General features: G+C 41.5%; 3 protein-coding genes and 1 long non-coding RNA gene across 10 annotated transcripts in view; 1 reads left to right on the forward strand and 3 right to left on the reverse strand.

Moving 5' to 3' along the window:
- Positions 1-19,442: 19,442 nt before the first annotated feature.
- On the reverse strand, positions 19,443-72,649 carry EFHC2 (EF-hand domain containing 2). The gene is made up of 15 exons (XM_077790904.1): positions 72,608-72,649; positions 67,009-67,194; positions 62,481-62,631; positions 56,612-56,835; positions 53,381-53,635; positions 51,728-51,838; positions 51,261-51,399; positions 42,742-42,907; positions 41,582-41,724; positions 37,331-37,527; positions 33,650-33,783; positions 29,276-29,473; positions 28,590-28,682; positions 21,389-21,494; positions 19,443-19,763 (listed from the first exon to the last, which is right to left on the reverse strand). The coding sequence occupies exons 1-15, from the start codon at positions 72,647-72,649 to the stop codon at positions 19,668-19,670; spliced, it is 2,241 nt and encodes a 746-aa protein (XP_077647030.1). The 3' UTR covers positions 19,443-19,667.
- Positions 72,650-95,381: 22,732 nt separating this feature from the next.
- Positions 95,382-107,428, reverse strand: FUNDC1 (FUN14 domain containing 1). Of its 2 annotated transcripts, none has more exons than XM_031507429.2 (5): positions 106,094-106,288; positions 105,584-105,740; positions 103,678-103,753; positions 97,567-97,695; positions 95,382-96,054 (listed from the first exon to the last, which is right to left on the reverse strand). In XM_031507429.2, the coding sequence occupies exons 1-5, from the start codon at positions 106,155-106,157 to the stop codon at positions 95,977-95,979; spliced, it is 504 nt and encodes a 167-aa protein (XP_031363289.1). In that variant the 5' UTR covers positions 106,158-106,288; the 3' UTR covers positions 95,382-95,976. The 2 variants fall into 2 exon arrangements, with proteins under 2 accessions (XP_031363289.1, XP_021394322.1); XM_021538647.3 differs by lacking the exon at positions 106,094-106,288 and adding an exon at positions 107,347-107,428 and having other exon boundaries at positions 95,428-96,054.
- A 32,309-nt stretch (positions 107,429-139,737) lies between these two features.
- LOC116184609 (uncharacterized) lies at positions 139,738-140,696 on the reverse strand. Its single transcript, XR_004149365.2, has 2 exons — positions 140,646-140,696; positions 139,738-139,929 (listed from the first exon to the last, which is right to left on the reverse strand). It is a non-coding gene; the product is annotated as an uncharacterized LOC116184609 (long non-coding RNA).
- Positions 140,697-141,867: 1,171 nt separating this feature from the next.
- The window catches only part of KDM6A (lysine demethylase 6A), a 150,668-nt gene continuing 148,356 nt past the window's right edge, over positions 141,868-144,179 (forward strand). Inside the window, exons 1-2 of one of the 6 annotated variants that reach the window (XM_077781680.1) lie at positions 141,868-142,118; positions 142,323-142,386. In XM_077781680.1, the coding sequence (XP_077637806.1) occupies positions 141,961-142,118; positions 142,323-142,386 (222 nt within the window). In that variant the 5' untranslated portion in view covers positions 141,868-141,960. Of the gene's footprint in view, positions 142,119-142,322; positions 142,387-142,473; positions 142,501-144,179 lie in introns of those variants that run through there. The other 5 variants (XM_021538648.3, XM_021538650.3, XM_021538649.3 and 2 more) reach the window with 5 other exon arrangements.

Here is a 144,179-nt window from a genome sequence, read left to right on the forward strand (position 1 = left end):
TGGACAGAACAGGGTCTGTCTTGGAAATCTTGCAGTGCTGCTCCTCCTTTGTCCTCCTGCAAAGCAGGGCCACTGAGCTGGGTGCCAGCTCCCTGCTGGCACAGCCCCATGGCCTGTGGGACCTCCTGCCCAATTCCTCACCCAGCACATGCCACGTTGTGGAGCTGCTTCCATTCCAGCCAGCTCCCTCCCCAGGCAGGTGCTTACAGGGGGGAGAGAGCCCCACTCTCCAGCGTGGGAGTTGGGCTTCTGGCAGAGGGGCTCTTCCTCTCACAAAGCACTTTTTAAAATGCAGAGCTGCTTTTTAAAATGCTTCATGCCCAAAGGCACTTTCACTACCTGCTTGCAATTGACACTTTACCCTGCACTGGGCCAAAGCCCTTTAGAAAGAGTCTCTTGGGCAAAACAGGAGAAAAGCTCTCTCCCTGCCAGCTGATGGGATGGAAGGCAACCAGAAATGCTGCTCCAGCCTCTGTGTATGCCCACAGCACTCTGAGTGAGTTCCTCACCAGGCACTGCTTGGAGTGGCACTTCTGTGTACAGTGTAAGTGTACAACTCATGGGGAGAGCAGAGGAGCTGGGTGATGTCACTGTCCCATCTCCCTCATTTTGTTGTGGAACTGCTGTCTCCTTCAGCTGTTTTCAAAAATCCTGTGTCCTGTCATGTCCTACAGGATTTACAAAGGCACCTTGATTTTCTGCTGCCTTTCTATTTCCCAGCCCAGCCACCAATGACCCTCTAATTATCTTTGCTTGGTTGCCTCCTCTTTCCTCCTTTTCACTCAGTGTGGGTATTTTCTGCTCCTTTTGTTCTCTCTTCCCAATGATTTGGGGTCAGCAATGCATCGTTCACACTGTGGAGCAGGAGTTTCCAGCCTTTCTCATCATATTCAGGTGTTTGTGGCCTCTCCCTCTCCATGCATGCTCTGAGACAGGGTTCTCTTGTGCACTGTATTTTTCATCAGGTGAATGAAGAAACAGAGCCACTGCTCTGCCTCTCATTCCCCAGGTTGTGCCGAGCCATCCTTACGTGGGTTGATGCCTTTCCCACCAGATGTAGGAGAGGCAGGAAGACAGGAATTTTTCCCTTGTGTGATTTGTGTGCAGCTCAGGCATTGCTCCCAAGCAGGGTTAGGCTGAGTTTTGGGGTTAAAGCTGTGCCATCTTCACTTCTCAGGGATGCAGGGTCCTGAGAGCCACCTCACCACACAGCAGCTCTGCCAACAGAGAGGGCTCTCCCACCAGGCAACACCATCACCATCCCACCAACTTCTGTCCTATAGCCCAGGCAGCTGAACCCATGTGTTTATTTTACTGGTGGAATACACCTGCAACTTAAATATTGTATGATAAGCAGATGTTCACTTCTATAAATTGAACAGCACACAAAGATTTATGGACCCCAGAGGTTCAGATTTAGTGAGTGGGAGCCAAGGTCACAACTGGACCTTCAGATTCAATAAATCTTGACATTACTGGAGCACTGGGGGAGGGGAGAAAAGCATCATTATAGACTTATAACAATTTTAAAGTATGCCAGTGATGATCTGCAAAGCAGATGTAAGCCAGGCTGATTTCAGTATGTTAAACTGACCCTGCCAGGTAAGAGATGAAATACCTCAGGGTTTGATTTGGAGTCACATATGGAATACAGGAGTGGGAACGATGATAATAAACCCCTGTTCACTTGGGAAGCAGAGGGGAAAAAATGCTCCATTAAAAAGAACAAATGTTTTGGTTTCGTTCTCTAAGAAGGGCATTATTGGTGACATCAGTGGTGAATTTATTCTAATTAATACATTAAAGGACATATCTGTGCTGTGTTTTTCTTTCATGCAGCGCACTAATGCAAAACACCGGTTTAACTCTGATAAAAATGAAATCCTGAATGAGCAGAGTAGGTACCTCCTGGTGGACCCCCTGATGGTGTCTCCCAGCCCAGGAGGCAGAGTCAGTGCATTCAGAGGGCTGGCAAAGGGAACAGACTGCCAGAAGTTGTTCAGACTTTGGGAATTGTGAAAGTCAGGGAGAGTGAGAGGCAACGAGGAAGGTTTCAAATGGGCACCAAAATGTCCTGACATTGGTGTGTTAAGACACCTTTCTAGGGGCAGCTCAGAAGCCACTCCCTTGTGATAGCTGCAGAAAAATAGTGCTAAGGGTGTAAATAGACATGGATAAAGACTGAAACACTGGAGGCAGCCTGAACTGACCCCTGCCAGCCCAGAAGCCCTCCACAGGAGTTGTACAGGTTTGTCTACTCGAGCCTACACAGCAGACCCAGTGACTCTTAGGTTAGGACACTCAAAGCTAAATTCCATCAGCCAACAAGAATGTGTCACATGTGACACGTGTGGCCAACTGCAGATGCAAACAAGAGAAAACAAGCACCAAAATGTTTTACTCTTTTTTATTTTCTCACTGTGCTAGCTGTGCATGTGAAAAAATCCCCCAAATTCAAGTATGTGAAAGCAGAGCTGTCTGAAGCAGAAACAGCCAGAAATATGTAGCATTTGACGGCTTCTGGGACAACTAAAATGAAAATTTTCAAGCCAAAGTGATGTTATCACGGATGGCCAGGTGAGTGTGGGATATAACTTGTCTGCCAACTATAATACAGATAACTCAGGAAGTATGACAGGCTGAGGCAGCTTAAGATTTTCTGTGTTTGCACAAGGATGCTCCAGATGCCCATGAACAGGTTCTGTTCATGCCCTCCTGAAGGGAAATCCAGTGGGAAAAACTGGAGTCAGGCAGGGGAGGTCAGGGTCCAGTGCACTGCCCTTTTTAGCTCTCATTCTGGATCAATCCTCTCACTTCTGGGCACAAGGCTCATTTCAGCTCTCACACCCCTGCATGCCAGATATGGGTGTATTTTGCTTCAGAGGGCGTAGTGAAGTTCATGAAAGGCTTGGAAAAGGCTGCTCTCACAACCTGATGTACAAGAAACCTTCTGCCAACTGGCCTTGCATGATCAGTGATGATTTTTCTGCACCCAGCTCCCATGTGGTGGGATGGAGGCACAGGGAGTGATTTGCTGCCCCAGTGCCACCCAGCAGTCCCCTGCAGTCACCACCTCCCCACGCCTGGGGAATTTTTCCCCATGACCACAATATCCAGGGTCATTAAGGAAAGGCATTCCTCAGTGTTTTTTCCACTTCTCCCTGTGAAAGTGTCACACAAGCAGGGCAATCAGGTAGTGTTTACATTATCTGGCCTCTGTTCTTGTGTCTTTAAACACTGACTCCAAAATAATTCTGTTTTCTGTACCAAACAAGCACATTGTGGCCTCTTTGCTGGTGAGACACAGACTGTGGATTCCTCTGCCTTAGAAGAGGCAAAAGACAGCCCTGGTAACAGCAACATCTTTTAAATGAACTCCTTAATGAAAAATTCACTTAGGTAGGTCAATACTCAGCTTCATTGCTGCCCTGTATCAGACCAAGCTGCAGGTATGGGTTTAGTGGTTACTGTTTATCCCCAGAGGATTCCTAACCCCATTTCCCACTGCTGAAAAAGGCGTTAAAAATAAAAATAATGTCTCACTGAAAGGAAGACTTTCCCAACAGCTGTATCCTTCAAAGGCTTTGGCCTTTTCTTTCCCCTTACCCTCTCCCTAGGTAGCCCTCTGGGACCCACGGTTATGTGGGATGCCAACTGCTCACTATTCATCACAGCCCTGTTCTCCAAGGGCCCATTGACTCTCAATAATTTATCACTCGATGCTTTGTGTGCTCCTGCAGAAATAAATCAAGACAGGGAGCACCAGATGCTCCCTGGTCCCATCACACTGCGTTAATTTATTAAAGAGGGGTTTTCTCAGCCCAGCCGAGGGGTGCAGGGATCTCCTCCACGAGGAGCAGCGAGGACGGGGGTTAAGGTCTGCCGAGCCAAGTGCAAAGAGTGTTGAGAGAGAGAGAGACTTGAGCATGGAAGCTGAACTTGGAAACCCTGGCAGGGTGAGCAGGAGCTCGGCTTTCCAAGCAGAGCTGGCTGGGACTGCGCTCCAAGAAAAATACATTTAGTCCTTAAGTGTGGATTTTTCGTTCTGGGCTCACGGTCGCTTTTTGTTTCTTGGCCTAGGTCTCGCACCCGGATACGGCAAGTAAATATCAAGCCATAAATCACAAATTCGATGCTTGCTTTTCTTTCTTCAAGGTTGTATAATATAATGGAAAAGATCAAGCAAATGCAAAGCTATTTAGTGCTGCACATGCAGAGTGCAAAAGGCCCTGGGTCTCTTCCAATGACCCCGCAAGAATGATAGGCCTCCTGCTAACACAAAGATCTGCTTTTCTGAGGCATCACACAAATCCTCTCATGGATTGAAGAGTTTCTCCTGCTCTTGTTTTCTTTAATGTTCTTGCAATACATTTAATTTAACATATAATGACCCTTCATTCAAACCTTCTGCACATACATAATATGGTTGTTTCATCAAATGTGTCTCCGGCAGAGCAGGAAACGCAAATTTCCTACATTCTCTCCCAGAGTCCTGAATGCATGTCAACAGCTTTTTGGTACTTATCACCTTTGGTCATTTCTCATCTCCCCTCCAGAGGGGGAGGACCATCATGCCTGCTAACACACAATCTTGCCTCTGACACTGGAGAAACAGGCTGACCCCACCTGGAAGATGGAAGAGTGCTGAGACTTCTTGAACTTCTGGGAGCTTGTCCTTGAAATCCTTGGAATCCAGCCTTGCCAAGGTTGCACATTCTGTTCCAGCACTCCCTCATGCAGCAGGGCCTGAAATCACACCACTCTTGCTCTTACAAAGTCACCTTCCAGTCACCTGGGAGAGCCAAACCAAGAACTGAGGTTCATCATACCCCCCAAAATACTATTTAGGATAATTCCTCTTCTCTAGCACAGTGCCCACCACCCAGGAATGGTATAATGGAATAGGAGCATTGCCAGTTCTGCTGATGCATTGGAAGCCTCTCTACTCATCTCTGAGCATGTAAAAATGGGATTTTAGAGGATCACATTTCTGAATGACAGCTAGTTTTTTGTGGTGACAGCAAGAAAACTCTTCCCAGGTTTCAAGTCACTGCCACACCTCAACAGGGACTTCATAACTTTTACAGGAACAAGTTGGCAGATGTGTTGTAAACCCTCATTTCTGCTTCCTTTTTCTCCTGCTCCTCAGAAGTTTCCATTTGCACTGCCATTTCCCCAAACTTCCAAACTAGGGAAAGTTATCCAGTGTACATAATACTAGCCTGAAAAGCTAAAGCTTGCCAATGTTATGAGAAAGCATAAGCAAGAGATTATAATGGGAAATGTTGGGCAATCCTGTCTTTACTGAAGGCAAAATCCCCCGCTGGGCCTGCCACCAAGATTAGTTCCAGATTTCCTTAGGTTCTTGTGACATGCACAGGGCCTGTCCCAGCCCTGCTTAAGTGCTATCAGGTCTAATGTTTTCTTTCAAATCTCTCCTCCCTAGCATCAAGAGCATTATTCTGAGATTTTTCCTGAAATCTTCACGAGACAACATTGGGAAATGCTTGTTAGTCAGTAAGACCATTGTTTATCCCCCTGGTAAAACACAGCTTCCTCTAAACCAGAGCTCTCCTCTCCTTAAAGATAAGCAAATGTTAGAGAAATGACTGTAAATCATGAGATTTCTGGTTAAGGCTGCAGCAAAACTCCATTTGCATCTTAACTCTGTTCTCTCTCATTTACGGTCTTCTTCAAATGTCTTCCTTGGCACTGAAAACATTTGTCTCAACCTAAAAGTGAACTTTGGAGAGGGGGAGTCTGAATAAAACCCCTACAGCTGTTTTTGAGTTATCCAGGAAGACAAAAATGCACATTTCCCAGTATAAACATTGTCTTGGTTTTATTCTGGGGCTTTTTGTTGTTTTGCTTTTTAAGTTCAAGGAGAACATTCCGTTTATTTAGAGTTAGACTGTTTTATTTTATCTTGTTTTGTTTTGTTTTATATTTTATTTTATTTTATTTTATTTTATTTTATTTTATTTTATTTTATTTTATTTTATTCAGAAATCAGCACAGCACATCTGTACTTCTTGGTGAGACAGAGGGACACAAGAGCTGCTCTGCAAGGTCAGAACAAGGGTTGGTCCAACCCTGGGTCCTGTTTCTGACCATGGTTGGTGGCAGATGCTCAAAGCACATCGAAGAGGAAACAGGACCAGTACCATGGGGCCTTTCCTGGTGTCCCTGTTGTGCTCCCACCACTCCATGATCACCAGGATTCCTGAGCTGGAGCTGCAATGCTGTGTTTGACAGTCACAACAGGCTGGTCCCCTCTGAGCCGCCCTAATTTGGAGCCCTCTGCCCTCTTGGCCTCTGCAGAATCTTGTGGTGAGGGCACTGGCACCAGGCAGCTCCGCTGTGAAATCAGCAAATCCTCACCCTCTTTTTAAACCTGCTCATGTCCTTGGGAGACTCTTTGTTCTTACATTACAAAAAACACTGAATAGGCTTTTTGCCCCTGAACAGACCTTTTTCATAAGCTGTTCCATCACCTCTCTCATGCAAACTTGGTCACAGACTCCTCCTTCTTGTTTTAATTCTCTACCTCTGGCTCCCCCATATCTATTTTAGGGTGGCTGAAGCATGGCATGGCTTGGGCTTATGATTCATATGACAACTTCCTCCCCTGGTAGTATCCAGCATTTATTTCACTATATTTTCCTTCCACTCCTGAGTATCAGAATTCTGCTTTCAGATAATTTTCCATCAATATTCCAAATTCTTTTCTAAAAGGCAGCAGGGTGCTGACTGCCAGCTGCTGGCTGAGCAGTGGTCATTTTGTCACTTCTCTGGTTCATCACTTTGCTCTTCCCAGTGCTGGCTTTTTTTGATCTCCCAGTCACTCAGCTGGGAGCAAGTGAGATCCTCCTGCAATTCTTGGCTGTTGGCAGTTCTGAAGAGTCCTGCACCTTCCACAGATGTGATTAATTCACTGCTTATCCCATCTTACAGGCACTTAATTAACCCATTGGACTATACCACACACATCTACACTGTTTTCTAAACTGGAGCAGCCCCATGAGAGAGCTTCAACCCTTTTTCATCCACAATTTGGCTCCTCAGTGTGCCTGGGGCAAAGTGCCATTTTTGGAAGGCTGGATGTGCTTTATCAGTGATGCCTTGCTGAGACACGTCCTCACTGACCTCTGAAAAGCCTGCCAACAGATTTGAAAAGCCTGGATCTCCCCAATAAAAGCAACATTTCTTTCTTGCCACCATCTCTCTCATGCACACAGGATCCATCTGTGTCTGCCAGTTCTAATTTATGATAGAATTTTCAGTTCCCTGACTGGTATAGAAGGTTAGCTCATTAGTTTGTAGTTCTTAGGTTCGTTCTTGAATTATTTCTAGTTATAGTTCTTATATATGGAATAAAATGTTCAAATGTGAGGTTTTATTAATAATTAAAAGGACAACAAATATTCCCTATAGACAAGTTCAGTTATCTGTGCTAATTTTCCTGTTCAAATTGCAGTTTCTTCCGCAAATTGGGCCAATGTCCACAATGAAAATACTTAGAAAGTTTTCCTTCTTCCTTGAATAAAGCATTGATTTCCACAAAATGCATGGAAAACTTTCCCCTGTAAACTCCAATTTTATATTGACAATTTTCACTCCCATAATCTCTCATGGGTCAAACACAACATAAGACACCAACTGAACATACAGACATTGTCACATTGTTTGGCATCTGCAATTAATGCTGTAATCTGAATTCACAATTAGCGTCCTCCTACACTGGGAAATGCACTAGTGTTGTCTTGCCTCTAAAATTTCAGATGTATTGGTGCAGTGGTTGATGTCCCAAGCATGTCAGTCTCCAAGGAACATTTGTTCAATGTCCTTAAACAACATGATTTAACTTTTGGTCAGCCCTGAGGTGGTCAGGCAATTGGACTACAGTAACTTTCTAGGCCCCTTCTGACAGAAATTATTCCAGTCTAGTCTAGTCTAGTCTGAATCAGATCTTTCCCTGTGCACAGTCAATTCCTGGAATAATTGTGCATATCTATTGATATTGCAGCATATTTTTCTTCAGCCTGATTATTCCCAGTTTTGCAAACCAGAAATTTGTGTATTTTAAAATGTATATGTATTGTATGTGTAGTCAGATGTATAACATTGGGTAAAAAATATAAAAACCTATATTTGATGTGTCAGTGTGTCCTGTACCCCCAGCACGTGTGAGTATGAAAAATACTCCATGAGCATTCATGCAGACATTGGAGAGGATAAATGTACAAACAAATGCATATGTACATGAGTTGTTATTTGGGTTTGTTTTTTTTTTTGAAAACTACAAAATAAAACCCAAATATGTAGAAGTTACCTATAGCAGCAAAGGCATCGAGTATTTAATCATGAACACAGCTACAAATATGACAGCACTGCCTGTGCAATTAATGCAACCTATCAGCTGCCTTAAAATTAGGTTCCCACTTATATATTTTGCCCACCCAGGGCTTCAGTGAGTATCACCATGGTACCACCCAGGCAAATAAAAGCAGATTAATGGAAGAAGTGTATGTGCTTTCCCCTCTCTCCCTCAAAATTGGCAGCACCACTGCACTGTGCAATCCCACAAGATAACACATCAGGGCTGTGCAGCTTTGCCTCTAGCCCTGAGTCAGTTCAGGGCTCTGTTTGTCTCTGGGTAATGTTAAATTTAGGGCCTGAGTTTGAGGACTACTCATCTTCAGTGCTGAGCTCTCCCAGCTGCAATGTATCACTGGCAGGCCAATACCACAGCCCATGGGGGGGTGTCCCATGTGACACACACTAATTTATAAATGAGAATGATATCTGAATGCATCACATTTCAGTGAAGGAAAACAAACTTTATGGACTCTTTTAAGGCTGTGATAAATTAGAATGTGCACAATACAAATATTTATCTTGCACCCTTATTACAAGTATTTCCTTTTTGCTGGTTAATTTAATTAAGAGGTGTCCCTTAGGATTAAAACTTTGTCAGATGGATATATTTTTCTCCAAGTCATAGTTCATTTTGATTGAAGAGAGGAAAACTCATAGCTCCTGAACTTATTAATAATGATCTGAATTAAAATACATTCCTGGCTTCCTTGAACTCTTACGTATGTTACAGGATAGCAGGGAGGAGAAACAAGAGGGATTATTTTTGTTTTCCTGAGAAGGACCTGATCCCAGAAACACTGTTGAACACGTATGATGAGGAGTTAGTCACAATGATTTCTTTGGCAAGGGAGAAAGAAGCAGAAACAAAAACAACACTGACCCAACTTTCCATCAAAGCGGGGGTGGGGGATGAGAGAGCTGGTATGGCATCATTCTTCTTCTCTCCCGAAGCCCAGGATCCCACCTCACTCCAAAAATGCCCCCTTGGGCTTGGCAGCCTTCATCTGTTCAGGATACCGAGGACAGGAGCAGGAGAAATGGTCAAGCCTGGCAGGAGCAGCTCGTGGCCCAGTTTGTCACCCTCCTGCAGGGCCCTGGGAGATGTGGGGGCTCCTTGTGTCCCCTCTCTGCACATCATCACCCAGAGCAGGACACTGGGGACCAGGGAAGACAAAACCCACAGAAGAATCCATCTGGGAAGTCCTGGGGCCTCTGAAGACATTACCTGAACTGGAGACCCAAAAGGAAAGAGTTCAATATGAAGACACTGGAGAAGGAGCTACCTGGGGTTTCAGAGGGTCAGGAGCTTGCCTTGTGTTGCTGTGCTGATCTCAGATGTGCCACTTCAGCTCCCAGCTCAGGGCCCTTCCTGACTTTTGTTGGATGTTCTCCCAGGGCAGTACCTGTGGATCACCCCCAGACTCCTGCTGTGCCTGTGCAGAGACAACGAGGCTCTGAGCAGCTTTGCTGACAAACAGGCATTGCAGAGGGGTCCTACCAAAAGTGCAGCTGCTTTTCCAAAACCTCTGCTTTGCCTCTGCTCACAAAGCAATTCCTATCCATCAGAAAATTAGTCCCCAGCTCAGTCCCCACAGAGGGATGAGTGATTTTGTGCTTGATTATCTCTCTGTTCAAGGTAGAGTTTAGACATACAAATGTTTGGGAGATGCACCTATTTTGAGAGGGTTCTTTTTCCACAAATGTTTGTGTTTAGGACATCCATCACCACCTCTGTGGCATCTGATGAGGGGTGGTTTTTAATAACACTCAAAGTAGAATACTTGATAAAGGTTTGTCATTTCCTTTCCTCTTGAGAGGAGAATTTTCTGATCAGTTTTGGGTATTGTGTCAATAAATCCTGTCACATTTCCTTTCATTACAGAGCCCACCAATACACTTTTAGCAGACTCATTAACAAGACAACAGGCATCACTGTCAGAAGAAAAGGCTACTGAAATGTAAATACAAAGTCTAGCCAGACATCTTACTCATATAAGCTTGAACTTGACTCATTCCTGCAGGCATAATTGGAGGGGTTTCTCCACACATTATTCAAATTCATGTTGAAGCTGTTTTGCTTCCCACACCCCTCCAGCACCTGCAGAAACCTCTCTGCTGACCCTGAGACCCTTGGTGAGATTCAAGCCAGAGTGTTTGGTCAATGCCAGCTCTTACATCAGTGACTGGCACCCCTTCCTGGCTCCCACGTCCCACTTTTAAAAGAATAATTACAGCAGTGCTGTGAGTTGAATGACAAAACTCAAAGAAAAATGAACTTGAAGATGTTTCCCTAGCAACTGTGTGCAGCAGTGTTTCCACCAGGCCAACATTACAGCATCACAATCACAAACTGAAAAAAAACAGACTGCAATTTTTACCACTTGAATGGCAAGTGCAGCCTGGCAGAGACCAAGCCCTCCTTGGTCACACCAGCCAGTGCCCAACTCATAATGTGGCTTTCATCTTATGTTGAAAACTACTCTGGATAAGGAGCAGCAACAGCTGTGAACAGAGGTTCAGAGAGTATAGAAATCTCATGAAAATTAAAAAAAAAAAAAAAACCCAGACTTGATTTCAGTATTGTTAAAATAACTGTTGATTGTCCCTTTCATTTTCCATTCCTGATCCTTCTCACCACTACATCAGTGCAATTCCAGCACATGCTGTCTAATGAGTCACCTTTGGCCATCTGATTTTCTTGAAACAGTGGCTGTGGGTTCCCAGAGGGTAATCCAAGGCTTACTCACCCAGCTGTAATCATCTTTGTGCAGCCAGTCCTTCCCAGTCCTTCTTGCTCATCATTCCTAAAACCAACTCTTGGAAAAAACACATCCTGCTGCAAACCACTCTAGGTTTCCTGCTGGACTCAGGGGTCTCCATTTTCCCTGCATCACTCATAGATACAGCGAGTGATGCAAGCAGGAGGAGGGAAGAGGCAACAATCCCACATCAATCCCAATAAACCCACCCCTCTTCTGTTTACCACCATCATTTTTACTGATGTAGTCCAGAACAAGGCAAACCTCTTATGCTGACTCCTGCATTATTACCCTTCAGAAAGACAGTGACCATTTCACTCAAGGATGGTTTGAATATTTAGACACACAAATTACATTATTTATTAGTTATACTCTTGAGATAAATGTAACTTTATAGTGTATCATCCTGAAAATTATTTTTGCTCACCTGTGCTGAAAACCTCCTGTTCCACAAACATGGGATCCAGCTTTTAGACCCTAAACATTGTGAAAATGCTCCCCAGAGGTGGAAAACTGATTGCTTTCTTTAGTTGATGCATGGTCAGCATCACTAACGTGTATTAAATTAGCAATTTTAAATCCAAATAAATGTATTTTGTACTGAGATTTATAGCTTACCTCCTGCAAGAGGAGAGGCCTTTGGCACACTGAGCCAGAGATGCCTCAAATGCCACCACTGGCACAATTTTATAAAAAGATCACGAGGGGAGGGAAGTGTTCATCAGCATCCACACATCAGTGGTGCAGCTCTTCCCCCTGCTTGCCCGTGTTAATGCTCATGCCACTCGTGCTTTCCATAGCTCCCCATGTGCCAGGAAAAGCTCAGCCTGGGGCTTTGCAGGGCTGGGCTCAACAGGCCCAGAGTGTCTGAAAGCTTCAGCTGATGGGGCAGGAGGAAGATTGTCCACTCACCCTTACCCCCAGGGAGAGGGGGAGGTTTGTGCCACTGAGAGGAGCAGCCCAGGAGTGAAAAGAATCATCCAAAAGCCGAGGCTTCTCCTTGGTGAGGAGGCAATCCTACAATTGCTGGGCTTGCTTTGGGAAAATAATCCCCCACTGGCTCCTGAGCTGCTCAGAGGGACCCGAGAGCCAACAAGAACCACAGTCACCTGCAGACTTCAAAGGACAAGCTTCTAACCCTGCTCCTCCGTGGGTTTTCAGAGGACAGGCTGGAACTGGAGACTCCTCCACTCCTCTTGGCCCAGTTATGGCTTAGGCCCTTCCCTCCTTCGGTTAAGGGGACCAGTGAATCTGTCACAAACCCCCACACCTAAATATCCACAATACTGAATTTTGAGGTGTGATCTGCCAGGACCTGACCCAGCCCTGGGACCTGGCTGTTGCAGCTGAAGCATGTGGGCTATCCCGAGTGCAGGGGTAGGAATGCAGAAAAGCAATCAGAAAGTAAAGTCAAACCATGTTCCCACAGGAAATCCTGTTCCTCTGTTTCACAGAAATCAATGGTGAAACTGTTGGGGCCTCTGGAGTGACAGCTCAGGTCCTTCATGATTGTTCGCCTTCAAAAAGGAATTTTGCTTCATTAGGAATGCCGAGCCTTTCTAATTCACATACTTGATTTGCTTCGGGTCTTGTGTTGTCTTCATTCCGTGCCTGACAAGAGGGAGTCCAAAGGGGCCAACAGAGAATCAAAAGGGGCCAACAGGGAGTCAAAGGGGCATCTCTGAACCTGCTGTGTTGCTGTGAAACTTCACTGGGGGTGTTCAAATGGATTCTCGAGAATTGGCTGGGGGGAGAAAGTTCATGGGATACTACAAGTGTTATGTGTGGGGTGAGAGGAAGCAGCAGGCATATTCCCAATGGAGTGCCCCTCTCTGTTTGATACCATTGTTAGGGAAACTTGAAACTTCAGGACAGCCAGTGAAATGGAAATGCCAGGAAGCCTAAGAGAGACCATTTGCTCACTCCTTACCAGGCCTTGCAGAACAAAATGTCTGAGTTTCTGCCTTTTTGAGCTTTCCCAGGGTCCCGAAAGCTCCTGAAAGCCAAACTGCTTGCAGGCATAAAGGTCAGGATCCAGCAGCAGTGAGGTGATAGACACGAATCCCAGCAGTCACTTGAGATGCTTACTCTGGAAACAAACTCTTACTCTGAAACCAACTCTCACAACAAAAGTGGCTGGAACAGGACACCTGATGCAATGGCAAAACAGATGAAAACCGTGTGTTCCATCCCAGGGTGAGTTACCTACTGGGAGAGAGAGTGCAGGAGCAGTGGCTCTCTGTGCTCCTCCAGCTTTTCACAACCACTTCAACCCAGATGGTGAGTGAGAAAAATAAAAACTTCCTGCATTTTGATGATCTTGAGCAATATGATTTTAACAACACAGGAAGAAATGTCCTTTTGCAGCAAAGCAGGACACCAGATGAAGGTGGTGGTTCCTTGCACAAGGATTTGCTAAGCAGAACAGAGCCTTACATGCTGCAAAATGAAGTTCTTTTGGACAAAGAAGTGGTCATTTTTTATTGAAAATAGTTAAATTACTCACTACCCCCAGCCCCAAAAGGAAAGAGGCTTATGCTACAAAAGCTCTGCTTGTATTAACATCAAAGCAAGCAGATACACTTTACTAAAATTCATTTAGCTGTCAAAAAAAAAAAAAAAAAGTCAGCAGCAGAGAGGTTCAAAACCTGTGGACTCTAGGCACTTCAGTGAGGATTCTCCTTTAAAACAGTAATAAATGTAATAACAATAATAATAGAAAAGTACACTGAAACCCAACTCCAGAGAAGATTTTGTTCCTATTTCTCCCGAGGGAGAGGCAGGGTGAGGATACCACCAGGCTTTCAAATGCAATCCCTTCATGTAAATGGTTTCCAATGGGAGCTCCTGCCCTTGCCTGCAGAAAAAAGCAGAATGCACGACTGTTGCCAGACCACCTGGGACATGGGGAGGAGAAGAAATTTCCAGATGGGTTTTAAGACAATTCATTTATATTTATATAGCCAAAATAAATGTTGGTTTTTTTTTTTTTTCTGTGCTAGCATTTCCCTTTCCTCTATTCAGACCACCAAGAGAAGAGGGAGGCACAGAATTTCTATTGCATTAATAGTTCTGGTGTTTACAGTTTTGGCTTTTATGAACTTGTGGGAGCTGCTTATTGAGTCATAAACTCTACTAATGGGAATATTATCTCTATATTATAAAAGTACTATAGTATTTGGGTTAGTTAAAAGAATGGTTTAAAACAGTTACACATTTATAGTTTATCTCAATTACCAACATGATCCCATAATGGGAATTTAATTGCTAATTGCTGGCTTATATTGTAGAAGAACTGCAGTAACAACACACAATATATAGCCTATAAACATGTCCAGACAGTTCTATATCACTTCCTTTCACTGCTACCTTCTTATATGGTTCGGAGCGGGATGGGGTTATTACAATGATTTAATTCCTAAATGCCTCAAATTAGGGATTTCTCTTTGTTAGAGCAATTCCAGCAGTGCTTTGTGTGACAGATTTTAGCTGCCTGCACACACTCAGGTGGCTTTGAACAAACAGGACAGCTTTATGCACACGCTTAAATACTTGGCTAAATTAGATTCTCAGAGAGCTCTAACAAAAGAAATTGTAGTTCCATTTAAGCCAACCCAGATATTCCTGTTTACCCAGCTGGGGTGAAGTTTGAGCAAGACCCACCAGGCAGAGTCAAGCCCAAGCACAGTCACAGTGATAAACACGGTGCTGAATCTGCTCAAACTGAGCTCCAGTGTCCCAGGAGAGGCATCCTGTGCACATCAAGTGTGGACTCCTGGTCTCATGGACTTGTGATCCCCTGGTCTCACAGTCTCACACTCTGCCCATTCGACCCTGCTCAGGCCAGACCATCCATCAGCCACAAGCTGCCCACGGGCAGGGAGCAGCCAAGGTCACCCTGCTTGGCCTCAGAGCTCCTCTCACAATGCCAGGGGACCCCAAGGGTGGCACTCATCTCCCCCAGCAGCAATGCAGACATCCACATTTAGCTGGTTGTTTCCAATCCCTTCAGCTGGTGCAGAGAGATGGGCAGGGATATCAGCATCCTCTGAATATTCCTGTGGGCTGGTCACTGCCTAGAGGTGCTGATTTCCCTTCCATCAGCAGTGAGAGATGCACAGAGCAAGGGCAGGTGCAGACACCTGCACTGCCGACATCTGAGAGCAGAGGAGAGTGTCACCCAGAGACATTCTAATTTGGAGGTGGCCTTGTCCCTCCTGCACCATGGCAGCTCTGCAAAGGGTCTTCCTCTTGTCCTCCAAGGGAATGCCATCCTGACAGATTTGCTTGGAAGTGGGAGTTTCTCAAGTGTTGTCAGGTGATACAGTGAATTTTGTGCTGTTACAGATCATCCCACCATGCTGCTTACCAGGGATCAGATTTCGGGCAGGTTTGTGAATCAGCTCCTTTACTTCTCTTTGTTCATAGTTCTAAATATGAAACAATCCTGATGAAAGGGGAGAGCAGAGAGGACAGATGGCTGGGGTGAAGGGCAGATGAGGATAGCTCGTTCATTTGTGTGTAATACATACCAGAATAAACTTCCAGATGATTCAGAAATGACCAGAGAAATGTGCAGACAAAGAGTTCATTTATTCAATCCATTAATATATTATAGCTATATTAACTTGCTAATCTTGGTTATGCTTCCTAGTTTTAAACTTTACATTGGAAACTGGCAGGGTCCTCCCCCCACACCTCTCTCTGGCTTCTTTGACCATTGCCCAAATCAGGAGTACTGCTTTTGACTGGGTCTGAGTCACTCCCCCAAACAAACTACAAGAAGAAATTGATTTAGAGGAAAGAGTAACTTTTAAAAAGTTTTTTTTTTTTTCCAGATAGTTTTCTCTTAAATGTTATCTATACTGCCGTCTAAAACCTAAAAATAATTTTAAAAATCTGACTGAGCTCAAATTGTGATACTTTTTTCTTCCTGATATTGTAAATTCTTCATAAACAAGCTACTATTCTGTTTTTCTCATTGTACTGCAGCTTAATGGTTAAATGGCCCTGAAGAGGAAGAAATTCTGCAAGTAATCATACAATAGTTCAGTTAGTGAGGGTACAGGACATTATTGCTTAAAGAACTGATGTTTCCCTCCATGACACTGAACTACAAAATGTTAAAAACTGGAAAATTCTTTTATCAGTTCCATGTCTCAAACCACAGAAACACAGAAGGGCCCAGCAAGCACACACCTGATGAATTACTGCCAATGATACGTGGACTGCGTTCTCTGAATGCAGTCAAGTCTCTGAAAACATCCAGTATTTTGGTTATTGTGGAATTAGGATCCCTGCAGCTTTCCCACAGCAAGTTTTCCTTTGGGAGGCAGTGGTGTCTCCTGGGCTAAAAGGACAAAACAGTGAGAGAGCAGACACAGGAGACAACTGAGCCCAGTCTTTTTCCATGAAGTCGGATGAACTCCCACCAGCATGGGGAACAAATGCAGGGCGATTTTCATCCTTTCATTTATGTAGATGAACATCTGCTGATGTTGGTGCAAGCGGCTCTGCCTTGAAAAATACAGTAGCTGGCTGTACGATGAAGAAAATATTTGCTTGGTGAGGAACACCCATGGTTTGCCCACAGCAGATGCCCGTGGCTGCCATGTCCGAGGGGACCCAACTGCAGGTGACAGCCCAGGCACTGTGAGCCAACCTGTTTGCAGCCATTCCCTTGGCAGCAGCAGCTATCAGAGAACTCGGAGCCTGTCCTTCCCAAATGCCAGGCTGAGGAAGCAAACATTAACACTGAGCACACAGAGGAGCAGGGCTGTAACGTGAATCCCTGCGCTCCTGCCGGGCCAGCGCAGATACTTGTGGAAAGGAGATACCCTTGGCTGCCCTGCAGAGATCCAGAGCTGAGATTAATGGCAACTGTGGGGGCTGCCTTCCCCTCGGTGCCAGGCGTGCTTTAAAGACGTGGCCTCCTGCCATCTGGAAACATAACCCTGTGGTATTGTCTTCATTCAGGCCCCTCATCAGCAATGTGAAAAGGGAGAAGAAGCTGGTGGCAGGATTAGAGGAGAGGTTGAAATATTCTGGGCAGCATATGCTGTAAGTCATATTATACAAAGAGGATTATTGGGCTGCTCCTTGGCCAGGGCTTTCCATTCTGGAAGCACTGCTGCTTGTAAGAGAGAAAACCTGGTGAAAAGTGTTTATAGCATGTCAGACACAGCGTGTGACACACTGAGCACAGTGACAAGCAATGAAAATATTTTTCAGGACCCGTCTGCCCTCTCCTAGGAGATTGTTTTGTGTTTGTCAGGGTTATGCAAGATGCATGGGAAAAAGGGAAAACAAGAAGTGAGACTAATAATTCAGAATGGTATCATAAACCTCCTGAAATTACCATCATCAGATGAACCCATCTCAACCTTAAAACTAAGTACATCAGTCTTGGAAGGCAGTCTGAGACCCTCGTTGTTTTAGAAGTGAGAAGCCACCTTCTGTTGTCCAGGTTTAATTTATTCATGGCAAATTATACCCAGTTTTTCCTTAAGACTACCAATGTTCTTACCTGAACCAGATAATTTTCTTCACCTGGCAACAATGTATTTACAGAGAGAAAGTATGTTCATTCAATCTGAGCCTTCATTTTTTGACTCTAAATAAATTATGCTCCTTCAGTCACCTTTCTTATCTCCATTCTCTTGGTCACCTCTCCAGCTCTTCTCTGCACTGATTCCAGTCTACAGTCTCCTTTCTTGACCATGACCAGACAAGACCAAACCATGACTGAACAGACCTATGAACATGGTTCCACATTAAATTACAAAATATTGTATTTCTTTAAGTATTTTTTTTAAATGTTCCTTTTGTCTCATACACATAAAGAGAAACAAACTAAAATGAATTTACCTTCTCTAGAAGCAACTTGAGAGGTTCTCAATGTTCAGAGTCCCCTTTTCTTGGAAACCCTCAGCTATACAATACTTCCACAACTGAAACAAATGCTTCTGAAGTCTTGGGAACATTCAAACTTTACAAAGAAAGCTGCATTCATTTAGTATCAATCTCAGTCTTGGTGGCATGTCATAGAAATATCCAGCTTTCATCAAATTGGCTTCAAGCACAAATTATTGTTTTGGATCCTGACACTGCCCCTGTGGTCAGATACTTATTGTCATATAAGGAACAATTTTCCTCTTTTGGATCAAAAAGCAATTCATAGTCTGTTCTGTAGCTTGTAGCATTTTTGCCTTTTTCAGTTTGAGCCTCTGGATACAGATGCTCATTGCCCATTTTATTGCTACCCCTCCTCAGCAGCAGCAACATAATTATGCTTTGTCTCAAGACCTTTTTCACTGCAAAAAAGGCAAAGAGCTTTCAAAAGCTTTATATTTTACCATATGGTACAAAAAGAATATGATTTTCATTTACATTATCATGCAAAGGTGTAGGAAGGTATTTCTATCTAGAATCATAATTGTAAAGGGGATCTCCAAGTTTCCAAAAAATTGCCATTTGTCTCTCCCTCAGTTTGGGGATTTAGATACATTGAATTCTCATCTTTCTAAATCAAACAATTCCTCCCCAAAACTGTAATTTCGGATTAAAGAAAAAAAAGGGTTCTAAGTCTTCCCAGGTACCAGAAGAGCTCCTCTTCCCCTTTCCCAGTGGAATCTCATGGATGAATCAGCTCCACCTTCACCTCAGTTATTCCATTCTTCAGAGTGGGGTAGTTACTCCTCTCACAAGAGCACAAAGTAAATCCAGATCTAATCATGGATTTGAGCTGGTATAAGCTTAAAAAGATACAAATATGCTAACAGGAACTCCATTAAGCCATGGAGAAAGAGAAGGGCATCCGTGAATTTTCAAAGGGCAAGTACATTTCTGCTGCAAGAATGCTGCACACTGAAATTCCACTGAAATCCCTTCTCTTCAGACATGTCCCACCCAAGTAAAGCTGGGTGGGACTAACCTGAGTCACATCTAAAACAAAAAGCAAGAGCTGACAGCTTCTATGCCATGCCTACAAAACATTTGTTTCCACTTTTAAAGGCTATAATTATCTCTGATACCAGAACAGCTTTATAGTGTGCAAAAACCTTGCTGGCATTTCCTCCACAAAATAACCAACTTTGACATGAACAGCGCTTGAGCATCACCACGGGGATAGAGCAAAACCACAGATAAGACCTGCAGAGCAAGGGAGGAAACTTGAATGGAATGGTATCATTGTGCTAATGCAGTCAAGAGGTCATCCAACAAGGTTTGTTCTCAGAACAAAGCAGGGTCAGTCAGATTTTGTCAATACTCACAAATTCTCCATGCAACCAGGCAGATATTAGAGGATCTAGTTTTATTTATGCTTGTAGAAGTGTGAGAGAGTGCTGTTGATTTAGAAAGATTTCCAAAAACAGACAAGTATACATCTCTGTTGGAACAAGAAAAATTAAATGCAATAAAACCTGCATCTTCTTTTTTCTTATTATACAATAAATGTTTTTGGTATCTCTCTAAGTAATCTTCAGAGCTGAAGCACCAATCTTAAATCAGTGCCTTGGAAAGGTGAGATTATTCTTCCTTGCCAAACAGATCATCCAGAAGAGGAGGGTATCTGATCCCAGTCACGGGAGGGGATCGTGGTAGTTTGTTCCAGATATCTTCCCTCTGAAATTAGTAACCCAGAGAATATCTTAGTATAAAATCATGAAAACAGGAATCATTTCAAGCTGGTCAACATAAGATTGAATGAGATGCTTCAATTCCACAGAAAAATCTGTGAAAAATTTGGGGTTTATATAGAACATCTTAAAAGATTAAAACATGCACATTCTTATGAATGTTGCAAAATATTTTATTAAAAATATTTTCTATCACTAGCCCTTTTGCAGACATTTTTAATTAAATAATGCTACATTTTCTTCATTAAAATGCTTATACTTCAAATTCTTGAAAGTCATCTATGTCTCAACACCAAAAATCATACAAAATAATGAGATAAAGACAAGGAATAAAAAAGAAAGCCAGCCAAACAAGCACAACTCTGCTGCTGAAATCTGTCTGTCAAATACAGGTACTGTAGCTTCAAAATACTGCTATTCATTCATGGTAAGTCATGCACAGAATGACAATTGAATTCTAAAGCTGAACAAGATTTAAAACTTTTCCTGTCTCTGATTTTTTTTCCATTTTGTAGCTCCTCTCTTAAAATATTAAATATTTAATTATTGCTTAAGCACAGAATTCATCTGTAAAAACAAAGAATACCCCCTCAACAAAGCCTATTCAACACCATGATCCCCAGGACTGCTGTATAAAACATGTGGAAGTATTTTGATTTTATCTTATGAAAAATTGTTCACAAAGACAAAGCAGAAATAATCAACCATGGAAAGCAGAGAAAACCAACAGCCCTGGGCCCTCATTAGACATCATCAACAATTTGAGATGCTACAGAAGAAAGTCTTGCTAAGGCAGGCAGGAATTAGGAGTCAGGAGCACAGTGCCTGAGGAATACTGGTTTAAACTATGCCATGAGTGAACTTGAACTTAAAGGAATGCTTTGTTTCTTAATGGTCTGGACACAATCAAACACATTCTGTACAACACATTGGCCAGGACAGAATAGCAAAATGATGTGTTGGCAGAAGTCTTTGGATTTATTTGTTACAAAGTATTTAAAATTCAGCATAATTGCCTTATGGACCTTCTATTTTAAAATGTTCTACTCAGCACAAGATGGCAAGATCAGATTAGTCTCTGCAGTTTGTTGATACTGCATTTTTTTTTACCCTAAGTAGCAGGCTGAAGATACACAAAGCTGATCCATCAGCTCTTCTCTCTGTGCATGCCTACCAGGGATGTGGTGTGCTGTGCACAGGTTTCTGAGGAGTTACACAAAATGCAGAGCTATTTTCTGCATATGTCAGTGGAGATTAAAGTATTTTCTGTCTACCTCAGCAAATGAACAGATCATTTGACATGTCACAATGATATTTGTGGGGGAAGCAGTACTCATGCCCATTGCCCATGGATAAATACATCTGCTTCTCCTTCTCTTTTTTTCTTCTGTAAAATGATGTGATACTTACTAGGCACCTCCTCATCCCTGTTTGACTTCTCTGTTGCAACCTAAACCTCCCTATTAAATTTATTAAAAAATAAATTTATTAAAAAATAAGTACTTAAAGAAAACAGGTACAAATACACAAATAGGAAAAAATATTGTAATGTGTGTTGGCTAAGACAGTCTTGTTAAAGTTGGAGAAATGATATTGAGACACTGGTTTTACCTTGGGTGGCTCCTTTTCCTCCACAAAAGCACGGACTTGATTCTCTCTCCAGTTCAGTGCATGAACAAACTTTTTATAGTCTACCTGCTTTTGGTTATCTTCAAACCTGAGCAGAATATCCATAAGATGACTCAAGGTTAAAAGGAATTTTTAACAAAGTTATGTCATGTTATCTGCAGCATACTAATCATTGCTTTGGGGATAAAAATTTTTATACTACTTTATTCCCAAACACTGGCAGGAGTGAAAGAAAAAGTACAAAATGTCAGGATTATATTATACATTCTTTTCCATATTCTTACACCTTATTATTTTCTCTTGTAGAATTCAACTTTTTCAAGTTTTACTTCATTTCAACTATTTTCATTTTAGTTTTGAAGCACTGCCCAACCTTTTCCAACACTGATCTCACAGCTTTTGACAAACACAGAGTTGGGATGATCAGTGTATGATTCCTTTGAGTAGAAAAGAAACAGAATTACACAGCACATCTGTGCTGCAACACAACTGACCTGCTCTATCTGATTTCTACAATCACCTCTTGAAAATAAGTAATCCTTCAATAATGCTGTTTGCACACACCTTGGGATCAAGCTGCAATTGATAAACAGACAGCTCAAACACAATCACAAACACAAACACAAACATATCAAATGTTTTAAAATGCCAGATTTTAAAATCATTTGGTAACAGGTTTATAGCATTGCTCTTTATTCCTATGGATAAATAGCTATATTTCTATCAGTTGTGGCTGTCCCCTAAATGCATATAGATGCTGCCAGCAGATATATATGCCAGAAGATATATTTGCTGATAGCTAGGGTCTACAGGTATACAGGCACGTGTGAAAAACACCATTTCCCTCTCTTAGATTTCTAAAATCCTTACTCTGCACTAATAAGCCACATGGGAACAGATTTGTAAGTCACTTCATCCTTCTGCCATTGATTTGGATGAAGCAGCTTTAGAAATAAAAGTCCTCAGTTCAGCAGAACACTGAGGTGATTCAGGCCCTTGGGAACCACTGTTCTTTCAGTGTCACCAGCCAAATGTTGAAAGATACCTTTGGGCTGAAGCTTGAAAAGAACAGCTGGGACAGCTATGTGAAAAAACACAGCACTGGCAGCTTCTGAAGGACACCTGTCTCACCCAACACCACCCACCTGCAAAAGGAACCCAGTTTGGGCACAGAAACATAGCCTGGAAGTGTCTGTGCTTCACTGAGGTCCATGGAGAAACACAGACACCCAGCAAGACTCAGTATCTCTTACCTGGTGGGAGACACCAGGTTAAACAATTCTGCCCTGCCATCTGGTGAGACAAAAACTACTGCACAGGAAACAAGTATTTCAGAAAATCATTTTGCCTTGTCCTTAATGAAATAGCAATGCACAAAACACAGGCCTCAAAACCCTTCAATCATTGCAGAGGGTTCTAACAAAAATTAAGCATGAAGGCATTTTAAGGGAGAATTTACAGCACAAACATGGAAAACAATACCAGAGGAGAAATAGATCTAGTAACAAAAATAAACTGCAATAAACTGCAACTCATCCTTTCCTTCTTCCCCCCCTCAACACCTTTCATTTAATAGTCAGCAGGAAAGATAATAATAAAATATACTGAAAGCCATAAACAGAGATGGTCGTGATAAACTGGAATGTTAAGTACAGTGAATTTTGCTGAAGATGAAAGCAAAGTCAGAAAAGAATGCTACTGCTACCAGAATTAAATGGAGCCTGAAACACTGCCATGAGAAGCCCTCCTCTCACAGCTTGCTTCTTTACCATAGTTCACATGCAAGTTAACATTTCCATAAAGCCTTACTTTTGGGAAATATATCCAATACACAAGAAAATTATCATTCTCACTTCCAGTGGGTTCTTAGTTTCAGGTTTCTTTTTGGGTTTTTTTTTGTTGTTGTTGTTGTTGTTTTTTGTTGTTGTTGTTGTTTTTTTTCAGGTGGCAATAGGGAAGACAAACAAGTTTTGCATGAGATGTAATAAGACAATCAAAAAGCTTATACCTCTTGGAAAAATAATAGCAGACAGATTGGAATTTCTGGACAAATTATTTTTCCTTCTACTATTATGTAGTTACCTTTTACTCATTGTGAAAAGTCAGAAGATTAATTCTACCACCGAGATGCTGAGCTATACAAGCAGGATTTTTAAACAAAGAACAAGTGATGGTGTGTAACTACTCAAACTTTCTGTTGAGGACCAAAGTTGAGGAAAGCATTGCTTCTGCTTTTGACAAACATTTACAAGGAGAAAAGTAACTTAATGTGACAGCACTAGTGAGCTGAGATGACAATATGAATTTGAAATTATCTATAACCAAGAATTTTAACATGGGCAGAGGAAATGGGATTCCTAAATCCCATAAATAAATAGCTAAAGAAAGCATCTTAAAATACTACTCTAGAATAACCCAGAAAGAAAAAAAATCTACTCTTTAGATCTTTTTACTGCTGTGACTTATTGTATCAATCTACTAAAAGCACACACTAGAGATTTGGCACAGAGCATTCAGATGGACTAAGGAGATGTTATCAGTTTGGATATTATTAGGACAGAGATGTCATACATTTCAGTGGTTGGAATTAATAATGCTGAGACAGTGCTCTTCAGAAAAGGAAATTAGATTTGTCTTATCAAGAGGATGCACCAAAGATAGCTTTAAACCACCCTTCTCTTCAGTTTTTCCCTGTTACTTCACCAATGCATGGGATTTTAGACTATGAAAGCCACTCTGCCATCACTATCACAGTTTGCAGAGCTTTTTATTTTCTTTATCATTACAGAAATAATCACACATTTCTGCTTAGAAAAGTACTTTCATAATTAAATACTCCAGATAGGTGAAAAATTTGGTCAAATCACATGATGATAATTCCTGAGGATGCTTTGGTGAGTAAAGGTTACTTTAGTTTTTCTTTCCCACCAAGAAATCTATACCCCAAAGATTTATGTGAAATTTTAATGTACATGCAGAGTTTTTTAATTCCTTAATTTCAAATAACATTTATTAAAAAGTTAATCTGATAATAACCAAGCAGAAGCATCTGCTGCTTTAACCTTAGAGAAAATGTTGGGATTTTTCAGCCTGTTTGATACTCTCTGTGCAACATAGTTCTACATGGACTAAATTGCCACAGGTGTACAACTAAATTGTCATAAACTGCTCATATTAAAGGACTTAAACCAGCAAGCACAACAAGTCACTCTTAAATAATAATGGCTACCATCCCCTTTTTTAAATTTATATTTATACTACATTTACTCATGTCTTGATCAACCATGAATTGAACCATCAGCTCCTCAGCAAACTGAGGAACAGGAATAATTTGTCCTAAGAGATTGAAATATGACTTTTAGAGATCCTTTTAATCACAAATGGCACAGGGAGTCACAGGCACCAAAAGTAACAAGAAATCAGCAGGAGAAAGATCTCGTGATCATTTCCACTGCTGCTCCTGCTACTGGACACTTGCTGTAGCAGAAGAAGAGGGTTTCTTCCTGAAAGAAAAAGGTCAGACCTAAAAAAAAACCATTACAGGTAGGAAACCAGGTAAAAAACTATTACCCAGCCACAATCCTGGGGAAAACTGAGCAGGCAGGAGTGGCCTGGCCTGGCCTGTAAGTGACTTGGTAACTGGGTTCACCATGTAGGAGGCCCTGTGTCATCAGGCACTGCTACCTGAGTGGAGATTCACCTTTTCAAAACAAGAACCTTTCAAAAAGACCAATCCCAACAGTGTAGGAAGGTGAAAAACTACTCAGCTACTTTTAACAGAAATTTAAAAACATAATATAAAAAACTAGGGACGGACCTACAATTAACAGCTGAATTAATGCAGAATAATCAACATGTAATGTTTGTAAACTTGTCATCCATTCTTCCTCCTCTCAATTTGTCTCTTCCTTAGCTACCAGCAGTTTATAAATCCTCCAGGGAAAGACCGCTTCTTTTTAAGTCCTTGTTAGCATCAATTTAGCATTGCAGAAAATAAAAATAACAGAAAAAAACCCTGAAATCATTACTTAAGCACTTTGCAAAATTTATTTACTAAACAAACTGTAGTTTTTCATCATGCCTGCATAAATTTAAAGACATGTTTATAATGACTACTGTCGTTTTCTGGCAGAAACAACTGTGTACTGTCTGCACTGCTTACAGCAATGTAATTAAATTCTGTATTGTTCTGTGATTAAAAAAGTAAGTGAGAAGATGCTGATGGAGAAAGCAAATACTTTTTAATATGCCAGTTCAGGTAAATTGGAAAATTGTTCACATTGTTGGGTACCTAAATCCTACTATTTCAACATCCCACGATTATAAATATAAATTTACACTAGATGGACAATATGAAAAGGTCTTATGAAAACCCCAATTTTTTTGCTAAGTCTCCCTTCACTCCATGGCAACTGAGTGCTCTTTGGGTACAGTAAACAAAGTCTTGGGTCATTTGGAGGTGACCACAAAATTAGACAGTAATTTCTAGTCTCATCCCATGCTTGTAATAAGTGACAGATCATTGCCGTATAATTTACAAATGTAAATAATAAATACTTTAAGAGTATTACCTTTCAAAATAGAAAAATAGTCATTAAGTCCTGGAGAAAGTCTTTGCCACCTAATCTCAGATAGCAAAGCTGAATAAACACAGAGCTTTAGCCTTCAACTATTATCTGATCACATTGTCCAGCATCATTTTATAGCTGAATGGGGTCCAGCTAGTGCATTAGCTATATATACTGATTTTGTGGGAATCAGTCCAGCAAATTTTATTGTACCACTTTTTTCCTTCATAAATAAAGATTCCCAGAGTAGGACCACCACCACCACTTGTTTTAGAAGTATCAGTGGACACAAAACTACATGGTTCTTCATTAAAAAAAAAAAAAAAAAAAAAAAAAAAAAAAAAAAAAAAGGAAGAAAGAATACTGGAATACTGTTGACAAACTCAGCCCACACTGAATTGCAAACTCCCTAGTAATGAGACTGTTCTTCATTAACAATAAACCTGCCTGTTTCATGATTCTTCAGTGCTGAAAAAACTACAGAAAGCAGAAATAAAGGAAAAGATGAGTTTAAATCTCATTAAGATGACTCAACTCTTCAATTTACACACTACTGGAAATTAAATCCTATTAAATAGAGTTCAAAAAAAAAGTTTCCCTGGCTCTGCACCCTCACAAAACAACAAACTTCCCAAGCAGTGCCAAGTGCACACATGATGAAGAATGTGCCAATTCCTCATTACCTGCAGTGCTGTGACTCCACTAAATTGCCACCTTTGAAGCAGCAGATGCTGTAACTTAGAAGTGCCTTACACAAGGCTCTCTGTCAAGTGAAGCACTTCCCACACTGATTTCTGAGGCCCAGCGTCACACCATTCTCATTTACCTTTCTGATACAGAAATCTGTAACACAGGCTGGCCTCAGCACCTTTAGAAACTAAGGAAAATTGATGGGAATTTAGAAATGCAGCTCTGATGCAGACTGAGGAGATAACTCTCTCCTCTACCACCTACAGAAAGAGCCTACAGCAGCTGAAACCTCATCCAGCTGTCATGGATACCTTGCTGAAGTTGGGTGAAGTCCAGCCCTTGATCTCCTCCCTGTGTTCTAAGCTTATCTCTCATTTTTATTATAGTGTACTGGGCTTTTTCTTTTTAACTGCCTACACTCACTCCTTAGAAAAGTAGAGGTTCAGGGCACAGAAGCTTTCCCTGGTATAAATTCACAAACAATAAACATGTCTCTAACCCAGGATGTGTCAGGCTTGTCTGCTTCTTATCAGAACTGAGTTAGTACATAAAGGAAAATATCCAGTGCCTTGTTGTGCATCTATTCAAGTTCTGCCCTTAAGAAATGGAATCTGTAAGAACCCCTTGTCTAACATGGGATGTCCATTGTCCAACAATTGTGTTTGGCAGCTTGGTGGGAGTTCTAAAATGTCAGTTGTAGATTACTGTTAAAATTCAGACATTTCTGAAGACTAATGCTTATAACTCAGTGTCAGAAATGATGAACAGCAGCACAAAGAAGCTTTATCAAAATGGATTCCACATTTCTGCCTGACCAGGGTCTTCTCATTATTTACTAAACCCAGATATTATATTTATATTTATATTTATATTTATATTTATATTTATATTTATATTTATATTTATATTTATATTTATATTTATATTTATATTTATATTTATATTTATATTTATATTTATATTTACTTATAGTTATAGTTATCATTATTGTTATCATTACAATTTATTTATATTTATATTTATATTATGTTTAATTTGCAACTCCTCCTGAAATCAAGAAGAATATTTACCTAAAAGCATCTAAACATGACAGAAGACAAGACCTGTTCCTGTTTTTAACAGACTAGGAAAGCACAGACAAAACATGTGATTTAAGGATTTCCCTCAAGGGAAAGAAGAAAACAGCAAGTTTGCATTTAAATCAATTACCAGAAAATCTGGCCAGGAAAACCAAACTCAACAGAACATGAGTGTTCAAAGCACCACAGCTTACTCTGAACAGTAATCTCTAATACAAGTGCACTAAATAGTACTTCTTTTCACTCCTATTCCCATTAATACAGCTAGCAAAGCCAGTTGTCTCAAAAAAGTTAAATGTGCCATGTAGAAGTACCAAAGCCATGACAACACTCCTTTTCCTTTTTAAAAATTACAATATGTCTCAGGTTGGATTAATAAGAGTAGCAAACATATTTTGTTTACTACTGATGCTGTCAACTTGATAAAAGCAGTTCATTGTATTCATGTTAGTGCTTTCCTTGGAACTCACACAATGTTCTTTCATAAGGGTATTGTTTTTACCTCACATCTATACACAGGAACAACTACAGCAAAAAAAGTGAATCTTACTGAAAATTATAAGTATCAGTAACTGATTCTGGAAATATGAATTCCATAGAATTCTGCCAAATCCCAGATGATTTACTATGCCAGGCAAAATGAAGAGAAGTTGCTAAGATGGACACATCTCACTTGATTATAAATATTCTATAAATAGGAAAGTCTGAGTATGTAGGGACAAAATCTGCATCATGAAATGATTCATGTTAAATAAATGGCAAATTCTGAAGATTTGTGTCTGCAGTAGATATTTAGCATTGATTTGCACCTGTGCATGCAGGTCACCCTACCTGCCCTTAAGTTACCTGGCCAGTAAAGTTTCTAGAAGATCATCAGGAAGTGGCAACTTAAAGGATTTGAAAATAGTCCTGCAGGTCTCATAGGGCAATAATCCACACCTGCACATAAGAAAGAGAAGGGTATAAATATACATTAGGTATTTTCCAGTCTTACTTCAAGTAAATGTTTCTGTGCATAGGAAAATGTGTGAAGAATATCAGGATAGAGAAAAAGACAACAAAGTTTTATGAAATTTTTCTATTATACAGCTGAGAAACTTGAAGGCCACATTGTAGCCTTTCTCATACTGAAATCCTCAGTGATTCTCTGTGATTCTTTATCTACGACATCAGAGAACAAAAAGGGCAAATGAGTCACATAAAGAATACAAATTATTTCCTTTATTTCCCCCCTTAAATCACAATTTTTCCTTTTTGATTTAAAATCCTGTGTTTTGCCCATGAGCTGGTATCTGATGTCACAGAATATTCAGTACAGCATTTACAATAAAAAGCCCACCTACAAAATGTAAAATAGACAAAAAGGCTGAAGGCTGTCCTCTTCTTGTCTATTGTCAAGTGCTGAGAGAGGCTTAACACTACACATAATATTCTTTGGCCACAATATACCATTTGCTCAGCAACAAACAGAAAGTAGGTGGGTTTACAAGAAGAACTTCTCAAACAGTTTGGGATAAAGAGAGGAAACTTACTTTTCTCGGTCATTGTACAAAAACACTGTAATAAGTTGTTCAAAATATTCAAAGCTATTTTTCTTTAGTTTGTCTTGAGCCACTGAAAGGAGGAAGAGCAGATCTGTTTGATTGTCATCTCTGATGCCATAATGACGTCCAAGAGTCATAATTTCGTGTTCTGAAAATCCTCCACCAGCGACACTGACTAACCAATTTCTGTGCACAAAAACAACAGCCTACATTAGTTTTGAATAAATAAGTTAAAAAAAATTAATAATCACTGATTTTGGGGCTGTCTATACATACAAAAATACATCCTAACCACGACTGAAATGTTTTACCAGGGATGCCATAAAGAGAATTACAGCAAATCACAAGTTCCCCTGGCAAGAATGTAAGACAGGAGGCAGGAGCAAGAGCAGTTTACACTTGGATGATGTAAGTGGAAAATCAGACCCCATGCAAGGATGAGCCTGGGATGTGCTCTCCCAAGCTTGTGTGTGCTGCTCAGACAAATCAGCCCAGCCCATGGAAGAAGAAATTTTCCTGAGACCCATCTGATGGGACAGTGTCAGCTCCCTCAGCTGTTACAAGGCCTCTTTGTCAAATCTGGATTAGTGTATTGGCTCTATGATCCCAAATATCTCTGCCTCTGGTGCACTCACACTCAACCAGGCTTTTTAACAAGCAAGCATCAGCATAGGCCTATGTGTTTAGTCAAAATTAGATTAATTATATGTAATACTTATGGATAAACTGCACTAAGAATAAACTTCACTGTAATTGCTGGTGCAATTAGTGCTGTACTTTGTGATACCCATGAGGACACTGAATCACTGTGATTAAACTCCAATCCTTGAAAACAAATGGAAGAAATTAGAAGTGATGCACAAAGTTCTGACACAAGAGCTAAATGGTTGCCTGGAGAACACTTGAATTGTTGAATTAATCTGATGAGGGATCTCTTGAACATCCACATGTGAACTGAAAGCACATAAATTTAGGACCCTTCCAAATTTTCAGACTTTTAACAAGAATCACAATTCTTCACTTGCTTCCTCCCAGAGGCTTGTGTGGTCCTGTTCAAAGGAAAGGATCACTTCATGTAATAAATATGATTGCATTTACACAACTATTAAAGAAAGGTTAAATACTGTAGAGTGTCTATTTTGATTCAACTGCTTCTTTTTTCATATTAAATAAATCAGAATGATCTTTTATTTGCAGTGGCAGGAAATAAATACAAGAAAGTGACAAGCTGTTGACAGTAGCAAAATTATTTGAGATTACACAAACTTAATGACCAAGACCTGATCCATCTACTAATATTATCATTATCTTGTCAGTATTATTTTTCCACTTACTGGATATTATAATTTATATTGCAGCAGCATTCAGAAATCCAGTCAAAGCTGGAGCCTGCTTCCAGCAGCTTGCAATAAACACCACTGCACACACAAAGAGGACAATGCTGCCTGATAAGCCTGGCACCACAGTGCTTGGGCTGGAAGAGCTGGGGGCTGCAGATAACATCAGCCATTTCCACAGGCTGGATATCCATACATGGCACAGATTTTTTCACTGTCAGGATTTCAAAAGTTTTTTATTTTCTCAATCCAGTTAGTGAAAATCAAATCACCAAAACCCAAAGATAAAATAATTTCATTTGGGAATTAAAAAAATATTTTAATGATTGTGAGGGACTAATGAGTAAGATGCAAGACTCACAAACAGAATGACATCTAAATTCTCCCTGACCAAAAAAAACAAGCTTCAATAATTGTTCCCACAGCTTAGCTATCTCTTGTTTTACTTCTTTTTTTGTTGTAGAAGAATAAGACAGATCGCAATCTGAATTCATTACAGAAAGAAGTCATCATAATTAACTGCTCAAGAGAGATGCTTCTCAGCAGCTCAAATCTGCTGAATTGAAGATAGGCATCTTTGTTAGACCCACATGTTTCTTTGTCTCTAACAGCAAACATTCTTGCTAGTAACTTATGAGAAAAGATATCCTGGATAAGGCTGTGTGATGAACAGGCATCTATGTTTTAAATATTTTTTAATTCTCTTTTTAACAAAGATTTCAATAGTTCTAATGATAGCTTAGGGGATAGCTGAAGTGTACATTACACATTTATTTCCTGGATGAAGTGCTGAAGATTTGAAGATTTCTGAAAGCAGTTTAAGTAAATTGTATAATCACAATTCTCTTCACTACATCATACTTATAGATGTAGTTTTAATGCAGATTACATAAAATTACATAGGTAGAAGGGAAGAAATCTGAACAGCCAAATTCAGAGCTGAGTTAAAACCTCAGCTTTATTTAAGATAAGGAAAGAGGATTATCATTGAAGCTGTCATACAGATAATTGCCTGCACTAAAAATAATCATTTGTTGTTAGTTATAGTAATCAAATGTCATGGCAGATTAAAAATAAACAGAGATGTACACAATAAGAAAATGAAAGAAAAAATACTCTATTCACATAGAAGTATCTTGGAAATTTTATAGATGTAAAGAAGTGCTCTTGTTTTTGTCATTAAAAATGCTTCTTTCATTCTAAAATAAGCTTCACAGATAATAATAATGAGAACCTTTAGATTATTGGATGTAATACAAACTAAAAGAAACAAAACCTACTATCACTATAGAGCACAAATGTTCAAGGTTCCTTAGAGGCAAATCCTTCCTCTGGCAGTGTGAACATCCCCTGTTAGACCCTAGGCCTTCCCCCATAGGAGGGATGGGGACCATTAAAGGGTGTTGAGACTGGCCCAGATGAGCACTGAGGCCCAGAAAACCCTGATTATTTGGGTTCCCCAGATTTTCTGTTCATGGAGAGGGCTCCTGCATTTTTTGTGGCTGAAACCAAGTCCCTCCATTCCATGTGATCAGACATATCTCTCTCCATGTCATAGAATAGCACCACCCTAAATTAAACAGTCGAGCTGTTCACAGCTGCACAGATTATGTCCATGATTAAATTTACACCCAACTGAGCCTCTTCTGGATAAAATAAAAACTTTTCCCTGCCATTTAAAAGCAAAATCATCCCTTCTAAAGGTTTGCTTCCCTAATTCTATCATACAAATATTCCAAACCTTTGAGCTGCTCTTAGTGCATGCACAGAGTTTTGCAGGTGATTATTTCATAATTTGAAATAAAACTTTTTTAAAAATAGTTACTTTGTACATAAATTAAAAACCTTTTCCAGGTGCCAGGAACTTTCTCCCATTAAACATGAACTTTCAATTTTCTCTTATTCAAGTAATAACATCTTCCCTCTTAATGCAATCAGCAATTCAAAATATCGCTTCTGCTGAGTAAAATATCTGACTTCAGAAATATTTGGAACAAAAGCTGCCAAAAACTGTGGCCTTTTTTAGTTTAAATCCTACCTTTAAAACACTTATTTTTTATTTCTGAATACCAGCTTGTTTTAGTTTCTCACTACTTTCATTTTGAATTACTGAAAGAACCTTCTGCTGATCTATTTCTCTTCTGAGATATTTCAGAAGCAATTCCTGCCTTGGTTAGCATTCCTATGGAGATGGCATTCCATGCAATATTCATCTACTTACATGCCTTAGTTATTATGACAGTTCCTAAATATATAGTATATTACTTCTGTGAAAATCAAATGCTTCTAAGCAAAGTTTTCTCCTCTGCTTCACATAATTAACTGTACCAGTACTGTGCCCAACACAGTTCATACACTCAAGTATTCTGGCTGTGGGATAAACCAAAATTAGCGTGTATTTGAAAATGATTTCCTCCTTCAAGTATCTCTACATCTGCCCACTGCCATATCTGGATCATTGCCAGAATCCAGATTTCTTCTCCCTTTATCTATGCTTAAATTACTATCCAAGTATTAATTATGGTTCTCACTACTGCTTTCCAATCTTTTTAAAATATGCTTAGCACTGCCTTCTCTAATTTCAATACAACTTAATTTTGTAAAGACTGTCTTTTTTACCAATGGTTCAAAACCTAAACACCATTTTCAGGAGGAAACTTGAACATTCATACTTGAATTTCCAAACTACTGTTTGACTCACAGGATGGACTTTTCTTTATCTTTCAGCATATATATTACTGCTGACTTGTGCCCTTCTCCACAACACTCTGTGTCAGCTCCATAAAAAGTAGATAGATTTCTCTTGTGCTTTTCAGCTTACTTGAAACTATCACTTTTTTTTTTTTTTTTTTTCTGAAACATGGATTTTACATTCTTTTTTACATACAATCTCCAAGTAAATGCAAAACAAATCTATGCCACTTGTCAGCTACTGGGCAGAAGGCATCAAAACCCAGTCATGCTTTATACATTTTGGGGGAATGTGCCTTTATTAACTATTAAAACCCCAAACCCACTGTCTTACCTGAAAGTGTCATACCCAATCACACTGGTATGCTCAGGGTCAGTAGTAGCAAATGTCTTTCTGATTTCTTTGGCACAAGGTTCTGTCATGCTCTTCAGTTTGTTGAGGATGACACAAATGTCAGCCATGGGGAACTTAAAAGAGGAAAGTAAGACAGAGATTATAAAGACCTAAAGGATAGGATGCCATCCAGAGGGACCTGTCCAGGTTGGAGAAATGGGCCCATGGCAATCTCAGTAAGACTATTAAGAATATAAACAATTAAACAAAAATCATCAGATCATACATTCTCAAAAAACTTCATCCAGCTACATAAAAGAACATCCATTTTTGTTTGAAACATTGAATTTATAAAGCAGAAGTAGGAACATTTAAAGTACAGTTCTAATAACTTGGTCCGCATTTTACGTTGGTGCACCTCACTGAATTCTCGAGTCATAAATTTCACAATGTTAAAGCTAATTTTTCACCACTGGCTCCAGAAAGGTTCCAACAGTCTCATTCATTTTGGACTGCATTGTCTTACATCCAATAGCACATTGAAAAATTTTTAGAAACCACTTTTACCTGTTGAGTATAAAAATGCTTAAATGTTTATTTTTTCCTAAATAGACCATTAAAATAAATATAAGCTCGGATTTAACAGAACTGAAGCATTATGGCTTTCAATCTATATTCAAATTGTTGTGTTAGTGCACTACCAAAGATTTATTTGTTATACTCATTTTTAATATAAAACATAGAAGTATTTAGTCATTAAATTGGGGGTGACTTCAAGTATGATTATCTGCTATATCCTTATATCTGTCATGCTCTATCTAGCTTAAAAAGCACAATGAACTGCCTGAAAATACTTTTCTCCCTTTTCTTCCAATAGCAATTATTTGAAATTTGGTATGACTAGTATTAAGGACCAGGACATAAAAATCAGGCCTCAGCCCCAACTGTGCTGAAGTGTGTCTACAGCTTTGTATCAGTTCAAAGTGATCTATAAAAGGGTATTCAAAGTCCCTATGGCACTGGCAGAGCAGTACAAATTGATCCAAGTTTAATCAATACATCAGCTCTTGCAGGGTTTTCTCAGAATTGGAGAAGACAATTTCTGTGTCTGCCAAAACCCCAGGTGCAGCCCTGGCAGGAATGCTCTGCAAGGCAGTGGTTTGGAGCAGCAATCAAAGAGTTTTAGAGGCAGCAGCTTTTCCAGGCCCCTCTCCAAGGTGTTACTGTTTGGGGCATAGGCATACAGCCTTCTGCTGCTCAAGCAAGGAACAGGGAGAAAAGACTGAGCAGAAGGGTTCAGAGAGCAGAGTATTTCAGGATGGACAAAGTGTTCTGAATATTTAGAAGCCTGTCTTCTCTACATTATCAAAACAGGTATTTTTACATCTTTTTTCCTAAATTACATATTCCAAACATCTACATAGCCATTGAGTGTCTGAGCAGCAAGGCAATAATTTCACCAGCTTTCCCCCTTCTCATGAAACTCCTAACATGTTTCTAGCCACAGTTTAGTTTGGTTTGATTGCCTTGCTTAACTCAGAGATTATTATGCTAAATTCAATGGAAGTAAAATCCTTTTCCATGTTTGTGCTGCAGCACACAGCAAAGTTAGAACAATTGACACAGTTCAGAGATGCTGAATTCCCTTCCAGTGATGCCATGTTTGAAACAGTCCTCCCCAAACCTGGCTAATACCAGTAGGACTGTGCACAAGACACCTGCTCTGTTTTGCAAGGAAATTTACACTTCCTAAATAAATATTTTTCTCCCTCAAATTGAAAAAGAAACCCAAAGTGATGAAAAGTTTTAACCAGGTCCTTGAGGTTACTTTCAGTAAAGGTGGCAATCAAAATGACAAGACTCTAATATTTCTCTTCCTTTAGCAGAAAAACAATACAATTAAGTATAATTTTGAAACAGAAAATTAAAGCTTTCCAACTATCTTAGATGGTGTCAAAAAAATTTCAATATTCACCTGCACTGTGATTACCAATCAAAATTTCATCTAAATCACCATATGCCTATAGAACTGTGGTAAAGATGGAAATTTCCATTAAAAAAATATTCCATACAGATTTCTTTTACCAGTTTTAGAGAACATACTGATGTGTTCTGCTGGAAGGAAATTTCTTGTCTATTCAGAAGGAAAATAATTTGTTTTCTAATTTTAGAAACTACTAACAAATAGCCATATTTACATTCTTTCCCCTCTTTCTAAGCAATCTTCCAGCTCTGATCTTCTCTAGTAATTGCTGAAGTTGTTGTGATTTGAGAATGTGATCCCCTGATGAACTGAGGCAAACTTCTGGAGCTCTAGGGCAAAGGATGTGAGTGAAGCACCTACCTCTGGGAGAATCAACCTTTTTTTCCTACCATCTCCATTAAAACCTTAATTGTGCAAAGAACCTTTCAAAGGTTCACTATCTTTCAAAATTCACATCAATTACATATTTTTAATGTTGCCTCTTCCCATTTTGCAGATTTTATTTTGATGCTATACAATCATTCAGTCTGGAGAACTAAAGTCTCATCCATTTGATCCAGGAAAATCAATGCAAACAACATTCCAAAGAACATTTACAATCTAAAGATGAGCTCTGAATTTTGGAGAAAAGGTTTGGTTTTGATTCTGCCAGGAGGAGAAACCATGCAGCAGGAAGGAAACGCACTGCATTGCATTTTTGAGGTTTCAGCTTTGTATGTTACTGCTTTAAGCATTTAGCAGCCTTAGCATTTTACATCCACAAGCATTTTGCAGATCTTTCTCATTGTTCCAGGGAAGGCAGATGGTGCTAGTCCACATTAATTTACAAAAAATTGCACCATTCTGCTAAAGTATAAAGCAGCAGAGGCACTCCACCTCTCAATTTATTGCTCTGCTCTCTGAAAAGACAGTAAAACTCAATAAACACTGTAAATTTATTCTTGACTGGGATATGAATTTCTAATATTACAAGGGAAATGTTTTGGTAGAAAAATGTGTATGAACCCAAAAAATCAAATTAGGACATAAAATAACTTCATCAGTAAGACTAAATTGGATGTGTCCACGTCTTGAGTACTGAACACTGTTCCAGTCTCCACATCTCAGTTACTTTGCAAGGACAGACTAAAAAGGGTGAGACTCTTACCTGCACAGGATTAGGCTGAGGGGGAAGAATGTCTTAGATTCACAAAATTATAAAGGTGGTGGATAAGGTGAATAGGATCTTCCCCAAACCTCAGAACAGTATAACTGGTCTTGAAACTAGTGGGAGGCTGGTTTAAAACAGATAAAGAATCTTCTTTTATCAGTTATTTGTTTTTCATAGCAGGCAGTGAACTTTTCAACCTACTACCACAGAAAGTTGTGGAAGCTGACAGTATCTGTAGGTTCAGCAAAGGCTAGATCAACTCAGGGACAAGAGTTTCCTGAACAGCCTCAAGAAGGAATAGGCAGGGATATCCCTCATCACAACCCCTGATGCAGACTGAGTGGATTCTGAGAAAGGAAAAGGGAATGGACAGTAAAGAGTGGCCAGACTTGCCTGCACTCCCAGCTGGCAACCCCTAAATGCATTGTTAGACAGAAAGCACTGAGCTGTGAGCCTTGGGTGAGGAAACAGGATAAATAATTCTGAAAAATATATGAAGAAACCACAGTCCTGAGAGATAATAGAAATTAACAAGAGCCTGCTTCACCTCATTTGCATTCTTCTCCATGTAGTTGAATGTGTATTCATCAGCATCCACCAAAAGAAAGTTGTGACCATGGAAACAAACTCTGGCTCCAACAAACAGATCCTGAGCATTGTAGTATTCAGATGGCTCACTCTTAAAGAGTTCCTGCCCAGGCTTCTTAATGCGACTTCTTTCCAGGAACTTCCCACCAGCTATCCCTATTGGAATAGAATTAAAAATAATTAATTATGGCTTTACTTGGAAAAAACCCACACACACACAAAAAAACTCCAAGCCATCAGCAAAAAGACATCCCAAACCAGATTATTTGTATTTCTATACCACATTTTGTGCTCCAACTTCCTGTCTCAGAACACTCTCTTCACCTCCCTCTCACTGCTAAAAGGACTGTCTCTGCCAGTGTCCACAGCAACAGTGACACTGTGCACATTCTGTGACATGTCTCATTTGAATGCCTGCCAAACACCTTCCCTGCTTTGCTTTTCTTTACAACAGGACAGAAATGTGCCTCTTCAAATCGTTCCCATAACCCTGTCACCAGCCTTGGAACTGGCCCTAAGATCCAAACACTAAGATGCAGGCAATTATCCTTCAACTGTTAAAAGCAGAAAAAGAAAAATAAAAATCACATAGAGAGCGCTGTACTACAAAGATTGTGAATTCTGATGTATTTTAATTCTAACTTCCTTTAAAGTGCTTTTGAATTTTTTTTAAATGTAGGAGAGATATGATATTGTCTTCCACACATTGTTCTGCCTATGCAATTTAACTGTGATCTGCTCTTTGCTTTGTGAGGTGGGTATGTCACATGGTTCCTTTTCACAGTATAATGATTTTATTTGTGTCACTAGAAACTGCACAAGTACTCAAGGGTGGGTAAGATGCTAAAAGGAACATTTCTGTTTCATGTTTTAACTTCTGGTGTACTACAGGACTGCACTGCATGTACTAAGCTTTCTGGAAAACCTTCTGTCATGTGTAGAGTTTCACTGGGATATGTGCCCTGCAACAGCTCTGGGTTTGCTTCCTGTTGATAGTTCAGCTTCCAAGCCAAAAGCCAAAATCTTCCTTTAGTAACATTTAATGACGCCTTAATATCAGGTACTGATGCAAGTCCAGTAAAAAAAGGCTGATGAACAGTGTAATCAAATGCCTTTTATAGTCAAAATTATAAATGAATGTGAAACCCAAACTACTTATTAAACCAGAGTTTGGAGCAGATGTCTGTCTTAATTGCTTTATTAGCACCATAAAAGACAAAAATAACCCTCCACTATGGTAATCATCAGATCTTGCTTGAATCAAAAAACAATTCAAATCATTAACGTGACTCTAATGTTAACACATTCCTTTTCACCCAGCTATAAAAACAAATAAGAAATTTTTAGGTTATATAATCCTAGCAACTGTTTTTAATATTTAATATTAAAAACAGTTGCTAGGATTGGAAATTCACTCCTGCCCCTCTTCTGTAAGACTGGAAATTCACTCTCGCCCCTCTATTTCCCTGCAATTGTGCACTTAGATTGGAAACCTACTTCTGTCCCATAATGGTTTTTTAAATGTTACAGGTTAATACATCACAAGTGGTATAAAGAAAAATGACTGAAAATATCTCATTAGGTTAGAGATTTTACACTGAAACCTGATAAGGAGTTTTGATGGAAATCTACAAAAGCCAGGCTCAAAGCACAAAATAAACACCACCACGAAAAACCTCTTCCATTAAGATCAGATCAGAGTTTGCAGGTGTTTGTACAGCTGTTGGCTGGGTCTTACACTGAGTAAAAAAGGGGTTGTGATCTTCTTCATGGGGAGCCAAAGTTCTCAGGCTTTGATCCCCATCTCAAGAAGTGCTTCAAGATGTCCAGCCCTGTGAATTTCATAGAATTTCAGTGTTACTAATATTAGAGTGAAGTACTTCTCTGAAACCTTCAGGTTGCTGAAACGAGAAAACGAAGAGCAACTTACTACTTCCCTTTTAGGATTGGGATTTGAAGCATTGGGATTTGAAGCATTACTTACCAATTTGTACCAGTTCATGTAAATAAAAAGGTAACATTTCAACCCTCTGAACCTGTGCATAAAAGGGATGGCCAATTTGTTATTTTGGATGTCTTACTACTTTTCCTTAGCCACTACTACCTGACCTCTACAAAGCTTTCTCATTCTTAACACTGAAGAAACTAATAAACTTTTCCTTCAGATATGATTAAAATGAGGGAGGGATAGTGAGAGAAAAGAAGTAGAAAGAAAAGGAAGGTGGGAACTTGTGCTGACCCAGGCCTTTTCCCAACTGCTGCTCTACCTCCTGCACCACATTCCTTGCCTCTTCAGTGCTGTTCTCACTAAACTCTCCAGTGGCCAGTTCTCAGCCACATCCTTTCATTTCACCTTTCTACCACCTCTGAAAGTCACCTAATCCATCTGTTTTAACAACCAGGGAAGTTAAAAGTCCACTTACAGACACATGCCTTTCATATGTGCCTTGAAGCATTTTTTACTAATAGTGGGCAAATTTGCCCATTTATTTTTTCACATTTTATTTGACCAGCAGTGTTCAATGAACTTCCAGGTGAAATCCCAGCACATATTCTCATTCCAAAATAAATGGAAGGCAGGCAGCAATCTCTGGCCTGGCACTCATGCTGCTGATGGCTTGACCAGCTGACCACATCTGCTCTGCAGTGCATGGTTTAACTCTTCTCTGGGTGCTGCAGGATAAATCTGGAGTCTCAGGTCACAGCTATTATTACTGTGTGTTCAAGGCTCTCTGGGGCCTTGTCTAGTTGAAATGGTGCAATGGAGAACTAGAAGTGACTGAACAGGCAGTACACATGCTTGAGGTCCAAGATTCAGACTGTTCCCTGGACTTCTTCAATTTAACAGTGCAGCTGTACCTTTAGCACCCTTGATATCTCTGGACTTAAAAAATGCCAATCAAACATTTCATTCAGTGGTGGAGAACTGAGCTGCTCTTGAGCCTCACAGCCACATTACATATTAAATAGATACGTAAGTGTGTGTGTGTGTGTTTAGCTGCAACAAAAGAAGTTGCATAAATTTCAGGCCACTGGATCCCAGGAAATGAGTAAAGTATTGATAAGAAGACACTGTTGCCATAACAGTGATAAATCTTGATGCTGTAGTGGAGCAGGATTAACTGGGAACACTCATCAAAGTCCTAAGCAGGTACTCTACACCTTAACAAAACACTTCTTAGAGAATTACTTGTATTTTAGTTGGGGTTGAGGTCCCTATTTATGCACTCATAATGGATGTTAACTGCTCTGAAACTGTTGCTGAAGATGTTTAGTGGGCTTCACAGAAAGACACTAATCACTCCACCAGGGTCATGCTTAGTCAAAGTTCCCCCATCTCTCTGAATTACAGAATGACTTCCCAACATCCTTCCCACTGCTGTGTCCTTCCATCCAGCCACAAGACACTTCAGGAAAACAAAAAGATGCTTGAAAATCACAAACTTTTTGTATCCTCAGCTGGAGGCAGCCCAAAACAGCAACAGAGGCCAAAAGAATTTAAATATGACAACATTTGGTGACCATGCTCCAGCAATAAGATAAATGTGGTCAAAGAACTGATACATAACAAAGCATTTATTTGTCACTTCAATACTGTCAGTTTGACTCTTGGAATGCAGTCCAGCATTGTACACAAACACACATCCAGACTCTAGCACAGGGCAATTTTCCCTCTTCAAATGCTCGGAACTCCATGATTAATGGTAAACTATGTTAGAAAGTGTCACAGCTGTTTGGCTTTCATGAGGTGCTTCTATATAATGGATGCTGTATATGTTTCATAACACAGTTTTGCAAAACAAAGGATTTAGTCTTTCATTCTTGATGTCTTGCATTTCCTATCCCTATTTATCACCAGTTACAATACTATTCCCTGTATGTTATCCACAACAACAGCAAATGTTTAAAGGTCAGATTTTCAAATTAAAATGTAATAAAAGTTCTAAGGTATTACACTTGCAGTTCCCAAAGGATATTGTGAAGTACTGCCATACAATGAACAATGTAATCCTGAGTAAGGAAGATCATGAATTACTATGACATCCAGCTATGCAAGATAATGCAGCAGGCTGCTGATGTAATTCCCATTGCATTTGAAAATCCATATCCCTGCTCCTGCTACTGCTGAGTCTGGCCACAATGTTTACTGCAAAGTCTAACCAAATGAGCAGGGGAACTGGGGCTGATTAGAGACATTGCTACATCTGACCTGAGTTTCTCTCTGCATATTCAAAAATGGAAATGGTGTCATCACTGAGGAAGAAGGAAATAATGAATTTACGATCCTTGTCCACGGTGCTGTCCGTGATGAGTTTTGCCCCGTAGCGCAGTATGTTGCTGTCCATGCCATATCTAAAAAAGCAAAGGAACAGGTAAGAAATCAAAAACAGTGTGAAGAAAGTTTTCACCCCTAAGAGATGCCTTCTCCTGAGTTTTGTGACATACATTAATTGTGTTATTACTGCACCAGGAAGGAAAATGGCATAAGATTCACTACTTTGTCAAAAACCATTTTCAGCTTAAATTAACAGAACCAGATAGAGTCGGTCAGACAGAAAGGAATAATTTTCAGGGGAAAATTACTTCTCTCCCACAGGTCTGGAATTAATTTTTATTCAAGTTGAGTTGCAAATCAAGCCCAAAGTTTCTTTCCAGAAAATTTGTAAAGGAAGAACAAATATAGGTATGTATATTTTTAAACCAAATTCTGAATAGAAATTCATACAAGGATTATCTCCCACAAATTCAGGTCCACCAGATGACCTTACTAGCTAGATATTTATTGAGTGATTGTGTTTTAAATAATTTCCAGTGTCTGTATACACCCTGTCAATACATTTCCTTTTCTAACTGCTTTCCTCTTTTACAAAGATTCTCCAGGTGAATCTTTAACAGGAGACTGCTTTTTTAATTTGGCTTCAACAACTGTTGCTTAATTAACCATTTCATAATGGAAAGTAAAGTGTTAAAGCTTTAGTAGTGCTACAGTAAACTGCATAAAATTCAGCAGATTAAAAAAAAAAAGTAAGTATCAGAAAGTAAAACAAATCTGTGTTGGTCTGCTGGATCATCCAAAATTCCTACTAATGCCTGCACTAAGATTTCTCTCAAACTCCCACTGAAGACAGCACAGGGAAGGAGGTAGAGGATTGAAGGGTGATAATATTTGCCTTCTCCAAAGAGAAACTTTGCAGAGTTTGCAGAAAATTGGAGTACCATGTCACTGACCCAGGCCTCATGCACCTGTCTCTTAAAAGTCTGATGAGCTGTACATTTTGCTGAAAAAATAATTACGTCCCCACATAACATGTATCTCCTTCCCAAAAATACATAATTTTAAAAACTGAAATTGTTTTTCACACAAAATACCTGTCTTTCACCAGGAATTGCCTGTAATCCTTGTGGGCAGGCTTGATAACCACACCCTTACAGGAGCTCAAAGAATCTTCTTCAGAACCAAATCCATTGTAAGGAGGAAGAATTTTTTCTGGTTTTGCAGGTGGTGGCTTCTTATACTGAATTGGGGTGAAATCCACTGCAGCAAAGAGAGCAAGACTTATTTGTTACTGCTGTGATGAAAGCATTTTACCAAGGATTTAAACTTCCAATATGAACAGTTAATAGCCAACTTCTGTAACAGACCACAGATCAAAGTCAAACCAGGATCCCTCCTATTGTTACAGGGTAGAAAAAGACTCCATAGAGCCAACAGCAAAATTATTTATTTGAGGGTTTCAGGATTTCATCTATAATCTTAAAATGTTTGAAAAATGTCATTAAGATACACAGGCAAAAAGAAAGACAAATACAAAAGTTTCAAAATGAGATAAAATAGTAAATTAAAAATTCTAAATTAATTTTTAGCTTCATCCTTTGAGACAACATGATTAAGTAAACAACTGTCTTATTAGTTTCCTGCCCTGTGCTTTTCATCAGAGGAAAAATATACATAAATAAAATTTTATTCATTTTTTAAAACATACATATATTAAAAGTCCTTGGTACACTAAAGCAAATAACTTCAGCCCACAACTCACTATATCCAGAGTTTTGGGAAGCTTTGTTTTTTCCTGATTTTCTCCAGACTGAAATGTTGTCTTGCAGTGATCAGTGGTCCTGACTATCCCAGGTACACAACAGGAGCTGTCCTGACTGAGCAGAGGCATATCTGGTCAGGGACCTGCACTCAATTCCCACAGAGGTACCTCCCAAAAGTGCTGCTTCCATGATTCTCATTACTCCTCTCTTGGCGAAACTCTTGTCCCACTTGGCCCCTTGTTGCACCCCTGCACCCCTTCTGCTGCAGGACAGCTTCCAGTGTGTTCACATAAAACCTGGCAGAGGAGCTCAGTCTGCTGCTTAAATGAGGCTCATGGAAAATGGAAAGGGTGAAAGGAAAATAAGGAACTTGTATATGGGAGAAAACAAATGGGCAGATCTGTGGAAAAAGAAGACAAGAGCCACAGGAGCACAGGATAACTCAGGTTGGACAGGACCTCGGGAGATCTGCTCAGCACAGGGTCTGCCTCAGGTCAGAGGAATATAAGAGATAGGATAACAGTGTATAAAAGTGGATCTCATGAAATAAAGGGGTTTTTCCCTTTAAAACTTAACTTTTCTACCCAGAACTGAAGAGAGATGGATAACCTAAACTTGCAGCATGGGTTTCAATGCAAAGAGAGGGTGACAAAACTGCTGTCACTTTGAACACTGAACTGGTTTGTGATTAAAATGTTTTAAACATGGCTATATCAGAAGATCAAAGCACAACACTCCTGAAATCTGACTTGCCTAACAGCAGTGTGAGTTGAAAAATAAAGCAAGCACTCAGATGTCAGAGTCTTTCTTTAGCCTGAAAACAATGAGTTATCCAGAAGAATATGGTCTGACTAAAAAAGCTGATAGTTTCACCTGAATCAGTCAAAAAGGGTTTTGCAAAACCACACCGACATTCTTCTCCATAGAAACTACAGTCCCTTTCTGGGACTCAGAAGCAAAAAGGCCAAGCCCAAAGAAAACCATTCAGAAATCTTCAAAGTAATTTTCACCAGGAAAGAGTATGTATGTGTAAACATGCACCAAAATCACATACTCATAGAATCATAGAATCATAGAATGGTTTGGTCTGGAAGGGACCTTAAAGATCACCTCATTCCAACCCCCCTGTCATGGACAGGGACACCTTCCACTAGACCAGGCTGCTCAGAGCTCCATCCAGCCTGGCCTTGAACAACTCCAGGAATCACAGAATCAATTAGATCATCTGAGATCAAGTCCAACCTATAACCAAACACCTTGTCAATCAGACCATAGCACTGAATGCCATGTCCTGCCTTTCCTTAAAAACCTGGTGGTGACTCCACTGCCTCCCTGGGCAGACTATTCCCATATGTAATCACCGTTTCTGTGAAGAATGTCTTCCTAAAGTCCAACCTAAACCTCCCTTAGAGTAGCTTCAGACTGTGTCCTCTCAACCTGTCACTGGTTCCTGAGAGAAGAGCCCAAGCCCCACCTGGCTCCAACCTCCTTTCAGGGAGTTGTAGGGAGTGATAAGATCACCCCAGAGCCTCCAGGCTGAACAGCCCCATCTCCCTCAGTCACTCCTCACAGGACTTGTGCTCCAGACCCTTCCCTAGCTCTGTTGCACTTCTCTGGACCTGCTCTGGATGGGGCATCTGAGATTTCTCAGGACAATCTGTTCCATTGCCTCTCCAACCTCACAGCACAGAACTTCCTCTTAATATCTAATCTCAGCACACCCTCTTTCAGTGTGAAGCCTTGTCCTGACACTACAGGCCCTTGTATAGTCTCTCCATTTTTCTTGTCTGTTCCCTTCAGGTACTGGAAGGCCACATTTAGGTCACCCCAAAGCCTTCTGAACTGCCCAATTCTCCAAGCCATTGCCCATAGGAGAGGTGCTAATTAGCTTGGTGCCTCCTCTAGACTCTCTCCAACAGGTCCATGGCCTGGGATCCCCAGGGCTGCATGCAGGACTGCAGGTGGGGTTCTCCGAAGAGTGGAGCAGAGGCAGAATCCTGCCTTCACCTGCTGCCCACGGTGCTTTGGATAGAGCCCAGCACACCCCTGACCTCTTGGCTGAGAGGGCACACAGCCAGGGCATATCCAGCCCCTCATCCACCAGCACCCCCAAGTCCTTCTCTGCCTGGATGCTCTGGATCTGCCCATCCCACAGCCTGAATTGATACTGGGGATTGCCCTAGCCCAGGTGCAGTGCCTTGAACTTGTTCTTATTAAACCACATGAGATTCCCGTTAAACTGTATGAGATCTCCTGTTTTCTAAGCACTCTTTGTGACCAAAACACAGCGTGTGCTTGATACAGGCAATTCCTGATACCATAAACAGGGAGCCTGTAAATCGGCATAGACGGAGTGGGGAAGTAAACCCCGATGCCTACAGGTGCTGAGCACCGCAGGCAGCACACAGGATTCCCCGGCGAGATTCCCGCTGGATTCCTGGCTGGATTCCCACTGAATTCGCGGCGAGATTCCCGGCTGGATTCCCGCTGAATTCCCGGCTGGATTCCCGAGTCCCGCGCCGGGAGCGGCACTGGGAACGGCGGCTCCGCGCTCCCACAGCGCCACCCGGTGGCGGCGCGGCGGAGGCGGCGGGGGGCCGGTGCTGCTCATCCGCCCGAGCGCTCGTTTTCCATTGGGATCGTGGAAGAGCGGATTAGGATCATGGAAAAGCGGATTTTGGCAAACAAGAGCCCCGCCTCTCTGCTCAGGTGTCACAAGTCCTGCCAGAAGCGCTCGGGGTACCAGGGCAACTGCGTGGGACCCTGGACACAGAGGACAAGAAGCTCCTGTGTTTACATGCTGGTCACAGTCTGCACATTCACATCCATGCACAAGGCATTAATTAAGAGAAGCTAAAGCATTTCCCCTTTTGTAAACTTTAGCACATGTGGATGAAAAATAGATTTATAAACTAAAAGGAAATTTTAAATTAAGAGGAATAATGTTTTATCCCTGGAGGATATGTTGAGTACCTCTCAAGTGAAGCTTGGAATAAGTGAAATCCAAAGGGAAGTTCAGCCCTTTGATTCCCATTCCTGGAGTAAAACAAACTTGTGTCATTCATAGAATATTGGAATCACTAATTTTAGAAAAGACCTCTGAGATCACCAGTTTCAACCATTAACCCAGCACTGTCAGGTCTACTACTAAACCATGTCCCCAAGTGACACATCTACACATTTTTTGAACATTTCCAGAGATGATGATTCCACTCCACTACTTCCCTGCACAGTCTGCTCTACCTTGACAACCTTTTCAGTCATTAAATGGTTCCTAATATCCAATATAAATCTCCTCTGAGGCTGTTTTATCTTGTCATGTCACTTCTTACCTGAGACAAGAGACTGATCGTCACCTGTTTAGATTCACTAAAAAGAAAAATGCAAACATCCAGTCTTGTGTCACCTATATTTTCCAGGATTTTAAAGGATTATATATTCATATTCTCTCCTGTGAATGAGGAAATTCAGAAAGAAATTGCCATAGAGAAATACAGGTTACAAAACTAGTCAAAAACTCATTTTGGGAACTTGTGAAGAGCCAGCTACCTGAGCTCAAAACTCATTTCATCTTTGCAATGCCACACAGCATTAGAGCAGAATCAGACAGACAGATGACACTTTCATATGTTTAAGTAAATTACCTCTGTCCAGTCTAGAAAAGGAAGCAATTTTTCCAGGCTGTAACATTTTCAGTGTAAATTTACAGTGGGTAAAGAGTAAAGGGAAAGTCTGGGATTACAAATTTCTACTTCCAGAAAGAATAGCACAGGTATTTTTGCCATGTATATTTTCATCACGTGTTACTGCAGTAACTTGGGGGGTTATTTCACCTGGTTTATCAAACATGGACCACATGCTTGTAGTTTTCTCAGGACTTCAAAACCTGAGTGAGATTGGAACAAGCACTGGGAACAGCAAGAGACAAAACAGCTCCAGCCACACCTTTAGCATATAAACAATTTGAAGACAGCAAAACGTTTTTAGTAAGAAAAACTAAATGCCTCATGAAGAATTTGCTGGAGAGGCAGCATTAAACCAGCTTGAATTAGCTTGTCAGTTTTCAATTTCAATATACATTCTGAGATTTTGATAAAAAGTGTGAGATTACCTTCTGCCCTCATTGAAGAACTGCAGAAAAACTCTCATGTGTTAGATAAGACCATATTTCAAGGAAGAGCCAAGCGCTACATACTTTGGATTAGAATGATAACTCTACTGAATATCAGGGCTTAGAAGCAGGAAAGAAATTCTACCTTCAGAGGAAGAGGACAGGCACCTCTGACCATTAAAGCCAGGAACAGGAAAGAGAAATCCCACTCGACTTGGACAATATAAAGAGGTGGTGATAACCTGGGAAGATGGCAGTTAGCATAGTGTTCTTTATACAGAGAAGATGTATGACAAGCAGCTGAGACCTTCTAGTGATAGTCTGCTTCGCAACTGAGATAAGAAGCAAAATAAGAAGGCAAAAAAAAAATCCATGTCCATGACTTTTACATGCAGGAATAAAGAAAACCTAGTGCTCACAGAACTGTCCATGCAGCTGAAACATGACAGTGTTTACCCTGATTCAAAGAAAATCTCCACTTACAGACTTACTTTCTAATGACTATTACAGTTACCTGGGCATAAAAAGGAAAAAATGTATGCAAAGTATATTTAGAAGTTGCTGCTCAGTCTCCACCACGTGTAGTGGAGAGGTTAAACACCAGAGACACTGACCTCTGAGGAGCCTAGTGAAAACTGGCAGCAGGCTTTAGTGCCCCGCTGAGGGGAAAGCAAGGAGTCAGCTGTTCTCCCGTTCTCCAGGAGCAGCTGCCTGGCCAGCAGCACACAGCCCTGCCCCGGCAGCGGGTCAGGGCTGGAGCCTGAGAACTGAGGGGGTGGGAGGGGTGGAGAGCCGGCACAGCACAGGGATTTTGCAGGGTGCTCTGAAAAGCCTCAGCAGCCAGGCTTGGGAGGTGCTGGGACAGGGAAGAAAAAGCTGTAGGAAACCAGATTTTTCTGGTTTTATTCCATCTTGAGTAATCTGTTATTTAAGAAAGAATACTTTATACTCTGTGCTAAGATTCTGTATTAAGTGAGAAGGACAAGTATCAGCTTCCCTCCATTGCACATCAGCCTGTTTCGCATTTCAGCAGGGTGACCACAACACCTACATGGCCACAAAGTCCTTTTCTCCTCCTCTGAGGCTGCACTAGCAAGTCTGACAGGTAACTTCACACATTAATGCATTTTCTCTTGCATTCATAGTACTTCTAGGTGACAGTAATGCCAAGAGCTTCCTACTGAAGAGCATTAGCTACATTCATCAGTGGAGAAACTCTGCTTTTCACAAAGATATTAAAATAGGCAAACCCCACATTACAAATATATCATGTTCTTCAAGAGAAATCTAAACTACTCTTCATTCTCCTAAGAGGAAAATTCTGTGGGCAAGCGACTTGTGCTGAAACTGCAGACTCAAAAATAAATGTCAGCTTCTTTAATGGCTTTGGCAGAAGAGTATAAATTGAAGAGGAGTAATATAAAAGCACAATAACAAAACAGCTGGATTGGTTCCATGAGGTGCTGAGTACTGTGCCTTGATGTAAGAACTAATTTATCCACTTGCTTACTCTTGCTCAAGTAAATGGTCTCCCTGGACTGGAACTGCAATTAAGTCCATTCCAGTTTTAATTGTATGGGAGTGGAATTCTGAGCACTTTGTGGGACTGAGCCCACTGAGAGTACCTTGTACATCCACAGACACACACAAAATGTGTAAATCACTAAGAGTAAAAGGTGAAGATTCACAAGTTCTCTCTAAAAGCCTGCTTTTAAGCCAAAACCTACCCTGGTCTACTGATTCTACTTCTGGTCCCTTCCAGTTAAAAAGTCATACCTACATTTTTTTAATCCTTGTGGGGAAAGCAGGAAAGAATTTTACAGCCAAGTGTGTGAATCCCTTAGCTCTAAGAAAGTATTCTCTGTGAACAAGACAGGTTGCATCAAGATGGATGGTTTTCCATGTCAGCCAGAGTTTTTGCTATCATATATCCTTAAAGGTATGTGTAAAACACTTCCCAGTTTCCCAAAGGTATCAGCTAGAGCACATCTTTGTGTGTTTGGTGTCAATGAAGCAGAGAAACTGGAGAGAGCACTGAGAAAAATTATCACAGATATAAAAGAATGGACTATGGAGAAAGACTGAAATGTTTTCCCTTAGCAGCAAATGGCCTGGGATGAGGGCAGGGGAGTAAGGTTTTGTATTGGAATAGTGTTCAGATATATATGATGTTATTGAAAGAGAATACTGAGCAGTTGTTCCCCAAGTCCAACTGAGATAAGAGAAAAAATTTACTCTCAGTTTACACAAACCAGCTTCAGACTAGTTTTTAAGCAGCATTTTTAACTATGAGGTTAGGACAAGATACCTCAGGAAGCAAAGAAATCTCCTTTACTGCAGAAGAGGAAGAGACTAGACCACCTACAGTTTTCTAGAATTCTGCACATCAGCAACTTCTGAATTCCCCTAACTTGCAAACCATCTAACTTTTAACATCCAGAGACATAAGCAGCAATTACTGAGCCAGAATTAGAGGAGGGGAAGGGCATTTGTGTGTCACTTGGTTGTTTGATCCAGGATGGTCAGTTGCATTTCATTTATTGCCTGCCCTGAGTAAGAAATCCACATTCTCTGTTCAGGATAATTTGCTCAGACAGAGGATATTGCTGCCAAAAAATAGCAGTGGTCTTGCCTGAAGAAATTCTCAGAGCAGAACCCCCTATTTTACATCTCTAAAGTTAAATTTGCTATTATTGCAGGTAATACCATGGTTATTGAATATGGTTTCCTCACACACTGGCAAGATCAGGTTTACTTTGGTACAGACATGCCAAAGTATTATTGAAAAGGTCCTAATGAGAAATATTTTGCCAAATAATAAATCTAGTGTTTGAATGGCAATGCTACACCATTAAATTCCCCCAGTGCAGCAGACGAGCTCTGATACACACACATCTATCTGATCACAAGATAACAGAAATAGTCTGCTCAGGTGTTTTATTTAACAGTGGCAGGGAAAGGCCATAGTAGGATTCTTCCAACCATCTCTGAATAGCTAGATTCTCAGCTATATTTATTGAATGAATAAACTGACAGAAAATAACTAAGTAATTTTTGCAGGAAGATGTCCATGATGGAACCATTAGCAAGTCTGACTGGGGATATTCAAAGACAGATAAATTAAGGCTCCTGTTGTTATTCATTTCCAAAATGCTTTTCCATAATGGACATAGTTGCTAAATGTTTCCAGAATTTAGTACTGAAACTTCACAAGATACACACAAGATACAAGATAATGGTCCAGAATACACAAAACTGCATTGTAAAAACCAATGATGTGATAGACTAAAACTGTCATGTCAGAAAATCCTATTATGTGAGGATTCTGACATCCATATAAGATGAAATATAAGGGGAAATAATTGAGCTTATTCTACTTACCCACTTACTACATGCTCTTTATTATTTTCTGATTGCAAACACAGCTATTGGAAGGGGAGGGGAAAGAAGAAGATATGCCAGTCTATCCATTTGACTATTTTGTCACTGTAGTTTTCAAATAGAGGCATTAGGAGCAGAACATACACATTATATGCTAGTTTTCAAGGGAGCAATGTATAAGAAAGCCCTTCTGGATTACCTGCAAAATTACTGCTTTGCTGCTAACAGCCTACAACAGATTGTTATTGCTAAAGGTTTTTAATGAACATGTTTTGTCAGTAATAAAATTTGAAGACAGCTCTGCTAAATTCAGAAGTATAAAAATTCTCATAAGGAAAGGATAATGATCACTACTTACCAATTCCATACTTTTTCCTGTAATGTTCTTTCGTGAATTCATCACAATCACAGAGTAATATTTGCCTTCCCCAAACATTAATTACTGCCCCTATTTTCAAGTCGCTGTCTTTGTAAAATTCTGGATGCACTGCTCCTGTCTAATAGAAGAAGGAACATTTATACAGCAGTTCCATAAATCTCAGAATCACACAACCTTTGTTAAAACCCAGGTCACTTAGTGTGTGTGATTTAACACATAACCTTCAAAGTCCATTGGCAAGTATATTTCACCCCATCACTTTTACTTCACTTTTACAAATGTGGGATTTACATTCAGCAAATCTCAGTAGTTCTCATTTGAGCTACTCTCCAGTGGCAACACAATTTCATAAATAACTCTCTTTGTTGCAGGGGATAACAACCATAGAAATTACAAAAACTACAATAAAGATATTCAACAGCTGGAGGCACTCAGTAATTTCTGACCTGCAGAACGTCCCGAATGTAATAGCCTTTGTTTCTTTCTGACTTTCCCAGCACATTGAGCAAAGTGTAATTGGTGATGGTGCCTGGATAATATAGAGCAGCAGGAGCATTCTGCAAGGAAAGAGACCAACTCTTCAGAAATAGGGGTGTCAGTGAAGAAAGAGAATTCTGCTACCTTAGAACCAGCAGGTTTGTTATAACTGGCTGTTAATGCAGTCTTTTTCTGAGTGAATTTTTAATAAATTCTAAGATTCTAGTACTACATCTAAAAGCCAAAAGTTATATTCCTAAAGCCAGAATGTACATATGCCAGAAGCAGCATTCAGAACCTTACTCTCTCTTGGAAGCAAACAGAAAGGAAAGGTCAGCATACCCAAAGTACCACATCATTGTCAACATCTGCTCTAAAGGATATTATTTTGATTGGTAATAATTATAAAAACATGCAAAGAACCATCCAGGATTGGTCCTATCCACTACACAAACACAGGAGATTCAAGTCAGCATGATTCTGTTGGCAAAGATGTGTTTTTGTTTTCAAGATTGTTAGTTTTAAAATTACAGAAGTAATTTATCATAGTAATATCAAACTTAATATATATTTATGTCACATTTTAAAATTATTAATAAACTGCTGATGCAGGGTAATCAAAATTAGTTACTTTGTCCTACCACTTCTCCTGAACCCTCAACTTTTGATTCCTCTGATGCCATTATCAAAATTTCCAGGAAAAGGCCAATCCTTAAAATTGCAACATGAACCTCAGTGGTCCAAGGGGTCTGATATCACAGAGCCACTGCTACATCAGCATCTCAGAACACAAGACTTACAAGGTGAGAACAGTGTAATATTTTGCTGGTAGGTTTTTATTACAAAATCTCATGTACATCTGTGGTATCACAAATAGATAATCAGTGTTAGAAGCAAAGGAGGGAAAGACTCCCAGTATTTTATTCCATCTGTTGGCTGATGCTATTCTATCATCAGGATCTGTCAGGAGTGCTATAGAAGTGTATCCAGATGAGTAATTTTATAATAATAATAGGTTACAGAGAATATAAACCCTTTGAAGATTTCTCTGAGGCAAGCCTTTCTCATGATTAATGTCCAAGAAAGCTTATTGATGGATTCCTATTGATTTTAATTGGCTTTGCTTAATGTCCCAAACCCAGAAACTCAATTTTAAGAAATCACACCAGATTTGTTATGAAGAGGTAATGTTATAGAATACTAAAACTGACTTTTCCAAAGGCTGCAAATGTAAGTCCTAGATCAAATCTGAATTTACCTCAGTTATTCATCAGCTTATCAATATCAATTTTCTTGTCTTCCATTATTCAGTTTTGTTAAAACAGTTACTTTAATACATTAATATAGAAGAAAGAAAATCATAAGACATTATAAGACAAATCATAAGACATTAGTCTGTGACTAAATGCTCCTTTTAGTTTAAGTATGACAAGCCTAAAGATATTTTTCCATCACTTATTAATTTACTACACAAGTATTTGTGCAAAACCTAAATCATGCAATTATGATTAATACTCTGAAAACACTTTCTAAATATCATTACAATCCTAAGAGAGGATTTTCAAATCAAGGCATTCAATATTTCTTAATTAGTGGAAGAGTTTGAAATTTTCATTTCTCACCTTTGGAAGCTTATCTCTTTTGAGGAAAAATGGAACTATGTCCCGGCCTGAGTTTAATGGTAAAATTTCTCTTATATCAATAGTATCATCAGACAAATAATAACGAAGAACAAGTTCCCGTGGGTCAGAAAGCTGCGATTCTGGGTCATTCCACACACCAGAAAACCCCAAAACTTGTCCATCAAACTCCAGAAATTGTTTCAAAGTGTCGAAGCGTTCATAAGGATGGAAAGGATTCGTGCTCGCCAGATGTCTCTGGTAAAGGAGAAATTAAGAGAAATGGGTTTTTAATTATTTACTCCTAAAAACAAGATCACAACTGCATGGTGCTGTCTAACTTTAGAACATGGGTTTAGGACTTTGAAATGACACCACACCATTACAATACATGAAATATGATTTATGCCATTATCAGAGGAGTATTTACAGGGTTGCTGTGCCCTCAGAAAAAAACATAAAAACTATTTTGGATTGGTTTTAATCCTTGTTTTTCTTGCAACAAGATCCTCTAGATCAGGAATTGTTAAATTATTTACAGTACAGCTCATATTTTCAAGAAACTGCCTGTGGTAATCAGATAACTAGAACACCAAATAGCATCACTCTTCCTGATTTACTTCCTTAAAAATGATTTCTTACAGATAATGTGGGGTAAAGAATCAATTTATTCTTTTCCCTTTGGCATTTTCTGTCGTTCAACTTTAAAACATAGATTTTTAACTTTTGATTCATGTTACACAGTTGGCAGATACTGGGTGTGCTTGTTCTCCTCTCAAAACACCCATGGGTCTCATAAGGAACAGCAAATGTTCAACTAAAGATGCTTTCCAGCTCATGTGACAAGGTGCTTCCTGCAGTCATGGTTGCTGCAAAACCAGTAGCAGTGGGTTAAACTGGGTCCCAGGATGATGATCCAGTCCAAGGACTGCATTTCTATACTGTTTGTTCAATATATAAACAATGACTTGAACAGAGTGTTTTTCATAAGTCAAAATTCACATGACCAAAGTGCATTAAAAGGGACAAGATAATCCTTCTCATCTACAAAATTGCTTCCAAAGAAGAATGGTGACACACATTGATGGGACAATGTGAGCTGAACTGTCTTAACAGAAAACAATGTTGACTATGGACAATTTATATTGTTGTCCAAATATCTCTTTATCCACTAACACACCTTCTGGCCTTAAAAATCTGGGAGGGAAAAATCCCATTCTTTCAGGGCATCAAATCTTAAACCAAGGAGATCAGAACCAAGTTATTTACCTTCCCAGTGTTTTCCTCCTTCCTCACCCTTGAAGATGCACTAGGCAGCAAAACACAGCCACAGAACCAGGTAACACCATCATCATCCATGGAATACCACCTCCAGCAATACAGGAGGAATTTCTTCATGGAAAGGGTTCTTAAGCATTGGAAGGAGATGTCCAGGGAAGTGGTGGAGGCCCCATCCCTGGAGGTGTTCAAGGAACACATGGATGTGACACTCAGTGCTCTAGTCTGGGTGACAAGGTGGGGATTGGTCACCGGTTGGACTTGATGATCTCAGAGGTCTTTTCTAACCTAAATGGTTCTGTAATTCTGTGAAATATGAGTCTAAATGGTTTACTGCACTTTCCACTGGCCTCATTTTCTATCCCATCTCATTCCTTACCTTCCTTCATACCTTCATTTTCTGGCCATGTACTGGGAGTCTTGTGGAAACCAATTTAATTTTGCTCAAAGTAGCCCAGAGCAATCAAAAAAAATTACCTTCCACAAATTAGGTGGTAATTTTTTCACAGAAAATTGAAAGCTTAAGGCAGCCAGAATCTGCTAAAATACTTTTCTGGAATTTCTCAACAACTGACAACATGGAGACATATATTTTAGTAATTTTTGTCTTCTGAAACTCATGTTTCTCAAACCTTTTTCCCCTCTCCAATCTCTTTAGGGATTGTTATGCCCAATTCTTGAATGCTTTGCTTGTTGTTAAAAAAAATACTAAAACATAAGTGGGTTATGCAGTATTATTCATAATGTTGACACAGTCTGACAGTATCAAGAAAACTCAGCATGTGTTTATATGCACAGCTGTTACCTACAGGGGCTGAGTAAGGGAAAAGAAACCCATGGCCAGGCTGAGTCACCACAACACAGAACCAGATGTGTTACAAATGCTGCTTTTCACTGGGGGACTGCACAAGCCTGGCAGCATAAATGAAGAGAAACCAACTTGTTGGCCTGAGAGTGCCTCAGAGTCATGGAAATTGTCCTACACATCTCAGGCACAGGCACCTCCCATTACTGCTGCTGTGACCCGCAGCAGTTTGCTCACTGGGAGCACTGAGGATGCCACAGACACAGGGAGTACTTGCTGCTTTCAGAGGACCAGGCTGGATCTGTCACAACAGGCTGCATATTATGGGCCAAAAGTCCTAAGAGTCAGGTCAAGTGTCATTTGCACTCGTATTAATCAAGGAAAACAGAACTGAAAAAAACTTGCTATTATTCACAACAGAAAACATCACTCCCATTACTATTCCCAGAGGGGGAAAAATAAATAAAAACAACCAATCCTGCAACAGGGAATCCACATTGAATCTAGGAGTTGTGAGTGAGACTTCTGGAGGTGTGTGTTTGTGTATATGTGATCCCATACACTTACAAAAGAGGGAGGCAAATAAAACATCAGAAGTCTTAAAACTGCAGAACACTGGGTTCTGTATGGCAGAAGAATCTGCTTTACACATGTAAAGAGCTGTTAAAAACATGCTGGAGTAGAGATGGAAGATAACATATGAATAAAAGAAAAGAGTCTGCAGGAAGCCTTGGGTGGTTGGAACCACAATTCCAATTAGATCTTCCTTTAAACACTTTAAAAGTCTTCATTATCATCAGATGAGCTCAAGCAAAATCATAAGTAGAACATGTAAATTACAGTAGAACATGTAATATGTACACCTTTTTTTCTTTTCAGTTCAATACTGAGAGGCTTATATTATTTTTCCTAATTAATTTTATTCTGTTTTAAAATGTGTGTGAACACATTAAGAGAAAATTATTTATTTAGTACAATGAGCCACATTCCAAAATTTTTAAATCCAAGTTTTCTCTTGGGATTTACTCTTGAAATAGCTACTTTCTATTTGATACTAAAGAAATAATGTATGTAATGCATATAACTAATATGCATTCAAATCAAGTTTTATTTTTATTTTTATTTTTTTCACCATTGCTGCCCCTCCTGACCTTTTGCCGCTCCGTGGTGTATGGGTCATCTGGACAGCTTGCAGGAGGATTTAGTCTGATTCCTATCTTCCTCAGGAAATTTTTTGTGTACAGGTCACAATCTATAATCTTGTATTTTCGGCCATAAAAGATTACTTCTGTGTTGATATTGAAATGATACATAGTATAGAACTGATCCTCATGAGGAGGTGGAAGTGGAATCGGCTGCCGTCGAACAATAGTTCCTGTAAAACAGAGTAAATTCATTAAGTAAACAATATTTGTTCTAAGGATCCTGACAGAACTCGGTTTGGAGAAGAAAAACCTGCCTTAGCAGGGGAAAAAAAGTATGACTTATCAAGGGACATTGAACTGACACTGAACTGAGCTTCCTTAAGGAGCACATGGAAAGTAGAGACAAGAGAGGTGAGTTGGGCTGATTGTTGGTCTGAAGCAAAGAATCCATCTCAAAACTATAGTGCCACAACCTCACAACCCACAGTCTCACAGGAACATTATCCAAAAAAGAAAGGAGAGGAGAGAGGAGAAAAAAGAGAGAAATTTTAACTTTGACAAAGGAATCAAATACTTCTCTTTACTACATTATCAGAGTTGTTTGTTAAATTCTAATTTGTACAATGAAAACATATCCTTAATTTTTGAGAGGAATAAAGCAACAAAGCAGATTTACTTTATGTTCCCATTTAAATGATTATTTAAGACCCATTCATCATCCTGATGTTTCACATGTACTGAATCCAACATTCTGGTTACTGACCTTTGTAAAATAAACTTGAACCTCTCTCTGCTTAAGCATATTATATACCTATCTAGGATATATCTTCATGAAAGGTGTTAGTAAATGTTAGTTAATGGGATGTAAAACTGCATTGCATTAGCTTTAACAAAACCATATACTTTAAAATATTTTACCTGATTTTGGATAATTCTTAGGTCAATCAACAGATAATGGGGTAAGTCAGAGCATGCAAATCTTGTTGAATCATCACTCTAACTAAAATATAATGGTTGATGATTTTCCAATATGAGGTGTTTTCAGAGATTATATTCACTTCAGGTTTGGTGAATCAGCCTCAGCTTGTTTTTCATATCACTTTTAAAGGTAAAACACATATACCCATTTTCTTCTGAGGGAGAAGAATTTCTTTCCTAATGGAAAATGGCTTGTAAAGATATTATCTGTAGCAATCCTTTGCTTTTATTAGGTATCATTGTGCCTGATGTACACATGTAGAGGGTACATTTCATAATGTTGAATTTGAAATTTAATAAAACCTGATCAGCTGGGGTTAGATTTCATCATTTTAAAATTGTTTTTCCTTCTGGAAAATAATATATTTTGTCTAGAAATTTGTTGCAAGCTGTTAAAGGAGCATCTGATCGTGCAGTTTTCAGGTTGCTCAGGATGAATTGCTAATCCTGATGGTTCTTTGGTTGTCAGTTTATTGAGCAGGACATTCTACTGCACCACTGAGTGTTGATTTAAATATTTGCATCTGGTCAGACTAAGGCTCTGCTCTACTATGCTCTTGGAAAGGGAGTTGAGGTACTTGCTTTTCTCTGACAGTGGTGGTGGCACTGAGCTCCCACCATAATTTGTGGCATATCTTTCCTCTTGTGGCTTTGGATTATTTGGCAACCCCAGCATCTCCTTAAGGAGATCTCACTAGTAGTGAAGGCCTTTTGACAACAAAGCTGTGCAGAAAATAATTTGGTGTCTGCTGCTTCCCTTCTCTGCAGAAGATATTAAATGGCATCCAGAGTTTCCTCAGCACAGCTCTCTGACTCTGCACAAGCTCAAGAGTGCATTAGAGAGAGGAGAGGAATGAGTAATACCTGGAGTTTGTACATGCATTGCTTGCACAGAAAGAGGAGAAGCCACCACTATTATTCTTGCAACACCAAGAATTAATTCAAAAAAACAAGGAGGCTTCTTACATTCACTTATTCACCCTTCCAGAACATAGCAAGGTCATGATTTGGCCACCATCAAATATGGCAAAATCACAATTATTTCAAGGCCTTGGGGGAGGCTTAAACTCTTAGATAATCTATTATATTGGAGGAGCTGATGCAACTTCACTTTCCCACTTGTACTTTCCTCTTCAGCCAGCCAGCCTTGGGAACCCAGCCAGGAGGCAGCTCCACTCTCTTTTTCAGCTGGCTGACCTTGGGGAAACCAGCCAGCTGCTCCACTCTGCTCTGGCTTGCAGGGTCTGGACTGCACTGGAAGCTACAGTCAACCCCACAGGAACAGAAATGACCTTTTGATAAGACAGTATCAGCCAGCCACAGTCCTGTTAACTGGGAATTATATGTACAAAACACTTGCAACTGCCATACATAGCCTGGCTCTCTATGGTGGATTTTTTTTTTTTTTTTTTTTTTTTTTTTAATACTGAAAGAGTAATTATCATTCTGGCTGTGGAAGAAGCATTTGGAGTTTGTTATGTGCTCAAGTTTACTGTCCTTCTCTCCTTATCTTGACTTCAGCCTTGTGCACTGTGATTGTCCCGCTGTTTCTGGCTTTGATTCTGGTTTCTCAAGTTCAAGGTCTCTGCATTCCCTCCTCAGTACAGATTTTTTCTAATGTTTCTAATATTTGCCAAATAGCAAGGCAGTATCCAAAATTAAATGAAGTTTAAATTTCAGCTATTTAGTAGCAACCTTGTAAGTCCAAATTCATGTCCATGTTCAGCAGCCAATTTTATAAAGCAGTTTTTAAAGTCACTGAAACATTTCCCACAGATCATTTACTACATTACTTTGAGATTTTGATCAATGGTAAAAACATATTTTCTTGCTTTTTTTCTCTGAAACCAATTTCTTTTAGTTTTGTAAAATCATAATTCAATTTAGAAATTCTTCTAACTTCTTTGACCACTGTTCCTTCACCAGATCTTCCTGCAGTCTGTAAGCCTGTCCAAATTTCTTTCCACAAAACCACAGGCACTACAATGGGAAACTACTGCATTTCTCCCATCCCACCATTCTCAGACACCCATTCAGACCACCAAAATCTCATCTGTGGGTTATGGCACAAGCCTTGGTAATCCCATGTCCTCAAGGCATTAACCAGCCAAGATCTACCCGTGATCTACCCTGTCACAGCTCTACCTTCTCTCCAAGAAGCCTTTGGAATACAGTCATGCCAGCTGTCTGGTTTACATCTTTTTTGACAGGGCAAATATCCAAGTTAAAGTGACCTTCTGCCTCCAACAGTTCAATTCTACTTTATCCATCATTGGTTTTTGCTATTGGTTTTTGCTGTTCCTCCTTTACACAATCCCTTTCCTGCCACTGCAGCTCTCCAGTCTTTCACACAGACTGAGAGCCCATCCTGCTCCTGATGTCCTCACACATTTTTCTTCATGCACCTGTGCTCTTTTGTTCAGTGCAGTTTGCCTTTTAGCAACCTAAGCTCTCCTACAGCTGAACTCGCCTCAACAAATCTCCGGAATTTTAATTAACTGAAAAGTTGTATTTCAGCAGATGTGCAGAGAGCAGCATGATGGTCAAGATCCTGAACTTCAGTTCAGTTCCGCTCCTCACCCTGTAATGACCTTTTCTGTATGATCATGGGTAAGATTTTCATTCCTTTGTGCTTCAGTTTACCAGCTCCACAATGCAGACAGTTACACTCCTGCTGTTCTTGGGCTTAAAAATTCCCGGTCAGGATGAAAAAATTTGAGCAATGTAAGATAGACAGACAGATAGATAGACAGAATTATATTAAAATAGAAATGGGACAATTCTTTATTGAAAACTGTAAGATTAGCAGTAAATGATTTAGTATATATTTTTAAGAAATATTGTTTTTGCATGTATTCAACAACAAATATTTAGAGCCTTTAACATAGCAACATTGTCATTGGTCTTCAGTTATGGAGCATGAAGTCAAACTCCAAGTGCATGTGAGAAGAGAATCCTCTGATGGGTGTCTCCATCCTCTCTTTCACTCTACATCATATTAATTTCTAGGACAACAAGAATATTTATGTAGATGTTTATGATAAAGTATAGACCCCATATCTATGCATCAACTGTGAAGCCCAAACACATTCCAAATAGTCCTTGGGCCTTTCAATCTACAGTTTTCCTTCTTAAACACAACCAATACACTGAGCTTCCTTACCAGCCCAGGTACCAGTGACAAATAAATTAAGTGCACTTTGGAGATCCTGGAACATTTATTTTTAATCCATCAGGTAAATATGTTGCAGATATATATATTTATCCCACATAAAGTACTCAGTAAATCTCATAGAGACTTTCAAAACATCCTTGCATGGAAGACAGAAAATTCTTGTTTTTCTCTAATACTATTCAGTTAATTTTAGGTCCAGTATCAAAGGTGACTCCAACAATCATTAACACAAGATACAACCAAGGAAACAGGAGGAAATTGTAGCCTTCCTGTCACAAAAAGAACAGGACTAGACTGCCAGGAACATTAGGGCTGAAGAGGCAGCCTACACAACCCATAGTACAAAGACAATGAAAATAACTCCCTCAAAGGAATCAGCTTTGAATGTGCTTTATCCTGCTCTAAAGAATCTGGCTTCCACCTTCTCTCTCAAAGGTATCAGCTCTGACTCTCTGTACTTCCTTTGTCAGTGGACATTTCCTCTAAGCCACAAACCCCAGAAGCAGCTGCTCCCACTCTTGGGGCACACAAATCAAGGAAAACCTAAACCTGATGAAGTCTCCCACATCTTACATATGGGTGCAGGGTGGGGGTAAGGGAAAGAGCCCCAACATGCTTTTCTTCACATGAAAAAGCACTTTTCCAGGTAGGAATAGGACAAGATTTCATTGCATTCAAAATGAGTCCCTACAAAACTTCTGGCAGCAACTACTCAACACAGGAACAGTGGCACCTGAAATACTGTTTTAAGAGATTCACAGGCAATTTTATCCCAGCCCTAAAATTAATGATGCACATAACACCTTTAAATATTATCTTATTCTGTACACAGAGAAATTTATAGCATCTGCTGATCTGGGAAAAGAACAGGGTAGTTAAATGGTTAACTTATTTTTGAAAATTGCTGTGCTAAGAAGGTATAAAATGTACAAAACATCTTTGGGGACTGGGAGGTGCAGTCATCCCAAGACATCCTGCTTCTCTGGATTATATCCCTTGAAAACTTTTAATTCTGGCAGTGACCCATGAACACCAAGAAGCAGCAGCTGTGCTCCCCCTCTGCAACAGGATGTTGACCGCTAGATCACATTTTCTTAATATAAACCAAGTCCAATAATACCCCAGTAAATCAGCACAGCAAATGCTCCTCCTGAAGTCCTCAAGCTGGTCCCAGAGCAGGGATGTGACACTGAAGCAAGGCAGCTCCTCAACTTAAAAGGCATCAAAGAAGAATTACTGTGCCAAGGGCACTTTAATCATAAAAGAACCAAAAGCCAGAGGCACAGAAGACTCTTGTCTTCAATAAAGGCAGAGACACTGCAGTAGCTCATGAACAATTACAGAGCTGCTGCCACAGAACTCCCTGTCATTGCCAAGATGGGAGGAGCAGGAATGGAGATCTAGAACACAAATTGTTTTTGCAGGACTGACATAACACTGACAAAGATCTTACCATCATATGATTTCAAATTACTACATTAGAGAAAAAATTGTACGTTTGAGTAGGGAAGAGGATTCTGCCTTACAAAACCCACATTTAAGAAACTAAGACAATAAAAAACTTCACATCATGATATATAACAAGAAAAGACAATTATACCTGGGAATTGACACCCCATTTTAGCTGTAAGAACTCACATTATATATCCTTTGGAATAGACCAAGACTATATTGAAGAGAGATATAAAGGGGAGGAAAAAAGGTGCCAATAAAAACAGATACCTTGATTTATGCCACTGTTTTTCACTACAGGCTCAGTCACTTGAATTGTATCATCCTCAGGGAAGAAATATATTTTACAGTGTCTGATTCTATACAGCTCTTGATTTTTCTCAGGCACTTCTTCTTCAAAATAGGCCTCAAAATTCAACGCCTATTAAAAACAATAAACAAATATAAAGCAGAAAAATCTCCAATGCTTTTGCAAAATATGTCAAATAAACTTGTATAGATCATAAGTAACTAAATGAATGGATTTCAGGAGGTAGATTTATTTCTCAGAAACGTAAGAACAGAAATCCACATTAAAGGACATAAATTTAAAATTATTTGCTTGGCATTTTTATTATCACAGCATCTAAGCAGAGATGGAACTCTAAAGTAAAAAAATAAATCAAATACAAAACTATCAGCAGGTTGCTTGGAAAGTCTTCCAAACAAAGCATTTCTGATAACACAATGAGCTGCCTAGGTACTGAAGCAAATTTTAGACTGCTATTCTATGAATTACTAGAAAATACAGAGCAAGATGACAGCAATGGCTTTACCATCAAGGTAAGTGGAAAGAGCTCTTTTTAAGCAAATCCTGCAAGTGTTCAAATGAATGGTACTGAAGACTATCAGAGAGAAATGGCATTTTTTAGGAGGCATTAACAGCTATGTGATATTGGCATTTCAAAACTTCCCTTGTTCTGCAGTTCAGTGAGAGAGGAAACCTCAGAGAGTGTAGAAACTTCTCTTTATGGTCTCTTGTAACAGCAATAATGCAAAAAAAAAAAAAAAACACCTTCACAGGGTAGATGCTCACTGGCCCTCATACCTGGAGATCTTAGCTCAAACTCAGACACCATTACACAAATTTTGCACTTCTTGGTATCAATTTTTAACCACCAACACCAAAGTTAAGGGAACATGGGACATGTAGCTACTTCCTAGGGCGTTACCTAGCAGGATGTTTGCTTTGGTAAGTATGTGCAGGAAGGCATTAATTAAAACAGGTTTCCATCATGTCCCCCCAACACATTTGGGTCAAATGACTGTTAATTCATACTTAATCTTCCACACTGGTTATATTTAATAAATGCAATTACCTTTACTCTTAATTCATTAGACAACCTGAAGCATTGAAAAAAATACAGTTTAGCCATTGCCTATGTTTCAACAAGTAGCTAGCAGACCATGAGTTGGAAATGTTTGAAATCTAGTAAGCTGGTTGAGTTCCCTGCATGACAGAGCACACTGGTTAATAGTCTGTACTCCTTTTGCTTGTGCCTTTGGGAAGCTCAAAGTGCCTCCATGAGTACTCATGGAGTACTCATGAGTACTCTGTCATCCAGAGATTTTATAACACTTCATGGACAAGAACAACCTCCTTTTCTACATCTGGGAAGAGAGAAGTAGCAGCCTGCCCAGGAGCACACAACAACAGCCACCCTGTGTCCTGCTCAGACTTCTCTCAGGCAGGTAAGGTGCAAGATGAGAATAATTCTGTTCCCCAAAATTATTTCAAAGGCTCAGATCTCACTGATTTTCAGCAACCGCGAAAATGGTTTTTCTGTCATTGAACAGTATGACACACATATTTTTGGCATCAATTCTGCTGCACTGTAACCCTCCACTGCTACAGAAATAAAATTTAAATTATAATAAAATTACACAACCATTACCTGTTTAACCTTATGGCATTAGATCTTAGCACAAAGAAATCTAAAAAACTCAGTTACAGTTTAATTAGTACAACATGAAAGTTTCTGAACAATGTACAGACTTGAAAATAAATTTAAAAATTAATACTTGTCCACATTTTTTAACTGGGGATTTCACTGTTTCATGTATCAAACACAAAAACACTGGACAAAACATCTGACATACAACAAAAGCAACACAAACTATCAATCTGCAACATCTCTTCCTCTTTCCATTTGTTTAAACACTGGTGCAGAGTGTCATTTTTGGTGACCGAATGATCCTTCCTGGCCTCCAGCTACTGTTCTGGAATGACCAGGGGCCCTATATAAATCTCTTGAACACTCCAGGGGACATAAAAGGTGCTATGGTAGACCACTGTATCCCAGTCTGAACATCCTGGGCTTCAGCTGACAAGGATCAGAATTTCATTCCTTACCCAGCTGCTGATAACCCATGAAATCACTGGAAACATGGAACCTTCTGTACCCTCTTGTGCCTATTCTGCCAGACCCACTAGAATAGGGACATTTGATGAACATACTCTTCAAGAGCTCTGCTTCATCACTAATTGTTCTTAATTTTGTCAGTGATCTCTTCTGAGAACAGTTGTCTCATGAGACACCAGACAGGCAAAGCAGTCTGTTTGCACAGAAGTCCAACCCCAATCACATCCTTAATACACTGGGTTTATTTCTTTCTCTGAGCACACCTATGCCCTGGTTTATCCCATTTGGGGAGCTTGTGCAGGCTCTTTTGCACTCACACTTCATTCTCTTTATACCCTTATCAACATGCTAGTGTGTGACTGAAATATATGCAGCAACCAACTAAAATTTTGCAGATCAAAGCAGATGATTCAAGAAGTGTGAGGAGGGGAAGGAACAGAAATGAAGATGACTTACTTTTCATTTTGGACCAAAGTTAGTCTTAGAAATATTCAACATGTAACACCTCCTAACTCCTAACTGGAGTCTCATCTGAAGTACAGAACTACAAAGTTCCCATTCCACTCCTTAAAAAATTAAATGTTACCTATGAAAACCAAAAATAACAAATACTGAATAAACTCTGTAGCACTTTGTAAAGTGCCATGAAGTTTCCCTGGCACCTGTGGCAGTCAAATTATAAACATCATTCCAAGCTCAGGAAGCCCTGTGTGTATACTTAATTGTAGAAGAAATTAAATTTACACCTGCTTCCTATTAGGCAAGTGAAACCACAAAGACTACTTCTCAACTTACTTAATAATTAAGTTTTATGTCTGTCCTTCCAGTTGCTTTGGTACTTTTGAAAGTTAACAGCCAAAGTGGTAAGAAAGCATCTTACATTTCAAAAGATAAACACCTACTCAAACTTTTTGTCATTAAGTGCTTTCTGCTGAGTCCCAAACTGCAGCACTGGAGGACAGAGCTGCATTCCAGGCTCTTAACTGGGGAAGCTAAATTACTTGAAGAGTGAGTATCCTGTAACAAACTGCCACTAATACAAACACATGAGTCCTCCAGAGGCCAATTCTGAACCTGCAAATTCCTATCCTGGACTGCCCTGTGGATGCACACATGGATCAGGAATGGCCAAAGGCCAGCAAGTTCCTCTCACCAGCCAAAGCCAGGACCTGATGCTCATTGGAAGGTCCCTCTGCCTCCTACTGAACCCCTGAATTCCATAGACTTGGATCCAAGGCCTGAGGAGGCAATACACCCTCCTTGCTCCAAGAAGGGAGTAGGAAGAGCAAGTTCAGGTCTGGCTGAAGCCTCAACACCTGGGCCAGGCCATACCCAAGCACATTGCTCTCTGAGCAATACCAAGGATCTCAGAGGCAAAGCCAACCAAAGGCATGTGAGCTATTCAAACCTAACATTTTCTTGTTGCAGTTCTGCTCTGCCAAAAATTAATGGGTAATTGTAAGCCAATTACCTGCACGGCTTCTCTTTTAAAGCAAAAATTATGAGATTTGCCATTCTTCTCAATATTTAAATACCATAATCATTTAGTCATGCAACATTTCTGTGATCTGCTGAATGATTCCTTTTTCTGGATCATTTTCCTTCCCTGATTGTAGACCTTTTGCTTTAGAATAAAATATCTCTAAGAATGTAATGTGAATTTAAACATAGCAAGCAAAAACAATATGCTACAAAATTCCTGTCATCACAGCTTATAGTTATTTGATAACTCTCTAACTTAAAAGGTGTCACTAAATTGTTGCCAAAAAACCAAACTAAACCAAACCAAAAAAAAAAAAAAAAAAAAAAAAAAACACCAAAACCAACCAAACAAACAAAAAATCAAATTCTAATTTTAAATTTCTGTGTCTGTATCAGACATACTCAATTACAAAATAACAAATCACACAGAAGTCCAGAAGTCAACAGGACTTGAGCATACAAGAATGATGGCATAAGTGAATCCCAAGCATGTAGTACTACACTGAGTTTAATGATTCCCAAGTGCCCAGACACACTTTCTCCTGGACTGGGTTTTACCTTACATTCATTCTTACCAGCTTGCCAAATAATTCCCTTACTGTCATCATTTTCACTAGAAAAGAATATACTTCCCACTCCTTTATTTTTATTAAATCCTGTAGGAGATGTATCCCAACACAGAAACATGTTTATGTATTGATGTAGGGCATGACATGTGTTTATATTAATTGTCCAATACATTAATATAATGAAAAAAAAATACCCACTACCACTCTTTTTGCCTATCTAGGAGCTTTTATTGCATGTACAAAGTAATCTTCTGAAATATCTGACTAATGAAATTTCATTGGTATACTCTGTCATATTGTAGCTATTCTCAAAAAAAAAAAAAAAAAAAAAGGATTTCTACATACCTGCTTGTCAAATGCTATCCAAGAAGGAGGACTACTTCCTATTGCTTCAGGAAACACACTGTTGGTAATTTTCAGGGTCTGACCAGGTAACAGTTCACCTCCTATTCCACGTTTATCTTCAAACAGCCTGGGAACATTATTGCTGTAACCACAGATCTGTGATCTGTGGAACTTTTCTTCCCCAATCTGTCAAAAGTGCAGAAGAAAAAGAGAAAAAGTTTCAGTGTTTTTGTTTTTAAGTCTATTATGATAGCTGACCATCCAGGAAAGGAGGATAAATCATGCAAAAGTTTCTTTATATTTACTTTTAATACAGACTCTAAAAACCTGTAACAACGGGAATGCTGCAAGTGAAGTGACATTTTCAAGTGGCCAATTTGCCAGTCTTATTGACAAAAATGGAATAATATTCCAGTAATTTACCTAAGTTGAGAGAGTGGATAGAACCTGATGTTTAACCCCCACACTCCTTCCCTGCAATAAGGATTGAGGTAGGTGGTAAGGAAAGAATCATCTCCAAAAATGGTTGTAAAAGGTAAAGGGAAAAGGCCTTTCCTACAGCTCTCCAGAGGACAAATGGAAACAGTTCAGCAGCACTCAGAGAACAGTCTGCTCTCCTTATTCATGTCAAAGATCTTATTTACACTCACATCCCTGAGTGCAAAATAAATTCCTCTGTACTAGTGAATACACTTGAAATTTGGGAGGCTGGACCTGAATCAAAAGGCAGACATTCATTTCATCTGGGAGTATTTCAAAAGGAGGTCTCTATAGTGAATCCTCTGTATTATTACTAATATTACAGGCAATTAAAGATGGAGCACTTAAAAATACAGGAAAAACCAACAGCAAAGAAAACTATCTTGCCCACTCAAATTTCTTGGCTGGGGCTGGGCTAGTCTTCAAGTTACACAGAAAAGCTTATGGGCTCACATAAATATCACTCCTGTCTCTGGGAATGTCCCTCCTAATAACCTGCCTGCTTTGCTGGCCAGAGGCAGCTGGGTGAGCTGGCAGCAATCCCATAATGACCCCACACATCAGTCTCGTAGAAGAGGACAGGGAAATAGGAAATGCCAATGGAAAACTCAACTTCCTTCCATGAGCAGCAATCCTGATCTGTTAGCTCCTCTCCCTCTGCTATTCTTCCCTTTCTTGCCCTCTCAAATCTTCCAAATACTTTATCTGAGAAAGCAGAGAGAGGCCACTGCACCCTGGCATGCCCACTAAGAGAGAGGCCATTGGAGCTGTGCCCTCCCTTGCCCTGGGGCTGGGGGAACATGAGGGAAGATGAGGCTGAAGTGGGAACTGATGTTATGGGTGGTAAAATTAAAGGTAGAGGAAAAAGCTGGACAGCAAAATTTTTCACGGCAGCACCAGAGCAGCATGTCAGTAAAATAGCAGGGGGACAAAATTGCCTCCCCACTCCATTTGGAAGACTGGGCATCACTGATTATCACATGCATATGTGTAAACCACTACTCCCCCAAAAGATGTAGACAGTTCTATGTTAGTATCATAAATCAAAAAATGGTACAAATAATCCTTTCTCATGATGGCAACACTCAAGTGCTCCAAGATAACATAGCATACACCCAGCAGTGCAGTTCTGGGAACAAGTGCAAGCAGTGAAGCTGCAAAACCTGAAAGTATTCAAGCAGTTATTTCATTCTGCCAGTATGAAAGAGTCAGGAATCTGCAAGGCAGGGAACCAGCCTCATGGCATAGAACTATCAACACCAGTCTGTAGGAACCCCTGCACACTGGGGTCACAGTCTGAACTGTTCACCTGCCTCCAGGTGCTCCAAATCCAATGGCACAAGAGAGAGCTGCTGACATGAAAAGCCCAATCACTGCTTTAGCTTAACTTTGCTTAAAATCCTTTTGCACACCACTTTTGCAAGGACATCAGTAAGAAAAAGAATACTTATTATTTTTACAAATCATTATTTTTAATACCATGATAATCAATGGCTATACCCTGGCTTAGGTTAAAAAAAGCTGAGCTAGCCAGTACCCTTTGAAACAGTTATTGCAAAGGAATTAGGTTCACATACTGGGGTCAGAAACAATCAGAGCTAGGAAAGCACATCCTAGAGAAGATACTTTAAAGGTAAGCAGTGTTTTGAACAAAGGTGGATAAAAGAGCATGCAAAAAGTATCATAATTTAAAGAATAATACAAAGGAAACAGAAAATTTCTCCTCAAGATATAACTCAAGAAAAAGAGCTACTGCATAAAAGAGAAAATCAATAAAAGGAAATGCTTGTATGCAAACTAGGAGCTCATGGGTCCCCCTACCATAAAGCATTGCTCAAGCCAGGAATTTAACCAGTCACATTTGCAGGAATGATGCCCAAAATTAATTTTTTTTATATCAGCACAGCTTTTTGAGCTGTGATATAAAATGCCATGGTTCAGAGTGAGCACTGACAAAGAAAAGCTTTTCAAGTCCTCAAAACTTCTAGAAGCATTTGCTGTTCATACGTTTTGGGGGTTTAACAGCAAAAGTATGGTAAAGTGTTCATCAAAGTAATCCAGGAATAACCCTGCTGGAATATGCAGAATTTAGGGCTAAAATCACAACATCTTTAAAATTTGATATGAAAAATACATTATAAAACAGCTTCAATTCTCTTAAGAATTTTTTGAGTCATTCCTGTAACTTTTTAGGGTTTGACAAAAGACTATTTTAGTTTCCTAATCACATAAGTACTTATCCTCTTCTTCCAAAAAGCACTGAGATCCATAGACAAAACAATCTTTTCTCAAAATCTGTACAGTTATTTCTTAAAAAATAGAAACAAAAAACAGAACAACAACAAAAATAGACATTTTAAGAAACAGATTCGTTATAATTGAGGATCACAAAAGGGAAAAATCACATTTGGGAAATTTCAGCTAATGAACTCAGACCACATCCAGCCTAAAATAGTGACAGAACATCATGCTACCTCCACATGGAATGACTTCTAACAGAAAGATTTCAGAGAGCAGGGAAAGAGCTTGAATGTATCTGCTGTGTTAATGCAGCTCAACTGAACAGGCTGTGGATCTGCTGAACAAAACTGGACATTTTCTGTGCAGTAAGCCTGAAAATACTGAGGATCCACTCAATAGTGACTAATATAAAGGTCAGGGTTCTCTGACTGCAGCTCTTGGCTTTGCAAACTCAGCCCCTGCAGTCCTCAGGGAACGCTGCCTCATGCTCACTCCATCTTGCTCTGGAATACAGTCACAGCAAACTCCTCAGGGAGCTGCACATTCCAGCTGAACCAAACACAGCTGGAGATCTTCCAGCACAGCAGCTGGAGTGATGGGAGAGCCCTCAGTGAGCTCTCAGAAGCCACGTTTTTAACTCAGGCCCACAGGGAGCTATGGCAGTAGTGGCAGCACAGTTCTGTACCCAGTATCCATCTGTAATTCCCACCTTGAGAACAGCAGCTGCACCCTGGATGTCCTGCTCAAACCCTGTATCAGGATGAAGTGTGGCACTTCTGAACTATTCTAAGCTGCTGATAAAGTCTCCTGGCTGCTTCAGCTAAGTGATAGAAATAAATGCAAATGCTACACACTGTGCCAGTCAAATTCATGTGACTGATTTCCAATTTTTTTATCACCTCCTGCTTGCTGCAGAGGTCTCAGGATGTTCAGGGGTTAAGTGGTACTGGCAAAGGAGGAACACCCTAAGACATTGTTGTCAGCAACTCTGGTGCCATTCTAAAAACATCACAAAACAAGCTGCATCAACACCAGTAGTGTGGAGCAGTACAGGAAAGGTATGGATCTATTGCAGCAGGTCCAGAGGCGCTCCAGAAAAATTAGCAGGGGCTAGAGCACCTCTCCTATAAGGGCAGGCTGAGAGTTGGGGTTATGCAGCCCAGAGAAGAGAAGCATCCAGGGAGACCTTATTGTGGCCTTTCTTTAAGGGAGAGTATAAGAATAAAAGGGAGAGATTTTTAGCAGAGGCTGTTGCAAACGGACAAGGGGTTATAGCTTTAAGTGAAAAGAGACCTGATGGTATAAACTAGGTATAAGGGGGACATTTTTAACAATGAGAGTGGTGAAACACTGGGACAGGTTGCCCAGTGAGGTGGTGGATGCCCTATTCCTGGAAACATTCAAGGTCAGGTTGCCCTAAGTAACCTGATCTAGCAGAAGGTGTCCTGCTCATGGACTTGATGACTTTTAAAGGTCTCTTCCAGCCCAAACCATTCTGTGATTCTGGCCTGCTCTTAGTGCCTGGGAGAAGACAACAGATGGATAAAGGAAAGGGCCCAAAATGCAGTCACGAGGGACAGGTACAGGAAGATTCAGGTTTGGGGGTTGTGAACAGACAACATTCAGGTTGCTCAGAGCTGCACTCAAACTGACCTTGAACACTTCCAGCAATGGGGTATTGACGTGTTGTACAGGCAGCCTTGACCACAACATATTTATAGTGTGAAAATTACAGATTCCCTTTCAGGTATTTTAACATTATTAAGAATGTTAAAATACACTGTTTCATTTCCCTCCTGAAGGCACCAGCTAGAGTGCTGTGCATGAATTCTGCCTTATCCCCTGCACTGCTTCACATTAGAGCGTGTTCAGTGAATTCCAAGCTATCCTTGATGAAAAATTGTGAAGTAGGGATGTCAACCTTTTGTTTTGTTTGCTGTGATAAAATAACCATCTTGTCTATTTAGCCTACATTAATAGTATTGGCAACCTTGAAACAGCACATCAGCACTGCTGTCACTGCCCTCTCTGGCAAAGCCTTTATGCTTACTTACATAGAGGGGATCTGTCTCTCCCTGTTTTGTTCTGTAGGAGCTGCACCAAGAGCTCAAACTGCCCCAAAGCAGTTGCCAGATCACAGAATCAGTGAGGCTGGAAAAGATCTCTGAGATCATCGAGTCCAACCTGTGACCGACCACCATGGTGTCACTTTTACCATGGCCCTGAGTGCCACATTGCCACATCCAGGACCACCCCTGTGTTACCCAGAGAGTGGCACTGAGTGCCATGTCCAGGATCACCAATGTGCCACCCAGACCGTGGCACTGAGTGCCACATCCAGGATCACCCCTGTATCACTTAGAGACACATCCAGGATCACCAATGTGCCACCCAGACCATGGCCCTGAGTGACACATCCAGGATCACCCCTGTATCACTTAGAGACACATCCAGGATCACCAATGTGCCCCCCAGACCGTGGCACTGAGTGCCACATCCAGGATCACCCCTGTATCACTTAGAGACACATCCAGGATCACCAATGTGCCACCCAGACCATGGCCCTGAGTGCCACATCCAGCCTCTCCTTAAACACCTGCAGGGACGGTGACTGCACCACCTCCCTGGGCAGCCCACCCAATGTCTAATCAGCCTTTCTGTTCAGAAACTCCTCCTGTTGTCCAGCCTAAACCTGCCCGGCGCAGTTTGGCCTCAGCGCCGCCGGGGCCGGGGGGCTCAGCGCACCCAGGGGCGCCTCGCCCCCACCCGCGGGGCCGGCAGGAACGGCCCCGCCGCGCCTGGCACGGCCCCCGCAGCCCCGGGGCAGGGCGGGAGGCGGCGGGAGGCGGCGGGAGGCGGCAGGAGGGCGGGCACTCACGCTGCGGCGGCGGCAGAAGCCGGGCAGCAGCGGCAGCGCCATGGCCGCCCCCCAACCGGCGCCGCCGCTGCGCCGGCACCGCGCCACGTGACGTCATGACGCCGTGACGTCACGGGGCGGGGCCAGGCGCGGGGCTCGTCCTGAACCCTCATCCCGAACCCTCGTCCTGAGCTGATCATCCCGAACTGATCATCATCCTGAACTCTCATCCCGAACCCTCGTCCTGAGCTGATCATCCCGAACTGATCATCATCCCGAACTGATCATCATCCCGAACCCTCATCCCGAACTGATCCTCATCCCGAACTGATCATCATCCCGAACCCTCATCCTGAACCCTCGTCCTGAGCTGATCATCCCGAACTGATCATCATCCCGAACTGATCATCATCCTGAACCCTCATCCCAAACCCTCATCCCGAACAGATCATCCCGAACTGATCATCATCCCGAACCCTCATCCCAAACTGATCATCCTGAACTGATCATCGTCCCAAACCCTCATCCCGAACTGATCATCCCGAACTGATCATCATCCTGAACCCTCATCCTGAACTGATCATCCCAAACTGATCATCCCAAACTGATCATCATCCCGAACCCTCATCCTGAACCCTCATCCTGAACTGATCATCGTCCTGAACCCTCATCCTGAACTGATCATCGTCCCAAACCCTCATCCCGAACTGATCATCCCGAACTGATCATCATCCTGAACCCTCATCCTGAACTGATCGTCCCGAACTGATCATCCCAAACTGATCATCATCCCGAACCCTCATCTCGAACTGATCATCCTGAACTGATCATCGTCCTGAACCCTCATCCCAAACTGATCATCCCGAACTGATCATCATTCTGAACCCTCATCCTGAACTGATCATCCGGAACTGATCATCATCCCAAACCCTCATCCCAAACTGATCATCCCGAACTGATCATCCCAAACTGATCATCCCAAACTGATCATCGTCTTGAACCCTCATCCTGAACTGATCATCCCAAACTGATCATCCCGAACTGATCTTCATCCTAAACCCTCATCCTGAACACTCATCCCGAACTGATCATCATCCTGAACCCTCATCCCAAACCCTCATCCCAAACCCTCATCCCAAACCCTCATCCCGAATGGCTCCATCCCAAACCCTCATCCTGAATCCTCATCCCAAACTCTCATCCCGAGCCCTCATCCCAAGCCCTCATCCCGGGATATGTCTCGGTGGGATGCAGGCAGGTCCCGGCTCTCCTCCACAGGACCCCCGGCCCCACCAAGTTCAGGGTGCCTCAGGGTGGGCCCAGAGTCAGCAGCAGCAAAGTGGAATTAAATCCATTCTTATTTTTATGTATATAATTAATTAATATGTAATAGAAATAGAAATAGATCTAAATAGATGTATATATAATTTATATAATTTTATTATAATATAAAACACATCCTATATAAATGTATCATAATAGATAAAATATATATAACATATATTTATATAATATTTCTTGTGCATCATTATTTACCGAATGCTAAATGCATATTAAATCCAACACTAGCATGCACTAAATAAATTTCTTCAATTTTTCAGGATTCATGGCCATTTTCATCATGAGAAATTTAGAGAAAAGGATGACCTTATGGCTCCCTACAGCTCCCTGACAGGAGGCTGTGGCTAGATGGGGGTCAGGCTCCTCTCCCAGGAAACAAGTGACAGGAGGAGAGAACATGGTCTAAACAGTGCCAGGAAGGGTGAGGCTGGACATCAGAAGGAATTTTTTCATGGAAAGGGTGATAAGACATCGGGATGGGCTGCCCAAGGAGGTGGCAGAGGTACTGTCCCTGGAAGCGTGTAAGGAAAGGCTGGACGTGGCACTCAGTGCCATGTTCTGGGTGACATGGTGTGATCCTGGATGTGTCACTCAGAGCCACTGTCTGGGTGACACAGGGGTGATCCTGGATGTGGCACTCAGAGCCACTGTCTAGGTGACACAGGGTTGTCTGATCAGAAGTCAGACTCAACCTCAGAGATCTTTTCCAGCCTCACTGGTTCTGTGGCAATTTACCTCACCTGGTGAGGAGCAGTGACTTCTCTGGACATGGTGCCCCCCAAATACCTCTGGAACTTGGGTCACAGATGGGACAAATCCCACCACATCTGCCATTTTCTGCACCAATTAATTTTTAATGTTTTTCATTTTGTGACTTTTACACAGCACATTTTACTCTGGGGCCCTGTCAGGCTAGGAGGAGGGGGAGGTGGGAGCTTTTTACAGCTTTTTATTTGGTTTTTTTTGCATTTTAGTCCACTGGGATAGGGAAACTGGGTCAGTGGGTTTCCACCTTCTGGTTTCCCAGCGCTGTACCACACATCTGCATTTGCATTTAGTGTGGAAAGGTAAACATTTAAAATATATTTTAATTGAAAATTAGAGAAACCATCATTTTAATCACATTCATTTCATACAGTGGGCGGTATTACGCAAAAATTTAAATTTCAAACAGAAAATACAGTGAGAGTTTCTCACGGATGGCTGGTGGGGGAAGGGTTGTTTTTCTTTAATGGAAGTAACATTTTCCTTGTTAATAAGGGAAGATGCATTCCAGAACACTTCCAAAGCCAGTTCCAGAGAACAGCAACCATGCTATGTTATGTTCCTCCATTTTACATAAAGATGTTCATTAATATGTTTTGGTTTTTTTTAATTAGACTGCTTTTTACAGAAAAATTACTTTATGGATAAAATAGCTTAAACTGAAATATTCCAGTTGTGATCTGCCATCACCCTGTCTCAGAGGAGCTGTACTTCATCTGTTGAATGTCCTTATTCTCCTGGATGGAGTGGATCTCCCCTGCCATATTTCATACTCTATGATGCATCAGACCATGAAATTCCCATAATGTGTCATCCCTCCTCCCCCAAACAGAGGCTCCTGGAACAGCATGGGAGATGTGCTCAGTCTGAGCAAGCCTGGGAGACTCCCCATCCAGTCCCCAGGGAGCATTTGTGCAGAATTCACTCTCTGAATTGGAATTTCGCCCAAAATATTCTGATTTCCAAAACTGTCATTTATGGGGAAATTATTTTGGGGTTGTTTTGTTGTTTTGGTTAGGAAGAAGGGAAGGGAAGGGAAGGGAAGGGAAGGGAAGGGAAGGGAAGGGAAGGGAAGGGAAGGGAAGGGAAGGGAAGGGAAGGGAAGGGAAGGGAAGGGAAGGGAAGGGAAGGGAAGGGAAGGGAAGGGAAGGGAAGGGAAGGGAAGGGAAGGGAAGGGAAGGGAAGGGAAGGGAAGGGAAGGGAAGGGAAGGGAAGGGAAGGGAAGGGAAGAATTGGTATCTCCAATTTTCTTGCTCATTGTGTAACAGGGTGGTTGAAATGTCTTAATATTCCCTCTAATATCAACAATAAACTGTTACTCCAAGGTTTCAGGCAGTACAGGCAGAGTACTGTGTGAAAAACATGCATGTTAAAAACATGCAAAGGAAACTGCAGCCCTGCTGGGGGAAAGTCAGTGAAATGCAGAGTATTAGTAGAGTCTGCTGCATTTCCAGCAGAAAATCCTGTGAATTGTCCCTAAACCCTCAAGTCAAATCTTTCTGCACCTCTGCCTCCCCCAGTAAAGAAGCCACAGGGGATGTGGAGAAGGGGAGCATCTTCCTTGTGCACCAAACCAGCACTGCAATTTGATGTTTTCTACCAGTCTTCAATCATTTTGTTTTCTTTCAAATGAGAAAAAAAAACAAACCCAAACTATAATCTACTTTGGAATACAGCTGCTTCTTTCTACATTACCTTCTCTCACATGTTTATCTTTTTTGTTCCTTGCTGTATTCACTCAGTAGTACAGACTGAGTGAAAACAAATTAATTTTAATGCCTTTTCTAGGAAAAATTAAAGTACTCCAGGAAAACCAATTTTGATAAAAGCTTTTTATTAAATGAAGATTGTTAATGACAACAGTAAGCAGTTGGCAGTAGTAAATTAACCATGTGTTCTGACTACTCTGCAGATGATAGTGGTGGATGTACATAGGGCTGCATTAGTTGTACAGTTCAAAGAAGAGAGAAAGCAGGAGGGGAGCTAAAGCTGGGGAAAACATGGAAAATGCTGTCTTTGTGATAAAAATACAGCTATTATATTCTCTTTGTGTTGGGATTGAGTTTTACTGGCAAACTTGAAATGAGTAAGAGAGTACAAATTGTAAATTGAGCTACCCAAAACTTTCCAAAGAGCCATAATTAAAAATAAAATATATTGGCTTTCACTCTGACCAAATGCTGCAGGCTCCAGGCTTAGTCCATTTGTCTGCGTGGAAAGCCAGGTCTGACCAAGTTCTGTCAGTTTAGAATAGGAAAATTTAGAAATAAGAGGAAACCAGGAAGGTTTAACTAAAATCAGCATAATTTAGTGTCTGTGAAAACATGTCTCTGCTTCTGTCATATGTGTGACTTATCCTTTTCCTGGGACTGGTTTCACAGGCCATGTTAAGTCTGGGCTGCCCAAAATCAGATTGTTCCCAGGCTTCCCAGTTTAATTATGACCCTGCGTGGATCATCACACAGCACACTAAAACCTGAACCAAAATTGAACTGTGGCATACACTTAATTAGGCACCAGATATTAAGAATGGAAAATTACTAACTATTAATACCTTCTTCCTTAGACTTGTCTTAGAAAAATATTGAATGCTGTAAGAGGCATTGCAGGAGTCACAGAGGGGATTGGGTTAGGGGAATCAAGCACAGCTCTGCCTGTGGCCAGCTCGTGCTGGGGGAAGGAGGGCAAACCCCAATGTGGCTTTTCATTGTGGTGCACTGTGGGTCAGCTGCTACCTTCAGTGAACAGTCCTAGGAATATTGATTCTTTGTTTTCCTGTGTCTTCTATTACCTCATTCATTTTGTTTTCACCAGTCAATGAACATGTAGCCCATGAAGATAATGCTTCATGGCCAGAAAAAAATGCTGAGACCACAGTATTGGGCTGCAGCTGTGGAGTGCTCCGGACAACCCAGACAGGGAAAATCTGGCACCTTTGTGGCCATGGATCTGTGCTGGCCATGTACCACAGGGATGCTTGGTGCATCATTCCTGCAGCTGCCTCCTGCCCCAGGAAGGCAAAGTGAAAAGGGTGAATTTCCACATCTCATGGCCTGGAACCTTTTCCTCCTGGCGATGCCATGGGGGAGAGGAGAACAGAAAAACAGTTACAGCCATTTGGGTCTCACTGGAAGGTTTCCTTAGCTGGAATGACCTTTCCAAGGGCAGTTGCTCCCATTCAGCCTGCTCCACTGAGGCACATTTGCACATGAGCCACTCAGTGAGATGTGCCATGCCCTTGGGGACAGAGGTATTGGGCAGGGATGAGGGATGCAGGCACAGGTGCTGCCTGCCTGGCACAGGCTGGTTTTCCTGTCCTTGTGCCCCCACCCCATCACCCCATCCCACAAACTCCTCAGCCTCTGGAAACCTGATGAAAGAAGTGCTCTGTCTCACAGAACGAGATCAGTGGGCAAGTTCCACTTTGCTGTGCCTGTTTGAAGTGTTTTGAAGTTCCTGCTCATCTGATACCCAGCTCCTTTACATAAGGTGTGAGCTTCTCAAGGGATATTTGCAATCAGCCTGACTTCCGTGTCATGGAAGAGGCCACTTCCCTAAGTCTCCCACACTTCTGAAAGTACAGGAAAAGAGAAATATTCTGGGCCTGGTAGATACCTTTGAGTTGCCCCCGCTGCATATATTCAGTGAGATCTGCATCAGGGAGTAGCTGTTCAGCTCCTCTTCACTCTCCTTATGTGGGCTGATTTGAGATGCAGGCACACTGGTAAAATGAACCTGACAGAAAAGCCTCTAATTTAATTCAGAGCAGAATGCAGATTTTTTTTTTCTTCTCAATTAAGCTATAGGCATGCATTTAATACAGCATGCAGTATTAAATGGGAAGAGTTGGAAAAACTTGTAAGTAAGCCACCTTACAGTGATGGGAATGAAGTATGAACATGGAGCTTGGCAGCAATGTGACCGCACGTCAAAGTGCAGCTGAGGCCTCCCAGCTGTGTGTCACCTCTGCAAGAGCCAAGCAGCCTTCCTCCCTCCAGATAGCATCACTCCTAGGGTGAGGACAAATCTCTTGGGAACACAAAGCCCCCGAAGCAGGGAGGCACAGGGACTCTCACAACCCAGACAGTCCCATGGAAGTCAGGGAAGTGCTGCTGTCACTCAAGTGCAGAATGAATGGGGAGCTGCTCTCACAGGGACAATAAAGGAGGGAGGCAGCATTACCCTCCTGACTGCACTTATTTCCCTTCCTTCACTCCTGACCTGTTTGGGATGTTAATGGGATTGAATTTATGCAGGTCAAACATTTCCTGACTTTCCTCTCACGCTGCTTTTTGACAAAAATGAGGGGTTTGGCTCAGCAGAAGTTTTAATACACCTTCCCTCCTTTCCACCAGGGGTGTAACTTGCTGGTAGCCTGACTCTCCATTATCAAAGCTCTCTCATCTAGATAAGGAGGCACTTCAAACCCCCCTAAGAAACCCCAGCCCTGGCTCTGTTCAGCCAGACTTACCAGACTGCTCTCTTCTGCCTAGGAAAATTCTGTCAGCATTTCCCCAAGTCTTGCAAGTTGCCTTGAGGATATGCCATCAGCTGAGGCTGCATCACTGATCAATTCCTCCCTCTTCTCCCATCCTCCATTTTCAAGCTTCATCTTTGTAGCTGATGGATAAAACAACAAAAAAACTCACCAGCCATATTTAAAATTCCCATGGCAATAAATAGATAGATAGATAGATTACAGTCAATTACCAGAAACTGCTATTGATCAAGGCTGGTTTAGAATTATACTTGCTTTCACAATCAAGCTTAGAGTACAATTTGCTCTGCATTCATCATCTATTTCAATCAAAATGAGAGGGGAGGAAATGACACTTATTTTAAATAAAAAGCTTTTAAGCTATTCTTGCAGGCTGCTTTGAGGATCTAGGACAGATCAAAGCTGCTTTGAGAATTCATCCATTCTCCTTCAAATATGATAGCTCATTGTCCATAGGAAAAAAAATTAAGGCAGTATAAATTATCAAAGAAGCAAGTGGATTTTGGGTTTCCAAGAAGTGGTCTCAAAATTGGTGAAGCCTGCCAGGATAATAGCAGAACAGGAGTGGCAGTAATCCCCTCTGTCACAGCGCCCAAGATATTGGCAATTGCAGGCACTACCCCAGAAATCTTTCTTAATCAAGCTCTGTCTTAATGGTAGCTGGGTCATCTGTATGGATCAAAAGCCTTGGTCAATACCAGCTTCCCAAGATCAGTCAATTATGAATGGGTTAGGAACTGAGGTTTACCCCAAACCTAATTCCTTTGCTGATTAGGACTTTATTCTAACTTCCAGCCTAAGAGCACTCTTGGGAAACAGATCCTTTTGATCCTTGTTTTGGCATTGTCCTTTGAATAATGTATCTCCTTTTTTTGCCATCCAATGCCTTCTCCTTACATAATGGTAGATAGCAATCACATCTCCCTTCAGCTTTCGGCCAAGTTTAGTGAACCAGACTTTTTGGCACACTGCCTGTGTGATAGTTCATGTTTCTCCTGAACTCCCAGCTCTGCTTTTTTCTCTGCCTGTTCCAGTCCAAGTTCATCTTCCTTGAATAAAAAGCAGCAATGCACAATAACCTAAAAGAACTCTCTCTCACCAATGTGCTGCACTGTTCCAGTTACTCTCATCTCTGCTTTCCTCTGCTATGTCTTCTCAATATTTCTTTTCAATATTTCTTTCCCTTACCTTCCTGCTTTCTTAGGTTTGTGCTTCCTCCTGGCCCTTCTCATTCCCACTTGTTCTGCTTCTTTTCTTCACTGCTGCTTTTCTCATAGAAGGCCAAAATAAGTGAGAAAAGTGTCGGGTCCTCCTTTCCAAACCTGTTGATTGAACGTGCTGAAGAATAAATGATCTGCAGGGAATAGGATTTATTGGGCTGTTAGCTTGAATGGAGACGTCTGGCTCAGCCTGCTGAGTCTCTGAGCACAATTTCTCTCTGCAAGGCTCCACTGCTGCTCTTCCTCTCTCTAAATGCACTTTGAAGGGCTTTGCTTTTCTATCAGTGTGTGAGGAGTATGGGTAAGACCTAATTTCAGGGATGGGAGAAGCAGACTTCACTATATATCAGAAGTGGTTTCATGCCCTTATAATACATTTTTCAAGGCAACTGATCCTGATGCTTCCTGGCTAACTTGGTTTCCATCCACTGGAATCAGAGCTGCTGTCTTAGTGGGGTTTTGTCTCTTTGGAGGCAACCTGTGATAGCACAGAAAGAAATGTCTTCACCTGGAGTTCATTTTGAGCTTGTGATTAATATCAGTTCTTTTTATGAACAACATACCTTGCCATGGTATTTTGCTATGTTTCTACCTTACAGACGGGGCAAATTCCAGATCCTGTCAGTGAAAAGATAAAGAAGAGAGAAGAAATGCTTCTGCCATGCTAGACTAGCACATTCCACACCACAGCAAGACCATATTTATTTTTGTGTGCTAAATGCTGTAACAAGGTTAGTCCACAAATAAGTAAATGAGTAGAGGTTCAATATTTAAGGGCATTTCAACTGGAACAGAAACTACTGTGAAAGTTGAGATTGTAACAGCCTTGACAGTGTCCCTTTAAATTACATTTAATAAATACCAGGGAGCTGAAGTGTTCTGTGGTCGTGCATATATTTGTAACAAATGGTTGCACAAATATTTGGCTCCTAACGATGAACTAACTGGTATGACATTTGCCAGGGAAAATTAATTACTTTAACGTGTGTTGTATAAAATATGAGATAATCATGTAATGTATGTGTGTGCTGTAGAGTGTTGCTGAGTGACTAAGTTATTACCAAAGGAAATTTATGAGAAACAAACAAGAAACACTCAGAGATGCTGTAAATGTCATGCTATGCTCAAGGGCCTTTTGCGGCTGAATAACTTTTATGTGGATGAGGAGGACAGGATCATGCTGTGAAAAATCAAGTTAGAATGAGTTAATCTTTGTATTTGCACATAATTTTATTGGTATTTAATGTAGCTGTGATGTTTCTGTTTCAAATTGTAGGGACAGTTCATAGTGAAGATGACAAGATCGAATCAGACTGAACTGAGTGATCTCAGCATCAAATTTTGAGCAGTCTATGTTCAAGAAGAAAAGCTGCCTATTAAAGAAATGGGAAATAAAGTGGTCCCGATAGTCAAGTCATGGCTGCTGGTTTGGGCAAAATTTTACTGCCTAATTTATGTGACTTTTTGGAAGGGTGAAGTAAATCTCCCTTAGAGGTTGTGCCTGTGAAGAGGCACTCTGCTCTGTGCAGCTCTAAAGCAGGGCAGGGTCAGGGCTCTGCCCTCCCCTCCCATCAGGATGCTCTGCATGAGGCTGTGGGCAGCAGGGAGAGATGGAAAGCAGTGAACTGAACTGGAGAAATAGGAAGTGGCGAGGGAAAAGCAGATACACACATCCCTTCTCAGACAGAGAGTGTGGAGCGTGATAAACCCGATCTCTAAATGGTAGCAAGAAATAATGCAGTAAAAATCACATCCATTACATTCTGCCTCTTACCCCTAACTAAGGAATTCAGAGAGGGGAGAGTGACTCTTGAGCAGATAGCAGAGTGATTTGAAAAATAATACAACTCAACAAAGAAACAGAGCAAATTGGTTTGAGAGGGTCTTTACCCACCCTCCTAGCTCTGAGGCACATGATAAAGTAGGGCACAGCCCTTGGTGGGTGTCACCAGCATTTTGCCAGGCAGCAGTACAGAAAGCAGCTTCCCAGGTGGAGTCCTGGAGTTCCTACCAGGGGAGAGGAATAACTTGGGAATGTGAAAGTGAAGGACAATGTCAGTGAGACTCACAGGATTTGTAAGCCTCAGGGAATGTGGGGAAGATAACATCAACATCAACACAAAGGGCTTGAAGGCAGCAGACTTAATACAGAGGATAAATTCCTGTGGGAATCAAATCCATGGAAGAAAGGAGTTCCAGAATGAATTGATGGATCATTAAAAATAAATAAATAAATAAATAAATAAACAAACAAAATACTGTAGCAGCAGAATCACAAAATCTCCCAGTGTGTAAAAAGGATAGGAAATGCAGTAGGAAATATCTGTGAAATCACAAGTTTTTCTATGATCTCAAGTGCAAGAAGGGAGAGTAGAGAACATAGAAACTAGGTCAAATATCTAAAAATGAATCTTAAAAATAGCTCAGCATGAGCATACAGAGACAAAATCAGAAAGTCTAAAGCACAAAATAAAATACTTTTCCTATTCTTTACTTATACTAATAAGGCACTTTCAGGGTATTTTTTTAGTAACAAAAAAGGAAAAGAAAGGGAAAACAAGGGAAGAATTACTCCATGGGTAGGCAAATCAGCAGATGATGCTGAGAAGTTCAGAAAGCTTAGTGCCTTTTTAAAGAAGACTAGAAGGGGACAAATATAGTGCTTCTTTTAAAAGAGGCAGGGAATTGTGAAGCCAGGGAATTAGAAACAAGAAGGTCAGTGGGATGTTGTAAATTGGTGTGTCATTGTTTCTGACCCAGGATATCTTGGTGTGTGTCTGCAGTTATGGCCTGGCAGGAGCCTGGAAAGGTGAGGGGATGGGTGGCCTTTCACTCATGGCAATCTGGCTCATCACTGGCTCCAAGGTGCACATTCAGGCTTGTCCCCATGTCCCCTTTTCCTTCTGTACAGCTGGCAGCTGTGTTCTCACTCAGAACTGGCTGGGGAGATCACAGGGATGGATGCAGAGGGTGGGATATTTCCTCTCTGGAGGTAGCTGGGCCAGACATGGTGGGAAGAAACACAGAATCTCTGTAAGGAGGTACCTAGGGATTAAACTGCTTTTTGGGGAAAGAAGGGTAAATGAGAGAGTTCAGCTTCCACATTCAGTGAAGTTCTGCTCTGACATGCAGCAACCCAAGCCCTGGGGCTGCTGCAGCCCTTCCAGCACAGCTGCTGGTTGTCCCATCAGTTGGGGAGAGGATGATTTTTTCTTTAATCCTGCAAGGCTGTCAAGGCAGTGAAGCTTCATCCCCTCATTGTGTGGAACAGCCTTCCTCTCTTCTCATCCCCTACCTCTGTGTCACTGGTGGGTTTTATGAAAAAGTCAGAAGTGCCAGGTCTGCCTGCTCTTGTTTTTTCTTAGCTTGTGCAGTTCTGATTGCTCCCTGTGTAAATCAGCTTCCTCAGTTTTCATTTGGGTTTTTTTTTCCCCAACTTCTCTCACAATTTTCATGAATCATACCTTACATTTCTGTGTCTTCATAAAGAAAGGGCTGCCCCTGTTTTAAGGAAGAAAACCTGGTTGTTCTGAAGGGTGCTGGAGAACAATCACTTACCATGAGATCCTTGAAATATCTCCTAGGAGAGAGCTAGAGCCCCTTGCTCTTTGCAGAGAGATCTGAGTAAGCTCCTTAAGCTAAATCAGCTCTTCAGAGGTCTCTGCAGAGCATTAGGCTGACCAGAACAGGATCCACTATTCCAGGGGAGTCACTAAACCCTAATGGCACTGAAATGCCATAATGTTGGACCTGTTTTCTATTCCACTCCAAATATCCCCAACACCCTGTTTGTGATTTGACCGCTGGTTTACACTGAGCTTCCAGGTGAATTTCCCAATCTTTCCCTGACTTTGCTGTCTGTGATTTAGGACCAAGCCCTGTGCAGAGGGCTTCAGGTCACTCCATCTGCTGGACATGATTTTGCATAGATGAGAACCAACACAGCTTTATTGTCCCACTGCCTTCATGCTCAGTCTGGACAAAAGTCCTGGGAATTCTTTCCTCTCCATTGGCTCAGCCTAACCCAGATAACTTTGTGTCACCTTCAGTATTGCTTCCCCATCTCTTTTCTAGATCACAGCGAGACACTGCAAATGACACTCATTGTTTTATACAATTCATTGGCATACTAATACAGGATCTAAAAAAAAAAAAAATTAAAAAAATAAAAAAGACTGAAAAAAACATTCCAGTTACAAATATAGCAGATGCCAGGATTAAAGGTTCTTATGTCATTCTGATTTAGAGATTTAAATCCCTCTGTGCAACAATACAGATTTTAGTCAAGGGTATAAAAGGGCATTCCTGGGTTTTGTCTTCCAGTGCTGCATGATTCCCATCGTTAGGAAATTTTCTGTGTTCGCTGTCCTAAATCTTCTTTACTTCAAATCTGATTTGTTCTTGTTCTTGTTTTGATGGACATGACGAACAAGTGATGATAATCCTCTTTATAACATCCTTATACCTACTGGAAGACTGGGAGACAGATTTTCTGAGAACTTGATTTCAGCTTTAAAATAACTCTTCCAAATTATTTTGCTTTTGTACCACTTGGCCACAAAATAGGCAGTTTTCATAAAAGAAGGAGACAGGAATGACCATTTGAAAACCATCTCTATCCCTCTGCAGCACAGGTTTAGTCCTTTGGGAGGTGATCTGTCAGACATGAAATTGATACTCTTATTTACCAGTGTTATGTGCAATCTGTAAATTCTTTTAGTGAGATAAAGGTTTGCAATTTTGTTCCAACAAAAATGTTGGGAGACTTTAACTGACTGGTGCCTCTGATCCCCTATTGAACTTGCAGTGGCTTCAGTCTCTGCTGAGCCAAGGAAAGTTACATTAGGCAATCTGAGTAATAGCACCATAAACTTCCTACTTCTTACCATGCTGGAAATTAGGAAAAGCAGTGCAGATAAACAACAAAACCAAAATACACTGATTTTGGAAGCCACTCAGGAGCGTTTTCTCATTGGGGTGGGACTGATGCTGCCACTTCAGCTCTGTGTGTGTCTGGCCCTGGTGTGTCTTCTCCTCTCTTCGGAAAGAAACTTCTTGCAGAAAACACCTTTTGCCTTCTCTGAAGAATGGAGCCTGCTTTTCAAGGAACAGGAGCCCTCTCTGACATCCAGGATCAGTCAGCACTGCTGCTCATCCTTGAGAAGGGCTGACAGGCTTTGAAAAGCCATGCAACACCTGTGGATGCCTCACACCACCATTCCAGTTTAGATAATGGCTCTGGGGAGATCAAGTGCATCACTGCTCATTGTTGGGAAGGGGATCAAAGAAGAAGCAAGGAGAAAACAAGATTGTATGTGTCTCCTGATGCTGAGCAGGCTGGAAGACACTCAGCCCCAAAACTGAGAGTAGTACATTCACAGGAATGGTATCACTTTTAGCAATTTGAGGCAATACTTGTGCTCAAATTTTACTCAGCAAACACCAGCTTTGCATGTCATATAGCTCCTCAGGAGCAGCAGAAATGATAGGTAACAGCTGTGGGCATTGCCTTGTCACCCCCAAGTCAATAAGAATTGGGGCAGTGCCCACCTGAGGAGCAAACCATGGTTTTACAGGCTTGGTTGTCTTTCCCAAAATCCCCACAGCATAACACAGGCAGTGCAGTGCTGCTCTCCCAGTCTCTGGAGCCTCTCCAGGGAGCTCAGCTGCCTGTGCACAAGGCAAGGACACAAAGCCCAGCTCTGGCACAGCACAGCTGTGTAACCTCGAGTCAGGCTCTCAAAAAACCCCCAGAAAGTCCCTGCACAGATTAGAGAGTTACAGTTACAGTCAGAGGTGGGAAAGATAAGAAGAGTTTGGGGTAGAGCTCAAGAATTCAAGAGGGAAAACACCTGCAGGGAAATATAGTGAATCCTTTAAAATAATAACAGAAAAAAGGTGAGGCAGTTTGGGGACTGCTCAGAAATTAGGAATTATCAGGTCGTGTTTTTGGTGTTACCTCCCACTGCACAGGCACAACCAGTTTTTTGGGATGCCTGTTGTCCCTTGAGGTACATCTGCTCTGAGCTCCTGGTGTCCCTGCCAGCCTCAGGGGTTCTGTCCCACACATGGAGAGAAGCTGCTGCACAACACCCGGGGAATGGCTGTGCCTTGTCCATGTTCCATGGTGTGGAAAAGCAGGAATTAACCCTGACACCTCGAGGTGAAGCAAGGACTCAGGTGGGACACAGAGCACAAACCTCAGGGGATGGTGCCTGCTTGGACACACACATGGCCACTCGCTGGCTCCCTACCAGATTTCTGGTTCTCAGCAGGTCAATTCCAGCTGGACTCAGCTATGCCTTTAATTTTCCTGAGTGCTGAAACTCAACCAAAGATGAGCTTGGACACCCAAACTGGCACAGGAGGTGCTGGGCAGAGCAGAGGGGGTGTTGGAGGATGAGCTGAGAAGAAGCCCCTCAGGCAGGTACTGTGTCATTGCACTGGGTAGGGTGGCTGCTGTAGATGGGGTGACCTTTGTGTCCCTGAACTCTGCTCTCATTTTCCCAGTGGTGATTTTGATTTTTCTGCACAGGCTGTTGCTCCCACAGCCCCTGCCTCACTGATTTCCTCTGGCCAGCCCAGTCAGGGGGTGCTGTTGGTGCTGGGCACTGTGGAAGCACTCTGGGAAGCATCTTGTCCACCCTTTTGTTGGCATCTTCTGGCAGCTGATTCATCCTGCCAGCTGGACAGGGACTGGTTTATCCAAATGCTTTCTGCAGAGGCTGTTCCACTCAAATGGTTCTGATTTTTCCATCCCATTTCCTTATTTCTTTATTTTTCCCTTGAACAGAGGTCCCTGTGGTGCTCCCCAAGGAAGGAACTGAATGCAGCTGGAGGAGAAGGTAAATGAAACATCCTCTGCAGCAAGTGACTTTCCTCCTGCCTGGTCTCATTCCTTCAGCCCTTTTTCATCTCAGGCTGCTCCAGGCTGGGAGTAGGATGAGCCTGGGCTGTCCATGCCCTGTCACCCCCACCACAGGCAGCCCCCACAGCTCAGTCCCTGGGATGGATGAAGATAACAAGATCTTGCTCCTCTGGGCAACACAGGGTTCAACCAGCCCACAATTTCGAGCAGAGAAGTTTGCCTGTTATTTTTATTTTATTTTATTTTTATTGGCAGCAGTTAAACCATATTAGAAAGGAATTGTGTTTCTTTCTAAAATGCATCAAGCAATACAAAGGTGTGGAGACCATCAGAAGGTGTGGGTAGGTAGAGTATATGAAGGATTTGTATTCCTCTCCCTTCTTATTCAACCTGTGGATGAGAAAATGCATCCTTTACATATTTACAGAGCTTTGCAAAATGTTACCAGTTACTTCCTCTCTAATATCCCTAATGTAGGGAAAAACACCATTTGAAATTGTAGAAATGTCAGAAACCCTTTGCAAAAGTAAATCATAAGCATACCATTGCTCTTCTCCTATTGTCAAGAAAGGATTTGCACTGAGAAATCCTATTAACAGAGATTATTTGCATAAATCTTTTGTGCAGCAGACTCCAAATAATTTGTATTATATACTTCTCCTGTGGCATGTATGTTAAAATGGTGTATTTTTAATAATATATTCATGTTTCCACTTACAAATCTACACAGCCATGACTCACCAGTGTCTAGTTTCTCCTGAGGTCAAGTGCAGTCAAGCCTAGAGATCTGTAAATGCCCAAAATTCATTAAACTCTCACCAGTCCTCAGTAATTCCCATTCCAGTAAGTCATCACAACTGTCCCACCAAAGCTTTCCAGGATCTCCCATTCCCTTTACAATGCTAGGATGTGATTTATTACTTCAGTCTGGGTGCTCTGAGAACTTTTTAATAGTACTAATTGCCTTATTATCCACTCCAGTGCGAGAGTAAAACCTTTTGACATTTTCCTTCCTTCCCTGAGGAAAACAAATCCCAGTTCCTGGGATAATGCCTTCTGCTCCCTTTGTGATTACTGGGGCAAGGAATTCCTTTAGGCCCTTTGCCTTATCAGCCTCATCTGTCACCAACTTTCCATTCCCATCTCTCTTGGTGCTCCCTAATCACTTTGCATCTTCCATTATTCTGTGTTATTTTTTTTCCCTCTGCTTTTTTTTTTAACTTACAGTGTCAATCTTCATCACATATTCTATTCCTTATTTTCTATCAATGTATTTTTTTCACATCAGACTCTGTGATACTTACCTTGCCCCAGTTTACTATTTTTAAATTAGTGTAGGAGTGCCTATTGAAAAAAAAAAAAAAAGAAAGAAATGTATTTTTTTCTGGCTGTTCCATATTTAAGAATTTGCTGCAACAGCTCCAAGCAAACCACACACATACATGAATTCCTGTGTGTCAGCTACCAGAGGATCTTGACTTTCTAAAAGCAAAACTACTATCATCAAAAAATAAGCTGGCAGGTCTCTAATCTTTTTAATGCTGAGAAAATAAATAAATTTGCTTTTTTTTTGTTGTTTTGTTTAAGTGAAACCCTGGAATTAATTGTGCTGCCACACCCTCTCAGCATCTATTTTTCCTGCTCTGTGTGAACAGTAAGAAGAGAGCAGCCACATTTCTGTTGCATGTTCAGATGTGAAGGAGCACATTTCTAAACCCAGGAGAAGGACGAAGGGGCCAAGTGGGATAAAAACACCTGATATTCCCAGGAGGGGAGCACTGGAGCTCTCTGCTCACAGCAGGATGGTTGGGCAGCAGCCAGGGCTGTGTCAGGTCAGCTTTGTTCAGCCAAATCCTGTAAATTCCTGAGGAGGGAGCACCCAAATCTTCCCTGGGTTGAGCTGTCCCACTGCTGCACCACCCTCCTGCTGGAAGATCTCCTCATGTCCAGTGTGACCTTCCCAAGCCACAGCTTTTGTGGCTGCTGCCCCTTGTTGGGAAAGGTTTGGCTCCATCCCCTTTGTGACTCCCCTTCAGGTGGCTGCAGCTGCCTCAGATTCACCCTCAGCCTTCCCCAGGCTGAACAACCTCAGCTCCCCTGGTAGCACTGATGCTTTAGACCCCTCAACAGCTTAGGTGTCTTTCTCTGGATCCTTTCTTCTTTCTCAGCACCTCTCTTGAGCTGGAGGGCCCAAAAGCAGTCATGGTATTCCAGGTGAGGTCCCCCAGGGCTGAGGACAGACAGGCAGGTGACAAATTTCCATAACTGCTGACCATGCTCCTCCTGAGGCACCTCAGCCTGTGTTTTCTGCCATATGCAGAAAATACAGAGATCCTCCAGAGATCCTTCAAATTCCAGGTCCACCATAACCCCCAGGCCTTCCCCAGCAGACCTGCTACTCCTGCAGCCTCTGTCTATGGGGTTCAAAAGGCCAAGGAATAATTGGGATTGTTCAGCTTGGAAGAGAGAAGGCTTTGGGGTGACCTAATTGTGGCCTCCCAGTACCTGAAGGAGGCCATTGGAAAAGTCTGAGGCTGTTTGCAGTGGCAGGACGAGGGGGAATGGCTTCAAGCAGGTTTAGATCAGATGTCAGGAGGATTCTTCCCTGTGAGGGTGATGAGGCCCTGGCACAGGCTGCCCAGAGAAGCTGTGGATGTCTCATCCCTGGAAGTGCCCAAGGCCAGGCTGGATGGAGCTCTGAGCAGCCTGGCCTGGTGGAAGGTGTCCCTGCCCAGGGCAGGAGGTTGGAAGGAGATGATCTTTAAGATCCCCTCCACCCCAAACCATTCAGTGAGTCTGTGATTCCCAGTAAGGCAGATTTGCCACAGAACATGGACATAACAGGATTCAGGGCACCCAGCTGAACACCCACGTTCTGACAGACAAAGTCCTCCTCATGCCTTACCCTGAACTCCTCCGCCGTGAGCATTCCCTGGTTTCCTGATTCCAAGGGTCTCAAAGCCTAACCAGAGATTCCTGTAATAACACAAAAACAGGAAAGAACTGTGCATCCCTTCCCTGGTTTGCTCTGCCTTGGCTTTCACATACAAACTGGAGTGTCTCCGAAGCACGTGCTTGGCTATACTTGCACATGCAGCCTCAAAACAAATCTAAAGAAGCCAGCATGCAATTCAGCTTTGAAATTTAGTTTGAAAATTAGATCTCATATGTCATATATTTATATTCCATATAAATAGAAAAAATATTATGTTGCATAAAAGCATTTTCTTAATGTTTTTTAACAATCATACACTGTTATAAGAGCATTAAGAATACAGGCTCCCTGATTGCTGTTAATTTTCCTTCCTTCTCTTTATTGGCCCAAGTGGATATTGAAATAATATTTGGCAACTCTTGATTTTCAAACATTCTTTTCACACATCTGTAGGGCTTTCTTATGTTTACAGATTAATTCAGATGTATTTGGCTTAGATTTCTGTCTCAGAAACATAGAGGCTATCAAGACATTTGATTGCCTCACTGGAGATTTGGGATCTGTAAACAAAAATCTGAAATATGGCTGCAATATGATTTTGGTGTCTGTTAAACACACAAAAAACCAGAATAACTTCTACTTCATCATTAATACTTTAAGAAAATAAGATGTTAAATTACAAATCATACTAGATATATTTGTCCTAATTCTCCAGGTCTCATGAATGTCTATGGCAAGTGTTTGAGTGCCTCTTGTTGTGGCAAAAGATCAAATTGTCTATATTAAATGGGAATAATATAGTTCAATACTCAATTCTCTTTGTGGATTAACATTTTCTATTAAGTATTTTTTTAAAAATTTACAGTTCACATGTGCAGAAATGGGTTTTTTAACAGATTAGGGCTACGAGGACTTGATTTTGTGTGGTTTGATGATGAAATCAGAAAGATCTTATCAAGGACTGAATATATAACAATATATTCCAGTTCCTAGGTAAATATCCTACCAAATGGGCAACCAAATGTCCTGGGAGTAACCTGCTTTCCTTTCTTCCTGTTGGAGCATTCCCACTTCAAGCAGCTCATTCAACTGTTTACAAATGATTTCAGGTAAACTTTGAGGTGACCAGACCCAGGTTCCTGTCCATGCTCTATGAACACTGAGATCCATCCACACCCCAGAATGTGTCAGCAACGGAGACCAAGGTTATCTCACAAAACACCTTATGGTTTGGAAGGGAGGGCACTGGTCTAGGAAGAAGGAGAGGTTTCCCAGGAAAAGGTAAGGGAACGTGGCCTCCAGCTTCCCTGAGCTAGGACAGTGGCATTACTGCTGGGAAGTCCCACAGCTGAGCTGACTTGTGGGATTTTATCTCAGCTTCCCCTCATTTTGAAGCCCTGAATTTCCCCTTTTTCAGAGCTCAGTGTATGAAGTGGTGCTCTGTTCCTGGGAGCTGTGGAAAAAACAGAAAGCAGGCAAAACTACAGCAGGGAGGCAGGAACACAGACTGCTCTGAGGAACTGTGAAAGGGGGAGAGGGTGAGGGAGGCAGAAAACCTCTGAGTGCAGACTTCACGAACTATACAAATTTGTACCACTGCACTGGCCTACCCAAGCTATGAGCTGGAGTCAGCCTAGGTCCAGCAAAACTAGGTCCAAGCCTGGCACCAGTTGTGCTGGAGTTTGTTGTGCTGAGTCCAGCCCAGGCTGTGAGCACAAAATCCCATATTACACCTCTGTGCCACGTCCCACAGCACTCCAACATTTAGATGCCTCCAAGCTTGAATGTGGGACCAAATATAACCAAGGGTTCAGGCTGTGTTGTATGAGCATCAGATGTTTTGTGCACACTCACCCCACAATTATTTTAATTAAAATTGGCTTCTGGTCTTACAGGTCCTGATGAATGTCAGCTGACCGACTTCCCAAACTGCCCCAGGATAAGAAACACCAGCTCTCCCACATGTCCCAGTACTGGGATGTCACCACACTGCATCAGACCTGCTTCCCAACCCAACAAGGGAGGACAGCACCTCCTTCCCCTGGTAGATTTGACTCTTGTTCTCCCCCACCATCCACCCACCCCATGCACAGTCCTAGGGTGAATTAAACTTTTTTTAATTTTTTTTTTTGTGCTCAATCTCCCTTCCAAAATGTCACGTTCTAGTTTGAGTGAACATTATCTTTTTCTGCTATCACCTACTGACCCCAGGGAGGTGCATACCACAAAAATTTGATTTTTAAAGTAATTCTTTGAGATTTTCAACAATTTTCAAAAGGTTAGGGGGAGGTATTACTGATTCCTTTTTACATTACTGAATTCACTGTAATTTATGGAGTCTGCATAGGCAGAATTACTGAATTACAGTCCTGACTCCTGCATTTTACTGTTTGCCTCTCCCCCTCTTAAGCCCTCATGACAAATGCACTTGAATCTGGAAGACAGCTCTATCTTTCAACTACAACAATTTAATTTTCAGTCTGGCTGCTGAAGCAGAAACAGCCTTCAAAGTTTTAGCCATATTCTGGCCTCTTAAAATTCAGAAATAAGATCATGCTGGCATCTCACCTTAAATTAAAATGTACTGCCCAATGCTTCTTTAACTAAAAAGAAATAATTTCAGGAAATAGATTATCCCATTAAGATAGCAGAAAACAAATATTAGCAATGTCTCCCCAAATGCGTATTTAATAAGCTTTCAAAAGCCATTCACTAGGGGGATATATGCCATGCCTTCCTCAATAATTATCTTAGCATTCAACTTTGAAAACTGGCTGCTAACAACTATTTGAGGGGAAAAAATTACACAAGCCTGTATAGGTAAAAGGTAGGATCAGCTGGAACTTTTACATGAACTGCACCAAACTATTAACTATGGCCAAAGAAATCTAAAGTGGTTTTTCTCCCACCTTTAGATATACCTGAGACTCTTGCCATGTTGCCCAATCTTCCCCTGAATGAAGGGCTCTTCCTTGATCTCAGTAGCACACTCCAGAAATTAATTCCACAAACCCACTGAGCATTATGGAAAGCTGTTTCCCACTGCTACGTCCATGTTTTCCACTTTTAAGCTCTTCAGCTATACCATAAAAACCATAGAAATGCTGGTCAGCCTTTCATTAAGTATTTCTAACACCTTCCTTCTTAATCAGCTTTCTAAAACTGATTAAATCACTCACCTCCAACCCACCCTCACAAAATGGTCTTCAAAACCTTTTATTCCATGTTTTTCCTTTATATTCATGGAACCATAGGATGGTTTAGGTTGGAAGAGACCTTAAAGACCATCCAGTTCCAACTCCCCTGCCTTAAGCAGGGACACTTTCCACTCTTCCATATTGCTCCAAGCCCTGTCCAACCTGGCCTTGCACACTTTCAGGGATCCAGGGGCAGCCACAGCTTTTGTAGGCAACCTGTGCCAAGGCCTCAGCAGCTTTTCTCCTCTGAATCTTTTTAGCCTGGATTATTTTTTGTCAGAGAGGGAAACAGAAACTCTGAAATCATCCCAGAGAAGACTTTACCCCCAGATACCCAATATTCCTGTTACACTCCATTCCCAACCCCATCAGCATCCATTTGTTTGTTGTACCTTTACAGAGCATCCCCTCACACAGGTGAGACTGGTCTGAGCTGGCACATTAAAAAATCTCAGGTATTTGCAAGGAGAGCTGCACTTATCTTGGTCCTTTACCACAGCTGCCACTCCATCACCACCTCACCCTGCCAGCTGTCCCTGGAGCTGCTGGCACATCCCCTCTGCCTCACCAGCCCAAGGAACTGCATCAGCAAGTTCTGCTGTGCCAGCAGCCATTCTCCTTTTCCAGTCAGGAGTCCAGGACATGAAGCCAATCCCAGCAAAAATCACCAGTGTTCACCTTTTCAATAACACCATTTCTCCTTGCCTTTTTAGTCCCTCTGATAGTTTTACATGTATAACATTGTATCTTATTCCAAAGGCTTAAAAAATAAAATCTAACTCGAAAAATAAAAATATACAAGCCTCAAAAGTATTTCAATCAATTCTTGACTCATTGACTGAAAATCTTAAGTGATGCCAACAGAATAGCTGAACAACTTTCCTCTGCAGAAATCACTTTTGCATCCTACTGATACTTCTGGTTTTAATTCTACTTCTAACAATGAAGTAAATTCCTTGGTCACATGAGCAGCCTTTTTAACAAGCTCACTAAAGGATGCTCCTTTGAAATCCTTTCACAAAGTACACCAAAAATGCACATTTACAGGTTCATGGTACTGAGGTGGTCACTACATCCCCAAAGCCCTTCAGGATACCCAGTTCATTCCAGTCAGGGTGGATGACTCATGTCAGTTGGCTTTAGTACCCTTTGGATGTGCCAAAAAGCCTATGAGCTTCATCAGCAGAAAAAAGCTGATGGTTGGTTACCTTCCCATTATTCTTTGGGCTGAACATCATAGCAACAGCTTTCCTATTTTAACATTTTCATCTTTCTTTGTTTTACTCAAAATCCCAGATAACCCAGCAGACACATTCTTCTTGGGCTTCCCATTTCCAATAAACTGCAACTGTGTTTATATAACTTCAGATAGTCAGTTTAAAATAAGATATTTAGGATCCATGGCCACTCATGTACCTTGGGTTTGGAGGTGTGTGTGCTAAGATTTATTTTCCAAAGACTTAACCAGGCTTGATGAAACCCTTAAAGCTCAGAGCTATGCAGGACATGCTTCATACCTTACTCACCTTGGCCACAAGCACACCACGAACACGAGGTCAACATGTAATACAAACCTCTGGAGCCCAGCGATGCACAAATCTAAATATTTAGCAGGTTAATATGTCCAAAATCCCATGTCCTGTGTATCCAAGTTCACACTCATCCATCCATCTGATGCTACTGAACCACTATGGCTGCTCAGAGAAGTGAACAGCAACCCAACAAAAACCTGGTGGGAGAGATTCCAGTTCACATTCATCTGCTGCTACAGTAAAGACCAGAGAAATCAGGGCAGGGCAAACTCTTCCTTGGGTAGGAACTTCTGAAAGGTTCAAGTCTGAAATGCAGCAAAATGCACTGACTGTTTGTTTGGATTATCAGCTTCTTTAGAATAACTTGGTAACAAATCACTAAAACCATCTTAAAAACCTGTCTGGGCAAACACTGGCACCAGATCCCTGCAGGCTAAAATTGAGAGACTTCCTTATTTTATTTTTTTTTTACGCAAAGGCCAAAATGAATTTTCACCTTTAATAAGCTCATGATTCTTTGTTATTTAATACTCTGTAAAAAGGTATTACAGATTATTGCAGTGACTTCCAAAGAAGATGAACAGCCAGGAGGCTGAAAACACAATATCATATACAGTATGTAGTCATTGATACTACCTACTACAGCATGAAGAAAAATACTTTTTAAATAAACAGTATTTAACTGAAAACATAGAAATGGAGCTTTCATTCTTATAATATGGTTACATAGCTATATTCCAAGAATAACATTTTAAAAAATGCTAGATCTTGAAAGGCCATAGATAAAAAGAGACATGATGAGGATGAACCAGTTTTGCCCAGTAACGCTATAATGAGCACACTGCACAGTTTTTCAGCAAATCCTAGTTTTACCAAGCTTCAGGAGGCAAAAGCCTGAAATGTAAAAGCTCCCAAGTTGTCTAGCTAGTCCTCTTGTCTTGCTCTGGCAGGTCCAGTGACCCACACTGCTTGCAGAGTGTGTCACAACTGATCTTGGCTGACACAGATCCCATCTGGAAGAGATGTTCGGGTCCTTACGACGCCAGCCCCAGCAAAAAGCCTCCAACAAAGCCACTGGACACCACGATGTTCTGTTTGATAAATTCTGTTGACTGAGAAGAAAAGTGATATTCATAAAGTTAATTGTGTCTGACATTATTATTTTATACTTATCATAACTTCCTGGAAACAAAAACACTAAACTTGTGGAGAAGGGTGCAGTGGGAAAACCATGAGTCTAAAACCATATAAAAATAGGTGGCACCAATGTAATGCAAACTGACTCTCAGCTGTCATTAACAATATTTTTTAAATACAGTGAACCTTTAAAAAGTCAAAATACAGAGGACTTATTACAGCAATTTCATGCCAATATCACTCTTGTTTTGATTAAAATAAGACATGTTTTACAAACTACCTTGTCAAAAAAAGCATGAGCACCACCATGACTTCAATTGCAATCACATGGTAATTGTTTAAAAGAAAAAATACTGCTTTTTGGAAGATCATTGGAAAAGAAATGCACTCCATTATGAGCCAGTTTCCTAACAACTTAATCCTAGGAATAAAAAGCACTTATGTATGATGACATGGGTGTAGAGTATTTCATGAAGTAGCAGCACAGAGTGTAACAACTTTTATCAAATGTGCCATTTCATAAATCCTCTGCTTCAAACACTCTAGATTGGCAACTAACACACAGTTACAAGAAACTCATATAATCTGAGCAGAAAAAAAAAAACAAAGGAAAACCAAAAGCCCCATCCTATTCCACCCATTTCTACAGGACAATAGTAAAGGAGAGGTTAAGGTATTTGAGGTACAGAAGCAGCAAGAAAACCATCAATCTTGAAATTTCAGTTCATATTCACATTAAAATTTAAATTTTTTATCAATCTATATGCAACCCCATATAGGTTTAATCTGAGATGTCAAAAACTCATTAATTACAGTAGACCAGTGTGGCTGCTGTTTCACTGTCTGCAGCACATTCCCAGTCAGGATTCTCAGTTATTCAGAATGAAACTTAAATTGCACGTATGAAATGTTAAAAATATGTAAAAACAGGGTTTAAAAACCCCAACCAACCACAGAATTGATTAAATGGAAGTCTTCAAATGACAGGGTGAAACAGCCCCAGTGACACTGACCAGTATCACAACTACCTCTTCTCAACATAGCAGATTCTGCAGACAGATACTCTCCAAAATGTATAAAAGTGAGATAAAAATCACAACTTCTGTTACAGAGTAGCTACAGCTTTTCTGCAAAATAAGTCATTTGTGTCCAGACAAGTAATTCTATTATCAGCAGTCTAAGAAGATTTGGGTTTTGTCTTTGTAGTTACCATGTTTTACCCACACCATCCTGAACTTTTACCATGTCATGACCTTACTGGCTTTGTCACCTGCCAAGAACAAATTCATGTGTTATTTTTAACAGTGACCAAACCAGAAAGCTGAATGAATAAAAGACAGCATAATCTGATAACTGTAAATAATTTATAAAGCCAAACTATTTTTGATGCATTCCAGTTTTGCATTTGCATTTTCAACTCATTATCACCTGCAGTGGAAGGTAAGAAAACCTGACTGGTAAAAAGGAGTTTATCACCTTCGACTCACCTCTTCAATCAGAGTGTTGATTTCGGGAGCTGCCTTATTTGCACGCTTTTTTAACTGTTTTTTTGCTTTGTTTACATCTTTTTCAACTCTCTTCCAGTCAACTTGTACATATCCACTATGACTAGCAATCTAGGGAAATAAAGGGAGTTAGTACACCTGCAATTCACATTTCATGAATCAAAATACATTGTCTTGGTGACTATAAAATCATTTTTATTTTTCCTTATTACAGATACAGGAAAATACATTCTTCCAATTTCAGCAGGTTCTCTGCTTCCAACCTTTCTTCAGTGACAGCAGCTCAAAGTAGAACAAGCAATGGCAAAGTTCAGTAGATGCTTGTTAATTTTACCAGTTCTCTGTTTTTTAGTTATAAAAGCTTTGCAATGTTTTTCCTTCAGCATTTACTGTAACTTTACTTGTAAGAAAAATACATTCATAGGACAACAATGAAGAAACTCTTTTGTCTCAGCTTCTTTGAGAATTGTAGAATTCTGATTTGTGACGGGGTATCCAGGGCTAATCAAAGTCATCATTAGAAACACTGAAAACTCTTTTATTTTATCCTACCCAATTTAAACTGTCCAACAACAACAAAAAAAGTACTCATTACAAGAGAATTCTCACCCTTCTTACAAAACAAAACCATTAAGTAGAAAAATAACACAGCCTGAGAACAGCACAAGTTCTGTAAAATCAGAAAAATGAATACATTTGAGGAGACTGGTTCATACCAATTTACACACAAACTTCCAAATTTTTCAGCATGTCTAACCATCATCCCAAACCTCTGCCTTATTTCCGTTACTAATATTTAATTGGTGTATGTTCTAGAAAACAGTTAACTCATCATTTGGGGGGAAAAAAAAGAGAAAAAAAATCAAAATTAAGGATTACTGCTTATTTTAACTGTTATGACAAATAGCTATAAACCACTAAACTTACATACAAATGACTGTTATACAAAAACTCTTTGTAAACTGTGAGATTTCTCAGGTACTTCTTAAGGTCACATGTGGGTGGAAAATCCACCCAATTTACCTACCAGCCTTCTATGCAAACTGTCCAGTTGGTAAACATAAGTCACAGATAATGAACTTTTGTGAAACAGGTATTTAAAGATACAATGTATTAGGTTAAGCCTAAATACACAATTTGTTATGTTTAGTTTCACATCACTTACAGGCTCTGAAGCTTGACTTTCACATGGATCTTTCCACCAAATAACTGAAATTAGACCATCTAGCTTGTACTACAACGGCCACAGTAACTAAGCAACCTATTTCACCACAAACTGAGGCTTTCATAATCCAGAAAAAAGATAAAATTAAACAAGTGTCAGACAGATTTTGTCTGAATTCAAAACAAAACTTCTAGAACCTCACCTTTGCAAGAAAGTCAACTTCAATTTCCACTTTTACATAATTAAAAAAACCCAATTCACTGGGCAAATGCAAAATGAAATTACTACATTTTAAACTCTCTTTAACTTCGTGCCTCCGAATTTAATTAATAACAAATTAATTGACTTTGCCTGTCTACTGTAAAACCATTTATTCACATGGGCAGTAGTGCCAGGCAGCGACAGCTCATTAAGGGCTGTCTGTACCACATGAAAGCAGGAAACCTGTTTGAAAACTCTACTGGTTGCACATCCAGTCACTGGATGAAATATCAGGAAAAGAAAAACAGCTGCACATTGTGGCAATTGTTATTTTATGAATTTAACATGACCACAAGAATTTCAAAAAGGTCCCAGCATTGAATTGGTGCCTTCTCACTCATACAACTGAAAATTAAACGTGACTGATCTACTCAGTCCAACACAATGTAAGAAATGCTAATGTATCTCCTTGCTTGTAAAATGCAAATGGCTCTTGGAAGAAACATTTCATTAAGACAACTTTAATTAGCTCAGTTATCCAGAGAGCACAAAGATGAGGCAGAAGTGTTTAATTAAGATCTGTTTGTAACTACTGCAGAGCTTACACTTGTATCAAAACCAGACATCTTTTCTCCCTGAACTTTGCAGGCCTGAAATAAGAGATTCTAATTTTACTTATTGAGTGTTTATGAAATAAGCAAGAGAGGGTAATGTTTTGAATATAAATTTTTTAACTGAGAAGAAAAAAACCCTGTACTTTGGCAGTGACAGAACCTATGTCATATCTACTTTGGCTGCAACCCCACTAATTACATAATTTCATATATAAGTGCAGAAATAATACCCCTGAACTTAAATGCTGAAAAAACAGACTTCAATTTTTAGACTCCAATGTACCATAAAAATCTACTTTCTTATAACAGTAAATTTACAGAAATGCAAATTCTCAAAATTAACCCTTTTTTTTTAAACTCAGGCCCTACAACAGCCAAGTAAAATAACAAGTAATATAACCATACTTGGATATATTAAGAAGTTATATAGGTCTATACATATTAATTGCACATATTATTAAAGAGACCTATGGGGGAGTGGATTTTGGGTTTACAGGAATCTGTATCTGATAATGGAACAATAGATATATACTTATCTGTATATCTCACAGCTCATTATTTGCTCAAGACCTACCAAAAGTGTTGAAAAAATAACAGAATTTTTTCAAAAAGGCAATTGAAGAAATACATCAGTGCAGGAGCACTAAAAATGTATTATCTTTCTTGACATTAATCAAGGAAAACTGAGAATCTTCAAGAGCAAACCTCATTTTGGGGGTGATACTGGAGAGGCACATAGGTACTTTGTTATTGTGAAACATTAACATGAATAATGTGCAGAAAAATGTTTTGGAGCAAAAAGTCTGTACAGCAAGATGGGACAAAAGAGTTTTAATTTTCTCAAGGCAAAATGTCTCACATTTAAAGAGCCCAAGCAAGACCTGAAGGCAGAGGTGAGCTCAGCTGCAGGGCACAGAACCCACAGGCACTTTGAGGTCTTTATTATCTGCTGTTTAGGAAGGGAACAACCCCCAGTTTCCACAACAGATCTGACAAGTCCCAGCTCAAGGAGACAAGGAGGGAGAGGACAAGGAGACAAGCTCACTGACAAGGAGGGACTGAGAAGTGACACAACATTTTGTTTGAGTTGAACTGCAGAGGCTGTACCCTCAGCCACCATCTGCAGGCACAGCTCCACTGTCCCCACTGCCAGCACTGCAGTTACAGAGGCACAGACGTTCTGTTCCTCCATGTCAGAACCTGCCACAAACTTGGCACTTCTTTATCAGGTCAACTCTCAACCTCCATTTGCTTTGGCCGTTCCATTGAATTTTCCCTCTAAGTGTGTACACATCAACTGTGGGATATTCAACATAAAATCGAATCTTCCTCACTAAACCCCCAGCACCAGAAGCAAATTGTTCTCTCCCTGGGAATGTCACTGGGATGTCACACTGGGCTGGAATGCCATGGTCCTTAAGGTCTCTTCCAACCCAACCCATGCTATAATTCCTTGATCATCATGGTGCACTAGCAACAAAAGATAAAGCCAAGGACATCTCAGAGTTTTTGCTTCTTGTGTTGTTTTCACATATTTACCTTTCCTAAATTAGAATGTAATTTAATGAAGAATTCAATTTAATTCATCAATGGCATATTAATGGGATGAGGAAAAATGTGTTAGTGAAAGCACATAACTGAATAAGAATCTAAATTCATTATTAAGTACTAGACAACACAGAAAAGAAAAAGCTGTAATTTGTATGCTCACTGCAGAACAAAAGACAATGGAACTGCTCTTGAGGATTTTAAAAATAAAGAGCTACTAGGTGCTCATTAAGAACAATTGTTTTTAACCAATTCATTACGGTAGAACCAAGAGTATCTCAATTCATACTTCCCTACTCTTCAGGATTTTTAGCAAACTGCTGTATAAATGAGAATTCACACAGGGAAAATCCCTTACTTGTTATGAGAAATGCATTATATATTCCTTAATATAGTGCCTGGATATTGCTCTTATACTAGCATATTTGAAGAATTACATCTATTTTACAAAAAAAAAGCATTGTTAATAATCAAATAAGAATTAATCAAATTAAGGTGTGGAAATATTCACCACAAAGATGTGATAACAAATCACAATTTTGAAAAACTGTGCAAATTTTATGTATTTTTTTATTATTTTTCTCCAACTACTTTTCAGATAATCTGTATTAAGACTGAAGTTCTAGATCACTTACAAAAACATGAAAAATATTTTTTGCTTCCTGTACAAACTGACACTTAAGAATGTATTGCTTTCAGTTTCCTTAGACATTTCTTGAGATGAAGTCATCACCCACTGAAGAAAAAACTGTATTTTTTAAATTTTAAGACTGAAATATTTCACTGAATGGGCTTTAGCAAGAATCATGCCTTCTGTAGTTATTATTCTTGTTCTAGCATGTAATTATAATGTCAATATTGCAATCAGCAGTTGAAATGAAATCTGCAACTTCAGAGAAATTTACAGATAAAAAGGAACTTTCTAGTAATGTGCTGAAATACTCTTCTGCCCACTCAGGGGAAGCACTGAACACGTATTCATAGAATCAAGATGTGTGATCTTTAAATGAAAAAATTAAAGACTACAGAAATGTAATTACACCATAGAATTTATGACTCAGCCTTAAAATGCAAAGTGTTTTGAATTAAAAGAGAGACTAAGGCATTTACTTCATTTCCTTTCAGGAGAATCTGATCTTACTTAAGATATAGACAATCCAATCAAAATACTTAACTCATATTTCCTCTTGGATAACATTTCTTTTTGGATTCAGTGTAAATGAGATCAACCAAGAAATCAGACACTCAACCACATGGCAAATCTATTGCATGTACAGGAAATCTCCCCAAACTTCACAGCTCAACAAGCAAAAATGCTGCACAAGTGATGGGTTTTATTCAATTTCCATTCTCCTCTGTCTACAGGTCTCAGCTTTAACTTTTCAGCTTCCTGTAGTCAGGAGTACTGAGGAAGGCACCTGCAGCAATCTGCTGCCTCCACCCTGGGTGCCTCTGTGTGGCAGCTATTCAGTCATATTGATAAAATACTTATCATTAAAATAATTAAGATCAATGGCATACAAAACATGGGGAGAGGAAAAAACCAAAGCAGCTCCCAAACCACTGGGGGACCATGACTATCAAGAAAATATGTGTACTTCACACAACAGCAACACTGCAATGTATTACACAGCAGCAGTTACCACCCCACCCTTCCTGATCAGCGCTTGGCTGCACCAGCCACTACAATCAAAAGAAATAAAAGCAGGATATGCCTTTCAGAAACCCTCCAGGGTGATGCTGGAAAGAATAAATGTGTCTTTAACCTCCCCTCTGAAGAAATTGTGTATCATTGAGCCTAAGTAGGCACCAATCTATATCCCCTAGAAAAATCTGTGGAAAAATGAGAAGTTCACAGGTATTAAGACATGAAAAATGCCAGTAAAATCCTGGCATTTTACAGAAGGACACATGCAATTCTCCTTCACTTAAAGTTTCGTCTAATTCAAAGGTTTTTTTGCAAATATATCCTCCCCTAATCACAATGATGAAAAATGCAAATGATCATGCCAGATAACATAATTAAAAACTTCTGAACCCGAAAGCCAGCAGAGAGGAATACAATGAAGCTGTCAAAATTCAGCCAGGCTTTAAGAGATTCAATAGATAAAATATGGCAAAGGGAGAAAACAGAAAAACACAGCTCATACTGGGACCAGAACAAGCCTTCCAGGCAACTGCCAAAACAGCTATGATAAAACTATCAAACCAAAGTAAAACAAACACATTTTAAATTCTCCCTAACCATAGGTTTACAGGCAGTTCCTCTCATCTGGCAGTGTCAAATCACACACAGTACCTCAGCTTCTGCACGGAAGTTCTCTTGTCTTACAACAAACTATTTTACAGGACAGAGTAGATTCTGATTTACCACTGATTTTAGAAATGTCTCCTTTGTACATTTGTACACAATATTCCAGCTCAAATGTAAGGTTTTGACTGATAAGACTAAAAAGATGAAGTAGGTAAGATGCCTTCCTAATTAAATGTTACCCAACAGCTGTGCTTTTCCTATTGTTTAGTAAATAACATTTGCCAACTTATAAAGCATGAAATGCTACATACTTGAAGCAGAAGAAAGCCACCACCTACTGCAGTTGCTGCAAGCTTTCCGACTTTCTGGAACAAAAATCCCGCACACCTTAGGGGAACAAAACAAAACAAAAAAAAAACCCAGTCTAATGAAGTTTTCTGCTAAACAATGCCACACTACACAATTCCTGACTACAACTATTACCATTATTTCATATAAAAAGCAAATGTATCACTTCATATTTACAAATTTAAAAATCAAGGCTATTTAATTCAAGCAATATTAAATTAACAATGTTTAAAACAATACAATGTGAGTAATGGTTGCCTGTTCCTGGCTGTCTCATGGCCCCTTTAAAGTAACCTTGAGATCCCAAGATCTTACTGCTATTAAATGTAGCATGTTAATAAAGCACAGCATAATTACATAACAGTGCTACTATAACTGTTCCCAAGTGGAATGTAAATATATTATACTGTAATTTATATTAACTACACAACTCATAACTGAAATATCTCAGTAAAAAGCAGCACATTCCTATCACAAGAGTTAAACTCAGTGAGGGCACTCTGCTGGGACATGGTGTTAAGTCTATTTTTAATGGATCAAGGCAACCAGAAAATTACCTTGTTCTCAGGCTCCAAACCTCCCTCATCAAATGGAGAACAGATATGGATATCACAGAACAATGACAAGGCAGGAAGGGGCCTCTGGAGGTCACCTGGGCCAGTCACCTTCCCAAAACTGCTGCAGAGCCCAATCCAATCTCAAAGCTGGATCGGGCTGCCAAGAGCCCTGACTCAGACATGAGTTTCCAAGGCTGATGGTTCCACAACTTCCCTGGGCAATTCCAGTGTGTCTAAACACTGGCTCACATGCAGAGGGGAATTTTTTCCCGCTGCATATAAATAGTGAATTGTCATTTATATACATCAGTAGGCAGCCAGAGAGATGTGCATCTACAGATACTGAAATGTGCATTTTCCAGATCATTCAATAAGCCAGTTTTTATGGATGCCAGATGAACTATTCCCTAGAAACATCTGAGTTTACACGTACACATATAACTTTTTAAAATAACTCTAAGGCTACAGAAGCAAATAAAAAATTCTGACTGAAAGCTAAACCCACACCACAAAGCTGTACTGAGCTGGGTACAATAATTTCATTTTTAGTTTATTTCATCTTCTAATCCTTGCATAATCCCTCTTTAAAAGTCACTTTGCTACTATAATGGTGTTTTTCAATGAATTTACAGTTTTTCTGTGTACTGGAGTAGACAAATACCATTCAAATACCTCTGACAAATAACAAATACCTTGACACAGCTGCTCAGGCTGTGACCACATTTTCCAGTTTAAGTTCTCATCCTGACTGTCTAGCTTTCACCATGAATTATTCTAGTATAACTAGGCTATGTATCAGTTAACATCACAGTAAACTGTGAATTTGCTCAACATGGCTGCAGCTCAATTTAGAAGAAAAAAAGTCTCCAGGAAATGAGGCTCTTAATTAAAAGTACATTTTGCCATCCTTTTTTCCTTCCTTCATTTCTTTTACCTGTAAATATGTCTCAGCCATAATATAACTAAGTTTCTAAATCTAGATAAGGAAGTATGCTCTTCCATACAGAGTAAAAGCTACATGTAGTAATTTTCCATTTATTTCTTGTCATTTTAGAGCTCTGACATTTTCCCAAATCTTTTCCACAGTAACTAGTATGAGTTCCCTTGGATAACTCATGTTTCACCACTATTAAAAAACACTTCATAATGAGTCAGAGTAACAAGCTAAAATTGTTCACACATGAACAATCTTGATCAATGCTAAAGGAAATCCCATTAAACATGTATTTATCTGCTTTCAAATACCCTTGGAAATGGATCTCCTAACAAAGTAAAATGTCTAGGCCAGTTATGGAAAGGGAAGCTCCCTCACCAGCCAGTCACACCTCCCATCACAATCTGTGTGGCTACAGAGTATTTTTCTACAATTGGTCCTGAATTCCGGCCAAACAAGCGGTTCCACCAATGGTGACGTCGAGCATATTCTGTTAAATCCAGCACTTCGTAGGAATCGTCGTCACTGTCGTGGTCTGAAATAGAAAAAGCAATTTTTAAACATGTTATCTTCTCAGTTATAGAGTAAATTAACAAGTTATGTGAAAGTCCCAGACTCAGTTTGGGCATTAACCGGGTAATCCAATGGTTTCAACTGTAATGTACAAGTTATGGTCCAGCAGCTCCCAGAACAAAGGATTTGGGGATTCTATGCCATCACCAAGGTAAGGTGTAGAAGGCTACAGCAGTGGTATAATCAATAAAATCCACGCCTGGCACTGCAAAGGTGAACAAGAATCCCCTGCCTGTTCAAGAGACATCCGATAAAACTACCAGTCATCTCATTCACCACAAACAAAAAAACCCAACAAAAACCAAAGGGACAGACCAACATTTGGAAAGATTAAGAACTTCTGGCCCAGTGCTCTCCTCAGAGGACCAGGCATCAGCATTTGCCAGGAAGCGACTTCTGTTCCTTTTCCAGTGAAACAGATGACACAGGGACTTCAGTTAGGTTCCATGTTTTCAGGACAATTCTGTCAATGTTTTCAAAACAGGCATCCTACAATTTCAAATTAAGAGATCCTCAACACTGTGTATACTCAAGCATCAGAGGAAAGAGATGGGTCTAGATTTTTAAAGAAAAATATTTTAAAAGTGTATCACAGTCTGTGACATACACACATGAACTGAAGTCCACTTTGATTAAATATATTTAAGGTTAAATCTAAATTCAGCACTATGGGTAGGACATTCCAGAAGAAGTTAAATTTTTACCTAGAATTAAAGCAAGACTGTAAATATAAACATTTTATTAAAATTTTGACAGTTTTTTAACTTGTACTACCAGTATGGGTAAAAGCTTCAAAGACTGCAAGAAGTACATATATAGGTGGGCATTATTTCTCTTTATTACCATATGTCCTTGAGTACTAAGTAATAAATAGTGAGACCTATAATGCTAAAAAATTGATATTGAATGTTCTTTCTTTGCAGTACTGAGGACAACTTGTTTAACTTCTTTGGATGGAGAATATTAAAACACTGTCATGAACAGTCACAATAATTCCGCCCTTAAATTATTATTATTTAAACCAGAACTAGTGTACACATCCATAACACGCTCTGTGGCAAATAACTGCCAGAGCGTTTTCTACCGATGAAAAATCCTCCTGCATGCGACAAATGATGTTCCGCACACTGCCCAAGCACACGGAACGTGCCAGTGCCGAAAGGCGCCGCAGGACGAGGCCACAGCGATGCCCGGAGAGCCCCGCGCGGGGAAGGATGCGGCGGCCATGGGGGCTGGAGCCTCCGGTCCCGCATCCCCCCGGCACCTCCGGCTCCGTGAGGGCTCGGCCGGCCCTCATTCTGCCCGCGGGCCTGCCTAGAAGGGGTTTGGCTGGTTAAATCCCGGGAACGAGCTTTAGCCCGGGTGATGCCAGGAGCGCCGGGGCCGATGCGCCGGGCCGCGCGGTGGAGGGGGGGACACGCAACGGACAAGGGAGGCGCAGAGCCCGGGCCATCCCTCCCCGCCCCCGGGACGCAGCGGGAGGGGGCTGCCCGCCGCCCCCGAGAGGAGGAAGGGCGCCCGCCGCGCCGCCTCCTCCGCGCTCCCGTCAGGAAGGGGCCAGCACTGACCTGAGGCGGAGCGGGGCCGCCGCGCCGCCATGTTGGCCGGTGCTGAGGCGGCGAGCGGCCGCCCCGCTGCGCCCCCAGCGGCCGCTCGCGCCCCGCCCCGCCGCGGTGCCGCCCCCTCGCGGCCGCGCCGCGCATGCGCCTCCCGCTCCCCTCACCCCGGGGAGTCCCTGAGGGGGAGGCTGCGGGAAGGGGCGCGGGCTGCGCGGTGGGAATAGTGGCGTATCCCGAGCTGGAGAGGACCCGCGGGGATCAGCGAATCCAGCTGGCTGCCCTGCGCAAGGCACCGCAAGAATCCTGCCGTGTGCCTCAGTTATCCCGACGCTTCTTGAGCTCTGCCGGGCTGGTGCTGTGACCACTGCCCTGGGGAGCCTGTTCCACTGCCCAGCGAACCCGCTGGAGGAAGAATCTTTTCCTAATATCCAACCTAAACCTGCCCTGACACAGCTTCAGGGCATTCCCTCGGGATGTGTCACCGTCATCACAGAGTGATGATCAGTGCCTGCCCCTCCTCTCCCCTCACAAGGAATTTGTGACTGCACTGAGGTCTCCCCTCAGTCTCCTCCAGGCTGGACAGACCAAGCGCCCTCAGCTGCTCCTCACACGCTTCCCCTCAAGGCCTTCCACCATCTTCGTTGCCCTCTTTTGGGCTCTCTCCAACAGTTCACTGTGTTTCTTGTATTGTGGTCCTCAAAACAGCACACGATATTCAAGCCTGTGCCTTGAGGGGCTCATTGATGCCAGTGGTGGGGGTAAGAACCCCAAAACCTTCTCAATATCTCCCAGTGGCTGCAGGCATGGCTGGACAGCAGCTGCGTGCCACGAGCCCCATAAAAATTAATAACCAGAAAAAACCAAACACAAGGCCCCTCAAAGTACAAAGGTTAAAGCCAATGTGAGCTGTGAAACATTGGAAAAAACTAAATTTGAGCCCTGGTGTGCTTGCTCCTTCAATGCGTTGGTGGGGTTTCAATGGGCTAAAAGCCACATAATTGTATTTTAGGACTGTTTTTTTAAATGTATGCAGCCGCCACGGAGGTGGCTGACACAGTAAGTGCACCTTTAGGAGCTTTATTGCAATATGAATGAAGAAAACATCAAGGAACTTAATTTATAAATAATAAAATTGAAAACAAATTATTTAAAAGTGTTTACAGCTTCTCACTTGGACTCTTACACTGTCAATACACAAAGCAGGTAATTATAATGAATAAAATCCACTTTTCTGTATGTCATAAAGCTATTTTTATGGAGTAAGCATTTAGGATTTTAATTAAACCCCTTAATTACACCAGCCTTTACAGACATACCAGAAGAGGGAAGAATGTATCTTCCACGAGAAAGTCCTTCTGTAGTCTGCTCTGAAACTGAAATTAGCATATAAAACTTGAAATTAGTGTATAAAGTGGTTGTTTGCTTATTAAATTATTTTTATTACAAACATTTGCCATTGTGATAATTAGGTGACAGCATGCCAGACAGAACTGGTAATATATTGCTTTCTCTAAGGTTTTCAACAGATACATTCCTATAAGGAACAAACAGATTTGTCTCTTATGATTTGTTTTGACAAACACTGTGCATCTTGGGAGTTTTCTTGTTTAAGCATAAAATTGGTGGGTTTGGTATTCCCTTCCCAGTCAGTAAAAAAGTGCTTGTTGACATTTCCCAGTCAGATGCCAGTAAGGTAAGAGAGGTGACCAGAGAGTTTTGCTCACGTTGTGTGAGCCTGGCTATTTTTGTACCTTTTGTAGCTTGAATTCTTAATATTTGGCTTCCCTATTTTTAACTACTATCAGTTAAAAAATAGCAGCACTTCTGTGCAAACAATTATATTAATTTCCTTTCAGAACAGGGAGGTTTGTATAATTAGCACTTTTAAAAGATTAACATTAGTAGCTGCATCATGTACTACCTGCGAATTCTGTTTGCTTCCTTTTGCACCCCTCTTGCCAAGTCAGGGTGGTGTGAGTGGCAGGGAAGGAGTTTAGGAAAGACCCAGGGAAAGCCCTTTGGCAGGTTTCGGGTTGTGTTGTCTCTGTTCTGGGATCAGGATGCACCCCAAGGCGTTTCCCAGTGGGTTCCAGTTGGATGGACACCACAGTAGGATGCAGTGGTGCTCCCAGTATCTGCCTGGGATCTGCAGGCACTGCCTGGGGGATTGGCTCAATGCTTGCACAGAAAATGATGTCAGGATTGTTCTTGCTCCCAGCAAAATCCGTACCCTGTGCAGAGACAGCAAACCTCGTGGCTCCAGAGACCAAGAATAACTGGCAGAGCTTTTACCAGCCCCACTGTGATGTATAAAATTCCCCAAGCCCATTCAAATCTCTTGCACCCTGATGCTTCCTTCAAGCTATTAATGGCAGATTCTGACAGATTTTCCAAGGAAAGGTAGACAATTTAAACTCAGGCCACATTTTGGCTTCACCCTTAAAGGTTCTTCAGGAACAAAGTGTTTTCCTGTATCATCAGAAGGACTGCGCAGAAAAACTGCTCTCTTTGCTCTGTAAATGCTACCTACAAGTTCAGGCTGTGCAGCCACCCTCTGTACCTTATAGCTGTGACAAGCATGTTCAGGGTCACAGCTTGCAATGGAACATACATGGCACACACGTACCTTACAAATAATAAAAAACTCCACACTAAGCAACCAAAAACCCCCAAATGCCCCAAAACCCCAAAAAGCAGAAGAGAGACCCCCAATCATCAAATGCCTGTGCGACTCTAATCCTAGCAGCTTTGTGCTGCTGACCAGAATTCCAAACTGGAACATACATCCTTTAATTTTTTACCACCTTGCATGATTAATTATAGAAACTAAAGGCAACACACACTGCCAGCCCTCTCCACTAGGCCTTGCTTGTGAGTGAAACTTATGTTCTCCACAGGCTTAATCTAGTAAATGCAGTCAGAATAACCTGGCAATAAAGGTATTGGAGTGAATGGATGATTCCTTTTTAACAACCCTATGTGAACATGCTGTTATTCAAAGCTCTGTTGGCTGGAAAATGGCAGAGAAATGTCTGGGAAGGGATTTGGGTTCTAAGTCCATCAAGATCCTGGGCAAGGGCTGTTGTGGAGCAATAACCTGGACTGTTAATGCAGTAGGAAGCTCCATGGCTTCCTGACAAAGAGCAGTGCAGGGGCAGGCACTGATCTCTTCTCCATGGTGACCAGGGACAGGAATTGTGGGAATGTCATGAAGCTGCATCAGGGGAGCTTTAGTTTGGATGTCAGGAAGAGATTTTTCCCCCAGAGGGTTGTTGGGTACTGGAATAGGTTCCCCAGGGCTGTGGTCACAGCTCCAAGCCTGACAGAGCTCAAGCAGCATTTGAACAATGCTCTCAGGCACATGGTTGGATTCTTGTGGATGGGCCAGGAGCTGGATTTTGATGATCCTTGTGGGTCCCTTCCAATTCAGGATATTCCATGATTCTATGATGTTAAAATGAAGATAATATTCCCTGTAATTATGACATTAACAAATACACATCCTTGTGTCTCCTGCCATCTCCATGTGAAATTTTGGATGGCTTGCTTGTATTGCTTGCCTTCAACCTTCCTTTGTCACTTTTCTTTGTAAAATGTTTGTTGCGAGGTTCAACAAAATTTAATTATGAAAATTTTTTTCTTGTTTGTGAACATAATTAAATTCTGCTTTTCAGTTTTGTAGTACTCTAATTTGATAACAGCCTCCTTTATCTTAGAATCACAGAAAAATTTTGGTCAGAAAAGAGCTTTAACACTATTGAGTCCAACCATAAATCTTAATTCATTTATCCTAATGAAATTTAAGTTATAAATTCCCACCACAATCCATGTATAAGTGGAGGAGAAATGTCCAAAGAAAGATATGTCTATTGTCTCCATTAACTAACACGAGTTTAAATAGTCTCTTGCTGAAGAATTCAACTGATACAAAAAGAAAAACCAAGTTTAGTGTGCTGTGGAAGGTGTTTAAACAGGTAACAACCAAAGACATCACCCAGGTAAGGTGTACCACAGCACTTATTAAACAAAACTGATGGTTAGTGTCAGGTCAGGCTGCAGCAGGACACATTCCCATGACCCTCGTCTGGAAAAGTAAGGAAATAAAAATAAGAAGTTAAGGGGGGGATTGATCTTTCCTGTTCATTTTGTTTACTGTATTGATAATAAGGCAAGCTGATTATCCATTAATCTTTTGATCTCAGCTCTGATGAGTTACCAGGCTTGGGCTGCAGCACAGAGCTCTGACCGTGACCTCCTGCTATTGTGTGAATCCCATGTATGCATTGGGATGGTCGGTGCTCCTTGCCTGTGGAAAAACGCTGGGATCACGGCCAGAAGGGAGCTGAGCTTGTGGCAGAGCACTCCTGGGGCAGAGCTGAGCTCATCATTCCTTTAGGATCTTCCCTGGAGGCAGCGGGAAGGAGCAGAATGCAGGAGATGACTCAGGAAGGTTCCTCTTGCACAGTCAAAATGTTTAATAAAAACTGAAGTGTTCAGCTAAATTTGAGGCTTCGTGTTATTGCCCAGGCAAATAAAGGACAGCGAGGGGAACTGAATCTGAGAAAGTCTTGCAAGGCCCTGGAAGGTTGTCTTCAATCTGGTATAGGTGTCTCTCTGTTGTTATATTCTTGTTTAAAACTCTTCTCATATGCAAAGTGACTTTTTTTTAATGAAAGGGTTCTGCCAAGTCTGTGTTTTTAATTTGCTGTTTTCTTGTAAGTAAAATAGGAAAGATTTTTAACTATCTGGAGGTAACCTTTTGTTTACTGTATGTCCATATTATAAAATTACAGAAAAGTGTGCTGACTGTAGTACTGCATTATTTTAGAGAAGTTCTTTAAACAGCTTTTAGCTGGGATCATGAATGTAATGATATATTTTGATTTCAAGTTCTCCTTCAGAGATAAATATCCAATTCCCTTGGCAAATCCTGTAGGTATTTCGGAGTTCCCTGCTATTGTCACTCAAGTACTCGGACAAACTAACAGAGAGTGAGAACAGACTGATAGTCTGGCAGTCTGTCTTGTCAAGCAAATGTAAGGAATTACTTTTTAGAGGAGCTGTAATGATGAATCAATCATACACACCACTTCCACAGCTAACAGATGTTCCTATTTTCTGTAGCATAAGTGCACATAAACAATGAAAAGAAAAATGAAACTTCTTTGCTTGGCTTTTAAAAATTAAGGGTAACAGGGTAATAACTGGGCAGGGCAGATTTACAAAAAATCCACGCTGAAATAGTTGAAGACCCTCCAGAAATACCATCTAAGAGGTGAAGAGCCCAAAGAATTCCAGATTTTTCTGTTTGTGAAGCCCTGCACCAAAAAAAGGTTAAAAATCCTAAACTGAAGGGAAACACGGCAATAATGTTTTTCATTTTCTTGCAAGAAGGAAAAAGAATACAGAACTGTAATGAATAAACACTAGACAGTACACAAAGGATAAGTACTGTGAGTCATCACTGCTGCCAAGGAAAGAAAACCTTTGATCAGATGCTGCTGTGCCAGTCACAGGTAGCCTTCACTGAAACACCTGGCTGCTCTCAGGTCACCTCAAGCTTATGAAGAGCCCTCCTACAGCTTCTTCTTCCGTGCTGCCTGGTTTTGGCTGGAATAAAACTAAACACATTTCCCCCAGATAACTGAAAACGTGCCAAGACAGTCAAACATGAGACTCCCAGAGTACAGGGCTGCCTCCAACTGCCCCGTTCCCCATGGCTGTATCCCCTTCCTAGATTGAGATCCCAAAATAACAGCTCTCTGGCCAAAGGACTGGCTTGCTTTAGTGACTCTGAGATCAGGGGAACTGGATTTCTTTCCAAGGGTAATTCTCCTGCAAAGATTGAGACCCCTGGCAACTGGAGAGACAGCCGGACAAGCTAGAGAGGCATTCCTTATTGTGTTTGTGTGCAGTAACTGTAATTCATCACCAAGGCTTTCTCTAACTTTACAGAGGAATCGCCAAAAAATTTAAATGTTTTCTTTATAACAAAACCTGTCTTGAAAGATTGCCCAAAGGATCAGACTCTCATTCAGTTACCTTTTAAATCTCAATAATAATGACACAACTGTACGATAGCATTGTTTCCAGTAGCACTGTTAATTTTTCCAGGTTTTAAATATGCAAATCTTGATTTCTCATAAAATACTAATGCAGTTTGACAAAAATTGAAAGCAGCCATTGCCCCTGATAAAATTGTTCAAAGACAGATGACATTCACCTTGTCCTCTTGGTTTTCTCCAATATTTGTTTCTGTGGAATTATTGTACCCACCGTTACTCATCGCCATTGACCACCTTCAGCACTTACAGTCTCTACAATGACTGGATAATGATTTTTGCAGAGTGAAAGCTGCACCCTCCTAAAGAAGACCAAACCCTACTCTGCAGAGCTTTCAGCACAGGGCAAGACAGAGGCCGTGCCATTTACTGCAGCTGTTTGGGACATCATTTGGAGTTAGACATCTGTAGAAGCAGCAATCCTGACTCTGATTGGACCCGAAAATGCTATGGGTAGGGATTAGAGGAGGAAATCGAGTTTGTCTTCCTATCATTAACTCAATGAGCAAGACATTTGTGCCATACATTTCCTGGCACTGACACCATCTGGCCAATCTCACAGACTGCAGCAACAGTGACAGAGAGGTAGCAATGGCTCCCATCCAGCCATTGGTGTTTGAATGGTGTTCTCACTGAGCCTCATCCAGAATTCCTCAGAGGAAGAGGAGAAGTGTGGGATATTTGCTGTCCATTGTCCAGCTGGAATCTAAACAAGCAATGTAGAGTTCTCTAGTCTGCTCTTGTAGTCACAAACCATAGATTCACACAGAAGAGGGCAAGCAAAACCAAAAGACCTAAGTGCAGCTGGAGTGACTTCTCAGAGGAATCTCCTCATGTTCATTTTTTAAATTGTTTCATACTGAGGGCTCTTTCTGGATATTTGTCAGATGGAACATTAGAAACTGTAGTGGTAGAACAAGGAGTAATGGGTTCAGATTGAAAGAGACAACATTTGGGTTACATACACAGAGGAAATTCTTTACTGTGAGGTTGGTGAGGCCCTGGCACAGGTTGCCCAGAGAAGTTGTGGATTTCCTGTCCCTGGTAGTATTCAAGGCCATGTTGGATGGAGCTCTGAGCAACCTGTTCTAGTGGAAGGAGTCCTTGCTTATGGCAGTGGTTTGGAACTGGGTGATCTTTAAGGTCTCTTCCAACCCAAACCATTGTATGGCAAGCCCCATTTTGAACATAGAACTTGTTTGCTCGCTTTTTATTGCACACCAAGGCTTGCCTGGTGTTTTCCAGGGAGTTGTGTGGAGCAGCTGATGACAGCCAGCTGCTGACAGCTTCCAGAGCTCAGCCACGCATGAACTGCACAGGCACAGGTCTTGCAGGAGGATTGACCTGAGGTTTCCTGGCAGAAGAGGAGGTTATGGAGACATAGTTCTTAGACACAGTCTCCAGCACCTGCATAAAAAGATGCAGGAAGCAGGGAGATGGACATCCTGATCCAAAGGAGAAGGAGAGTCCTTCTGTGCATGTACATTTCTGTATGTTACGTGGGGTAAGATCAGGAGTGACACAGCTCAAAACCTTTCTGTGTCCATTTACCTCAACTTTGCCATTTCTAAAGATATGGATGCTTTCAGGGCCGCCCCATGATGAGAAAGCATGGATGCTTTTGTTGCCAGGGTCTTTTCTGTGTCAGCATTAAGCTCCAGAGGCCTAGACAAGTGTGCTTTGGGACTCTGCCTCTCCGAGGTGGTGCTCACTCATCGGCGTGACCACAGAGCTGTGCCAAGAAAGGAACAGTGGTTGATAAATCTCAAAATCCTTCGTGCTCATGTGGTCACCACTCACAGCAGCCTCCAGAGGGAACTGCAGCAGAGATGCACATCAGGGGAAAAGGAAGAATTTCTTCACTGAAAGGGTTGGAATGGGCTGCCCAGAGAGGTGGTGGAGTTGCCATCCCTGCAGGTGTTCAAGAAACAGCTGGATGTGGCAGTCAGTGCTCTGGGCAGGGTGCCAAGGTGGTGATGGGCCAAAGGCTGGACTCAGTTATCTCAGAGGTCTTTTCTAATCTCACTGATTCTGTGATCCACAGGGGCCTCACCCTGGAGTTACCAGGAAGGTGGTGAAACCAGGAAGGATGTTCTGATAATGATCACTAGTGTAAATGTACTTTTTCTTACTTACTCATGACATATCACTGAAGTTAAAAAGTAAACTAGTGAGGGAATGATAAAACTGGGCATCAGCAGCTCAATATTTGTGAAATACAACTTCACAGCACATTGTCTATAAACTTTGTTTTGCAGTGTTTGTTTTATGGTTTTGCTTATTTATATTTTGCATATTTTATGTTCATTCTATATCCCATAGGCAATTTCTGCATTCAGTTCAGCTTTTTTTTTTTCCCTTCTGATTGATCAGGATCAGTAAGTAACCTTTACAAAATTTGTTTGTTCTATTTGTTCCTGTCTTCTTCCTAAATGTTTGATGAGTGGGTGATTTGTTTGTGCTGTCATTACGAAAACCATATGTTGATGTGGTCTTATGGGGGAGTGTTTTTAGTATTTTAAGAGTTCAACTAAGGATGTTTCCAAAGGAGTCATAATTGCTCTTCTAAGTACAAAGGCTGAACAATGACTGGCTTACAAATAATGCCAAAAATCTGCTCAGCTCAGTCTAATTATTTCAAAGACTAAAATCTGTTTCTCAGAAATGTCTTCTTTCCACAGTCTGAACTTTTTATATTCCAAGAAATTTATATTTCTGGAAGGTCTTTATGGTTCATAGTCCCTTGAAGCAAGGAAAAGTATCCAATTTTTCATGTACACCTCAATGTATGCAAAAATTTTAAGGCTGCCCCTGTTTTGATGTGAAATTTATTGTGCCATAGCATAACTAGTGCTGGGAGTTTGGTTGTCCTTTTCATGGCTGTGATCAAAACTGGAGGGAATTTTCTGCTGGGAGACTGGTGCCTTTGCTGATGCCATCTGCTCAGTGCTCCTGGAAACACCTTTTGAGGCTGTTTGGTGTCACTGATGAGCAGGACACAAGGCCTGACATGGGTGATGTCAATCTTCTCCATAAATATGAGATTCCTACTGACACCTGGGGGACTACATGAAGTACAAGGAATGCACCATGAGTGTAATTGCAATAAAAATGATCCCAAAATTGGCTGGTCTGTAGGGGACTAGGTACTATCCTAGTAAAAAGAGAATCTCTGGAAGTGCCTCAGTGCCCAGTAAAGGCTGCTAAACAGGGAATGATATGGTAGAGATTCACATATATATTTCATATCTAAAATATTAAATAAGAACTATTATTCAGTGCTGCAGGAGTAAAGAAAATGAAGAGAGAAAATAGCTGTGCAGCTGGCCAAGACCTTGAAAAGGACAGGCTCTTCAAAACAGTTTTCAGAAAAACAATTTCAAACCTCCCTACTGCAAAGCCTCCTACACAGCCCTTGCAGAGAACCTTTTAGAGGAGAACTTTAAACAAAGGAGAGCAATTGCGTGGCCACATTGTGAGAGCAGCAATGTGGCAAATAAATGCTACTCATTTATAGGTGCACAGCAGCCAAAATCAGTTACTGATGAAGCTGATTTCTTGTGGGTTTCAAGGAAGAATTAACAAAGAGGGAAAGTAGAAAATACTAATCCTGCACTGAGGGACAACCTGCCATGCTAAGTGTCCTGCTAATGCACTTTGAAAACATATGTGTGTATATGAATTTTAAATGTTACATAAACCATGCATGTATTATTATAGAAATTCCATTAGATTGCACAGGCTTCAATTTCTTGTGCGTATATATATACATAATGTAAAATCTGTATTATTAGATAATTGGCAAAATGAACTGTTTAGTTTTTGCCATAATCCAGCAAAATTATAGAGGAAGTTGACCCAGTGGTCAAAGCTGTTCAGGTGTTATTTTGTCTCAGACTTCCTATATTGTGTTAGGTGGGGTCTCTATGCCTTACACGCTTAGAGACCAATGGTTTTAGAGGATAAATAATATATAACCTCAAATCCATAGTTATCAGGGCTAGCTGAATACTTTAGATGGACAAACTGGCAGGGAGTTAGAACTAGGATGGTTTTTAAGGTCCCTTTTGACCCGGATCAATCTATAGTTTTATGAAAATAGTAATAGGTAATTTTTTTTGTGAAGGATTCCTTTACGGAATTTCTTGCTCCATGTTTCCTGGCCTCCAGAAATATCTTGTGCTAATCACTGACTTTTGGAATATCATGATGAAGAGGTCCTGAAGGTCTGGAAGGTGAGGTGAATGAAAACTCTGTCACAGTTCTTGACTAAAGAATAGGAAGTTGTGTTGCTGGCTTTTCTTTGCTTTTGATCCAGGTTCATCGTGGTAAAGTGCAGAGGCCTTTAAAAAATGGTTCAGGCCAGGTTGGGGTGTTCTCCCATCACCTCAGGCCACTGCAGACATCAGATGGGAAACCTCTGTCTCCAGATCCCCAGAGCCACAGGTCTCTGTGCTGCCAGGGGTGGGATTCAGCCTTGCTAATTCACCCAACGTGGTGCCTGAGCAGCTGCTGGCTTCCAACACTTCTCTGGAACTCCCTGGCCTTCCTCATGCCTGAGCTGCCTCTTGCATTGCCACTCTGCTAGCCAAAAGCCATTCTGCCCTCAAACCATATGTAGTGCAGGGAAACACATCAGGAAAGGACACAGCCCCATTCCTGTGCCTTAGATTTGCAGTTGCTGGAATTTCTCAGACCCCTCAGCTGGCGGCATGAGCAAGGACAGCCCAACACTGCACATGGGCTGCAACCAACACATGCACAGCCTGGACTCTTCAAACATATTTTCCCTGGATCACAATTCAGAACCATCCCACATTACTATTTTTTGCTTTGGAAATTATGGTAAAAATAATTCCTTGTTTTTAGAGTTCAGTGAAAAATGGATTCATTCAAACTTATCTGAATATCTGAATTTATGGGAACAAATGCCATCATTAATGCATTATGGAAACTGTAGGTTACCAACACAGGGACAGGCATAGCAGGGAGCTGGAGGTGAGGACTGAGAGAGAAGAAGGTTTTTCCTTTTTTTTTTTTTTTTTTTTTTTTCTTTAACCAGGCATATCTTGAAGCCTTTCCTTACTCAGCTTGGGATGGGGTACCCTGGCATTTCTAGCTCCAGCTGCCAGCTCTAACACTGTTACTCATATTTGTTGAACAAACCAAAGAGCAGAAACCTGTCCCTTAGCTGGCTGTGCTATAGCACAAAGACAAGCAACTTTAAAGAGAAAAAACACCACAATGTTAAGCTCATTGCAGGATATTTTCTTGTTGGATATTACTTGTGTTTCCTTTGGGGCTGCAGTAGCCAGACCAGCCAACTTGGGATACTGCTAATCTGAGCATTGTTAATCTAAAGCAGTGGATCACTCCTTATGAAAAGAGAGTGTTTTCATAAAGGAAAATACTATATTCTGTTTGCTATAGGTTGTGTTTGTACCATGACCAGTGGGAAAGCAGTATTGTAGCAACTTTGGTATAAAGCTACCCCTGAGTTTGCTGCCCAGCTCCACATCCCTCTTGTGGGTGGAAGCCAAGAGGATGGATGGCTTCCTCAAAGCTGAACTGCAGCCAAACCCTAGGGCAAACTTCTGTTTTAGCTCCTGGGCAGAAACCCACCCACCAGTTTTCTTCGGGAAGAACAGGAATTCAAATGTTGGTTTGGCCTGAAAATTGTTCTGGCTACCCTGAAGGCAAAGGGAAGGTGATTCTGTAAAGCCACAAGAAGCAAGTATTTTAACTCACAAATCATTTCCCTGATTTAAAATGCTAATTTTTATCTAACATTTTCCTTACTCCAAAACCACACTGGGTTTCAGTTACATTTCCTTTGAAACCAGAAAGCGATCAAGCTGAAAGGCAATAAAAAGAACTCAAATTATATTTTTCTTCTTTCCTTGTGCCTTTCCCTGCCTCCCCACATGTTAGAGGGGGAAAACTGGATGCTACTATTGCACAAATTTGGAGGCAGGAGCAAATGGTGCAAGATGCCATCAAGGAATCAGTATATTTAGCACAGGAGGGGTATTTGTGAAGAACTTCTTAGCTAGAGCTCCTTGCAGATGGCTTGTGGCTGGGGTAGAAAAGCTGACAGGTGCTCCTGAGTTTAACTGAGCCCTCTGAACACAGAGAGCCCTTTGACTGTGTCTGCTCAGTGCTGGTACAGTCTGTGCCCCAGGTGGATTAAAGCCCTGAAATGCACGTGGTGACAAAGGGAAATGTGTCCCTGTGGCCAGTGGCAGCAAGAAGGCAGCAGCTGCTCGGGGTACCCTGGGCAAAGGCAGGGCTGGGACTGCCAAGAGACCGAGCCATGGTTTCACAACCCATTTGTCAAGAGGGATAATTCGGAGCTAATCCATATCTGAGATGCTGCCTTCGTGCCACCAGCAGGGAGATAATATCCCTCTGTTCCTGCAGTGTCTGCTGTGAAGGAAAGGAGAGAAACTCAAGTTCCTCTTTGTCTCGGGAACAGAAGAAGTGCCATTATCCTCCATGGAGGCAGGGGTGTACACACGATCTCAAAGGTCTGCTGGTGCTTTGATGCTGAATGTTCTCACAGCTTGCACTGTCACTTTCACATTTGCAACACAAATATGAAATATTGCCACGTTGTCCTGGTAGTGTTTGCCCATGCTTTGTGAAATTGTGTGTGGCTACAGATTACACAAAACAGAGGGAATATGGGCCTGCTCCTGGCAGGATTCATTCATTGCCCTTTAATGGGATTTTATTGGTTTGTAATGAAATGCGATGAATTAATCACAGCTCAATTATACTTACAAATACATTGCTGCATTTTAATGTGTGTATGTATGTTGGTCTGTTTTTAATTACCCAGAAAATGTGAAGTTAGTATAGTAAGATCAAAGAATTCAAATTTGTCCCTCAGTAAACAACGTCACTGCCTCGCCACACAAAGCCGGGCTGGGAACGAGCATAAAGAAGCAGGGAACTGGGGACTTCCCATCTTGGCAAGGATGAGGACTGGCAAATGCAAGAGGCCAGACAATCTGATGAAAAATTGATCCTTATTCTCCCTTCTTGTTTTTCACTCCCACATCTCCCTTTTTCAGACGGAAAATTCACTCTGCTTGTTTCCAGTGAGTCCCTGCTTTGCCACTCTCTCAGGCTTTGGAGTGAGGTAGGGGGTCCTGAGCTTCATCCTCACCTGCTGGGGAGTCCTGCTTTGGGTTCAGGCACCTCTCTGTCCTTTCAGCTGGTTCAGATTTATCTCAGGGTTCTCTTTCTGTTTTTTTAATCTATCTGTATTGGTCCTACTGGATAGCCCAGTTTGCTTTTGGTCTCGCCTACTGGGAATGTCAAGTGAGGATAGAATGAAACTGTGGGTAGATAAAACATAAGGAGGTTTCTACAGTGAAATATGATATGTATTAAAATAAACTCGTTCATTAGCACTCGCATTGTGAATTTATTAAACACTTTAGTTAACAAACAGGGTTCCTAGTTCAATGTCTAGTGTTGCAAACAGCTGCTTTCTGTTTACAAAATAAATTGCATCTTCTACTGAATAAAGAAACAATTACATATGGATTTTTATTTCTTTCCAGCTAAGTCCACAGAAAAGTCCTCTGGTGCCTTACCTTCCACGTAGAGCAGCCACAGTCTGCTCTGAGTAGCTGTGCTCACTAAAGGGCCTCCTGTACAAACTCTGTTTAACACATTATATCACCATTTTCACTTCTGCATAGTAATTTAGAAGAATCAGAATAACATTTCATAGAGCTTCCTTAAATTCTTTACTCACACTGAGATTCCTGGACAGTGTCTGTGTCTAGCACTTGGCTGTGGCTAAAGTAGCTCAAGCAATAACAATACTGAAAGAAGGAATGCGAATGCTCCGTTGGACTTGACCCTACACCCAGCTCCTCTGACCAGGCCAAAACATCTTCTAGCCTGGGTTCAGACATTTAGAACACCTCAACCATAAAGGGGAAAAGAAGGAATTATTTAAGAAAGTAGTGAAATTACAAAACCAAATGTTTCTGCTCTTCAGGTGAAAAAAATAGAAGCAGGCAGCAACGTCCAGTAGAGGAGCAGGAAAGGGGATGGAACAGGAGCATGATGTGATCCAGGGAGGCAGGAGCATCCAAGGGCTTCAGCTGGGCACCTCGGGATGGTGAGTGCTGGAAGGGGACTCGGCCACTGAGCACCCTGGCTCCGTGTAAATCAGCAGAGAGGCAAAAACCTGCAAGAACCTGCTCTGAGCTGGAAGATTTCTGCAGTTTCTTACTCATTATTATAAGAGACACAGAGCTGTTTTTCTAAATATAGCAAAACATACAGTAGAAATTACTACAAAGCACTCTCGATTACTTGGGTATAAATAAAGCAAGTCATGTTCCACTTTTTAGTGCAAATGCTATTTACAGCATCAGACCCTGTGCTAATTTTCACAGTTACACAACACGCTACTGCTCCATTGAGTCAATAGGACTTTGGAAGTGAACATGAGGAAAGGTCTCAATCACAGCAAAATATTAAATGGCTACAGGCAACTGTTGTGAAATCAAAAAAAGAACATTTATACTACACATAAAACTGAGCTTGTTTTATGATGATAGTCGAAGAAAATAAGTGCAAATAGATCCTTAGGAAGGCAGGGGTAATAATTAATATTTACACTGTAGTTAGGCTGTTTATGTCTAAAGTATTAAGTACAATTCTTCAATGTCTTAGGCCAGCATTTGATTGATCTTGCTACTGCAAAATATTCTGGTTTCTAAGCTACCAAACCTCTTTTGTTGTTGTTGTTTTTGTTGTTTTGGTTTTGGGGGTTTTTTGTTAACTTCCATTTATTTTTATTTGGGAAAGAAACATATTTTGCAGCACTCTGGGCATTATATCAATTTCTTTCATAGTGATCCTAGAGCAAGCTCTATACTAATGACCTCTGAATTAAAAACAGCAAAGCAAAATATTTTTCACTCATAACCTCCCAGCAGAAAAATAGATCAATAATCCAGAATTACTTGTCTCTTTCATAATTCCCTATATAAAATAACTACTTTATGCTTGATGTAAGAGTAAGATGACAAATCCTGGCTTTTGTGGAAAGCAGCTGTTTGCTAAATCCATCTTCAATTCACTGCAAATGAAAATGTCATCTGTAAAGGTCTCTCATTTTTTTAGGATAATTCATCACAGTGATTAGGCACCTCCTGAAGCAAGACATTATCGACTCCTGGTTTGGAAGAGTTAATTCACTGTGCTGCAAACTGATGTGAAATGAAAGAGTTGCCGGGAAAGAAAGTTTTGGCTTTGATATGGAAAATGAGCAGAATGAAACTGAGACATCAAAAAGAGCTTTTTATAGAAAACACTCTGTAAAGCTGAATCAGAATCACAGAATCAATTAGGTTGGAAAAGACCTCTGAGATCATCGAGTCCAACCTGTGACCGATCCCCACCGTGTCACCCAGCCCATGGCAGAGTGACAGGTCCAGTCTTCCCTCCAGGAATGGTGACTCCACGTCCTCCCTGGACAGCAAGTTACGATGTCTAATCACCCTTTCTGTGAAGAAACTCCTCCTAATGTCCAACTTTAACCTCCCCTGGCACAACTTTACACTGTGTCCTCTCATCCTGTTGATGTTTGCTTAGGAGAAGAAACCAAACCTCACCTGGCTATGGCCTCCTGGCAGGGAATTGTAGAGAGTGATGAGGTCTTTCCTGAGCCTCCTTTTCTTGTGCTCCAGGCCCTTTTTCAGCTCTAGTTCTATTCTCTGGACATGCTCCAGCACCTCAGTGTCCTTCCTGAACTAAGGGGCCCAGAACTGGACACAGGATTTGAGGTGTGGCCTCACCAGTGCTTTCTACAAGGGACAGTCACTGCCCTGGTCCTGCTGGCCACTCTGTTGGTGACACAGGCCAGGTGCCCTTGGCCTCTTTGGCCACCTGGACACACCTGGCAGAAGTTCTGCTCCAGTGTCCCTGGTCATTCCCAGCCCTCTGGTCAGCAGGAGCAGTGACTGATGTTCTGCTTGGTGCTTACACCCACTCCAACAGAGCTACCAGCTCTGCAGCATCAGTGTGGGAATCAGGACAGGTAAGAAGGAAATTCCTGTTTGTGAAAAACACCAACACCACCAAATGTTACTGCTGAGCCCCGTTCCTTGCCTTCCTTCCAGTAAATCCTCAACACACATCTTTGTACACAGACCCTGTGCAGCTCTGATTGGGAACAATGACTGATTAAAAGTGCTGACACTTCCTCCTGGAGGTAAAGGGGTAAGCTCAGCCTTCAGACATTTTTTTCTGGCAGATTTGGATTTCCAGAGATTGAAAATCTTGTAGTCAGTCTCCCCATATGTACAGCCTTTAAAGTGAACTGAAATAGATGGCAGAAGTGAAAAAAGAGACTGACACAGTAAATCACAATGATTTATGAGCATTTAGGTATATGGGAAAATTTACTCATTCCCATTTATTTAAAAATAAATACATTACTTATTTATAGTCTTCATTCTCATGCAGCAGAGAGTGCTTTGGGGTTGTCTTGACAAATTGAAGTCATTGGATTTTACCAATTACAGGGTCAAATTCCCCTATCCCTTGCATGGCTGTGTATGCAGTTTCAGAAGGCTGAAGTACAGATTTTAGATATTAATGCCTTATTTTATTAGTCCTCCTAATTCATCCAACCAATACAAAATTAATCACTGATTTTTCCATGTCTCTTCCTATTTAATTTCAATGTTCAAAGGAATGCTTTATGCTGCCATGTAGACATCAGTAACTAAATGTTTGCTAATAATTAGCCTGAATCTTATATTTTAAAATTTCATATATATCCTTTCATTTTATTTAATGAGTTGCCCTCTAGATCCCTTCCTGATGCAGTAAAACCTGCTTAGCTTATATATTTAAATTGTACATCAGTCTGGAATATTTAAAGCAGCAGAAGCATGTGGCATGCAGAAGCATGTGGCAAATTTAGGGAATAGGATAACCAGGAAGTACAATAAACATGATCAATATTCCCTTCTTTTGCTGACAATTTTAGTCTCTGAAACTGTAACACACAATGTCAAACCTTGGAATCCAAACCTTAGGGAGCTTACTAACTCCGTGCCACTCCTCTAGAGACTGCTAATTAGGATAATTAGTAACAATTTAATGTTTGGGTGTTTTTTAAAAACATCTTTCTGATTAAATCATGGCTTTTAACTTCCCTACCAGTTTTCTGATATTTTGTAAATCCCCTAGTTATTTTTCTGCTAACGAGATGAAAGATGAAACTGAAATTGGTATTTCTAATGTGATCACAAAAGTGAAAACAAGACAATACAGGCTGGTCTCATGGGTCATTTCTGCTGCTCATTGTTTTGTTTTTTGATTGTTTGCTTTGTTGGGTTTTTGTTGTTGTTGTGGGGTTTTTGTTTTGTTGGGTTTTTGTTTGTTTGTTTGTTTTTGTATACACTTGTCTGATGTTGCTTCCAGGTCTCATCCAGTATTTCTGTCATCCAGGCTTGTCTCTCCCTTGGAGCAGCTCTGTCCTGGATCACATCACCTTAGCAGGACCCAGTCACACCTGGCCAGGAGTGCTGCAATTTCTTGTTTTCAGTCTGCATTTGCATTATTGCCTTCCTCTGGCATTTGCATGTCAGAATTCATGGTAATTCTGGTAATTCATGATAATAATCAGCTTCCTTCCTTATTTCCTAAATGACTTATCAGTTTCCTCCTTTTGAAATAATTATAGAAGTAGCTGGGCAAACGGTACATGGCTGAGAATGCAAATTCTATGCAAACCTATTTATCCATTAAATAAGTCTGAACTACAAAAGGCCACAGAAAGTCTGCAGGCAGACAGTCCAACTTAATAAAGCAGCAAAAGAACATTTCAACTGCCAAAACTCCTCCACAAACCTTGGATGGAAATATAATTTGGAATTACAGACGTACTATAAGGAGAAAATACCACAGAGTGTGTTATTATAATAGGAAGGAAACAATAAAGAATTTATTAAAATTCTTGAGACAAAGAAATTTCAGAGTCAGAACTCCAGATCTGGTCTTCACCCTACGAAGTCTGTTTTGTATTACTTAGCTGAGAATGGAGAATGAATTTACTCTGTTTTAATTTAATAATCTACAGGCATTTAGAACCATTATTAATTTACATTTGGCTGAAGGTAACAGTGAGATTTTGAAACCTCTGAAAACAAATTAAGGATATAAGGTTCATATATTTGCATGAGTACTTTGATTTATGAGGATAAAACCAGCATTTTCACCCCCTGGTCACAACAGTAGGAAGCTACTTACCTTTGCACAGTTCATTAATTGGTTTTTTATGGTTTGGTATTTGATTTTGCAAATTTCGATGTGGCACAAAAAATAAAAAGACACATGAACAGCAAAGCTAGGCTATTTTACTAGACAGTAGCAAAAGAAATTTTTTTTCATAGAGGAGCCTATAAATGTTTATTTGCAGACCTGACAACAGTAAAAATTTTAAATGCTAAAAAATTTGCATTGTTGACTAAGTAACAATAAAAATGCTTGGGGATTTTGAGTATTTCCAAGTCCTGCACTGATATGTTTGGCCTATTGATGATCCCCAGCCCTGCCTGAAACCTTCTGCACTGCCAATGCTCACCTGAAGAGCAGCCAGTCAGGTAACAACTGCTCTGAGTTCATCCCAGTCTTCCTCCCAGTCCTCCTCAAGCTTTTATGCTTTAAACACAATTTATTTTAGTCTTTTGCAGCTATATTGGGAAGATGTAATAAAATGCTTTTATATTTTCTCCATAAGACTTGTCCTGGTTGTTTTGGTTTTCGTGAAATAAAATACCTTAGCAGTGGTGCCTTTTGTGTTCTCATTGTATTGAATTCAAATCCCAGGGATGCTGATTCACACCTTGGAGGCTGCACTTTGTGAACAGCAGCTGACACTGTTTGCCCCACTCATTATCACTAGGATTGCTTCTTTCCTGTGATACTCTTCAGGTGGATCAGCAAACTACTTTTGTTTTCTGCACAGCCCTGTGATCACAGAACCACAGAATGGTTTGGGTTGGAAGGGACCTTACAGACCATCCAGTTCCAAACCACTGCCATGAGCAGGGACACCTTCCACCATCCCAGGCTGCTCAGAGCTCCATCCAACCCAGCCTTGAACATTTCCAGGGATGAGGCAGCTTCCCTGTGCCAGTGCCTCACCACCCTCACGGTAAAGAATTTCTTCTTTAATCCACTCTTTTTCAGTTTGAAGCCATTCCCCCTTGGTGCTGTCACTGCAGGCCCTTGTAAAAGCCCTTCCCCAGCTCTCTTGTAGGCTCTCCTTAGGCACTGGAAGGGCTTTAAGGTCTCCCTGGAGCCTTCTCCAGGCTGAAGAGCCCCTGCTCTCACAGCCTCTGTCACAGCAGAGGTGCTCCAGCCCTCTGGCCAGCTCCATGACCCTCCTCTGGACTCATTCCATTTCTTTCTTGTGCTGGAGGCCCCAGACCTGGATCACTAATCCTGCAGGAACGATGCAACCAGAAATATGGTCATGGGTGGAAGCAACACCAGGACTTCCCCTTTTGGCAAGGGCCAGGTTTTAGATCACCCTGACCAGGCTTCCCCTGTCCTCTGACAGCAGATTCCTGATCCCTTTGACATTAGATGAAAGTGCTTCACTGACTTCAGTACAACCAGAATCTGTCTCTGACCAAAATAAAGGGAAAAAAATTCCAAATGTACAAAACACCACGTCAGTTTTGACATATCACTCTGATGCATAGGTAGGTCACTAATAAAATATTTAATCTCTCAGTACTCCTGTTTGAAAAAACACCACCACCACCTGAGTTTGGAAAGTTCTACCTGCTGAACTGGGATAGAGCAGAGCAAGCATGATTTATCATCTTATTAGCAATGTAGAGGAACAGAGCATTTTCCAGTAACTGCTGTTTATACATGACATTACATGGCATGTCATAAATGCGCAGTCCCCAAATATTTCTGTTTACAAGCTGCCACATGGAGAAGCCAACTGGCATCTTGTTTGGATACTGATTTCTGACACGTGCTTTGTATACAGAAAAACCTGATTTATGAAATGTGAGATGGAAACTTGACAGGTTTTTTTCAATACATACAAAAATAATTGACAGCACATAAATCACAACAACACCCAGAATGCACTTCCAAAAGCTTAAACAGCTTCTTTTTAAAATTGTCTATGATTTTGCAAAAATATTGTAATTTTTTAGCTGAATTGGGCTCAAATTTCTTATGATTATAATTTATATAAAAGGTTCTAATAGGCTGGATGCTTTATTGACAAAAAAGGGCTGATAATCCAAGTCTGAGGCAGTAAGACTGTGAGCAAAATGTGAGAGTGAGGAGACAGAAGGGAAGGCTGAAGGCTGCAGCCCTTCAACCCCTAACTCAGAAACCATATCTTGTATGACATATTTTAAAACATATTAAGTATGGGCTAATACAATGGCTGAAGTTTGTGTAGCTTGTCCTCGACTGACCTGGGTGGAGCTGTGCTAATTTACTTAGAAATGGTAGAATTTTTTTTTAAAAAGACAAAACTACTGTTATTCTGTATGGGATAACTATAAATTAAATAGGGTATTTTCTCAAGTGAAAAGTTTTGATAAAAAAGGATCAAAAACTTCTTCCTCCTCCTTGGTTTTGGTTTTCTTTCCTTTCCTCCTTTTACCCTCAGCCTTCTCCTCTGTTTTGCTTCAGAAAAAAGAATGCAGAAAAACAAATAAGAAAGGTAAATAAAGATGAGTATGGAAAGTAATTTTTTAGTTTCTGAAGACAAATGAAAATGATAAAAGAATGAAGTTCCACAATAATACGTTGTCTTTCGACTAAAAATGACAATGAAATAAAAGGCTGATATAGATCAGGTAAGGTGTAACAATCTATGATGGTGTCTCTAGACATTTTATTTTGTAATTTCTAAAAGTGGCTCAGAACACATGAAACTCAGAAAATTATTTCATTCCCTGGATCTCATGGCTTAGTCTGTCTGAAAAGGGAGAACATCTCCTGCATCAGGGAAAGCACAGGAAAAAAGCCTCTGGAAGAAGCAACTCTCAGAGCACCACGAGTGGCATCAACCATCAAGGGGAGGTTCCAGTGAGCCTTGGTGGGCTGATTGGACAAGGCAGAGTTAAGAAGACCTTGGAAGCTGAGATTGCCCATGCTTCAAACACCTTTCTTTAAGGACTGAATAATCTGAATAAAGTTCCTGATTTTCCTCTGTGCTGTGGTCTTGCTTATTTCTCAAAAATCCTGACTTTTATTGTCATTACTGCAAACAGCAGCAAGCAGGGTAACAAATTACTATTTGTTAATTACACAATAAAATGCATGAAAAATCCCTTGTTTTCTTTCTAAGAAGCCACAATCTTAACTTAAATTTTATGTGTAAGTCAATCTGTGACACAAATTAAGCCAGATGAAAGGCACACACACTCTGTAGCCTCAGACTGACACATCCAACAGCATCACACAAAACCTGGAATTCAGTCTTCTGGGTGCTCTGGGAATGATCACCACCATCATTACACATAATGCTCTGACATTTCCCTACAGCAACAAGACAACTTTTGAAGAGACCAAGGCAACTGAGAAATATCAGTGAAGCAGAACTGGAGGATTTCAAACCAACCACTGCGGAACTCTCCAGAGCCATGATTGTGTTGTCCCAGCTGACACCTCTGCCCAGAGAGATCTCCTTGTTCTGGGCATGACCCAAAAGTGCTGAGAACTTCTCTGGCTTTTAAAAATCACTCCAAGTAAAGCATTTGGCTTATGAACCTTTGTGCTCCTCGAGCCTGTCCTGTAAGGGGTATAATCCTGACCACTCCTGCACTTTGTCCCATACATTAGATCCTTCTGCATGAGGATCCTAAAACTTCCTGGAGCTCTGTGACCACTGCTCTCTGCAGGTACATTCTCTTCAGTGATGTTTGCTGGCAAGGATCTCTTATTTGTCTGTGTTTTTGTCACAAGAGAATATTCTGTATCCTGAAGCCAACTACTTCACTTGCAAAAAATGTTCTATAGCTTTTCTAGCATCCAGTAGTGTATTTCACTGCAGTAAATGCTTTGTTTTCCCAATAAATTACTCTGGAAATTAGCAGTTCTCTCATCAAATGATGTAACTGTTAATCACAGATTATCTGACAGTCTAGATGTCAAAATATTTTTATTGAGTGTGTACTTGCAAATGCTAGAAGTGACTGTAGGATTTTGAGCTTGGATGAAGTTCACTTAATTTCAGAAAATAAACTGATTTTCCATATTATATTCAATTGTTTTGTTATTGAAGGATTAATTGAAATAAAGTGAGGGCAAAACCCGCATGAGAAACACTGACACTATCTGCCTTATTCTAAACCAAAACACTTCCCATTAAAAAGTCAGATTACTTATGGATAGGACTTAACAGTGGACTGTAGACAGGTCAAGTGGCAATCAAGTGTCTCTGGTGGAGGATGACACAATTTCTCTCCCTGCTTAGACAACCAGCAGGACATGCTTTACATTGATTTTACAGTGACAAGGAGGAAGCCTAGAAAAACATACTTGTGGGGCACACACATTTCCCCCTGAAAGAGTGATACATTTGAGTTAGAAACCCAAAGGCTGAGTTGAGAGGGAGAACTGTGCAGTGATTTCCATTGCAAGTCTGTGGAGGATGGCCAAGAAAAGAGAAAAAGAACAAGAGCCAACTGAGAGCATGTAAATCCATTAATCTGAAAAGTTTCTAAAATATTGCTATGCATAAATAAACAATGGGACCTTTAGGCATCAGTCTGGGATAAAGGCTGGCTAATTACCTCTATTCCCCCCATTTGTCATATAGGCAGGAATGAAAGTCTCCCCAACAACCTGCTGGAGGCCTATTCCATCCAGATTTTGTACAAATGTAAAAAGAGTTGCTGTTGCTTTGTTCAAGGACTGTGCTCCAGACATAGAAAATCATCTAACAACAAAAGCTGATGTTGACAGGGTGAGAAACTCCTCATCTGGTGCCCACCCTACTTCTCCCTACATTAACTGTTACACATAATTCCTTTTTTTTCCCTGGGAATTTGAGACTGTGCCAGGCCAGCAGCGCCCACATTGCTGCTGTGGCAAAACTCGTGGCTCAGCTTCGTGCTGCAGTGACTCCCTGGTACATCCAGAAGCTTCTGTGCACGTGTGCCACAGCTTGGATGGGATCAGAATTTGGAGCCCACGTTGTGCACGTGAGGAGGACGGTGGGGAAAGGCAGAATCGGAGCTCTGCTGGTGCAGTTGATTGTTGCTCCCTGCCTGGATTGCAGCCCACGGGATTCCTGGGAGGGGGCCAAGTGAGGTGCTCTGGTGGGTCCCATTCTCCTCCTGAGGAGAGGGAAATAGACTTTCCTGAAAAGAAGTCGTGAAGAAATAGGACAGGAAGCCTTTATAATGATCTGCTTCAGAGATAAGACAAAACATTGCCAGGTATCTCTTTGTGACTAAATATCTTTTGTAATTGTTGGATTCTGTCCTAATTGGCTTTGATACATAAGAGGCCTGCTTTGTGAGCTGTTTGGTTAAAACATGTTGTTCTGTTCTGCTTCCTTTCAGATGTTCTACAGATACATTATTAGGCTTACCTTTTTGTTCATTCCCTATAGCATTTCTATGCTAGCAGAACATCACACACATGCTCTTAATTTGATTCAATCACTGAATAAACCGTCTGAATTTAAACATGAGATTTATATTGTTCTACTTTAGTGCTTGTGCATCCATTGATTGCCTGAAAGATTTATCTGGTTCATTACAGCATGGGTGTATTTGATTTTTTATTTCCCTTTTTTTGGGTGACACTTTTATTGAAGTGTCTAGCATTTTACCAGAAGTTCTCCAAGTATTTTATAAATAAATAGATAAGTTATTTAATTAACTAATTCAATTATAATCTTTCCAAATTCTGTATCTTCACTAGGAAGTTCACAATACAGATCCTATTTTCATCTTGAACCTCTTGGCTCATTGTAATTAATAGCAAGATCCAAACTGCTGTCTCTTGTATCTTCTACAGCAAGAAGTTTTTTCAAGCATACACCCTATTAGATAAAGCAAAACTCCACTGAAACTGGAGGATGAAACAAATCCCCCAAATTCTGAGGAGAGAAGTGAGAAGCAGTTGTACTTCTTGGAGGAAGCAGAACCTGTGACAGGAACCATGGCTCACATGGCAAGCCAGATGATGGCTGGAAGTGACCTGAGCCCAAGGTAAGAGCTGTGCACTCTTCAGAGGAGGTGTGAGTTATCTTTGAACCCAAGATGTTACAAAGGTGAAAACAGCCAGAAAAATGGTGGAGTAATTTTCTAGAAAACACCTGTAACTCTGAAATGCAACTCTTCTGGTTTCCTTTGTATTTCAAACTGAATTCTTTCTGCACAGGAATATGTGGACTCTCAATGAAGATATACGTTTATTATTGTGAAGAAACCACTTCCAATAAATACAATTTACTAAAGAAACCTATCTGAAAGACCATATAACTGTTTACATCTAAATGTATAACAATGTTTTAGAAAAATAACAAGAAATTTTCATAAAGCAGAACTTCATTTATCTCTAAAATAAAAAGTTAACAAATTTCTGGTTGCCACAAATAAGCCTGCATGCTTCCCTTTCCTCAGTATATGCTTGGTTTCATTAAATTTTACTGAGCTAAATCTTATGTATTTCTCATCAATATAAATTTGGCCAATCTGCAAAATATGAAGTACTCTCCCTGATGTAATTTTACTAGTTATTCTGAAGTCATTAGCTGGTATTATTCTTCCATTTTAAATACCCACAGGCATGATTCTAATTTTGAGTACAACATTTAAGCTTCTAATACAAACAATTACATGTTCATGGGGAAAAACTTTCTGAATGTTAATGTAGAGGAGGAATCACAGTGCACGTATTAAGGCTGCAAAGCAAGGAGATAGTAGTTAAAAGTTTAATTTTTAATCTTTAACCCTCATGGTGTTTATTGTTTATTTATCATTACTTTAAACACTTTTCTGAATGGTCATCTCTCATTTCTAAACTTCTCAATAGCATAATGGAAACATTTCAAAACTGGGCTTAAGAGGGAGTGGTTAGTTCAGGAAGATAATCTTTATAGTTCTAAACCTAAGAATTAATAGAAAAGACACAAATTCTTTCCTAAAAGTTTCTGTAAATAGTGACATGAAAAAAAAGGGTAAGAACAGTAATCAGATAAAAAAAAATTTGGTGTTTTCTTTAGAATGAAAGAAGGGTGTGAAGTATTTTTCTGTATAATCTACCAGTTTCATCAGTTGTAGATTATGTTTCTTTTTTAGCCTTGCTGCCTGTGTAGAACTTGCTCCTTTTTGCTCATGCTCCATTGGGAAAGAAATGCGTACACAGGTAATGCAACGTTATCTGGAAAAATGAATTATTCCTCCTTCTCTGTGGATCAGGGGTTTGATTCCCAGCAACAGCTGCTGCATCAGAACAGCAGAAAAAGAGATTGTGATAAAGACCAACAGCAATTTTCCCAATTCTTCCAACTTAAAATCTAGCCAGCAACCTAATAAACAATTACTCAGAAGCAGTAAGGAGTTAGTAGTAGGCAATTTCTATGGCTCATAAGCTTTTAGAGGTACCAGGTTTTTGTAATTTTTAACTTGGCTTTTATTACTGTGATAGCAATCTGCAGTCAACCTCACAAGATGCAATCATTTTACTGTGCTGGGCAGCCATCCACCAGCTCCTCAGGCACCGCTAGGAACAGGCTGAACGTCCTCACAGAACAATCTCAGGATTCTTCACAGCAGCTGTCAGCAGTGATGCAAGATTTATTAACAAGACAAGATTTAATTGAATTCAGTATGCTACTCAATAATGCAACCACTGTATCATCCATTCTGGCATTTGATTTCACGTTAAATTGGTATTATTCTTAAATATTTTTCAGCGTGCCATACAGTATTGCATGGGAATAATGACCATAAAACTTGTCTGGATGTGGCTTTCACCTCCCCTCTAGAAGTTTCTGGGGTTTTGTTTGTTTCGAGGATTTTTGGTTGATTTGGTTTTTTTTCTGGGTTTGTTTTTTTTTTTTTCTCTTGGAGTGGGGCGCCTTTTTTTTTTTTTTTTTTTTTTAATCAAGGCTATTTCAGTGCCTTTGCTTCAGTTTCCAATATAGCTTTGCAAACAGTTAAATCAGTATTGCTGAAGGATGGCACAGGGTTAATAACAGTGGCAAGGAGATGACTGTCAGAAGCAGGGGGGCTTTTCCCAAATAAATATCATGGGACCCCTCCTGAGGCACCATCAGTTTGGTGACCCAGCTGTGTCATTTTTGACAAAGTGCTGATACAATCATTTGTTTGGCTAAGACTGGGGAGAAAAACCAAACCAACCCCAAACTACGTTATCATTTCTGCTTTTTGTCAGACACTTTGCCATTTTAACGCAACATTCATGGTCTACACATTTAGTGGAAAACACAATAGGGACAGAAAGAGCTGGAGTGACTGTTCAGAAAAATTCAGCTACAGAAAAGGCCTCTGTCCAAACACTGCTCAAACCCACCTCATAAACATGGCTCTTTCCTCTCCTCTTTGTTCACAGACTCACAGGATGGGTCAGGCTGGAGGGAACCACCGTGGGTCACCTGGTCCCACCTCCCTGCTCCAGCAGGACACAGCACAGGATTGTGTCCAGAGGGTTCTGGAGTATCTCCAGTGAGGGAGGCTCCACACCCTCTCTGGACAATCTGTTCAGTGCTCAGTCACTGCACAGGAAAAAAATTCTTCCTCATGTCCTCAGGTGGAACTTCTGGGCATCAGTTCCTGCTCGTTCCTCCTGCCCCACAGCTGGGCACCACCAGCTGCTGTTGGGATCTCCATGTCTTGTACAGCACCAAACCACCCACCCATGGCAGGGTTTGGAAGCAAACAACTCCACCTGTGAGACAGAAACTGTGATCCTCCTACCTCTATTTCCCATGCGTTTTTTGCACACCAATGACAACATGCACCTACATTGCAAAGTAAGTAACCCCAAATAGATATAAAAAAATTCAACTGATTCATAAGAGGCTTAACAGTAGGTGTTTTGTTCTTCAGTAATCATAGATACTGTATTTTCAGTTGTTTTCAGAGAGAGAAGCATAAATAGTGCAGGATGTCTTGTTTAGCATGGGTTGATGTAACAGAAACCACGAACAACACTGACTTTACAAGAAAACCTGTGTCTTATTAGAGTTCCTTTATTCAGGAAATCATGTAAGTGTTTAAATTTTGAAAGCTTATCTGGACTGATCCATTAAAAATGGAACTTGATCTTTACTGAGCAGAAAGTCTCTTCAGAAGGTATTCCAGAACCTGCAGGTTCAAGTCTTTGGGATTTTTCATTAGAGATTTGCCTGCACTGAAAGAATATGTAATAAAAACAAAACCAATCACTTACTGAAAAGAAACTCAAACCAATTACATGACTGACAACAGAAGTACTTAAAAATCACACAGGAAAACAAAAACTATTCATACAGTAAAGGAAACAAAAACTATGATCTGAACAGGACCAATATAAATTTCTTAAGACCATATCCTGGTCCTTTTTTTAATATAATTACCCTTGGGGAAAAAACGTATTCATGCACTTTCAAACTTTTGTTATCTTTAAAATAGTGCCAGTTACATCATTACTTTCATGGTCTCTAGACCAGACTCCAGTAGCTTGGATGCCTACATGCAAGCATCTGAGTTCATCAGGGGAAGTGGATATTTTTGATTGAGAGGAAGGAATACTAGAGAGACTTTCTTCTCAGTGATACTAAGAAGCCATTGGACAAGTATTTTGTTATGTCAAGATTTGAATTCACAATTTCCAGTGAAAGTTTTTGCATCTACTAGTGGCAGAAAAAGAACCGAGTTAGGAGTATCAAGACTTTGGAAAACATTGCAGATTCTCAGTGAAGCTTCCCTATTCTGCCCCAATTCCCAAGAAACTTTTGTTCCATTGGGACTAATGGCAATTTCCTTCCTCTCATTCAGCTCTCAATTTGCAATTACATACCCATGGAGAAAAGCTGTTTTGACTCTTCTCACAAGAGAAACCACAGGACTCACTTACAGACAGAAAAACCAAATCACCATTAGAGAACATCTCACAAACTGACTTCAGCAGCACTGAGTATATTTATACAAATACACAAGTCAAGCTTCCAAACAAACCAAACTGCATCTTGAGAAACTATAAGATGGGAAATTCTCCCAACCATTCCTAGGGATTTCCTGTTTCACAGGTTCCCAACTGAAGTGCAGCTGAAGGAGAAAGAAAGGAAAAATGTACTTAAAGGCAGGGTTAGCTTTGGATTTTATGAATGTCAAGCTGATAGTAGAAACTACCCGTCTTCCTCACATCATCCTGTGAGAGCTCTGTGAGAGCTCTGAGAGGCCTGTTCCAACTATTTACTGACATACACAAGACACAGTGGAGCACCCCTAGAGAAATTCCAAGCATAACCTGCCTCTTGATAATAGCAAACTTAAGAAAATAAAAACCAGCAAACAAAAAAAAGGACATTTCAGTTTGGCGTTTTGCTTATCCTACAGTTACATATGAAGAACACGTATACATGCTTTGAGTACAACCCCATTGTGTCCTATACATCAAATTAATGGAATGCCACCTAATTTTGGGAAGATTCAAAAATACAAGAGAGTTGTCCTACAGCAACTAAGTCTGCAGATTTAAGCATAATTTTTTATTTCATTTGAAATGCCCTGACTCATCCATTGCCGTAAGGGAATCCTGAACTGCTTAGACAAGGATGGAGAACTATCATTGTTTGTGTTTAGTAAATGCAAGATGGAGCTTCTTGAGCTGAGGTTTTGACTCTGCCACACCCAATGTCCCTAAGCTGCTTCTGCTGTTTGCACCTTTAAAACTCTCACCTGTGCACCATTACAAGCTTTAGTATCTACCATGTGCAAAACACCTGATTTTAAAAGTGGTTGATGTTGTAAGAAATGGACAGGGAAGAGAGATTACAGCCAAAATAGTGTTTTAGACTGGTTATTGAAGATTTTGTCCTTTTAGACATCCACATAGAAAGCAACATGCACAACAGTTGAGGCTTTTAAAATAAGTAATTCCCAGATACTTTCTCAAAAAGATGTGTGTATGAAGCACTAAATTACATCCAGTAAGAGCATGTGACATCCTCTGTTCTTGGAGAAAAACAAAAATACCAGATAATAAAGGATTTTGGGTAATATTGGATTCTGTCCCAGGATTAACAAAAGTTAACAAGATATCCATTCACCTGGTTTGCTGAGCATCAGGATTGGCTCATTTCAAATGCTTACAAAAAAATCCTCATAATTTTTCTCAGAGCTGGTTTAGAAATGTGATTTGTTTTTCATTTCCAAGCCAGAAAACCAGCAGGCTACAAAGGTATCAGCCCAGCAACTAATATTAAGTCAATACACATAAAACCACCATAGAAACACAAAGATGGGATTTTTTTTCCTCTTCTTTACAGCACTTGCCAAATTCTATTAAGTTACAACAGTCAATCTGAAGATAAGTTAATAAAATACTGTGTATATATTATCACCTTCTCAAACTCCTGCATGGAAACACATGCAAGAAATGTCACTTTCTCTGCACTGTTTTGGAAGAGCAGAGATCCTTGCTCAGGATCATCTCCTGTCAAACAAGTGATTTCTTTGGAAGGTGGCAAGTCATAAGCTGCCACATCTGGTTCCTAGGAGGAAGACAGACATTCACCTAAAACTATTATCATAAATGAAAGCATTTTCACATTTGGAATGCACACCAAAGACACAAGCAAAAGTGCTGGAGGTGGGAGGTACAGGCACAGCTAAAAAAAAGGTCTAAAAAACTACCAACAATAGCACTGTAAAGGAACCACCTCCTGGACAAGTGTAATTTTTGACATTATTTATTTCTCCAAGTCAGCAGAAACTGTCAGTATAACACAGATCTATACAGTGAAAAATAGGATACAGATCTTCTAACAGTTGTTTCTTCTGCTGGTAGAGCTTCAGGAAAGGGTCCTGTGCTCATGCTGGCATGCACAGAACTGGTCTCTTACACAGCAAATCTACAGAACAGCCCAAAATGCCCTGCTTTCTGAATTTCATCACACAGCTCAGAATACAGTTAAGGTGATGACACAAATTCATGGTTTTCCATGTTTACACTGAATTGATGACATGTTGCTGCACAGGGATGGATATTACTGCTTACCTGGTGACTGTGTGGACTTATGACCATGAATTACCACTTAACTCCCAGATGCATTCCCACATTAAGCCTTTCAAAGACAATCCAGGCTTTAAACTCATCCTAACCAAGGACAGAAAGGGCAATAGACAAAAACGACCACATTATTCAAGCAAGACAGAATAATAATAATTAAGGTCTATAACAACAGCATTCAGCCTTTATTTTCAAAATTTTCATTAAAAAACCCTGTACTTTTTTCTTTATAATAACCCATTTCCTAGACTAGTTCACTCCCCTTACTACCCAATGCTAGGAAAGTATTTATGAGATTAAAAAGCAATTTTTTCTTCAACATAGTAATAAAGAGCATTGTGATGATTTTTTTCCTATTTTCAATAATAATTCTCCTATCCATGTATAGGTTTCCTTATTGCTAGCAAAAGCATTTGCATTTTTTGTGGGAAAAAAACATAAAACAACCCAAAACCTTGGGGTTTAGATCAGCTTCCCCAGTTTCTTGACCACCATATGCTGTTAAAACGCAGATCATCACACAACACCCACCAGAACTTTAGAGTGGGCAGTTACGAAGAAAATTGCAGGTAATTTAAATACAAACTCCTGGACAATAGAAAAGCCACTGCTAGAGTATAAAAAGGAAGTACCACAGGATTTTTTGTTCCAAGTATCAAGAAAATGGATCAGTAATTTAAGCTTTTCTTTGTTTACCTTGGAGTAAAAGAAAACAACAGTAAGGAAAACAAATGCAGAAAAAGAAAAGCATTAATGAAACTGCTTTCTCCCTGACCTACTGGCAGATTTTACTAGTTTATGCTGCTTTCCCTCATGTGCCAAACAGCCACGTATTTCAGGCAGGTTGACTAAAATTTGGCAAGATGGCAACAATGCAAGTATTAGATTTATGTTTTGTAGGACACAAAATGGCATCCTGTGGGTTCTGTTGGTCAGTCTGCTTTTTTTGTTGCTGTCTTTCAATACATATACTTTGCCACATGAATCCAAGGCTGTCTCATCACATTTTGCCTGCTCTGCTGCAGAAGGATTTGCCTCATAGTCTGAGGCCTCCTGAGCTACTGGGAGCATAATGTTGACTCCACACCTCAAAATCCTTTCTTAAACAGCAGCATCAGTAGAGATCACACATGACTCCTGAGCTTCTGCAGACTCTTGGCTAAAGAGATGACCTCTGCCCTCATTTGATTAGCTGGTCAAGGCTTGCAGCTGCCCAGAACTTCAAAGAGCAGGAATGAAAACCAAACCAATTAGAATTGATATACCCAGCTTCAAACAGCACAGTTTTTCCAGGGGTAGATCTTGCCGCAGGTGACTATAAAGTATGCCCAGACTACTTTATTTTGTGGAAGACCATGAGATTTCAATTGTGTCCAACAGGGACAGATCTACTGCTCCTTCAAATTTGCTACCTGACTTGGAAGTGATAGCAAATAAATAAATAAAGAAATAAGAGCATCTGGAAATTCAAAGCCAGCAATTCAGGCAGGGTATAGGGGGTTAAGAATGGCAATGGCAGTACTAGAGAGGTAACTCAGGGGTTGTGACTTCAAGTGCACACAAGTTTCAGCTGGACTAGGACTCTGCTTCTGTGGTCCCCTGATTTGCTCTGTTGTTCAACAACCCCTTTCTTCCACTGAGAAATGGTTTTGTCTGCTCTACATTCTGCTGATTTATACTCGGGATACTGCAAAGTGGAAATTTTACACCTGAGAGTTTAGAACCACAGAAACAATCAGCACTGAAATCCCATATTTATGGCACATTCCCAACCAGTCAGGCTCTTGGCACTGATTTTGGCACCTGAGGAAAGTCTGCTGAGAAAATCCAGACAGAGAACCATGGACAATACACATGAACACAGAGGTTTGATCATAGTGTTACCACTATTAGCAGACTATGGCCCATTCCCAGAACCAAAAATAACTTGGGTTTTATCTGAATTTCAAACTTGCAAGTCACAAGAGACTTTAAACACAAGTGCCTGTCTCTTACACCACTACTCCCAACAAACTGGCAGCTGACTCTTATGAAGAAATGCAACATCATCAAACCAAGATGCTTTTGTTTTTTGTTCTTCCTGCATTTGCATCAGAAAGCAGAGCTACATTACAAGAGTCTGCTTTTAAGAGCACCATGGACACACTACTCTGAGTATTCACTTGCATTATTTAAGACTTTGTCTTGACCAGGTCTCCATTCCTGCCAGTGTCTCTGCACCATGAGGACCAGAAAATGTGTGAGGATCCACCTGTAAAACACCATTGACACATTAGTTAAACACTTACAGAGGCAGAGCACGATTAGAGAGCGCAATTAAAGGAGAACCAGCAAGCAGCAGTATCCACTGCATAGGCTGGTCTTTGACCTTGTTCACAGAATTCCCAAAGGCAGCAAAATGGGCTTTACTTTTGCTTTAGAGCACCTGGTAACCATCAAACAGGACATTCAAATGGGAAAAGCCAGCGCAGACATGGAGCTTCAGCCGGACACCAAAGAAGCGATGCAGTGCTGTTACAGAAGGGTGTTCTGATCCATTTCCAGCAAACTGGGAATGAGCTGTGCCCTCCCACACCCACAGCAGAGCCAAGATCGAATGATCTGCAAACACCTTACTTAAAAAGCCCTAAAGCCTCCTGGCTGTACGGTACAGTAAAGAGAAACGGGGTTCCTGGTTGAGCTGGGAAGGATGGAGGAACCCAAGGAACAAGCATGGATGTCCCATTCCTGGAAGTGTTCAACGCCAGGTTGGATGGGACTCTGAGCAACCTGGTCTAGCGGGAGGTGTCCCTGCCCGTGGTAGGGAAATGACCTTTTCAGTCCCTCAAGGCAGTCTATGATGCTCAGGTAACGCTTCATCTACAAGTCGTGCTGGAGCTGCGCTGCGCCGTACGAAGGAAGGAAAGCAAGCAGCAAACCCCCTTTCCTTTCCTTCCCGCGCCTGCAGAAGCTCGGAGCTGTACTCACACGGGGCCGTGCCCACAGCCCGCGCCGTCCTTCGCGCTGCCCGCGCCGCCGCGGCCGCCCCGGGCCCTCCCCGCCCTCACGCCCTGAGGCCCGCGAGGCATCGCGAGACTCGCCGCGCGTCTCGCGCCAAGCGCGCGCGCCGGCGGGGCCCGCTCCACCTGTCACGGGCTCCCGGGGGAGGCGGGGGGGCGTGGGCGAAACCAACGGCGGGGGCGGCCCCCGCCCTTCTGTGCGACCGTTGCCCGCCGACCCAAGCATCTCCCTCGCAGCCCCGCTCCCGCTCCCGGGAAGCTTTTATTTCCCGCTTGTGCCAACACCGCCACGCCCGGGGCGGGGGGGGGGTGCGAGCGTGCCTACTGCCCCCCGCCGGTGGGACATGGCGCCTTCCTCAGCGGCGTCCACTCCTCCAGCCCGGAGCCCCCGTTACGCAACTCCACCCGTGAGCGCAGCCCGCCCTTCCTCCTCCTCTTCCCACCCCAGCGCCCGCCACTCCCAACTGCTCCCCCCCTCCCCCGCCGTTCTCTTTTAAAGGCGCACCCCAACCCGCTGGCGCTCGCTAATCGAAAAGCTCGTCTGACTGACGGCTCGCTCGGCCTATCACAAATGGCGGATCTCTGAAACCCCACCCCTCTTATCACCTGCCGACCAATGGCGTGAGGCCGGCGGGGCAGGCGGGCGGCGAGGGCCAACCGAACCGGAGCGCAGCGGCGGCGGAGCGCAATGACTGACGTAAGTCAACAAAGGTCACGTGGGGCGCGGCGGCCCCGCCGATTGGCTGCGCGGCCGCGGGCGGGCGGGGCGGGACGGGGGGGGGGGGGTCGCGGTGGCGGCGCGCGGGGTCCGCGGTGTGACACAATTACAACAACTTTGGGCAGCGGCTCCGGGGAAGTTTGTACGGGCGGCAAAACACACCCCGAGCCGCGGGGCGGGCGGGGAGGATCCCCCCGGCTCCCCGACACCTCGGCTCCCCGCGCCGCCGGCGGCGAGCGGAGATGTAAACACCGCTCCGCCGCCATCCGCAGCCGCCGCCTCCTCCTCCTCCCCCGAGTCGCCAGCGCTGGGGCTCCCTCCCCCCTCCTTCCCTCCCTCCTCCTCCTCCTCCGAGCAGCGGGGCTTCCCCCCGCCTCCCTCCCTCCCTCTCCCCTCCCCTCCCTCCCTCCATCCCTCCCTCCCCCTCCCTGCCGGCTGTTGTTGTTGTAATAAAAGTTGTGGTGTGTGTGTGTGTCGGGCACCCCGCCCCGCCCGGCGCTGGGGGGTGTTGGGGGCGCGCAGGGAGGGGGGGGTGCGATCCGCGAGTTAATTACGCTGCGTTTCCATGAAATCGTGCGGAGTGTCGCTCGCCGCCGCCGCCTCTGCTGCTCCTTTCGGTGATGAGGAAAAGAAAATGGCGGCGGGCAAAGCGAGCGGCCAGAGCGAGGAGGACTTCGCCAGCTTGACAGCCCAGGAGAGAGAAGCCCTATCCGGCCTCGACAGGTACCCGCTCCCCACTGCGCCCCGGCCGCCTCCGTGTCCCGGCTCGGCCCGCGCTCCCTCCGTGTCCCCCCGCTCCCCTGCCCGCGGCTCCCCGTGCGCCGCCGCTCCCGGGCCGCGCTCTGCCCTCGCCCGCCCGCCGCGCTGACTCTCGCTAACGCCGGTGCCTCTCTCTCCCCTCCCTCCCGCCCGCTCCCCTCCTCGCAGCCGGCTCTTCGGATTTCTGAGGCTTCATGAAGATGGCGCCAGAACGAAGGCCTTGCTGTTAAAGGTAAGCGCGAGGGTGGATGTGGAGCGGGGATGGGGGGGAGGGGGGGGGGGAAACGGGGGATGGGGAGCGCGGCGGCCCCGCCGCCCCTTCCCTCGGGACCCCCGGGCCCGCACGGTGAGTGTGTGCAGGGGGTGTGCGGGGGGCACCGCCACCTCCGCGGGGTCTCAGCGCGTTGCTGCCGCCTTTGCCCCTTTCCTTTTTTACCCCCCCCTTCCCCCCGCCATTCTCCCCGAGCGGGACGAGGGGAGCGTGGCCATGCGGGGTGCCCGTCCGGCCCTGGGACGGGAAAGTGGCGGAACCCGGGCCCGGGAGCGGACGGGCCGGGGGAGGGGGCGCGGGGGCGGAGGGGGGGAGGCGGAGGACGAGGAGGAGGAGGCGGCAGCGGGGGGAGAGCGAGGGAGGGAGGGCGCGCTCGGCGCTGCTGACGTTGCCGCTCCCCGGACCCTCCCTCGTGATTTTCGCCCCCAGCCGCCGGGAGCGGAGCCGGGGCCGGAGCCCGCAGGGAGCGCGGGGTCCGGGCTGGGGCGGGCGCGGCGCTGAGCGGCGCCCGGAGCCCGTCCGAGTGACTTGTTTACTCTGCGGGCCCCGCTGCCTCCGTCCAGCGTGCCCGCTCCTCGGCGAGCCCCGCGGCCCGCCCGCCGTCCCGGCTTGACAGGGAGCGGGGCGTCCCGCGGGCTGCTGCTGCCCGGCCCGCTGTCCGGAGAGCGCTGCTTGTCTCCGTGCAAAGTTGTTGGCCCTGTCATTTAGTTAAGTAATGGCTGCTCCTGTCGGCCCAAGATGGCCGGACAGGGAGGAGAAAGAGAAGGGGGGGGAGGTAAACACGAAACAAACACCGGGAGCGAATATGGGGAGCGTGGAGCCCCCGGTGAAGGCTGAGGGAAACTCTCCTGCGCATCCCAAGTTCTTTCTGGGCGCTTCTCCTGCTGCTTTGCAGCGCCGGTGCCCTCCTTATCAACCTGTAGCACGTTCTGCTGCCCATCCGTGAGCCGCTGACAAAGGCTGTTCGGGCCGAGTGTCTGCCAGCTGTGCTTAAAACAGCAAACGCCAGGGAAACGTTCGAGTAACAGAATAAGTGGAACTGTTTTTGAAATGCCACACGGCTGAAGCAAAGGGGACAGTGCTACTCTGGTTCCTGCTTCCTGGCTTGTTCCTGTCAGTAGTGTGGCGTTTGACACTGCTCATCCCATTGTTGTGCCCGGACTGTATCGTGGAGGATTTTTTTTTTTTTTTTTTTCTGCTGCTGGTTTTGGTTGATCTGAAGATTTGACTCTAAAGCGTGTTGAATTGGATAGCCTAGGCCTGTGCTTGTGTTTGGGTGTTTATTTCTGGCAGGATTGGAAAAGCTCAATGTCAGGACGTGGGGGGAGGGGGGAGGGATGGAAGGAAAAACAAGTACACTTTCTTTTCTTTCTTTTCTTTTCTGCTTATATTTAAAAAGAAAAAAAAATCTCGCGGTTTCCTTTCGATTTTCAGAGTTATTTATAAGAGCACTTCTTCCCATTAATCAAAAAGGTAGGGGAGTGACATGCCAAACCAGTTAAATAATGTACATTAACTGTTGGTGGACCAGAACTCGTGTCTGCTGTGTGAATGCTGCTGAGCCTGTTGGAAATATTAGACCGAATCCCGTATGGGATAGAGCTCAAGGATGCCAGATAGAAAATAAAAGCTTCACATCTAATTAGATCATCTGTCGCATAAAATCCCTGGTTTAAGTTTTATTTTGCATACTGTAAAATTAAGTGGTGCAAGGAGCAATTCAGCCTATTAGTTGAGTTTTGTGCCTTTCTTAC

This window comes from Lonchura striata, chromosome 2 (assembly GCF_046129695.1).
Source record: "Lonchura striata isolate bLonStr1 chromosome 2, bLonStr1.mat, whole genome shotgun sequence".
Lineage (NCBI taxonomy): Eukaryota > Metazoa > Chordata > Aves > Passeriformes > Estrildidae > Lonchura > Lonchura striata.

Bases quoted from the DNA above. Each gene is read 5' to 3' on its own strand.
- EFHC2 (XM_077790904.1), bottom strand. From the start codon at position 72,649: ATGGCGCTGCCGCTGCTGCCCGGCTTCTGCCGCCGCCGCAGC. The intron at 41,725-42,741 runs GTATTTTGTGTG...TTGCTTTTTTAG, and splicing joins CAATTCCTGGTGAAAGACAG to ATATGGCATGGACAGCAACA. The intron at 21,495-28,589 runs GTAACTTAAGGG...TATTCTGCTCAG, and splicing joins CTAGAAACTTTACTGGCCAG to GTTTGAAGATAACCAAAAGC.
- FUNDC1 (XM_031507429.2), bottom strand. From the start codon at position 106,157: ATGCTGATGCCTGGTCCTCTGAGGAGAGCACTGGGCCAGAAGTTCTTA. The intron at 105,741-106,093 runs GTCTGTCCCTTT...TTTCTATTTCAG, and splicing joins CTTAATCTTTCCAAATGTTG to ACCACGACAGTGACGACGAT. The intron at 96,055-97,566 runs GTGAGTCGAAGG...TTTTCTTCTCAG, and splicing joins TCAACACTCTGATTGAAGAG to TCAACAGAATTTATCAAACA.